This window comes from Myxine glutinosa, chromosome 1 (assembly GCF_964187855.1).
Source record: "Myxine glutinosa chromosome 1, kmMyxGlut1.1, whole genome shotgun sequence".
NCBI lineage: Eukaryota > Metazoa > Chordata > Myxini > Myxiniformes > Myxinidae > Myxine > Myxine glutinosa.
In genome coordinates, this window is record NC_136261.1 from 342,205,247 (window position 1) to 342,349,425 (window position 144,179).

General features: G+C 46.1%; 2 protein-coding genes and 1 long non-coding RNA gene across 7 annotated transcripts in view; 2 read left to right on the top strand and 1 right to left on the bottom strand.

Annotated features, from left to right (window-relative positions):
- NOP16 (NOP16 nucleolar protein) overlaps window positions 1-12,237 on the top strand; it is a 45,599-nt gene extending 33,362 nt beyond the window's left edge. Inside the window, exons 3-5 of the mRNA XM_078769839.1 lie at window positions 441-528; window positions 6,149-6,255; window positions 11,725-12,237. Of these exons, the coding sequence (XP_078625965.1) occupies window positions 441-528; window positions 6,149-6,255; window positions 11,725-11,862 (333 nt within the window). The 3' untranslated portion in view covers window positions 11,863-12,237. The remainder of the gene's footprint in view (window positions 1-440; window positions 529-6,148; window positions 6,256-11,724) is intronic.
- A 7,295-nt stretch (window positions 12,238-19,532) lies between these two features.
- On the top strand, window positions 19,533-85,697 carry LOC137412871 (DDB1- and CUL4-associated factor 10). Of its 5 annotated transcripts, none has more exons than XM_078769842.1 (8): window positions 19,533-19,948; window positions 30,541-30,654; window positions 38,607-38,804; window positions 39,071-39,228; window positions 76,857-76,952; window positions 84,623-84,768; window positions 85,070-85,306; window positions 85,352-85,697. In XM_078769842.1, the coding sequence occupies exons 1-8, from the start codon at window positions 19,833-19,835 to the stop codon at window positions 85,502-85,504; spliced, it is 1,218 nt and encodes a 405-aa protein (XP_078625968.1). In that variant the 5' UTR covers window positions 19,533-19,832; the 3' UTR covers window positions 85,505-85,697. The 5 variants fall into 5 exon arrangements, with proteins under 5 accessions (XP_078625968.1, XP_067954314.2, XP_067954301.2 ...); XM_078769840.1 differs by having other exon boundaries at window positions 19,631-19,968; XM_068098213.2 differs by having other exon boundaries at window positions 85,070-85,697.
- LOC144889491 (uncharacterized) lies at window positions 65,734-76,164 on the bottom strand. The gene is made up of 2 exons (XR_013621801.1): window positions 75,453-76,164; window positions 65,734-68,341 (listed from the first exon to the last, which is right to left on the bottom strand). It is a non-coding gene; the product is annotated as an uncharacterized LOC144889491 (long non-coding RNA).
- Window positions 85,698-144,179: the final 58,482 nt, after the last annotated feature.

Here is a 144,179-nt window from a genome sequence, read left to right on the forward strand (position 1 = left end):
TTTTAGCTTTACCTCAGCATTTGTTTTTGTCCGAGTCGTATTTTTATGAAATCATAATTGTGTTGCATTTTATTGTCGTGTTTGCATGTTTTGTGGTTTCAGGATAAACCTGTGTGTTTCGTTTAATTAAACGCCTTGCATCACTTCCATCCTGCACGCACAAAAATTAACGACATCATCGATCGGCAGGTAGCCTCGGCAGTTGAGGCTGGTTTGGCTACCTGTCCCCGGGTGGTCTTAATCGCCAGGGACACGACAATATATATATTTGTTGTTGTTGTTGCTGTTTTCCTCAAGTTTAGTTTGAGTGCAAAGTGTATGCTGGTGGCCTTTGCATTTTGGGTTGCTTTAAGTAGTCTTGTCATATTTGTGATCGGTATGAAAGCACCCTTGGGAAAACCAAACTAATTTTTATGATGCTTTGTTTATGTCATTCTCAGGGCTCTGCTTCTCTGGGTGATGAGACTCTTCCAATGGAAACCGATGCAAGTACAATTAAACCACCAAAGAAAGCTCACATTGTGAAAGGTATATGGACCGTAACGTTTTCTAACTACTCTGAATGGAAGTGCTCGATTGGAGTTCTTGAATCAACATAATAAAAACTAAAAATGCTAATTTGACGTGATGCAAACTCAATTTTGATCTGTTGTTAACCACGACCTGCAACATGGGAACAGCTGCAAGAATACACGAATACATGAATCACCTTATTTTTGACTTGCTTTGTAAGTGACAGTTCTACCCCATAACGTTCGTCTACGACTTGAGTCATAAACGCCGTCTCTTAGCATTGCCAAGCAGCCCATTAGAATGTAAACAATAGTTTTATTTTATAACTTTTCACCTTTTTACATTAAACATTACTATACCATTAAACATTTAAAATAAGCCGCTCATTTTGATCACTCTTCTTGATTTATCTAGCTGCTTGCAGAATGCAAGGACACTCCACTTCATCAAATAAATAAAGCTCTTTCACTATTGGCCTACACTTCATCAAATATATAATGTTTGTATTTATTATGTCTGCACGTAGGATAGTCAAATATCTGCTTGCAGTCTACCCTGGTGTTGGAACCCTGGTGTTGGGCTAGTGGCTAGGGTGCCAGCTTAGGATCCTAGGATCCTGGGTTTGAATCCCGGTCGATCGCTGAATTAACGCCAGGGGGGTTGACCGAGCCTGTCATCCTTCCGAGGGCGGCTAATTGAGTACCAGTTCACTGGTAATTCCCTGTTTGTCGTTAAAGGCGGCAAAAAGGGTTGGCGTCAGGAAGGGCATCCGGCCGTAAAACATTGCTTCAAAAAGGGGACCAAAAAACAACAACAACCACGGTTCCCGAAAAAGGCCAACCCCCGCTTTGCGGGGAAAAATGGCCTCTAAGGTGGTTATATTTATAGTCTACAAGCATGCCCCACCAGGCCTGTTGATTCATTCTACCATCTATTTTTTTTAATCCAAGTAAAATATTGCTCTTTGGGGTAAACTTTGTGCTATTGGACAAGTACCATCTTGCATTACAACCCGCATATCTTGTATATAGCAGAGTACCCGCCCTATGGGCAATCTTGTTCCAAGCGAGCAACACATTTTTCTGCCATCGGATATTTTCTACTGACACTGCTTTGATCTGGATTTCTTGCTGATTTCCTTTGGTAATATTGCTCTTGCTGATTTCTGTTCAACTTAGGTTTTGCGTTGTTTTTTGAGGCATCTCAATTTTCCAGAAAAAAACATCAACCGTCACCCCAGCTAACAATACCCATGACCAACCCACACCCTCCTCTCCACCCCCCCCCCCCCCCTTCAACATTCCCTCACAATCCTGCTTCAACAGTCACCCTAGCTAACAATACCCACGACCACCCCACTCCTCCTCCACCATATCGGAATCCGAGCTCTCAATGCACCGTTTCTCTATGTATCGTCATCGGCATGATCACGGTGAGTTCGCAATGTGACGTCACTGGCAAACTCGAAAATCTATAGTTTCGGCTAGGGGTTTTTTCGGCACTTTGTGATTGGCAAATAAAAACTAGAACGCCACTCGGTAGAGCGCATACTCCCACCGTGGGTGGCCGCTGCTGAGCCCTATCTTCCAATGGTAAAAAATCATTCAAAAAATTCCTGGATCCGGAATAATAGCCTGAGCTTCACCAAAAACTAATCAATTCTTCCATATCCCAAGGGCAATCATCCCACCAACTTTCATCCAAATCCGTTCAGAACTTTTCCAGATATCTTGTTCATGAACATACGAACACACACACACACACACACACACACACACACACACACACACACACACACACACGGACACGATCGAATGCATTACTCCCTGGCAGGAGTAAAAAAAATCCCTTTAAATTAGACCGTGATAAATGATTGCCAATGGTTTTTCAGGAAAAAAAATTGTTTGGGTTCCCCTTTAAGGGTCTTTTGGGTCTTCAGGGTCTTTTCAGTCTTTGGGGTAATTTTGGTCTTCAGGGTATTTTGGGGTCCATTGGGTGTTTGGGGTATTTTGGGTCTTTAGGGTCATTTTGTTCTTTGGGGTCTTTTTGGTATTTTGGGTCTTTGGTGTAATTTGGATCTTTGGTATTCTTTGGGGGTCTTTTGGGTCTTCATGGTATTTTGGGTCTTCAGGGTATTTTGGGTCTTCAGGGTATTTTGGGTCCATTGGGTCTTTTCAGTCTTTTAGGTCTTCGGGGTCTTGGGGGTCTTTTGCATATTTTGGATCTTTGGGATCCATTTGGGTCTTCGGGGTCTTTTCAATATTTTTGGTCTTTGGGGTCTTTTGGTTCCTTTGGGTCCTCAGGGTCTTTTGGGTCTTCGGGGTCTTCTCAGTCTTTTGGGTCCTCGGGGGGGGGGGGGCGGGAGGGGATGGAGGGGAGGGGTCTTTTGGGTCCTCTGGGTACTTTAGGTTAAGTATTTCAGGTTGCAATTGTGGGTGGTGTTGATTCAGCTGTCGAACCAATGGGTGAAGAGCGGACATACATACATACACACATCCATACATCCATCCATCCATACATACATACATACATACATACATACAAACACTTGCTCCATTATATATAGATGTTGGTTTGATGTCTTCCTTCATTTTGGATCGGCAGATCCAGAAACTGCCTCTAGTTTTACAAACAGGTTACACTTTATTGCATTCATTATCTCTAATTGCTGTTGTGTAAATTCATTTCTGACACACAAAAAGGTACTTGCAACTTTGGCCTGCAAAAACCCATGGTGGCCATCGAAGAGTATTTACAGTCGTGGCCAAAAATATTGGCACCCTTGCACTTTTTTCAAATAACTCGCAATTTTCTCTAAAAATACGTTGAAATTTACCAAAGTGCAGTCATACCCCGTTTTACGCCATTTCGACCTACGTCAAATCCGACTTTACGTCACTCTTCTAGAGTAAATTTCAGTTCAGCGAACGTCATTATGTGCGACTTTACGTCACTCCTACGGACGTGAAAAAAATTTAACAATTTAAACAATTGAATGTTTTTACGTTTTAACGATTGTTGATCGTTGTTTTAACGTTGATGTTTTAACGATCGAAACAATTTAAAATACAATAAAAAAGCACATTAAAAATATAAAAAAATGTATGTACAGTATACGTACGCGTAGGTGCTGGTTCTCATTTAAAACAAAGGCGACGCCATATGCTTTTTGTCCTGTGCTGCGGTCGCGCGCTTGCTTTGCCTTTCGCTTGTATTTTTGTGATTATTCCTTTACTGTGTAAAGTTTTTGTTTACTGTGTAAAACAACCAACGTAACGTGGCAACGGCGAAACATGACGATGCTTTCTCGGACGACCGTCCGTGGCAGACGTCACGTCACGTTACCGTGCAGAGTGTGCAATGTCCGCGACGAGGTCAGGCCCCATGGCCCATGGCCCATGTGAAACGAACGACAGTGTCATGCCTCGAGCCGGGGTGCCTCGTCGGGCACCTATCCGGCGTCGACGAACTGATCGACGTGTGCATGTGCACATGTGCATGGATTTGCAAATTTGCAATTTGCTGCGAATCCGCAGCCTCCTCCAGTTATTTACTCTAGTTTTACGGTGTTTGTCTTCATTTAAGGCATGTTTATGACATTACGCCCAGTTTACGTCAAAAACCGAGTTCTGTCACGGCTTATGGAACCAATTAATGATGTAGGCCGGGGTATTACTGTATTTGGTTTTCATAATTCTTTATTTCACTGTTAATATTACAGAACCTTTGTTTTTAATTTATTCAGAACTTAATATATCCTTTTAAATCGGAAAATAAAAAGAAATTGCATTGACAAAATTATTGACACCCTAGATTTAATATTTGGTAGCACGGCCTTTGGCCAAAATAACTGCAGTCAAGCGCTTCCTATAGCCATGAATAAGCTTCCTCCACCTCTTGACTGTCAGTTTGGCCCACTCTTCTTCTGTAAACTGCCCCAGTTTTCCAAGATTTGAAGGGTGCCTTCTCCCAACTGCTGTTTTCAGATCTCCCCACAGGTAATCAATGGGATTTAGATCTGGACTCATTGATGGCCACTTCAGAACAGTCCAGCATTTTGTCTTGAACCATTCCTTGGTACTTTTTGAAGTGTGTTTGGGGTCATTGGAGCTGCAAGACCCATTACCTTCGACGGAGACCCAGCTTTCTGACACTGGGTTGAACATTGCGTTCCAAAATGCCTTGGTAATCTCCTGATTTCTTGATGCCATGCACACATTCAAGACACCCAGTGCCATAGGCAGCATAGTAACCCCAACACATCACTAAACCTCCTCCATGTTTGACTGTCGGGAAGGTGTTCTTTTCTTTGAAGGCTTCATTTTGTTTTCTGTAAACATAGAGATGATGTGCTTTCCCACAAAGCTCTAATTTGGTCTCATCTGTCCACAGGACATTCACCCAGAAGGAGTTTGGTTTGTTCAGTTGTGTTTTGGCAAACCCCAGTCAGGCTTTCTGATGTCTCTCTCTCTCAGCAGTGAGGTCCTACTGGGTCTCCTACCATAGAACCTTTTTCATTGAGTTGGCGACGGATGATGCGTGTTGAAACTGTCGTACCTTGTGTTTTAAGGTCAGCCTGAATCTGTTTGGCATTTGATCGAGATACTTTCTCCACCATTCAAACAATCCTTATCTGCAATCTTCGATCAAGTTTTCTCTTGCGGCCATGTCCAGGGAGGTTGACTACAGTACAGTGTCATGGGCCTTAAACTTCCTGATAACATTGCGTGCAGTGGACACAGGAACATCAAGGTCTCTGGAGATGGACTTGTAGCCTTGAGATTGTCCATGCTTGGCTACAATCTTGTCTGACCTCCTCAGACAATTCTCTGGTTTTCTTTCTTTTCTCCATGCTCATTGTGGTACACATAGTGACACAAAACAGCAGAATGACTCCTTTTCTCTATTCAAACTGGATGAATGAGTGATTTTTATATTGCAGGCACCTGCAACTCACCACAGGTGAGTTCAATTCCAAGGTAAAGGAGAATCACCTGCTTGAAATCTAATTATTTCTGACGACTTCTAAAACAACAACAACAACAACAGGCATTTTAAGGCCATTTTCCCTGCAAGAGCGGGGGTTAGCCTAAAGGTGACAGTGACAAGAGCGGTGACTTCTAAAAGGTGACAATAATATTTTCAGGGCCATTTTAGAACTTCTGTGTGGATTTAGTACATTTTTCAGCATTTTTTGTTTTGTTCCACTGCAAACCCAATAAATACATATGTGGATCCCAAAATTATTTAATTTCAACGATTTTCTGGAAAAATGGTGCATTATTTGAAAAAAAAGTGCAAGGGTGCCAATATTTACAAGTGCTTGTAACTTTTGTTTTATTTATGAGCGGTGTTACGAATAATTAGTCCCCTACTGGTTTCAGGTTTCACCAGAGGGGACCATTGGTTTGCTTTCTATCTGTCTGTCTGTCCATCAGTCTGTCCCACCTGTAGTTTTCCAGACTTTTCCCCCTACCCTTTAACATATTAAACTGAAACTTGGTATTTTTTCAATTTCCCATGAAGAACATTCATTGGGACTGGTAGTAAATTATTGGGACATGTATTGTAAAGCAGTTATCACTGTGTGCTTGTTAATTAATGACATAATAAATCATTTTCTATTTTATGACAGCATTGACTGAGGAAGCTTCACGTCGAGCTGATCCTTCACTCACCCTCTCCCGTGAGATCATCATGTTTGTTCAACACATGGTGGCAACACATGGAGAAAACTACAAGGTACCTGAAAAATGACTGACTATACCAACTTGTACGTTGCGTTTGCAATGAAAAAGCTAGCATATCCTTTATTTGTATGAAGCTTTTTGAAGGTACATGCCTTTTTTTTTTTCATTGTCGTAAATGTTTCAAACGTTGGGTTGCCCATTTAATCAATGTGCATATTTTCAAGTGTTTGTGTGTTTGTGCATTTGTGCGTTCTTCTTTCACGTTCCTCTTTCATGGCCGAACCATAGTACCTAGAGCCCCAAATTTTGGGTGTGTACGTACTTCAGAATCTGGGGAAGGTTTAAACTACCATACGTTGATCTTGACATCTGTTTTGAGGCCACCAAAAGCCACTATAAAGTGTATATTGGGATGTGGTGTTCGGCAGTGCTTCTGCCAGCTCACAGGGAAAAGGCAACCACCATGAGGCCAATAACTCCCTAACTTTTCAATGTCCAACACATCCCAAAACCACCGCTGGGAAAAGCTCATCTTGCTGGGTAGTGCTGGGTAACCCCTGCTAGTTCCCCTGCACTCGCGAAGCGAAAAGCAGGGTTGTGCATTCGGATGCGTGTGTGGAGTATGTGTCTGCATTTTAAAAATTCATTTTCTTGGCAACCGTTGGTCCAGTTGACACGAAATTTTACCATAGGAGTGCCTCTGACTGTAGAATTTTTTATTCATAATAATGACGTCATAGGTCACGTGGTACGGATGCAATCATGGAAAAACGTTCCACCTCATATCTCCCAAACTACAGCTGGCTATGTCAATCTATGAATGTTTTTATAGCACAGCCTTTGAACTTGATCCTAAAGGATTTTGTATTTTGAATTTTGTCCTGTATTGGTGGCCATCTTTGATTTTGGCCCAAACATAAAACGATGTTCTCCAGAACTACTAAAACGATCGCCATGAAATTTGCGGACAATGTAAGCACCTCCAACCTCCATGGCAGCAATGAAGTGTGAGATTGAGGCTTCTGTTCTAAAACCTCTGCAAGCTCGCTATTGGTGGAATACAACAACAACAACAACATGCATTTTAAGGCCATGTTCCCTGCTAGAGCGGGGGTTAGCCTTGCGGTCCCCATGACGATCTTCTCCATTTTGCCCTATTTTCTGCATCTCTCCTTGTTAACCCCCTTGCCCGCATTTCTTCTTCCACCATCTTTAGCCAAGGCTTTCTCGGTCTTCCCCGTCCTCTACTTCCTTCTACATTAACTTCCATCACTCTTCTCAACCAGTCACTTTCATCCTTCCTCAATACATGACCAAACCATCTCAACCTGTTCCTCTTCACAGCATCAATCACAGGCAATATTCCCATCATCTTTCGCAATTCATCATTTGTCTTCCTCTCTCTCAACGATACTCCGCACATCCATCGAACCATTCGCATTTCCACCCTTTCCAGCCTTCGTTGCTGCTCTACGTTCATTACCCATGTCTCGCTCCCATAAATCATAACACTTCTCACACATGCAGCATACACCTTTCCCTTCAGCTTCAGCGACACTCTCTTCCTCATCAGCACGCCACTCAGTTCCCGAAACTTCTTCCATGCACATCTCACTCGAGCAACCGTTGCCGAGTCTGATCCACCTTCTCCATTCAGCATGTCTCCGAGGTAGCAAAATGTTTTCACACCTTCCAGCTTCACGCCGTCTCCAAGATCCAACTCAACATTTCCTCCATCTGCAGCTCCCTCTGTGCACACCTTACATTTGAATGTAGCTGCCACACTGGTTAATGACCCTCTCAGACCACTACATTTTTGATGAACCCACTCAGCACACATTGTACATTGAATGGAGTTCACCCCGACACCCTTCCTACACACAGCACACGGCCACTTCCCAGTTCTTTCCACCTCACCACATGCTTTACCACTTGCCATCACCTTTGTCTTTCCGATATTCACCTTCAGACCTTTTGTCTTCAGACCTTTGGTGGAATACATTACGCAATCACAAAACTCTGAAATTTGACAAAATAAGTTGCTTACTATATGTAGTGTGGCCTGAAGATGCTGAATGGGCCACAAGGAGCAACATACTGTCGTGTGACTACCCTTGGTGAACACCGCAGGGTAACACGGATGACCAAACGAGCTTAATACTCCGAGGCGTTTAGTTCAATGGCGGGGTTAATACACGCCGGGGAGGAGGGGGGGGGGGGGTACCCTCCATGCAGACCTGCACACAGACAAAGGGAAATATAAAAGATTGAAAATAAATGTGTGTAATTTTAGTGGGGGACTTAGCTCAGAGCGTCTTCAAAATCTCGTCAGCGATCGTCCGAGGCGGGGAAACGCAAGTTCGTGGGTGGGAAGCCAGGCCTCGCTGTGAGTCTTTTCACTCCGGGCCTCGTCATGCTGCAGCGAGCAAGCAGCGCTCATCTGCCCATCGTTCTTGCTTGGAAAGCCACGGCTCTTCCTCCTCACGACCACCAGCAAGATCTCCTAACACGGCCGCTCACGATGGTGTCCAAATCAGAAGGGGCAAGACGATGTCGGCACCCAATCGTCCGCTGTGGCATCCAGTCCGAGAAAGCGCAAGAGCAAGAAGGAACGTCGACACACAACTGTCCACTATCACATCCAGAATCGAGAGAGATAAATGCCGACTGCACGCGATCAAAACCCGAAGCAGAGAGAGAAAATGTCTGCCAGCGCGTTCCTTTATCGTTCAGGCTCTGACGTCATCTGTCCTGCTTCGCCAATCAACGAGTTCCTTCTTACCAGTCCTTCCCGTCAATCAAAACCACGATCAATCACTGCTCTTCGGGGCGTGGCTCTCGGCCTGCCCGTCCTGTGTTATCTTACCAAGTCAGGGTTATCAGCAGTAGCGCATGATGCATGGTTTCCGGTTAGTTTTTATTGAGGAGGTTGTTTAAATGCAGGATTCTGGCTATGTGTCTAGTGCGGTGTAAAAAGGAACAAAGGATAAATTAGAGTCATTACATACAGGGGATTAATTTACCCATAATCCCTCACTAATTAACAAGCCCCACCCCTCGTGATGGGGACGAAGATACAAGCTTACACGACAGTCCAGTCTACACAAATTCCCTACTTATGACACATTGAGATGGTTCTTCTTCACGGCACTTGGAGCACACTAATCTATACACTCTACCTGGCTCGAAGATAATCATTGTCTACCCCCTTCAAACGTAACAATACTTTACGTATTTTTATTTCCTGGTGACGATGGATTTGGTTCCATTTTCCCAGAAAACGTATGAATGGGGTTCCATGTGGATGGCATATTCGGACGGCTTGGAAGCTGACAGCACTGCTCGTATATCTAGTTACCTCCACCAGTAAAAGTGGGTGGAGGTTATGTTTTGACCCTGTCTGTCTTTGTTAGTCTGTCTGTGAACAGGATATCTCAAAAGTTGTGTACAGATTCGGATTAAACTTGGTGGACAGTTTGGGTGTATGACAAAGACAAATCGATTCGATTTTCGGGAAATATCTGAGTCCGGATCCAGATACGATAATTTTTTAAGATTGTGAAGTGATTTCGCGAAGGGGACAAAAACAATATATATCATGATATTTCGAAAAGTTGTGGACGTCTTGTGACAAAGGTTGGTGGAGTTGGTTCGGTGACAAGAACAAGATGATTAAATGTTTGGTTCAGGTCCGGATCCAGATATGGCCTATCAGTCGGATACAAAACAAACTGTTCAGCCTGGCGGAGGTACATACTCTATGACTACCATTCTAGTTATTATTGTCGTCATCATGATCATTCTCATCATAACCCTCCAAGAGTGTTTTGCTCTTTATAGTCGGTCTTTCAAAAGGAAGTGACAAAACGATTCTGGTCATGCTTTATGGGAACATGGCACCCCATTTATTTCTTCTTGGCAGTTTTGTCTTTCTGTTCTTGTGGGAGATTACTCTGTTCGAATTGTTGATGCAGTGAATAGGATTGTCCTGAGTGGAAGGGCAAAACGTATGGAAGATGGCTTTTTGTTCAATGCAAATTGTAATGTGTGAATAATTGTAATGTTTTTGCAGCACCATGCATGTGAGATTTTGGTATCTTCACAATACGTGTGGCAGAAATCGTAATAAACAGCGGTTTGTTGTCGGTGCATGAATACAAATGTATTTCACATGAAAGAGTGCTTGAAGAATGCCTGGGATGGCGCCAAGGCCCTATTAAAGTTCCCAAGTGCGTATCAAGAATGGACAGGAGGATTTTTTTTTTTTTTTTTTTTTTTGTATACAAGATCGAGGCTCGTGAAAGAGCGAACATTAATCACACAGAAAGACAAACAGACACACAAAACAAATAACATCGGGAGCGGTAGACAAGATGGGGAGAGAGGGGGAAGGACACAAACACAACATTTGAGAGCAGGGACCGAGAGACATGGAGACATCGAGAGAACTGTGGGAGGGAGAGGGCTTTGGGGGGAAGGCATGGGAAGGGGGGGGGGGTGGGAGAGGTATAAAACGTATGGACACTGCCAAGACTTCCAGGAAAGAAGTTGGAATTTCAAACAAGGTGGATCTGGGGTGAATTAGTGGGGGTAGAAAAGATCAAGGTTTTGGATGGGGGAAGATAAGAGATGGTGGTGAACAGCTGTTTTGAAGACCTGGAGGGAGGAGTGTGATTGAAGTGAGTATGGGAGTTTGTTCCAGAGGCGGGAGAAAAGAGGAATGAAAGAGTGAAGGTGAGCAGAGAGCCGAGATTTCGGCAGTTTAACCATCAGAGGGTGGCTGGCAGATCTTGTGCGACCTGTAGGAATATTTGGGGGACAGAGCACAGAGAGAGCTGGGGGAGCAAGGCCGGAGAGGAGTCGGTAGAAGACAGAAAGACCACCTACCTGCCTGCGGTGAGTGAGTGAAAGGCCCTCAGAGATAGCTTCATCGCGGGAGATTCCAATGATTCTGAAAGCTTTGGATTCAACAGCGTGAAGCCGAGCCAGGTGTGAGGCAGGAGCACCAGCCCATAGGGGAGAACAGTATTCCATTGAGCTGCGGATGAAAGCCTTGTATGTGGTGAGGAGCTCAGGTGTGCCTAGGAAGGACTTTGCACGACGGAGGATGCCCAGTCGGCGACTGGCTTTGGAGGCCAGCTTGGAAATGTGGTTTTCCCAAGAAAGATCATGGCAGATGGTGAGACCCAAAAGCTTGAGCGACAGAACTTCTTGGAGAGGATTGTTGAGAAAGTAGATGGGAGGGTTGTCCAGTCGATCTTTTCAGAGAGACATAGTAAGAGTGTGAGATTTGTCAGGATTGAAAGACAAAGACATAAGATTTGTCAGGATTGAAAGATTGCATTTCCATCGTAATATGTCAGCAACATATCAGCAGATATTTCTCCAGGATGGATGCTGCTTGTTTGTCTTGTTTTCCCAACCTTCATATTGTTTGTTGTTTGCTGCTGATTCCATATGAATGTGTATGAAGTTGAGTGTGTGATCTGTCTCGTATACTTTTCCTTTCCTCAACCCGCAGGCCATGTCTCGGGATGACAAGAACTACTATCAGGAGACGCCACGGCAGATTCGCCGCAAGATCCTGCTTTATCGGAAACATTATGCAAATGAATGGGAGACGTTTCAACAGCAGCAAAAACAACAGGCAAAACTATAGTCGGAGCCGTCCTTGCTTGTTCATGTACTTTTATTGGAGATGTCAAGTTGCAGAATTGATTCGTGAGAAAGTGCAGAAAGAGTTTGGTGAAAATGAAAATTTTATTTTGTATCATTAGTTATTACTTTTTCAATGTTATCCCATTTGGTCAGAAATTTCTGTGTTAAAGTAACGCTTCAGCTAAATGTGTTTTCATGAGCTTTCTCTCGTATTCGGACATGTTTCAAATGTGTTCCCTTCCCTTCCAAAATTCAACCTTGCCCAATACAAGAAACGTTTTCAATTAAAATTAAGGGCATTATTCTCCGTGAACTTGTGTAAAACCCCCAGATAACAATATTGAACAGAGAAACATTAAATGATGGTATTTTATAATTATTTCCCGTGATCATTATTTTATAACTATTTTGCTCCATGCAAAAATTCCCAACACCAGCCACTCTGCTCCTGCATCAGCTTCGACTCGATTCTGACTCTCTTTGCTGATGACCCTGACCGGTGACAACTGCCTCCAAACGATGACTGTGGCTTTCAACACCTCCAGCAACAACTATGACGACCTTGACAACCACCTCTGCCCCACCCTTTTCCCCTTATGACCATTACCATCACTCTGTCAACACATGTGCTTATGCTTCCAAAACCAAAATGGCATCTGTCTTTTCTCGAATGCCGAGCCATGATGATACTAATAGGGCGGACCAAAGACTACAAGGTCCTGCCCTTAGAAGGTTCTTGAGAGTTTCTGAAGTTCCTGAGAGCTCCATAGAGGTGGGAACAAAGTCAAAAGTACACGGGGAGGGTGGAAACACAAAACCACCCCTGATTGGGTGGATACACCTCAACATTGCAGCTCATCCTGTCTTCCCGTAGCTCAGACCTTTTCTGCTGACAGACACACAGCCGCTTAAGTCATAAAAACCACGGCTTCCACATGATGTATTGTATTAAGCATACATGTTTGTCATTGCTGTATAATTGCTGCATACATACAAGTCCTATCAAATCCAACCGTTATACGCAACAGTGTGTGCATCTGAATCCGATGGACCACACAATAGCCTAGACCCTAGAAAGTACCGCTGAAACTGAGAGGAAGAATTTAGAAGACAGTTGTGAGTTCACCTTTGTTATACTCGTATACAGCAATACCCCGGCCTACGTCATTAATTGGTTCCATAAGCCGTGATGTAACTCGGTTTTTGACGTAAACCGGGCGTAATGTCTTTAAAATGCCTTAAAATGAAGACAAACACCGTAAAACTAGAGTAAATAACTGGAGGAGGCTGCGGCTTCGCCCTGAATCTTTGCCGCTCCCCGTCGGGAGTCCCTCCGTTGTTTTCTATCGGTCGGGTCTTCTCCTCGAACGGGGTGACCGGCACGGACGTGTCACCCGTAAGCGGGCTTGTGTGCCGAGTGGCTTCGCGGCCCACTTCACCACGGCGTGCTTTACCCAACGTGTCCGAGCAGTTTCACCGGTGGTCGTGTCGTCTGTGACGAACGAACGAGCTCAGGGTTCCGTGAACCCGGCCGCCCCAGGGATCGACGCTCGCCTCCGAGTCGTAGGCGTGCCCCATCTTTCCTCGAGCGGTCGAAGTTGTGTGCTTCTTTTTTTTGGACGATGCGATATACGCAGGAACGGCGACGTACAGGCAGGCATTTGCAAATCCATGCACATGTGCACATGCACACGTCGATCGGTTCATCGACGCCGGATGCCGGCGAGGTGCCCGACGAGGCACCCCGGCTCGAGGCATGACACGGTCGTTCGTTTCACATGGGCCATGGGGCCTGACCTCGTCGTGGACATTGCACACTCTGCACGGTGACGTAACGTGACGTGACGTCTGCCACGGACGGTCGTCCGAGCCGGCATCGTCATCATGTTTCGCCGTTGCCACGTTATGTTGGTTGTTTTACACAGTAAAGGAACCTTTACACAGTAAAGGAATAATCACAAAAATACCAGCGAAAGGCAAAGCAAGCACGCGACCGCAGCACAAGACAAAATGCAGATGGCGTCGCCTTTGTTTTGAATGAGAACCAGCAGCTACGGGTATGTACAGTATACTGTACGTACATTTTTTCTATTTTTAATGTGCTTTTTATTGTATTTTAAATTGTTTTTTAGCTTCTTTTATTGTTAATTTATGTACTATTTTATTTATTTTAAATATATTTTTAAGGAAAAATTAATTTTTTTCATGTCCTCCTATTATGATGTAGGAGTGACGTAAAGTCGCACATAATGACGTTCGCTGAACTGAAATCCACTCTAGAAGAGTGGCGTAAAGTCGGATTTGACGTAGGTCGAAATGGCGTAAAACGGGGTATTGCTGTATTGTGGAAACTTGGGCAACATCAAAGAAAGAGGAACAGAAACTGCATGTAAACTAAAGGGCAGTCAGTAGAGCTTGTAGTCTAGCCTCGCAAGCTCATTCTGGAGAAAACAAGACCAAAAGTCTAACAGAGGCGTAGCCTGGCTTGTAAAATATTATAAACCACAAACACATATTATTAGCTTTTCAAACAGTCGCTAATGCTGCTTATAACATTAAACAATTTTTTTGGAGGAATCCTGACATCTGTGAGGTACGTTTTACTTACAGAACTGAGCGAAGATCTACTTTAATCTATGTACCCCACAAGGGTTGGGGGTGTGCTCATTTACCAAGCAGCTTGATAGTGCTTGCCAAGCCAGCCGTTCCTTAACGGTTTTGAATGGAGTGCTTGCTCGAATGCTTAAACCAAATGGCGATCTCTCCACAAGAAACTTGGTAAATGAACACACACCCAATGTTGTTGAGACCCGACCATATATCGACTGTAATCTATATACCCAAAAGAGGAATGACCCTTCTGCCACTCCGGTAGTGAGTGGGTGTACTAGTAAATTAAAATGTCTGTCGTTGGAGTCAGTCGTCGTAATGACATTACGGACACAAAACTGCCGCTACTTTACTATGTGGAAGATGATATATTTTAACTTCCAGTATGTTTGCAGTCACTACGAAGGGATTAGTGTTACAATTAGATTTACTATAATATTAACGTTACGTTATCATTATTTCAGAAATTATTTTACCATTAAAAAACCGAGGCTAATTCCTTACTTCTGCGGTTATTAATATTAGTACCGAACATCGCTCGTCATCGATTCATGAACCATACACCGCTTCAATCCATTAACTTTGTATTCACGACATTGGGATTAAAGTGTTATGGTTATATTTACTGTATTATTATTATTATTATTATTATTATTATTATTATTATTACTAGGGCGTGCCCGTACGTGGGTGCTTGCCCGTACGTGCTTGCCCGTACGTGCGTGCAAAAAAAAATGCGTGCAAACAACAACAACAAAAAAAAACTTAAACCACGTGGCAGTAACGACCACAGAACCCCCCCCCCCCTCTATTTACATGAAATGGTTTGGTCCATTCGCAAAGCCAAAGCGAACGGCTTGCGAGTACGGTAGAACCCCCCCCCCCCCCCCTCTATTTACATGAAATGGTTTGGTCCATTCGCAAAGCCAAAGCGAACGGCTTGCGTTACTTTTACTAATAGCTCGGTAACTACTTCTCCGATTAATATGAAACCTTGAAAAGGCACATCCTCAGGTCCCCAGCAATATACCTGGCAAGTTTCAAGTATATCGGACCCGTGGTTGTCGAGAAACAGCGGTCACAGACAAACAAACACACAGACACACACACAGACACACACACAGACACACACAGAGACACACACACAGAGATTACTGGAATTATAGATAGATTATTACGAAAACGATACTACTGAAACGATACACTACTGTATTAATAAACCTGGGCTTAATTTGTCTGCAGCGGTCCGAAGGTGAGGCATAACGCGTAAGGTTAGCTAAGGCGTAAGGTTAGCTACTTATACGTACCGTATTTTTACAAGATCCGTAACGTCTATGCTTTCGATATTTGATGGTCATTTTAACAATCGTTTTGTTTGTGTTTTTACACTGAATTAAAACCGTAAAGGTAGAGCATAGCGATTGTGATATATGACAGGTTCGACGACATGTTTTGCCTGAACGACATTGGAATTAAAATGGCAGTGTGTGGAGTCAGCCGTCGCACTGCCGTAATATCAGATGTAATCACATCACCCTGTCATGTGACCGTATCCTCAGCTCTGATTGGTATACGTTTGGGGGGGACAAACATACAGACATACGGATGGACAAACTGTTCCAGACGGCTTTGCCCTATGGGCTACGCCATAAAAATACCATCGTTAACTGAAGACGCTGCTGTTATGGCCCATTTTCCCATATCATCCATGCACCTTATGTCATGTCACATACATTGCCATTATCCATAGCTTTTATTGATTAATAGGATATTTAACGACCACTTTAGTGCACATTGGGGTCAAATTGCATCAATTAAGGTGGCTATGAAAAAAAAAATCAAACCACATTCCCCTTGGATAGTCAATCATTTGTATGAAGTTTCGCATCAATCTGTTTCGCGGTTCTGGAGAAGAATTTTTGTTATGGCAGAAAAGATCTGTCCCCACCACATAGCTCAATGTCATTTTAATTTATATCCAGACCACATGACCAATGACATAAATGTAATTCTTCATTTTTATGAGGTCGTAGATCAGATATTTGAAGTTTCAGGTTTTTAGGATGAGGGATGTTGTGCTCTCCCCCCTGGGCTGGTGCTCCTCCCTCACACCTAGCTCGGCTTCACACTGCAGAAACCAAGGCTTTTAACATCATTGGTATCTCCCGTGATGAAGCTGATTGATTGGTGGCCTTTCTGTCTTCTACCGACTCCTCTCTGGCCTAGCACCCCCTACTCTGCCTGTGCTCTGTCCCCCAAATATTCCTGCAGGACACACAAGATCTGCCAGCAACCCTCTCCTGGTGAAACTGCGAAAATCAACTCTCTGCTCACCTTCTCTCTTTCATTCCTCTTTTTTCCACTTCTGGAACAAATTCCCACACTCTTCAATCCCACTCCTTCCTCTAGGTCTTCAAACCACCTTTGTTATACAACTATATCATATCTTTGTTATACAACCATATCATATCTTTGTTATACAACCATATCATATCTTTCCCATCCAAAACCTTGATCTTTTCTATCTCTGGTAATACACTCCAAACCACGTCCTTCAAATGCCGTTTTCTTTCCTGAAAGCCCCCTGTGGTGTCCATCTTGTTTATTCCTTGTACCCCGCCCTGACCCTCTCTTCTACAGATCTCCTGCTGTCCTTGTTCCCTACTGTTGGGCTTCCCTCTCTCTTGTCTCCTGCTCCCTTTGTTATATCTTATACGAGCTTCGACTTAGTATTCAAAAAAAAAAAGAAAAAGGATTTTGATTCAACCAGTTATGACTGGACGACCACTTCACCGATGACATCGTCGTTATCACCCTATATACCCCATAGTGAGTTGACATCTGCCAAGTTTCAATTTTTTTTTTCATTGAGTGATTTTAGTGACGTCCATTTTTTCCTTTAGTCCAATATGGCTGCCATACCGTGTAACCTATGATGTCAGAGTTATCAACAAAATATTCTTCAGGGCGAGTCCCCCCTCTGTTTAAAGTTTTGCATCGATCGGACAAGCGGTTGCAGTGAAAAATAAATTAAAGGAAAAGAGGAAGGCCTAATAGCAGATGGAAGGATGCAGTGGTGATAGATTTATACGTTGTTGAGATTGGAAGAAGAATGGAAGATGGAAAAGGGTGATCGACCGGCAAGAAGTAAAAATGTGAGAAGCCAAAAGAAGAAAAAGATCATTTGTTAAGATGGGGGTGGTGACGACATGATGTGGTGGAACATGACCTACTTGAAGCCTTGGAGGGAAGAGTGGGAAAATTGCTTCTGGAAGGTGGTTACATAGACAGAAGAAGCAAGGAACAGAGGAGCTAAGGCATGCAGTTAGCCTGGATTTTGGAAGTGGTATATTCAGGAGAGGGATACTGGAAGAATGTGTGTGTGCATCTTGGTGTTTCTGGGGAGGATCAGAGGACTGAGAGAGCAGAGGGAGCCATATTGGAAAAGAGGTGATAGAAAACAGAGACCACTGGCCTGCTTGCAATGCGAAAGCAACAAACCTTGTCCTTTGGCCTTGTCGAGGGAGATTCAAATAATGTTGAAAGCTTTATATTCCACAGAATCCAAGAGAGACAGATGTGCAGGTGCTGGAGCACCAGCCTTTGGGGGAGAGCAGTACTCCATTGAGCTCTGGATAAAGGCCGAGTAGATTGTGAGTACGGTAGCTCTGATATTCCAAGGAAACACTTTGATTGACGGACAATGCCCAGTCTATCGGTGCCTTTGGAGCTTTGTAGGCCTGCTTTGCTGAATGTGGTTGGGCCAGCAGGGGTCATGGCTGATGGTGAGGCCCATAAGTTCAAGAGACTATCGTGCAGCACTCCTCCATCACGCAGCCAGAGTTATTTTCCAGTGGGCTTATATGGGGTTAAGCCTGGTGTTGGCTTAATGGTTAAGATGGTTGGCTTAAGATCTCAGGGTCCTGAGCTGAAGCTCCCGTCATTCCATTGTTTTAATACCAACTGGGTTGACTCAACCTGTCATCCAGAGGTCAGCCAAATGAGTATCAGATTACTTGGATGAATGGGCCATTCAAGTATCCTGCGTCGGTGTGGCAACTCGTCCAGGATTGTACCCAATAGCCAAGAAACTGCTTCGGCAGCCACATGCATCTGAAGAGACAAAAGTAGGCTTCGTCTTCAGATGGGGTTAGCATGTATAATGGACAGTGAAGAATGGATCGCAGTTGTTGACATAAATAATTATCACCACCGTTTCAGATGTGAAATGGTATGCTGCAAAATTGAAGAGGGAACAGTAGGAAAAGACAACTTATATCTAGAATGTTGTTTGCTATCAGGTATAACAAGATCATACCAGGATGGCAGGGTGAGATTGTATTAGATTACAATAATTCAAGAGTGGAAATTTAACACATTAAATCACACGAGCTATGTCTCATTTCAATTTACAACGTGCATGAGCGCCAAGTTTGTGAGGGAGAGGGAACATATGTCATAATATATTGGTTTCAGATTTGAGGTGTGTATAATTAAGATATCAGCTCGGTTGGTGCTTCTTTCTTTTTCCGCCGAACGTCACTGTTTTGGCACAGTATGAAAAGTCAAACATAATAAATGCGTAGCGCGCATTGTATTAGATTACAATATTTCAAGAGTGGAAATTTAAATAACACGAGCTACTATTATTACTGTCTCATTTCGACGTACAACATGCATAAGCGACATGTTCATGAGGAAGAGGGAACAGCTGTCATATATGGGTTTCCGATTTGAGGTGTGTATAATTAATATATCAGCTTGGTTGGTACTTCCTCCTTTTTCCGCCGAGTCACCTTTTTTGGCACAGTATGAAAGGCCAAACAAAATAAATGTTTAGCGTGCATTGCATTAGATTATAATATTTCAAGAGTGGATATTTAACGGACATTAAATCATACGAGCTACTATTATCACTGTCTCATTTCGATGTACAACATGCGTAAGCGGCGAGTTGATGAGGAAGAGCGAACCGCCGTCATATATGGGGTTCCGGTTTGAGGTGTGTATAATTAATACATCAGCTCGGTTGGTACTTCATCCTTTTTTCCGCCGAATGTCACTTTTTTTGGCACAGTATATGAAGTCAAATTAAATAAATGCGTGGCTTGTACGTCGAATAAAACGGCATTCGAATTTCGACGGTAACGTGATGAGCATTCGCTACCTCATTGCTGTCAGATTTGACTATTAAGCTCTGTCCGGTTGGGTCTTACGTTCGTTGGGAAAGCAAGCAGTTACGCATGTCCCAGCGAGGGATAAGGACCGAGACTGGAGCGCAGGTCAGCTTCGTCCCGGCTCGCCACCCCCGTACCCCGCCCGGCTCCCGTGCTGGGTTGGCTGGGCACGCGCCGTGCGGGCATGGGGGCTCGTGCGCCGCTGCACGCCCTGTGCCGCGCGCTGGAGCCCCTCGGACGTGTACCCATGCCGACTCGCGTACATGGCGCTGTATTCAACGTGGAGTTTGCGCCAGACGGGTCAGAAAGGGGACGTCAGGGTAGAATTCACCACGTCGCACCATACGGAACACAACATTTCCTTTAAACAAGTGACGTGTTTATGTGCAATAACATTGATTGATGGTGCTCGATCGTTTACCAGTGATTATAACTAGTTACCACGAGATGACCTTAACCCTTTGAGATCACCAGTGGACCAAATTTCCATTGGTCTTCGCGGCCTCGTAGCATACCTACCTGTCGTACCGCTTGAGCATAAGCTTACCATAATCAGTTCAGTTTAAAGTTGTTTGCGGATGATACGAACTTGTATAGAGTAGTGGATAGGGGATGCAGATGCACCAACACTCCAGAATGTTATTTATGTGGCCATGAACTGTTCAAGATGCTGGCAAATTCCCTTTAAATTTAATGAGGCAAAATGTAAAGTTGTAAAAACAATTGGAAAAACATTATGAAGGGGGGTGGGGGGAGGAAGTAAAAACATTTTAATCTAGAGGAATGCGATAGTGTCGCCAACATGCCTCCGCAAAGTCCCACAACGGGTAGATGTTAATATTTCAATACAAATGGGTCGTAGATCATGTGCATGCAATTTCAGATTTTTAGGATAAGGAATTCGATTAAAACATTTTTGGTTATACCACTTCACCTATGATGTCATCATTACCATGCTTTTGTTCCCCATTGGGAGTACTTGACAATGTGCCAAGTTTCAAATTTTTCCATTCAGCGGTTTCTGATAAATATATATATTTTTTATTTGCATTTAATCCAAGGTGGCTGCCATACCACGTGTCCTATGACGTCACAATTGTCATCAAAACATTCTGCACGGGTGTCACTCCTACCCTGAAAGTTTCGTCTCGGACATATGGTTGCTGAGAAAAACGGGGTTTAGCCCGTACGGACGTACGTACAGACGGACAACCCAGAGGCATAAAAAACGTAAAAAATGTAAAAACATCATGGCAGAAGGAATCAGAAATTTGCATACACCATGGGCAAGGGGAGCTAAAGCAGAAAAATCAAGTCCGTAAGGGCGGAGAAGGACTTAGGGGTGCTCTTTGATTCAAGCTTATCTTTTAGTTGCCATATTGCAAATGCTGCTGAGAAAGTTAACTGTTGGCTCAGAATCATTAGGAGATCTTTTTCCGCATTAGATAAAAACGGGCCTGTACTATTATACAAAGCCATTGTACGAGCAACACTGGAGTACTGCAACTGCTCACCTTTTCACAAGAAAGACGAAGATTGTCTCGAGAAGGTGCAACAAAGAGCGACGAGCTTGTTACCAGAACTTCGCAGACTAGAGTATCTAGATAGATTGGGGCCACTTGGTCTAACCACTCTTGCATATCGACCAAGTAGAGCAGAGGTGATTGAAATTTTTAACATTTTCAGAGGATTGGATAATGTGGACTATAAGAAGTTTTTCACACTCGAGGAATCGACCAGGACAAGAGGGCATTCACTCAAGATGAAGAAGTTTCATTTTGAGACTAAAATCTGAGAGTGCTCCTTTTCCGTCCGTTGTATAAATAATTTGAATTTTCTTCTTAGTCACGTGGTTGAGTCTGGCACGTTAAATCAGTTCAAGTCTAATCTAGCATCTCTTGAAGTTTAACCCCTATACTAGAGTTTTAGGCACTGTGACGAGGGGCACGTAAGCTACGCTTTACGTCTCAAAATCCAGTAAATACCTTTCACCAAACCCAGGTGTGCATGGGCCGGGGGAGAGGGGGTAGGTTATAGGTTTGTTGTTATTATTGCCAAATGATGCTAGTATTATTATTATTGTTAATATTTTTTAGGATTAATTAATATATTCCTTGTTACAATGTTATCATCGTTTTTGTTATCTATTAAGTCATCTCGATTCTCCAAGAGATGAACTTATAAAATGGGTCATGATATCCGGATGTCTGTCTGTTAACTTTTTGTTCTTTTTGCCGCACATCCCTTATCACCTTGCTGATTGTCATGAAACTTGGCAAATGAATGCAAGACAGTATCCCGCACAATCGCTCGGGCTTCAATTTTGGATCATGGGGGCTCCCACGGGGGGTTCCCCCAAATCAACCAGAACTACAACCTCAAGAGATGACCGTCAGGCCACTCAGGGATATTTTGTTTCTAATTATAACGCCATGCCCGGGAAGGACCCATTAAGCTGCTCTATACACCTTAACATGTCGTGCGTTTAAAGCATGAGAATTCTTCCGGATTATTTATACTTAATTAACCTAATTAACTCAGGAGATCATAAACGATAATTTCGGTGTATGACATTCCACATCAGAAACCTCAAGTAGAACTCCATAAAAAAGATGCCTCACACACACACACAGCCATTTTACCTCACGTCTCGCGGAGTCTGTTATTTAATTTAAAAATTGATTTGTCCTAATTTTGTGCCGATTTCACTCTAGATTTCGACATAATTATTAAGATCATGAGTTCTGATCGTGAAATGTGGAATCAGATTTTGAATATGCGATATATTATGAAATCTTGCCAGGAGCCAATCACGTTGCGCCTAGCCTCACATAATCAGTCGGTGTAACCGCGAACGGACGGAGTGGTGGAGTGGTGGAGGTCTTGTGGTAGTGGGACTGTGTCCGAGGCGCAAGCGTGAGTCAATGTTGGGCAAATAAAGCGCGATGATGGTCGTTGGTCTTGCGGTGGAGGAAGACGGATGTGTTGTGGCGTGGAGGTGGTTTGTAGTTCTGTGGTGGTTAAACTTCAGTTGAGGTGCACCTAATGAGGTCCCTAATGAGGGAGCGCACCTAATGTGGCGCGAGAGAGATAGCGTTTGGCTCCAAAATGAAGATAAAAGGAAGAGAAAAAGTTGGGGGAAAACCCTAACTAAACTCCTCACAATGCGTATCCCGTTTTAAATGCACGAGACAAAAGGGAGAACTGTCTGGAACATTTAATAATGAAATAACTAACTCGGGATACTAGTGTATGTTGTGTCATTGCCGGGGCTGTGGGTTCACAGAACCGTAACTATATATGAGGGAACGAAGGGAAGTGCTTTGACTTGGGATGTCTGAGGTATTTCAAGTTAACCCAAGTTTGAGGCAGAGAAGTGCACTCAGCTCATCTATCTATAATTCCAGCAATCTCTGTGTGTCTGTGTGTCTGTGTGTCTGTGTGTCTGTGTGTCTGTGTGTCTGTGTGTCTGTGTGTCTGTGTGTTTGTCTGTGACCGCTGTTTCTCGACAACCACGGGTCCGATATACTTGAAACTTGCCAGGTATATTGCTGGGGACCCGAGGATGTGCCTTTTCAAGGTTTGAAATTAATCGGACAAGTACCTACCGAGCTATGTCCAAAAAACGCTTCAACCAATCAGAGAGCAGCGAGCTATCACGTGTGCCGAACCGTTAATGCAATGCAAGCGTTAATGCGTTAATGCAAGGCTTTTCTTTTTTTCCCTCTTCTCTTTCTACTTTTCCTTGCGATTAAATTGCAAACAGCCAAAATACGTTGGCGCTAATTGAATAATTGGCCATTAACACTAAAATAATCGTAACTGCGATATGCCAACTTCCGGACAGTGCAGCCTTCCATGTTGTTGTTGTTTGCAGCAGCTGTTTGCAGCAAGGCAAGGCTTTTCTTTTTTTCCCTCTTCTCTTTCTACTTTTCCTTGCGATTAAATTGCAAACAGCCAAAATACGTTGGCGCTAATTGAATAATTGGGCATTATGTTTTACAACTAATAAAAACGAATTTGCGATTCATTCGCTTTCCTGCGCGTTTGTGTACGCGATGGCGATTTCTTTACCAAACTCCGGAAGCCGTTCGCTTTGGACCGAACCATTGCATGTAAATAGAGGGGGGGGATTGTCACCACTCGCAAGCCGTTCGCTTTGGACCAAACTATTTCATGTAAATAGGGGGGGGGATATAATTTTAGATATATATATAGTACGGGCATGCCCTAGTCTTACTATAATTCACCAAATGTCCGTCCGTCCGTTCGAAGGTACCGCAAAAACGGCTGAACTGATCGCAACGATATTTTGGGTGGGTATTCCTGGGACCCCTGGGAGTAAAATAGGCTATATTGTTTTTCCAATTTTTCCAAGTTTTCCAATTTTCCAGTTTTTCCAAACACTATGGAATAATATTTACCGATATGTCCAGTGATGTGTTTTGTTGAAATTATACAAATACTGTTTCGATTTTGATGACAATTATGAACCTGCCGCGAATGCCGTGACGTATTCTATTTCCTAAACGTGAATTCGCGGATCGCCATATGCAGATTCGCCATTGACTGGGTATGGAACAAACGTACCCGTTTGTTTGCCAACGGGTACGTTTTTCATGGAAGTCCTTCACGAACTTGCTGTCCATGTCTGACGTGCGACTGAAGGTGCTACAGGAATGTGGAATTTATTGGTTTCATGCTTTAGCATTTGCCGTTTCTGCATTGTCTGTTTGCTTCTGGCCTCCCACCCATGCGTAGCACGTGTACCTCACTAGTTAATGTTAATTGAGGTTTTGGAGCTGATAAATAAGAAGATGAGCACCAGACGTCCTCCAGAAGATATTGTATGTGGACAATTTTGTGATAGTAGTGGAGAGCAAGCAGGAAGTGCTGGAAAAGTGGACTGAGGATGAGCCAAAGGAAGACTGAGGTGATGTGATTGTTCACGCATGAAGGCATGAAGGCAGGAAGGTGGGAAGACATTCCTTGTAGTCAGGGCCCTTAGGGATATTTTGGGGCCGTTTGGTTCAAATTCTTCCAAAAGCACCAAATTTGGCCCAGATGTTGCCCATGCCATACTCTTTCGACTTTTGACGGGCGCCCCCCCCCCCCCCCGGGGGGCCCATATTGGCGAAATACTAAATGGCCGCCACCCGGATTAGAGGAAAATCAGTTAAATAACCAAAAAGGTTGGAATCATGTATGATACCACTTTTCAGGGGTTTTCGAGGTCGAGGAATCCAATTATGATATTTTGATGATTCGAGGTCAAGGTCAACCCTCAAGGTCATCTTAAAGGTCATTTTTGAGTCAAACATGTTGGTTTTTGAGTTTTTTGTCAAGATTTACGCGAGGTTCACCACTTTATGTTTCTGGGTTGGGTAATCGAACTCTGACCTTATTTTTGACAATTAGAGGAAATATTTACATGTCTATTTCCTAATTTTCAGGCATATGCAGTTCATCAGTCTAATTACAAAGGTACGGATTTTGATGTTTTATGAACTGTATGCCATATCCTTGTGTTTAATTTTTGTGCGATCATGATCCGGGTTCATGTATACATGATTGTATACATGTCATAAATATGACGTCATAGGTCATGTGACCTGGCGGCCATATTGGATTTTATGAAAACCTTAAAATGGATCTCTACCTTCATTTTTCGATCGATTCATTTTGAACTTTGACCACTTATAGTACGCCATGTGATTGGATGCATATCCTAATTATGACGTCATAGGTCAGGTGACATGGCGGGATGGACCGGTATGGTCCCCGGATCATACCGCCCTTGGCGCCCGTCAAAAATCGAAAGAGTATGGCATGGGCAACATCTGCGCCAAATTTGATACTTTTGGAAGAATTTGAACCAAAATATCCCTAAGGGCCCTGACTAGGAGTAATTAAAATGGTTTTAGTTTTAAAAAAATATATGGGGAAGGGAAGACAAGATGCTAATAATAAATAGACAGACAGACCTGGTGGTCAACGGACAAATGAGTAAGGGAAGTAGACATACTTGACACAGGAAAAACGATACCTCTAAAATTGCGGGAAAATACCAGATTAGAACCACACAGCAAATGAGATTACAGGCAAGGAATCGAGCAAACACGAGCTGGTAGTGGCTACGGGGCTATGATGTCATTCGCCATGGCACAGGGCCTCGTGCGGCTCGGGTGGGAGACGTGAGGTTGTCGATGAGCGATGCATTCGTGGCTGTCCAAGCTGTCACTTCTCATGAGGAGTGACGAAGCAGAGAGAGGCTGCACATGCGTGCCAGCAGTTTTTATTCCCCCCTCGGACCACCTGCGGCTTGTCTCTATTGGTGCCTTCAAGACCGTTGTGCTCCTCAAGGTTGAGCCTTCCTAAGCCTCCCCACACTCTCTCCCAGGGCCCGACAGCTCACTTTGACGCTGTGCCCTGCTGTCTTCTGGCCAAACAGCTCATGATGTTGCGCATTATAAGCACGTAACACTTTCCGGGCTTTTGTGCCCACAAGTCCTCCACCTGGCCTCGTATGTACAAGAGGGTTTACATGATACAACGTCAACCTATTCTGTTATAACTATTCCAATCACCACCTCCTCGGTGCACATTTTACCATATAATTTGTTTAGTAATTGCCCCACATGAGATGAAGGTTGATTAAAAAGTTTTGTTCTTCATTACAGGCGCGAGGCTTATGGAAGAGCAAGGTGTAACTGACAGTGTAACAAACATCAAGGCAATGAATGAAGAGGAGAAGAGGAAACTGAAACTCGCAAGTAAAGTGGTTGAGTTAGGAAAGGTTAATGGGGATGGCAAGAGATGATGGTGCACTGCTTGCTTGAAATCCTGAAATAGTCAGGTTCACTCTGTTAACAATATAATTTCGTTAAAATTTTTTGGAGATTAGCAAACCTGTACATTTTTGGAATCATCAGAGCATGGAGAATCCGAAAATCAATGTTGGCATTTGCACAGACACCTGCATGGCCGCCATTTTGGATTTTCAAAATGGCCGCCATAAAATACATATTTTGTGCTATCTCGGCTTCGAGACAACCTATAAACTTAATTAAATATGCTAATCCTTTGTTTTCTGGGTCAAGGAATCCAATAAAGGCCTCAAAATAGTGCTCAGGATTATAGAAAAGCAACAAACAAAGGTAATTGAAAAGCATTGTCTTTATATTTGTGATATAACTGTATTACATAATACATGATATTGCAAGTCCTTTGAAGTTATCGGTATGGGTATATAAAGCAAGAAAGCAGCCTTGTTAGTATCAGATTGAACTATAAGTCCTATACACAGGATCTACTAGGTCTATACCGTTCAGGAATATGCTTTTACAGATCTTCATCACTGTCCTGAGTTTCATTTTCGCAAAGGTGTCTACGCAAATGTAAACATTAATTTTTGGATTCCTCACGCTCTGAATATTCCAAAAATGCATCGTTTTGCTAATCTCCAAAAATTTTGAACGAAAAAACGTAGTGAACCTGACTAAAAGGAAGAGCAAGACAGAACAGCCTCTGGAAGGTGGTTCCATAGATGGGAGAAGCGAGGAATAAAAGCGTTAAGGTGTGCAGTCAGCCTGGATTTAGGAAATTTAACCATAAAGGGGTTAGTAGAAGAACGAGTGCATCCTGCAGTTACTGGGGAGGGTCGGAGGACTGATAGAGTAGAGGAAGCAATGTTGGGAAATAGACGGTAGAAAACAAACAGAGAGACCACCGACCTGCTGCCTGCTACGTGAGGGCAACATACCTTGTGCTTAGGCCTCATCACCGGAGATTGCGATAAGTTTCAGAGCTTTAGATTCCAGAGAATCCAGGAGAGTCAGATGTGATGCTGGAACGCCAGCCCATAGTGGAGAGCAGGACTCCTTTGAGCTCCAGCCAAAGGCCTTACAGACTGTGAGTAGCTCTGAAAAGGTAAATGGTTACAGTGGGTGTTTTCTTGGACGTTGTTTATACACATTGGGTCGTATGAATTGTAAAGAAAATGGAACAACGCCTTTTCTGCAAAGTAACAGGCTCCAACTCTCCAGACCCCTTCCACATCAATAAAGTAATGAAAACGTCTAGGTTCACCATATTATTGACCCCAGGAACCAGCGTTGTGGAAGAACGGTTCTGCTTGTTCAATTTACCTTGTTGTAAATCCCGGTCCTGGCAACACACATGTTCCCGTGCTGTGGGCATGCCATCATAATGTTCGCACCAGTCTAAGCCTTCCCTGCCGACGTTCTCATCTGCACGATCACTGTCACTTTGTTCTTCAGAATCTTTAGCTCTGATTCACTTCATTGTGGTTTGAAAGAATATGGCTCTATTCCAGGAGAAAAAATGCATGTGTTACGGATGAGGCACGTTCCAATGTGGCGGCTCGGTTACAGTCTACTGACGCTGTGATGTCACTTCTACAGGCACTTCTTCCGGTGTGCGGCATTACGCAGTGCAGTATCTCTCTGAATTGGAACTTGGTTTGTCCAAATTTCTGCTCTACTCGGTGCATTGCCAAAAATCTTTATGGGCGTGTTTGGATAAAATATATTTAAATATCGGATTAAGTCAGTATTTATTGCTGCATTTAATTGCGCTTTAACTGTTTTGGACATGTGGCTCGTTTTCCGGACACTGATCCTGCTCACCAGGTACTCTCAGCAAGGGAGCCTCGTGAGTGGCGGAGGCCAACAGGCCGACCGCGTGCCTCGTGGTTGCAGCAGGTTGATTGGCATCTCAAGGAGATAGGGATGGGCCAGTCATCAGCCTGGCGGAGGGCCAGACGGAGGCCCCTGGAGTACCGCACTGCCTCGGCGCATGCTCCCATACCTGACCTGACCTTAACTGTTTGGTTTCCTAAACTCAACTTGGCAGCACCCTGGTTTCTAATCACTTCCTGTGACATACCTCGTACCATCGTACGCAATCCCGGCTTTGCTATTGGGCTGCGTACACCTGCCAGTGCTCACCTCTCGGTCTTGACAATTTAATTGTACGAGTAATGTATTGTATGATAGTATGTACAGGGTGAGCCATAAGCCTAAGGGGTAATAACACATTACAGTAATACAACAAGAAAGAGCAATCAGAGATTGCAGACTCTCGCCAGGACGTATGTTCAGTGGTTTCTAAGGCTTTTGTGTTAAAACAAATATGGCGGCCGAACCACGTGAGCAATGACGTCATTGTTATTTTTTATTCTCCACCAATTTATTCCTAGATGATGCTCAATAAATTTCATCTTGATCGGATGAAGTTTTGTACTTGTCGAATTATGACGTCATAATGGAGGCACCTATGACATCATCATTGACATTTTATTCCCCATGGAGAGTTCTTTACAATGAGCCATGTCTCAATTTTTTCTATGCAGTGCTTTCGGAGATGAAGAGGTGCAAACGTTTCGATTTTTCCAAGATGGTGGCCACATCACGTGATGTATGACGTCATATTTATAATTAAAAAATTCTACAGGTGGAGTTACACCTATGGTGAAAATTTCCTGTTAATTGGACCAACGGTTGCAGAGAAAATCATATTTATTCTGTGTGGACAAACAAACAAACCAGAAGACCTCATGTGGAGCACGATACTTGCAAAATCCAACCAAAAGTTTTCCATTGATACAGCAAATTTTCCATTTCATGAAGATTAAAATTTACGTTCTTGATCAAAGCTTGGGTCAACAGGATGAAAAGTGACGATTTTGCAGATGAAAAATGATGATTTTAGAAATTTGACCTTGAGTTGACCTTTGACCTTTTGACCTCAAAATAGTTGGTTTCCCAATTCAGTGAGGCAATACGCAAATGCTGTTCTATTTTCAAGTCAATCGGATGAACATTGACGTGTTTTCAGATGAAAATTGATGATTTTGGAAGTTTGACCTAGAGTTGACCTTTGACCTTTTGACCACAAAAATAGTTGGTTTTCCTATTTAGTGAGTCGATATGCAAATGCTGTTTAATTTTCAAGTCAATCGGTTGAAAATTGACAGCTTTTCAGATGAAAATTGCTGATTTTGAAAATTTGACCTTGAGTTGACCTTTGACCTTTTGACCTCAAAAAATAGTTCATTTCCAAATTTAGTGACTCAATATACAAATGCTATTCAATTTTCAAGCCAATCGGATTTAAAATGGCTATTTTAGAAATTTGACCTCCAGATGACCTTTGACCTCAAAATCAACGGGCTTCTCAATTGGGACGACCTATACAGCTTGGTGAAGTTTCGTGACGATCGGTTTGGAATTGTGACCTGTAGGCCGGTGACAAACAGACAGACAGACAGACAGAACCACAAACGCAACCGACCAATATACTTGAAAAATCTTAGATTTTGCAAGTAACAAACGGACTCAAAAGCAATACCCTCTCCTCCTCTGGCGAGGGTAACAATTACAATACCTCGAGGTATTACAATACGGTAACAATTAGACCTCGAGTGCATCCATACAATGTCTGCATTGTGTGTGTCAGGGAGGAATTATCACCTGTATTGTCGTAACTGACAGTTTTGCTAACTATGCTAGTTGATCTAGCTTCGTCTTGTACTTCATATCGACTTATTTATAAATGAAGTTAAGAAAAATGTGAAAATTAGCGAATTCTACTTGGACTCCACATAGACTGATGGGCCGAAAAAGACGGTATTATGGTGACATGACGGTCCAGGCTTTGTTTATCCACTGAGTGGCTCATATTCGCCAAGGCATTTATCTGTTATACACATTGCACCTGCTATGGGACATGGTGTGGTGTCTTCGGAAAACCTTTTTGTTGGAGAACTGTTGTGCATTAATGTAGTTAAATGACTGGTGGTGCTCCTCGTTGCATTCTCCGCATGTTGCATGCAATGTTACTTTTTTGTGTCCTTGTCGTGTGCTGTGCAGTAGTGTTCTGGCTGCAGCCTGTGAACAGTCCCAAGTGCTACTGATCGACCCACGCTGCTGCCGCCTTGTTCACACTGTGCCGTATGCTCACGAAGACTGTGTCAACAACATTCGGTAACTACCTGTGATTGTTGTTAAATTCTGCTTTTCCAGAGACACGTCGTGGTTGAATGAAACTTGTTTGCATTGGGGATGTTTGCACTAATTAAATCCACTTTTGTTGTACGATATTTTGTAGTTCGGTAAGATTTATTGTCCCCCGTCGCACCGCGGAGCGAAAGGGGGACTATCGTTTTCCCCTCCGTCCGTCCGTCCGTGCGTGCGTGCGTGCGTAAGCGAAGGACCGCATTCAAATTTGGTGTGTGGGTGCAACCCACGTCAAAATCCAAGATGGCCGCGGCCATGTATGTCTGATGCCATGTATGTCTGAACCTTGTGAGCGGACTATCTTGAAAAATAAGCAAAGTACCAACTTCTAATCTGGTGTGTGGGTGTATCTAGGCATAAGGAAGAACCCTATTGAAAATTGGGTCGCCACGTCAAAATCCAAGATGGCCGCCGCCATGTATGTCTGAACCTTGTGAGCTGAATATCTTGAAAAATAAACGAAGTACCAACTTCTAATCTGGTGTGTGGGTGTATCTAGGCATAAGGAAGAACGCTATTGAAAATTGGGTCGCCACGTCAAAATCCAAGATTGCCGCCTCCATGTATGTCTGAACCTTGTGAGGGAAATATCATATCGTAGCATGTTTTCTGCGTCTTCCACTTTGTCAACTCACATCACTTCCCCGACGGGGGACCTAGGCGTAACGCTTGTTACCTTTTGTACGAGTTTGAAAATTCCGAAAATAAAATGAATGCTTCCCCATTGAGCATATATTCACATTCCTGTAAAAGAATGTGCATTAAAACTAGAGCTTCCAGGGAAGCAGAACTCAACTGAACTGACTGGACAACTTTAAAGTAGGTCAGTTGTCTGTACTAGATTTGACTTAAATGAAAAGCCAACAACCTAGTGTAATAATTTTAAGGTCCTTGTATCCTTGTGTGGTAAGAGTCTCACACACCAAGTTTGATCAAAATCCATAAATATTTGTGGACGTTAAAGTCTTAACGTCGTTTCGGAGCTGAAAACAATATGGCGGCCATTTTGTGACGGATCGGGTTGGAATGCAATAGCAACCTACCTTGTGTGGTAAGGGTTAACCATTCTAAGTTTGATCAAAATCTGTTAATATTTGTGGACGCTAGAGTGTTAACATCGTTTTCATGAGCAAAAAAAAATGGTCGCCTAAGTCCGCCATTTTTCAACGGATCGGGCTGAAATGTAATACCAACCTGGTCCTTGGGGTAAGGATGCTGCATGTCAAGTTTGATCAGAATCGGTTGATATTTGTGGACGCTGGAGTGTTAACGTCGAAAAGTTAACGGACGACAGGCGCCGGACGCTGGAGGGTTCAGTATGTGATGAACTGTCCAGTTGAGTTAAAAATCGAACCAAGAAAGCATCTGAAAATGCAAAGCCTGTCCACATCTGTTTGTATCGTCATCTTCTTCTGTGTGCTCAAAATAATGAAAACAGTTTAAAATAAAAATACATAATGAAAATTGATGATGACATAACAATAGCCTTGACCTTTTGATCTAAAAAACAAACAAACAATCGGCTCGTAGCTTTTGATTGATTTGTGAACCAATGCAGTGACCCAATATGCAAATTCTTAAAATTTCAGGTCAATCGGATGAAAACTGACAATTTTAAGTGATGATGACCTTTGACCTTTTGACCAAATTATTAATTTGCCTTCTTCATATTCTCATAATAAAGCTTTGTTGAAAATTTGATGACAAAACTCAAATGGTGAAACGTTGTGGCCCAGACACAGACGGACACACACACACACACACACACACACACACACACACACACACACACACACACACACACACACACACACACACACACACGTGATTACAAAAGTCCGTCTCCTGCTGTGCACGGGACGGACTAACACTTGCAACAAGGTATAGTAAGATAGCCTTAACTGAAGGTCACGCTCCACTATGGCAGGGGTTCAACTACCACCACGTTTTTGGGGCGGACACGTCTTTGGAATGTGACGTTTGATTTGGTTGATTACAAATGAACACGGTGGATTGAATCCGGATCTTTGCTGAGCCCCCAGATAAGTCATAATTATGTGTAAAGCATACCAGGAGTTGTGAACCAAACTTCATTATGAGCAACTTTCAGAAGAATGAAGCGAAATAGTACAACTTCAGGAAACAAACGACGAACAAGAAACATTTTGCAACTGAAATGGAAGTGGGAAACCAGGGCGTGGTTATCAGTGACTAAGTGGCGAGTGCTACAGCGATGACGTGAATGGGCCTCCACTAGCCAGACTTGCTGCCCTATTTGCAGAGTATGCTCTGCTTGCGGAAACGGAACTTGTACCTGTAATGGCGGATGTAAAAAAGATGTTTGTACATCTGTCCCAACAACTGAATTGTAATCTTCTTCTTTTCCTCCTCTGCCCTTTATAAGGGGTGAGGTCCGATGGCACCAAGCTCCTGCCCTGCCTTGACCATGACACTCCTCCACTTCCCTCTGTCCTCAGCCAACTCTCTCCACTCTTCAACCACCCCCGTCCCCCACCTTATTGATATCCATCCTCACGCAATCCTGTCTACTTCCGCTGTCTCCCTCTTTTCCTCTTACATTGCTCCATCAACCTATTCGCTCTCTTTTCCATTCTCTCTTCCCCTATCCGTACTAAGTGTCCAGCCTATCCAACCTGACATTTCACCAATCTCCCCATCAAGCTCATCTGCACACCAATCTCCTCCCTCAGTTCATTCATTCTCCTTCTTTCCACCCTCTTCACTCCCACAATCATCCTGAACAGTTGTTCACACAAACCTGCAGCCTCTGTTGATGGCTCTTGTCATTACCAGTTTCCAGGCCGCAAAGCTGGGCCGACATTACACACGATATCAGAACCTTCCCTTTCAAATTCCTTGATATCTTTGTGTCTGCCATTACTCCCTCCACCCTCCTCCATGCATTTACACCCACCTGAATCCTCCTCCGTATCTCTGCCTCCAACTTACCATCCCCGGTCACTGTTCCCTCCAGATACTCAAACCTATTTCCCTGTCTGATCTCCTTCCCCTCTAACCTGATATTCATTTCTTTTCTCTGCTGCCCAACCCACATCACCTCGGTCTTCTCCATACTCCTCTTCAGCTCATGCTTACTAAATGCCTCCTTCCACTCTTCCAGTACGTCCTGCATCTCCCGCCCACTCTCCACCACAACAGCAAGATCGTCCACATACAACGTCCTCCCAATAATACCCCTCATATTCACCTTCCTGCTTACCAGCTCCATCACCATGATAAACATGAGCTGAGAGCGCTTCCTGGCCTCAAACCAATTTTCACACTCAACTCATCAGACATCCTACGACCAACCAAAACTCTTCCCTTTGTTCCCTTGGACATCCCTACCACCAACCTAACTTCTGCTTCCGGCACTCCCATCCATCTCGGTGTTGCCATCACCATCTCTCTCGGGACAGTGTCATAGGCCATCTCCAGATCCACAAATCTCAATGCCATTTTACCTTGCACCTCCAAACTATTCTCCACCAGCTGTCTCAGTGTGAACATCCCTTTTCTCGTTCCCCTACACTTTCTGAACCCCTGCTGCTCTTCACCGATCTCCTCCTCAAAACGATTCCTTATCCTCTCATCCAGAACCCTCTCCAACATCTTCATGACATGACTCAGGAGCGTAATGCCCCTGTACTTCCCCAGATCTTGAACATCCCCTTCCCCTTCCATATCGGCATAATTAACCCTGTCCTCCAATCCTCCGGAATTGAACCCTCTCTCATGAATACATACATTCAACAGCCTCTTCATCCACCTGACTCAGACTTCTCCCACTGCAATTTTCATCTCTGTTCAGCTGTTTGAGTTTGAAATATCCTTTCCACACCTTCAATACTGCACCCCTCTCGGTCACTAGCCTCCCGCCTCCATCCTTACAATCACTGGCACTCCCTTCATGTCCTTGCTATCTTAGTCCCTGTCCCGAGCCAATTTAAAGATCATTTTCTCCCCGCCATCCTCCTCCAACTGGTTATGCACCTCCTGTTCCATATCTTTCCTCATCTTATCCGCAGTTCTCCTTGCTGCTTTCTTCTTTTGCCCATTCAGGTGCAGCATCCACGCATTCGGTTGCCTCCCTTTATCCTTGATCTTCTCCATGCTCTTCCAAACCTTCTTTTCACCAACTGCCTTCGCTACTTCCTCCATCCACCGTACCTGGTTTCTATCCCTAAACGATGCACCCTTTTCTGACGTCCTTCCACACAACACTTCTGCAATTCCCCTAAATTCCTCTCCATACTTCTTCCATTCCTCCTCCAAACCTTCTGCGTCTTCGCTAAGTTGCTCATACCTGGCCCTCAGCCTCTCATTGTACTCGATGGTGACGTTTCCCCTACACTCCCTCCATCTAATATGTGGAGTCACCACCTGTCGCTATCTCCATGAGGGTAGATCAATCTATATATAATGGAGCAAGTGTTTGTTTGTACGTATATCCGCTCTTCACCCATTGGTTTGTCGACCCAAAAGCATCACAATAATATGTTCAATTTCATTGATATTTCTGTTCAATATTTTACAGCATGATAAATAAAATGTTTGTCTCTAAATATATGCTTAATGGTGGTAGTCCAATGTTAGTATGTTAGATCCTGGGAAATGCCGGTTGCCTCTGTGGGAGGAGGAAGGGGAATTGGTGGAGGTGGTAGGAGGCAGGAGAAGGGTGGAGGTGGGAGGAGGCAGAGCAAGGGGTGGAAGGAGGCATGGGATGGGGTGGAAGGAGGCAGGGGAGGGGATGGGGTGGAAGGAGGCAGGGGATGGGATGGGGTGGAAGGAGGCATGGGATGGGATGGGGTGGAAGGAGGCAGGGGATGGGATGGGGTGGAAGGAGGCAGGGGAGGGGATGGGATGAGGTGGGAGGAGGCAGAACATGGGGTGGAAGGAGGCAGAGCATGGGGTGGAAGGAGGCAGAGCATGGGGTGGAAGGAGGCAGAGCATGGGGTGGAAGGAGGCAGAGCATGGGGTGGAAGGAGGCAGAGCATGGGGTGGAAGGAGGCAGAGCATGGGGTGGAAGGAGGCAGAGCATGGGGTGGAAGGAGGCAGGGGATGGGATGGGGTGGAAGGAGGCAGGGGATGGGATGGGGTGGAAGGAGGCAGGGGATGGGATGGGGTGGAGGGAGGCAGGGGATGGGATGGGGTGGAAGGAGGCAGGGGATGGGATGGGGTGGAAGGAGGCAGGGGAGGGGATGGGATGAGGTGGGAGGAGGCAGAACATAGGGTGGGAGGAGGCAGGGGATGGGATGGGAGGAGGCAGGGGATGGGGTGGGAGGAGGCAGGGGATGGGGTGGGAGGAGGCAGGGGATGGGGTGGGAGGAGGCAGGGGATGGGGTGGGAGGAGGCAGGGGATGGGGTGGGGGGAGGCAGGGGATGGGGTGGGAGGAGGCAGGGGATGGGGTGGAAGGAGGCAGAGCATGGGGTGGAAGGAAGCAGGGGTTGGGGTGGGAGGAGGCAGGGGATGGGGTGGAAGGAGGCAGGGGATGGGGTGGGAGGAGGCAGAGCAAGGGGTGGGAGGAGGCAGGGGATGGGGTGGGAGGAGGCAGAGCAAGGGGTGGAAGGAGGAAGGGGAAGGGTGGAAGGAAAAAGGTGATGGGGTGGGAGGAGGCAGAGCAAGCGGTGGAAGGAGGAATGGGAAGGGTGGAAGGAAGAAGGGGAAGGGTGGGAGGAGGCAGGGGATGGGGTGGGAGGAGGCAGAGCAAGGGGTGGGAGGAGGCAGAGCAAGGGGTGGGAGGAGGCAGAGCATGGGGTGGAAGGAGGCAGAGCATGGGGTGGAAGGAGGCAGAGCATGGGGTGGAAGGAGGCAGAGCATGGGGTGGAAGGAGGCAGAGCATGGGGTGGAAGGAGGCAGAGCATGGGGTGGAAGGAGGCAGAGCATGGGGTGGAAGGAGGCAGAGCATGGGGTGGAAGGAGGCAGGGGATGGGATGGGGTGGAAGGAGGCAGGGGATGGGATGGGGTGGAAGGAGGCAGGGGATGGGATGGGGTGGAGGGAGGCAGGGGATGGGATGGGGTGGAAGGAGGCAGGGGATGGGATGGGGTGGAAGGAGGCAGGGGAGGGGATGGGATGAGGTGGGAGGAGGCAGAACATGGGGTGGGAGGAGGCAGGGGATGGGGTGGGAGGAGGCAGGGGATGGGGTGGGAGGAGGCAGGGGATGGGGTGGGAGGAGGCAGGGGATGGGGTGGGAGGAGGCAGGGGATGGGGTGGGAGGAGGCAGGGGATGGGGTGGGGGGAGGCAGGGGATGGGGTGGGAGGAGGCAGGGGATGGGGTGGAAGGAGGCAGAGCATGGGGTGGAAGGAAGCAGGGGTTGGGGTGGGAGGAGGCAGGGGATGGGGTGGAAGGAGGCAGGGGATGGGGTGGGAGGAGGCAGAGCAAGGGGTGGGAGGAGGCAGGGGATGGGGTGGGAGGAGGCAGGGGATGGGGTGGGAGGAGGCAGAGCAAGGGGTGGAAGGAGGAATGGGAAGGGTGGAAGGAAAAGGGAAGGGGTGGGAGGAGGCAGGTGATGGGGTGGGAGGAGGCAGGTGATGGGGCGGGAGGAGACAGAGCAATGGGTGGAAGGAGGAAGGGGAAGGGTGGAAGGAAAAAGGTGATGGGGTGGGAGGAGGCAGAGGAAGGGGTGGAAGGAGGAATGGGAAGGGTGGAAGGAAGAAGGGGAAGGGGTGGGAGGAGGCAGAGCAAGGGGTGGAAGGAGGAATGGGAAGGGTGGAAGGAAGAAGGGGAAGGGGTGGGAGGAGGCAGAGCAAGGGGTGGAAGGAGGAATGGGAAGGGTGGAAGGAAGAAGGGGAAGGGGTGGGAGGAGGCAGAGCAAGGGGTGGAAGGAGGAATGGGAAGGGTGGAAGGAAGAAGGGGAAGGGGTGGGAGGAGGCAGGGGATGGGGTGGGAGGAGGCAGAGCAAGGGGTGGAAGGAGGAAGGGGAAGGGTGGAAGGAAAAAGGTGATGGGGTGGGAGGAGGCAGAGCAAGGGGTGGAAGGAGGAATGGGAAGGGTGGAAGGAAGAAGGGGAAGGGGTGGGAGGAGGCAGGGGATGGGGTGGGAGGAGGCAGAGCAAGGGGTGGGAGGAGGCAGGGGATGGGGTGGGAGGAGGCAGGGGATGGGGTGGGAGGAGGCAGAGCAAGGGGTGGGAGGAGGCAGGGAATGGGGTGGGAGGAGGCAGGGGATGGGGTAGGAGGAGGCAGAGCAAGGGGTGGAAGGAGGAATGCGAAGGGTGGAAGGAAAAAGGGGAAGGGGTGGGAGGAGGCAGGTGATGGGGTGGGAGGAGGCAGGTGATGGGGTGGGAGGAGACAGAGCAATGGGTGGAAGGAGGAAGGGGAAGGGTGGAAGGAAAAAGGTGATGGGGTGGGAGGAGGCGGAGGAAGGGAAAGGGGTGGAAGGAGGAAGGGGAAGGGGTGGGAGGAGGGACCCGGCATTGCCCAGCAATGATGGACACAATGAGGTGGTGTTGAACCACCATATTTTGTCCTATAAACAAGTGTAAACGGGGAGGGGTTGTCCGATAAACAAATCAGTTTGTATTTGTCCAAATAGTTGACTGATGTCTTCGTATTTTGTATAAATGTACACAGATGTATCCTTACGTCATTGTCCTGCATGCAATTTGTATACACAACTCTCCTCAATGAGCCTCACATCACTGTCGAAAATAAAGAAAATACACTCATCGGACAACAGTTATTGCAGCCAACATACAACCAGTAACTGTTGAAAGGGGTTTATTTTGATTCGAAAGAAAGTTGTGTGTTTGGGCAATGGAGGCTCTGCAAGGCTGGGTGGGAGACTTTGAAACTTTGAAACACGTTTTCACACGTCACTCCATCTTCAGGCGCTGCAGGGAATTGTTGTAGAATCGTCCTGTTTTCCCATCGTTGTCATTAACACAACTATTTGTGGCAGGTTTCTGGACGGACGGCTTTTTGCTAGCTGTTCTGATGATACCACAGTGGCATTGTGGGACCAGCGCCGTCTGACGTGCCCGGTGAGCCGCCTGCGAGGTCACACGAGCTGGGTGAAGAACATCGAGTTTGAGCCTCTGGGTGGCCTTCTCGTCACTTCTGGCTTTGATGGCAATGTGCTTGTCTGGGAGACAAACAGGTCAGGATCGAAGGATGAGTTGGGGAGACAGGAAAACGATGTCTATCTTCATTCGTTTCGTGTTGCTCCTCAGCCCTCTAATTGTACATTTTCCGCGTGCTGACGATTTAAATTACCCGTTGCACTTTCTATAACGTTCACGTCGATGTGTTTTCATATGCCTCGTTCGACATGACTGTGCTCGTCTTGGCACAATTTATTTGCCGATGCTCCCGAAACTTGTGCATTTACAAATCCGCTCCGGAATGATCGTTGTCTCTCACCAGCTGCACAGAGGAAGGCTGTCCCCATCGAACATTCTTCCACACGAATTCTCTGATGCGTATGCGTTTAACTCCAGATTGCTCGAGTATGCTCATTTCTACCTCACCTGGGTACCTTCTCGTTCTGTATAACTTAGACCTTTCGCAGGCTGACATTCATGGTAAGTACCAGACATATGTGCGATGTTATGTAGATTTATTCATTTATTCCTGTTTGATGAAAATAATTTCTGAAATTATTTCATTCCGTAGTCGGCCATGAGACAATCCAGGGTTTGCTTTAGGTTTTTCTTGTGTAGCCAAAATATAAAATGTCTATTTTCTTTTTCTCTGGACCAATGTATTATTTGTGCTTAATTTATCAATTATGGGTGAGTATTTCATCGAAGCAAAATGAAAAATGAATTCAACTGTTTCTCATTTAATCATTACCTCTGGCACAGAAGGTGGACAGAGGTTGTGTTTTCACCCCTGGTTGTCTGCCTGTCTGTTTGTCTGTGAGCAGGAAATCTCAAATATTTATGAAAAGGGCCAAAAACGATATCTATCTATAATTCCAGTAATCTCTGTGTGTATGTTTGTATGTTTGTATGTTTGTATGTCTGTGACCGCTGTTTCTCGACAACCACGGGTCCGATATACTTTAAACTTGCCAGGTATATTGCTGGGGACCCGAGGATGTGCCTTTTCAAGGTTTGAAATTAATCGGACAAGTAGTTACCGAGCTATGGCGATTTAGCCGTTCGCCGTTCGCTTTGGCGTTGCGAATGGACCAAACCATTTCATGTAAATAGAGGGGGGGGTTCTGTGGTCGTTGCGAATGGACCAAACCATTTCATGTAAATAGAGGGGGGGGGGATTGTCACTGTACTCGCAAGCCGTTCGCCGTTCGCTTTGGCGTTGCGAATGGACCAAAACATTTCATGGACCAAACCATTTCATGTAAATAGAGGGGGGGGGGGATTGTCACCGTACTCGCGCCCACGTACCCACGTACCCACGTACGGGCATTGCACCCACGTACGGGCATGCCCTAGTACTGTAAAACATATGTCAAAAACTTATGGATGGATTCGGACGAAACTTCGTTGACAGGTTTTGTATGTGACCAGGATGAATTGATTAGATTTTGGTGAATATCCGGATCCGTGTCTGGATACGATGATTACCCTGCACCTGCGATGCGGAAAGCAGGGTTAGGCATTCGGTTGCGTGCGTACGTGTGGCGTGCGTACGTGTGGCGTGCGTACGTGTGGCGTGCGTATGTGTGCCGCGCGTACGTGTGCCGCGCGTACGTGTGCCGCGCGTACGTGTGCCGCGCGTACGTGTGGCGCGCGTACGTGTGGCGCGCGTACGTGTGGCGCGCGTACGTGTGGTGACTGTGGCGTACGTGCATGTCTGCATTTTAAAATTCATTTTCTCGGTAACCGTGGGCCCGATTGACATGAAATTTTACGATATTATGACGTCATAATTCGACAGGGACAAAGCTTAGTCTGATAAGTTTAAAATTTCTTGAGCGTGATCTACACAATTATATTAGAGAATATAAATTAATGATGTCATCGCTCACGTGGTCTGGCAGCCATATTGGATCAAAGAAAAAAAACGTTCAAAAACAGAAGAGTTGTCTCTCACCAAGTTGACTGTGCAAGGTAAGTATTCTATGAATACCAGCTACTGGTAGTTTTTTTTAGCTCACCTGGAACGAAGTTCAGGGGAGCTTATGCGATGGCGCGTCATCCGTCAGTCCATCCGTAAAAACTTGAAACTTACTCTGAAACCGCTGATGGGATTGCGACAAAATTTAGCACAAATTATATTTGTTGTGTTGTGACTAAAGTTTGTTCATGGAATTTAAAAAAAATCGGGTTCTAAGGGGGTCTACCAGGGTCAAAGCGGATCCAGGCTTGACCCCCCTCCCCACCCCACACCCCCCCCCCCCCCCCCCCAAAATAGGAATTTGCTTTTGCCTCTGAAACTACACACACTATTTCGATTAAACTTTACCACAACCTTCACCACCCATGATATACCAAAGTTTGTTCATGGCATTAAAAGAAATCTGCCCCTTTGGGGGTCTATGGGGGGGGGGGGCTTGCCCCCAAAATAGGTATTTCCTTTTTTCTCAGAACTGACACACACAATTTTGATGAAACCACCACAACCTTCATCATCCGTGATATACCAATGTTTGTTCAAAGCATTGGAAAAATTGGGGTCTGAGGAGGTACATAGGGGTGGGAGGGGGTTGTCCCCCAAAATAGGTATTTTTTTGTTCGTTTGTGTAAAGGCTTATGATTATGTTCGTATGATTCTACATGCTGCCCTGTCTTCTAGCAACCATTGAAATTGGTTTGAAATACCGTTAGTCAGTGCAGTATACTGTTTATTCTATCAGGTGAGCACCAGGGTTATTGCCCCGATGTATTTAGTGATTCTTCACCATTGAGAGATAATGTAGGGCCAAAAACGATATGTAGCACGATATCTCAAAAAGATATGGTGGATTCGGACGAAACTTGGTGGATTTGTTTGATAGGTTACAAGAATTAGCTGATTAGATTGTGATAAGGTATGGATGCAGATCCGGCCGCCATAAATCAGTGGGCTACAAAATGTAAGCTGTTCAGCCTGGCGAAGGTATGCCCCGAACGAGTGCCGTTCGAGTTAATTTTTTTTTTAATACAAAATGGAATGAAATACAACGAACTTTAATGCAGGAGACCATTTGGTCCATCATGCACGTGCTGCATCAACATCAAAATCTTTCCACTTTGTTTTTAATTTAGGAAATCGGCTTTAATGAAGATCTAGTCTGTTGCTGTGTAGCAATACCTACCCACAAACAACCTTAGAGATCATTAAAAGGAGAACTGAAAAATACTATTTCAAGATTCACAAGAAATGAAGAATAATAGTTCAATATTCAAGTCCAACTTTTATTGGTGACATATTTCCAGAAAATTTACTACAAACTGATTAGTAACTCAGAAAGGGCTATGGCATGCCCATACATAACAGCACAGACAGAAACGTGTACCATCAAGGCTTCCAAACATGTACCAGGTACCAACGTTGAGTAGTTAACATATAAATGCAAAACAAAGACCCACCCACATCTCTCACATGTGAATGGAGGGAATAACCCAGCAGGTCTCACCTACATTACCCTGTCTGGAAGCTGAAGGGTGTGTCACATTGGGATTCTGATGTGTGTACTACATGTAAATGTCGTTACAGCTATGGAGGGACTATGGAAGAGTTTGAAACAGCAAATGGCTTACCTTGTGTTGCTTTTCATGGTTGCTTTATGCAGCCATCTTCGGCTAGAACAGCATGGGAGGTTTCGATTTATTTATTCCTCGCCATCTGAAGTAATTGACCGCCCAGAGACGCCCGGAAGTGTCTGGAAACTTTAACAACCTCACTCCTCTCGAGTTGAACCAATTTTCCTCAGTTACATTCCCAGAGATGTATTATATTCGATGGTGCTGCCTTTCCTACCCCTCCCCTCATGCTGACCTCCTCGCAACCCCCTCCCCTCTATTCCCATATACAACTCTCTGGATGTTTCTGGAGGCCAATGAGAGGAAGGGGTATCAGAGAATGTGCAAAATGGACAAATAAACACTTTTTTCAGCAGTCGTAACTGCTGCTAAGCTCAATTCCGCAGTTTAAATTTTGAAATTTGTCTCGGATTAAGAGATACTAGGGCTCATCACAGTTTAGTTGCACAATTTGTGTGGATATTAAATAAAGGAAAAAACACTGGCACTGATGTTTGGACGATTGCAGGAAAACACCCTTCTTTCCCTGACCCACACAACTTTCCAGGCGTCTCCAAACTTCTCCGTGTTTATTATGACCCCATGGAGGACGCAGCCGCCTTCGCGGCAATCCCGCTGGTTAATTATTTTCATTGCACTCAATGAAGTTACACTTTCGGCGCATTCCTTAATCGTTTCTTCACTCGATATAATTCTCCGAACAGAGAACGAATGCCGTGGAATGAACGTATGGAAAAAGCCGCCATGGAACGAATGTATGGAAAAATGATGAGGAAGAAGAAATGTTGTGGCCGGAGGGAGTGTACGTGTGAAAATGCGTGTATAGGAATGAAAAAGGCACAAGGCGTGAAAGAAAAGCAAAAATATGGGGAACTCTATTCTGCAGATTTGAACTGCGAGCTGCGAAATATTGTGGGAAACGGCTCTCTGACTTCATGTTTTGAGACTGCTTTGGGGGTGGTGGGGGGGGGGGGGGGGGGGACAGAGAGACAGAGAGGCACAGCGAATTTGCCACACTCTGGTCTTTATCCTTCCACAGTCCATGGGACAGGGGTTCCATTGAACTTGCGAGACGTCTTGAGCACTTTCTGTTTCCGCCTTGATCACCCTGTGATTGTGGTTGAGTAACCATGCTCGTTGTTGTGTTGAAGCGAATGAAAGTAAAAGTAAATGGTGTGAAAGAGATCGGAAAAGGAAGAGATGGAGATATAGAAGGTGGGGAGGGGAAAGTGCTGCTTACATGTGCAATGCATATCTATCACATGAATGCAATTTTCTGAATTTCTAAACAGCATACTATGACATAACTGTGCCACTTTTATTATGTGTGTATGCGTTTGCTCTCTCCGGGGTGTATGAAGTTCACCGAGTCAAAACCGTCACTACACACACTCACACACACACACACACACACACACACACACACACACACACACACACACACACACACACGCATGCACGCACACACACACACACACACACACACACACACACACACACACACACGCACGCCACACGTACACACACACACACACACACACACACATTCAGTCACATGAAAAAGTAAGTACACCCCATGTAAAGTTTTGACTTTTTCAACATATTTCAACATACAGCTATTTGATCTTCATTTCAACAATATTGATAGATAAAGGTGATATAATATAACAACAATCGTGTTCACAATCGCTATGTCGTATGTACTCCCGATATGTGTACCAAATTCCCGATACGTGTAACTGTACCAAATCGACGGTTAAAAGGATTTTGAGCCGATGGCTGTTACGGCCTTGGCAAGATCGATGGAGACATCGATCTGTTAGCGTATTCACCGCCCAAATAGCTATGTGGAATTCTCTCATGTAGAGATTAAACGTTACGGCTGTTACGGCCTTGGCAAGATCGATGGAGATGGCGTTTATTATACTTTTAATGAAGGACACTGTCTCAAGCCCCAGTCCCCATCACGGATGTGGCTCAGCAGTTTACCCGAGCCTGACGGCGAAGGGCAAGGTACACGCTGGCCCGTCCAGTGTAGCGCGCGTGCGGCCCTGGACATCGAAGGGCATTAAACATTAAACGTTCATTAAAGGATGACGAAACGAAAAACATGACGAAATTACGTTCACACGTTCACGTCAAACACTACCGTGAACACATACATCGTCACAATGAGAACATCGTCATAATGGACGTTATGCGAACGTGAATGTTATGCGGGAGTCCAAACCTGAAAATGCTGGAGACCAAAGCTGAAATTGGAAAAATTAAATAGCCTATTTTACTCCTGGAGATCCAAGGATTATCCACCCAAAATATCTTTGCGATCGGTTGAGTCGTTTTTGCGGTACCTTCGAACAGACGGACAGACATTTGGTGAATTCTAGTAAAATTTAAATTATACAATGGTCTACAAAATGTAAATGTTTCATGATATTTGTTTTATTGTATCACCTTTATCGATCAATATTGTTGAAATGAAGATTAAATAGCTGTATGTTGAAATATGTTGAAAAAGTCAAAACTTTACATGGGGTGTACTTACTTTTTCACGTGACTGTACATATGCAGACTTGGCATTTAATATGGAATATTTTTTTTGTCGGGGTGAACTTACTTTTCAAGATGTCTTAGAAACAAAAGTTCATTGGAATTATGTTGAAATTATTCTAGATTTTGTTAATGTGACCTTTAAAAGAAACAAAAACCACATTTGACATTTCGAAACAAATAAATTGATCCTTGAAAGTGATGTAAACTGATATCAAACTCAATTCATGGACAGTACTGTGTTAAACTTCTGTACGTTTTGCAGAAGTATCTCTTTATTTTGCACATTAGCCAAAATTTTTTTTAACAAAAACAAAAGTTAAATTACGACTGGGATTACGGACAGTAAAATTACAGTTCAGTAATTCGTGTAACCCCCACGCGCATTCGGGAGAGCGCGTACACGTTGAGGCATGCTGTTCACGAGATTTGCCAAGGTTTGGACAGGAATCTCTTGCCATGCAGTGACAATAGCCTGCTGCAATTCACGCACAGAGGTCGGCTGCTGGTCCAAGTGGTCGATTTGACGTGTTAATTCTGCCCACAAGTTCTCTATCGGATTCATATCCGGGGACATGGCAGGCCACTCCATGTGTTCTACACCACGGTCAGCAAGAAAGTGTTGGATCATGCGAGCACGATGAGGCCGTGCATTGTCATCTTGGAAGACAAAGTTTCCTCGAAAGGCTGCACGAGCAAATGGAAGCAATGTTTCTTACAGAATGGCCCTGTACTTGAACTGGTTCAGGTTTCCATTCGGAACAACCAGGTCAGTTTTGCCCCCTGCATGAAAAGCAGCCCAAACGGTCACCCCACCACCTCCAGCTTGGACTCTTGGCACTATACAATCTTTGTTGTAGGCTTCATGCACTTGTCTGCGCACTTGGACGCGGCCATCTTGACGACAGACCAGAAATCTAGACTCGTCACTGAAGATCACCTGATTCCAGTGTCCTGGCTGCCATTGACGGTGCTCTCTGGCCCACTGCAATCGGCGCTGGCGGTGTTGTCTGGTCAGGCGTGGCTTTCTCAGGGGACGCCTGGCACGATAGCCTGCTTGAACCAGTCGTTGGTTGACTAGCCTTCTGGATACAGGCACATTTGTCAGTTGCTGCCACTCAGCCCTAAGCCGATTAGCTGACTTGGTACGGCCATTGCAGACTAACCGGTGCAGCTGGCGATCATCTCTCTTTGTGGTTCTGCGTGGACGTCCTGGCCTCGGTATTGGAGTAGGGACACCCCTCTGAGCATTTCGTTTCAGGATCTTTGACACCTGACCTTGAGTGATGCCATACTGCCGAGCAATAGCACGCTGTTTCATGCCAGAATTTCGTAAAGCCACCACTCCATGACAAACAGCATTGTCAAGTTGACGGACCATCTCCAGAGGAAGCGGCATTAACTTTTGTAGACGTGCAGCAGTTGTTTTCCACTAATACAGAACGCAACAACCCATATATACCCAATTGTGAAGCCAATCGTCAAATGTACCTGTCCTTACATTTTGTCACGCCACCTGTGATATAATCCTGTTATTGACTTCTTGCTGCGAAAGACAATCAGTGACATGGTTCTTTCAACAAAGACATCACCGAAGGGTAAAATAAACTCACCAGATTGATATACTGGGTTCAGAAAGTAAACCCAAGTCAAGAAAGAAAAAAAAATCCATATAAAATGCCAAGTCTGTGTGTATATATATATATATATATATATATATTGACCTATATATATATTGACCTATATATATATTGACCTATATATATGAGGGTGGCACTAAAATGGGGGTACAATTTCAAACACATAAAAATTCTGGTCTTACCATTCAAAGTGGTAAGGCGTTGCATCGAAGGCCATCTCAATGTCGGTCTACTTCAGCATGAATCGCTGGTGATGAGCCTCCACAACTTGCAGCAGGAATTGAAACTGCACCTCGTGTTTTGTGAGGCTTTGGTTATAGTTGTGAATTAGCACCACCCCTTGTTCAGCTAAATCATTTGCAACTCGTAAAGCGCTATAACGCGTAAATTCAAAACACCTCACTACCACATAATTCAAAACACACCGCCACGTAATTCAAAACACCTCACCACCACGTAATTCAAAACACCTCACCACCACGTAATTCAAAACACCTCACCACCACGTAATTCAAAACACCTCACCACCACGTAATTCAAACAAAATACCCTTAGGACATACCCACGGGAGAGATAGGTGCATACCAGAAGTTTGGTACGATTTCATAAAAGTTTGAGGGAGTAGTTCAGTGACAAGACAACACAGACACTGCACAGATATATTTATACTAGCTTGGCTCGGCTCGCTGCGCTCGCCTCACCAAGCGTCGTTGCTGAGGAATGGGCTTATTTTAGCTGAGGATAATGACTGTACCTGAGTTTCTGTGTTGTCATAATTTACACCAATCATAATACAAACAATTATTTTGCACAAATGTATTTGTCGTGTTTGTGATATTACATTTTTATAAGCAATTTAGGTTCAAGATTTAGGTTGAAAATATATATATATATATTCAAAAAAGAACCCCTCAGCACACACATACGGGAGGGGTAGGTGCAGACTGGAAGTTTGGGACGATTACACCTCACCACCACGTAATTTAAAACACCTCACCACCACGTAATTTAAAACACCTCACCACCACCTAATTTAAAACACCTCCAAATTCTTCATCTGCGGTTTGTGGCAAAATTGGCCCTCTCACCCGGGTTTCACGGACGACGAAGGTAGGGGCGGAATATATATATATATATATATATATATATATATATATATATATATATATATATATATATATATATATATATATATATTTTGTATACAGAGTCGAGGCTCGTGAAAGAGCTAACATTTATCAAACAAACAAATCAAACAAACAAGTAAACAATGTATATAATAATGGGAGCGGTCGACAAGATGGGGAGAGAAGGGGAGGAAGCACACAAACACAACATTTGAGGGCAGGGACATCGGGAGATGTGTGGGAGGCAGGGCCTGGGGGGAGGCAGGATAGGTATAAAACGAAAGGACACCAAGGACTTCCAGGAAAGAAGACAAAAGTCACCTCAAAAAAGTGGATTTGGGGTGAAATTAGCGGGGGTATAAAAGATCAAGGTTTTGGATTGGGGAAGATAAGAGATGGTGGTGAACAGCCGTTTTAAAGACCAGGAGGGCGGAGTGGGATTGAAGAGAGTGAGGGAGTTTGTTCCAGAGGCGGGAGAAAAGAGGAATGAAGGAGTGAAGGTGAGCAGAGAGTCTTGATTTTGGCAGTTTAACCATAAGAGGGTTGCAGGCAGATCTTGTGCGACCTGCAGGAATATTTGGGGGACAGAGCCCAGAGAGAGCTGGGGGAGCAAGGCCGGAGAGGAGTCGGTAGAAGACGGAAAGGCCACCAACCTGCCTGCGGTGAGTAAGTGAAAGGCCCTCGGAGATAGCGTCATCGCGGGAGATTCCAATGATTCTGAATGCTTTGGTTTCAACAGCGTGAAGACGAGCTAGGTGTGAGGCAGGAGCACCAGCCCAGAGGGGAGAGCAGTATTCCATTGAGCTGCGGATGAAAGCCTTGTATGTGGTGAGGAGCTCAGGTGTGCCAAGGAAGGACTTCGCATCACGGAGGATGCCCAGTCGGCGACTGGCTTTGGAGGCCAGCTTGGAAATGTGGTTTTCCCAGGAAAGATCATGGCAGATCGTGAGACTCAAAAGCTTGAGTGACAGAACTTCTTGGAGAGGATTATTCAGAAAGTATATGGGAGGGTTGTCCAGTCGGTCTTTTCGGAGAGACATCGTAAGAGTGTGAGATTTGTCAGGAATGAAAGACATGTTCCACTTGTTTGCCCAGTCTGTGATTTTGTCCAGGTCTGCAGAGAGTGAGGAGGCTGCAGACTGCCGATCTGAGGGATGAGGAATGGAGCGGCAGAGAGTGGAGTCATCAGCAAAGAGATACAGAGGATTTTCAAGAAAGTCAGAGAGATCATTGATGAAAACCAGAAAAAGCACAGGACCCAGAACACTGCCTTGGGGAACTCCAGCCTGAACAGGAAGAGGAGATGAGAGAAACCCATTCAGGGCCACACGTTGACTACGACGAGAGAGGAAGTCCGCCAGCCATGCGTGGAGATTTCCATGGATACCAAAGGAGGAGAGTTTGGTGAGCAGAGCGGGGTGCCAGACCGTATCGAAGGCACGTGATATGTCGAGAGAGCTCTAATTCAGAGGGAGCTGTCACTGTCATTCAGAGGGAGCTGTCATTCAGAGGGAGCATGTCGAGGGAGCTGTCACATCAGACAGCTCTAATTTCCTGTTTGGCATTGAGGACCTCCATCCATTGTTGAGACAGCAGAAGCAGCATGTCCAGAGGAGAGTGACCTGGTCTGAAACCAAATTGATGATCAGAGATCAAGCCATTGGAGAAGAGGAAAGATTTCATATCCGAAGCAATGATGGATTCCATGACTTTGCTGATAATTGGGAGAAGGCTGATTGGTCTTTAGTTGCTAGGATCTGTTTTTGCACCTTTTTTGTGCAAAGCGGTGATGTTGGCTGATTTCCAAGCAGATGGCAGTTGACCTTGAGCAAAAGAGAGGGTGAAGAGAACAGAGAGAGGGAGTGAAAGAGCGGAAGAACAGGATTTTAGGACCCGTGGGCTGATGCCGTCAGGTCCAGTTGCAGAATCAGAGTCAAGGGTTGACAGAAACTTTTCCACCTTGTCAGGAGGAAAGGACACGGAGTCCAGGAGCAGCTGGGTACGACTGGGTACGGTGGGTACAGAGAGGGATGGGTTTGGGACACAAGATTTAGAGGCAAACACAGAGTTGAGGCATTCAGCTTTTTCACGTGCGGAGTCAGCTGTGTAGCCGTTTGAGGTAAGGGAGGGGATGGAGGGGGAACAAACACCAGAAACAGATTTTGACCAGACACCACCAGGATTTGGAAGAGGGAGACAGATAAGAGAGTTCGGTCTTGAGAACGGAGAGATATTGTTTCCTGGCTCTCCTGAGGGTGGACACACACTTGTTTTGGGCTTTGTGAAAGGAAATGAGATTTCCTTCTGTTGGATTTGCTTTCCAGGAGACGAAGGCAAGTTGTTTCTGGGCAACAGCCTCACCACAAGATTCCGTGTACCATGGACGGGAGGAAGGGTATGACAACTGAAGACGAGATGGGATAAATCTGTGCATGAGAGAGAGCAATTTACTTTGGAAGAATTCCCAGGATGAGTTTATGTCAGAGGTGGTAGAGATGGGAGACCAGTCCAGATGATTGATGGCTGCTTGAAGACCGTGCCAGTTGGCCTGAGTGAAATGCCAGACTCGTCGACGCCGAAGAGGCTCCCTGAGAATGGTCAGAGAGATGTCCACTTTAACAAGCACATGATCAGATGAGCCGATTGGAGCAGAAGAAGAGCAGCAGACATTTTCAGGGAAGTTAGTCATGACCAAGTCCAGAAGAGAAGATGCTCCGTTGACTGAGATCCGGGTCGGGAAATTGACAGATTGTGTCAGTCCCAGTGAGTCGCAGAAGTCCTTTGCTGAGGAGCCATGGCTGGTGAGAGAGGTACCCACACCCAGCCAACTGGCATGGTGACAATTGAAATCACCACATAAGAGGAAGAGAGAGTTAGGATGAGTAGACAGAAGTTGGTCCATATTATCAGACAGCGAGATGTAGATGGAGTCATCACTGTTTGGTGGACGGTACAACACACATATGAACAAGAGGTGGGAGCGAAGGGGAAGCCGTAGCCAGAGGTATTCCTGGGGGTGAGGTGGAGAGAGTGCAGTGCAGGGCGAGTGAGGAAGAGAGTTTTTGATAAAGATAGCAACCCCACCTCCAGGACGAGGCTCAGGTCTATCATACCGGAGGAGGGAGTAACCCGGGAGAGATACTAAGGAATCAGAGACATCATGAAGGAGGAAAGTTTCTGTTAAGCAGATCACATCTGGTTTGACAGAAGCAACCTGTATGGAGAGATCAGTTAAGTTTGAACTAAGGCCCCGGATGTTTGAGGTCCATACCGTTAATGAAGAGGAAGGGGGAGCATCGGATACAGAACAGGGGGGAGGATGGGTAGGGTAAGAGGTGGAAGAGGTAGGGAGAGCTGTTGAAGGTGTGTCAGAGATTTCAGAATAGCTCGGAGGAAGGGAAGGATGGGGCGGACAAAAGGTTTGATGGTGATTGGGTGAGGCACAATGAGGTGTTATTTGAGGCGGGGGAAGAGCGAGGCAGAAGGTTGGGGGAGATGGAGGTGAGTGTTGGAAGAGGGAAGAAGTGGGGAGGACGCTTTGAGGAGGGGGGGGGGGTTCGAGGGGGGAAATTGAGAAGAAATGAGGGTGGGGAGATTTGAAGGGGAGCGGTGAGGGGGGAGTTTAGGAGGGAAGGGACAAGGGGAGGGATTTGAAAGGGATGGGATATGGGGGAGATTTGGAGGGGAGGGGGGAGGGGGAGTCTTGGAGGGGAGGGGTGATGGGGAAGATTTGGATGGGAGGGGTTATGGGGAAGATTTGGAGGGGAGGGGTGAGATTGGATTTTAGGGTGGGGGCAGTTTAGGAGAGAAGGGGAAAGGGGGGAGATTTGAAAGGGATGGGTGATGGGGAGGATTAGGAGGGGAGTGGCAAGGGGGAATATTTGGAGGGGAGGGGTGATGGGGAAGATTTGGATGGGAGGGGTTATGGGGAGGATTTGGAGGGGAGGGGTGAGATTGGATTTTAGAAAGTGTACGATTAATGGGAAACGAACATTTATTGCAAAATGAGTTTCTTGTGACCTTCGAGTCAAAGATACGTTTTAGGACGCTGGAGGGAGGATGGAGTGCAGGAGAGTTTAGGGAATGTAGAAAAAAGGCACTATAGGAGATGGAATTTTATTTTGGGATGGATAGAATTGGTGAGCAAGTCGAAAGCAGCCTTTTAAAGAAGAAGAAGAAAAAGGTGTTATAATATATGACGGCATACAGAACTTGAGGGGAAAGTGTAAACATTATAAGGTTAATAACAGTGAACGTTAACAGTGAACAGTAATAACTGTTATTACAGTAATAAAAGTGAACGTCGTTCGAAGAACGAACGAACGAATAAGAACGAATAAACGAATGAAAACAAAGAATAAGAACAGAGAAGGAAATGTATTTTTTGTTTTTGTTTTGAGTTGATTTTATACAAGGAAGTAGGCTATGGGGTGAAAAGACTGGGAAAAGCAGAGAACGAAAGTTATTGGAGCACAAAAAGACGGACCGCTGAGAGGAAAACGAAGCCTCAAGGTTGTACACTGTACAAGGCCTCAAAAAGACACGGCACGATTTAACACGATTTTCTATACAGGTACAAAAGATTTGCACCGAAAATCTTCCTCGGGACACACGATACGTACAACACCATCAAATAAATACAGTTATAACGAAAATACAAATGGGAACAATTACTTAGCTTCGATTTCGATGGAGAGTGTGGACAGCTGCGAATAAACGAAAACCTCGCCGGCAAGACCGGAAGCGGAAGTCGAATCGCCCAATTGCTCCCTCTCCTCGTGCCTCGCACAAAATTTACAGTTTTCCCCCAGACAAGGACGCCGAGAGAGTGCGTCAGCATTACCATGGGCCTTCCCGGCCCTATGGGTCACATTAAAATCGTACTACTGTAACTTTTCCAACCACCTTGCAATTTGGCCCTACGGTTCCTTGAACCGAAGGAGCCATTGCAAGGAGGAATTCAGTTCAAATTCATCAGGTCAGTTCAAACCCAAAATTTCCGCCCGTACAGGTACGGGTGGAAATGGTTCATGGCAGCCAGCATAGCCAATAATTCCTTGCGGTGACGCAATAATTTTGTTCGGGCCTACTCAAGGCCCGACTACAATAAGCAATCACTCTCTCCACGCCCTCCTGTGTCTGCGACAAAACTGCGCCGAATCCTTCCTGGCTTGCATCCGTGTCCAGGGTAAAGGTCCCGTCACTGGTGGGGTAAGCTAGAATGGGTGCGGATGTCAAACACCCCTTCAATTTTAGGAAGGCCTCTTGGCACTCCCTGGTCCAATTAAATCGCGTCCCCTTCTCAGTAAGCCGGTGAAGGAGCCGGGCCAACTCTGCAAATTTCGCCACAAAGCACCGGTAGTAGGAGCAGAGTCCCAAAAATCCCCGCACCTCCTTGATGGTATGTGGTGCGGGCCACTCCTCTACCGCTGTAATTTTGCCTGGGTCTGTTTTTACCCCCTCGTGACCGATAACGTGACCTAGATAGGCCACCTCTCTTGCAAACAAAGTGCACTTACTCGGACTCAATTTCAGCCCTGCCTGGCTGAGGCACCCAAACACCTGGTCCAAATTAGCTATAGCCTGGGGGAATGTTTTGGCATGCACTAGGACGTCATCCAGGTATACCAGGCATGATTGCCATGGCATGCCGCCTAGTACATGTTCCATTAATCTCTCAAAGGTGGCGGGGCGTTACACAAACCAAACGGCATCACAGTGAACTGATACAGCCCCTTACCTGTGGAAAATGCCGTTTTCTCCTTCCCTGCCCTATCCATCTCCACCTGCCAATACCCACTCTTGAGGTCCAAAGTTGAGAACCAATTTGAGCCCGCAACGGCATCGAGGGTGTCATCAATTCTTGGCAGGGGATATGAGTCCTTGAGTGTCACGTTGTTTAGCTGGCGATAGTCCACGCAGAAACGCGTGGTCCCATCTTTCTTTTTGACCAGCACAACGGGTGACATCCAGGGACTTCCCGAGGGCTCGATGACGCCTGCATCGAACATTTTTTCTACCTGCTCGTCAGCTTCCTCCCTCTTGCTGCAAGGGAGCCGTCGGGCGGGCTGACGAATAGGCCAGGCCTCACCGGTGTGGATCTGATGCTTCACCAGGCCCGTACGTCCAATATCCTCGGGGGACAAGGAGAAGATATCCAAATGGGATCCAATTAGTTTGTGCAAGGCCTCCCTCTGGGTACCTCCCAACTCTACGCTACTTTGATTTACCATCTCGCAAATGGGATCGGGCCAATTCCTACTATTTATTGAAGGCTCCCCCTGGGGCCGGCTCGGCTGGACATTCTCGCCCCTCACTAGCGCGACTTCTTTAACTGGGGTGCAGCCAGCTACCTTCGTGCCCCTCACTATAGTGCGTGGTTCTGTGCTAATATTAATTACTCGGACGGCCACCACCGGCCCGTCCGTTTTTACAAGGGTGCGGCCCACGATTAAGCCAGGTATGGATTGCGTTGCCACCAGTTCGACCAGGCCACAGGTCTCCTGCCATGTTGGGCGAGCTAACCATCGGCCGGCACTATGGCCTCGGCCCTCGGAGGGATGGTTATGGCCTCAGGAGCCTCCAGCTCCGCCCTCAAGGGCCGTGCTCACCCCCTCCAATGGTAGCTCCTCCACTCCCACTTGCAGGATCCCCCGGCACAAGTCGATTTTACAACCGCTGGCAGTCAATAAATCCAACCCTATCAAGCATGGGTCGCACACCTCCGCCACCCAAACCTCTATCTCGCTCTTTACCGACCCCAACTTGAGGGTCACAAAACCACGCCCTATGATCGGGGCCGTTACCCCGGTAGCCAGCTGCAAACTATGATTTTCCAGACGCTGGATTTTATCCCAGCCGTCTGCACTCTAATTAAGGATCACAGGGCTGATGATCGTGGCGCTAGCTCCTGTGTCCACTACGGCGTCTATCCCCACGCCGGCAATTTTGCATCGAACTGTGAGGCTACCTGTTCCAATTTGGCCACAATGAATGACCTGTCGCATCAATGAGGGCTCTGCTCCATCCCCTACTGCCGAACACCGCCCTGCATGCCCGGCACGTTCTAGTTTCCCTGGCCCTGGCGGGGGGGTGTCTGAGGGCGGCTAGGCCGATCTATACGGGGCGGAGTTGAGGGCATCGGCTGTCGGGGTGCGTCCCGGCGCGGAGATCGACACTCCCACGCACGGTGACCCAGCCGAGCACAATTATAGCACCTCACCTGGTAAGGTGCTTGCCTCCGGTATTCCAAATTCCCCCCCCCCTGAATGTCCGAATTGGCGTACTTTGCCGTGGCCCACCGGGTGCCACCGCCGGGGCCGCCTGCCATGGTCCAGGTCCCGCCAGGCGCCGGTCCACCAGCCTCCGGACCATGCTCTCCAGGTCAGGGCCCCCTTCGGGGGCGGGCCCCCTAGGGGGGCCGCCACCCGTTACGGGCCCTACCTGACGCACCGCCACTGCGTGGCACTCGCCTCCCCGGGCCAGGGGCCTCGCTGCTTCCCAACCGGGCTGCAGCGTCGGCCGCCTGGCTCATGGTCTGCGGGCGCCACATGGCGAGCTGTTGTCGGAGCTCCGGATCCGGAAGAGCCTGGATAAAGTGATCCAGCGCCAGGCTTTCCTGGGAACTCGCTGCCATATCCGCGTGTGCGATTCCTACTGCGCGGCGAATGTCATGGGCAAGTTCCCCGATGGTCTCCTGGGGCTTGGGTTTGCGCTGAGCAAGCTGAGCTTTAACAAGCTCGCTTTGCTGTTCAATGCTGAAACGATTAATTAAGGCTGCGCAGAGGGCTGGCAGGGTGAGAGCACCCGGTGGTAAAGCTGTCAGCGCCGCCGCGCCACGCAGTGCCCCCACAAGGTGTACTCCACCTTCGTCCGGATTCCAACCGTTGTCTCTACATACATATTTGAACTGCGCCAGGTACGCCCTCAGATCACTCTTGCCGTCATACGGCGCGAGTGGGACCTTGTGGGTGCCTGAAGGCCGGACCCCGTGCGTCGCTCCTTGCGGGGTTAGCGCGGGGCCGAACCGTTCGGGCCCCCACAGTACACTATTCCCGGGGGGCTCTCGTGCATCACCCGCCCCTCTGAACACTACCCCGTCGGTGTCGATGCCTGGGTCGCCCCTCCGCAACCCGCTACCCACTCCATACCCGCACATCCTTGCTCACCAATACCCCTCGCACTCCCCATAGTCGGACATCCTTGCACACATCCTCTTTCCACGCACTCTGCCCCAGTCGCACACCTCACCAGCGGCCTCTCACGAGCGCCAGGGTCTAGACCAACCCCCAAGCTCACTGAATCTCCCCTCACACCATATACATTCCCGAGCATATCGCCACTCACCTCGGCACCTCTTCTCCTTCGCTCCTCCTCCGCCACCTGCAAACTCTTTATTTGGTCAGTAAGCACATCATCACGCTGAGCACAGACCTTGCACCAATTCCATCACCTCCTCCTTTATCTCCGTCTTAGTCTCCCTCTGTCTCTTCTTAATTTCACTTACCCCCTCTTCCATTTCCTCTAATTTTTGTTTCACCTCCTTTATTTCCCGGTGCGCCCCTTCAATTTCTCCCTCTAAGGCCACTTTGGTCATTTCTATGTGCGTCCTGACTTCCCGTTCTTTTGTCTCCATTGCCTCTACCACCTCTTCTAACCTCTTCGTCAGTCCCTCGTGTACCGTCTGACATTCCTTCTTCGTCACTATTAATTCCTTCTTTATTTCTTTCTGCGTCGCCTTCAACCCCCCTATTACCGCCGTGTTCTTTTCCACCTGCTCCCCTAACTCCTTTTGTCCCACTGTCAGCTGCTCTACTCCCCGCGGCAGGTCTTCTATTCCCCCCTGTAACCTAGCCATGCTGTTCCTCACCTCTTTCTCCATGCACTCCTCACCCTGCTTTACCTCCTCGCTTACCCCCGCGACCTCTTCGCTCACCCCGCGCCTTATATCCTCCCCCATCTCTCCCATCTCTTTGGTGGATGCTACCCTCATCTGTTCCAAATCGTTCTTCTGAGCGTCCAATTGGCTGTCCAGCCTGTTTTTGACCTCCTCTATCTGATCCCCCATCCGTTTTTCACGGGCGGATTGCTCCCCCATCTCCCTCAATTTGCCTCCCATCTTGTCTTCTAGCCCCGTTAACCCATTCTTCACCCCTTCCATCTGGTTCTCCTGGGCGGCCATTCTATTTTCCAACCCCTTTAACCCTTCCTTCATTTCCCCGATTTGGTTACCCACGTCCTCCAGTTGGCCCCCCAATTTACCTTCTCGCCTTTCCAACCTGTTGTCTAACCCCTCAAATTTATTATCTAACCCCTCAAATTTATTGTCTAACTGCTCCAATTTGCTGTCTAACTTCCCAATTTGGTTACCCAACTGTTCACGCTGAGCCCTCCTCTCTTCCTTTTGGGTGTCTAATTTACTTTCCAATCGCTCACCCATCTTGACCATAAGGGCCTCCATTTGTACCATGAAGAGGTTCAAATCCACCGGTGCCACGGGCTCGGCTGCCGCGGCCACGTGTGAGGCGCCATCTTGTGCACCTCCAACCTCGTGCGCGGCGCCGCCATCTTGGGCGCCTGCAGCCCCCTCTACCACATCCTCATTGTTTTCCTCCTCTCTCTCTCCCAATTCCTCCCTGGGGTCCTGGATTGCCTCTAACCCCTCTTCAACCTCCCCTACCGGCATCCGATTGCCTTGATCATCCATGGCACGACTTCAATTTAGGATGTTCAACAAAATTTCGGCCGCTCGTAATTTCGACCAAATTTTTAGACGTTTTAAAAATTTGGTTCGGGCCTCAAATCCCACTCCCCGACACCAATTGTTACGGAACCGGATTACGGCACTCCCCTTAGCAAGGGGGGGTTAATCCCCTTGTCTTGTTAAGCTGGCCGTCTCCGTTCCTGGAACTATCCCGCTCCTTTGTGGGGTGGGATTGGCCAAGGTGATCGGTCAAGGGATTCCCGGACACCTCTGCCAATCCCTCCACAAAGCAGGTGGATGGCCCCGCTCGAATCCCGGACAAGATGGTAATTGCCGAGCGGTTTAGCAATCCGAGGTTCGAGCCATTAGCATTAGACTAACCCGATTCATAAGCGGTTCTGCCGAAATCATGCCACAGATATTCAATAGGGAAAACACGAAGACGATCGGACGAGGGAAACCAAAGTAAGGAGGAACAAATATGATTTAGTATACACAATTAATTAAAGAGGAAAGGAAAGGAAGAGAATATACAGGTAGAGGAAATAAAAGTAACACAGGGCAAGCTTATACAGGCTTAACTTATCAAACGCCCCAGACAATACAGACAGACTTACATGGGTGGGAGAATGGCAATGGTAGGAATCTGGAAGAGGGACACGGTCCAAGGAGCTGGCGGGCAGGAAGGTCCAAAGCCGGTGGCACGACGTCGAGGTCCCGCTCGAACGTCCACGCACCGGTTCAGCGGCAAAAAGCGGCCGGCACCTCCGTGTCTCGTTCACGCATGGATAATGTGAATATCTGCCCGGTATTGTCGCCGTCAACGGACCCAACTCTCCTGCCTCACAACTCTGCCGTGCTCATCTGTGCTCCTCTCACGTGCTCATCGGTGCTCCTCTCTCCCTTATCTCTCATGAACCTCCTCACGCGTCTGCCGAAGCAGTCCCTTGCAGTTGCTTTTATGGCTCGTGGCCGTATCAAGCCGCGGGCTGCGAGGGCACGCCTACCGGGTCGCTCACCGCGGTGCTGGTTGGCTGGTTAGGGCTGGCTGACTCCACCTCCGATGACGAGTTGATGCCACGCCTGTGATCCGGCGGCTCCTCCCCCTTTTCCTGTTCTTGGCCTCGTGCGCAATGGAGTTTTGGCTGCTGCCAACGACGTACCACAATTTGGAGAGGGAGAGCAAATGGATCGAATGGGGCCTATCTTATTTGATTAATGCAACGTAGAGTCAAACTATTGGAAACACAGCCTTACCTGAAACACATAATAATGAAATAACTATGAAGAGGGCCTATGGTTCGCTACGTGTTGCGATGTGGACTAACTAGGGGACGACCTTTGACCTTCACAACGAATGGAGGTATTTACACAAAGAATTATTTACAAAGGGGTATATTTACAACACTTTACACAGTGCAGGGTTATCAAAACCCCAACAATATATATATATATATACGTATATTGTTGCGGATATGGGATTTACATCCATCCATATCCGCTTGTAAATATTCCCCTATTTCCTCAATACTTCCCAACTATCCCCAATCCCCCATTCCCTAGTCCCATTTTCTGTAAACAACACTCTGTAGACCGGACCTCCCCCTATTTCCCCCATTAAATGTCGTGCCCAGGTTCACCGCATCTCATGTAAGACAACTATAGGACATCTTGCTAGTTATTCTTAGTCTATGTCAGTTAAGGACTCGTTTCCATTAATTCTGACCCTTCGTTGCACCAGAATGTGATTGTATGGCACCGTTAGGAAGTTTAGGACCTCCCAATACCTCCCCGCAGCTCTTCCTCACGGTTCAGCAACAACAACAACAACAACAGCAACGGCGGCGGCGTGCACAGGGAGTGCGCGTCCTCACTCCGGCTTGGTTGGTAGGGGGTGTTGGGAGGGCATGAGGCCTTCCCAACGAGCCGCCATCGAACATGTGCTCGACGGGGTTACCAAATAGGGGCTCCCTGTCAGCTCCTCGTCAAGGGCGGAGCCCGGTAACCCCCGCACCCAATGGAAGCGGCGGACCGGCCCCAGGGGGGCGGAGCCAACCAGCCGAGGGCGTGTCACTCCCCGCTGAGCATGCGCAGGAAGAGGGAGGTGACGTCAGATGCGCGCTGAGCTTGGAGCAAGCAAGACGTACCCTCCGAGCGCTGTGAGGCCTCCCCGCATCTCTGGACTGGACCGTGCTTTATCCTGTCCCCGAGCCAAGGTGCACCTTGTGCTATCGACTACCTGTCCCTTCCTGCCATCAATCCCTGTGTAAGTCAGCCTTGTTCCGTTTGTCTGTGGTCTGTCTGGGATAAGATAAGATTGTATTTAAGTGCCCATCTCTTCTGTGTCTTTTACCTCACTACCGTGTAATCTACCCCCTTTTCTCCACCACTGTAATTATACCCTCCTCCGGAGGTCTTGAGAACTGTACCCCTTGCGTCGTTTCATCTATCCCAGTCGTTGTGTCCTTTCCATCATTGATTTAGCATAGCGCGATTTGGTCAACGTCTGGGTGGAATCGGGGTCTAGTCGGGGAATAACTGTTCGGTCGCGGTCATACCAACCGCTCGGTCAAAATAACATCTAAACCGCGTCCGTAACAATTGTTGTCAGGAGTTGGGATTCGAACCTGGGACTAAATTTATTTAGCCCAAATTTTGGACACCAATTGTGTTATTCCCGTAACAATTGGTGTCGAGGAGTGAGATTCGAGGCCCGAACCAAATTTTTAAAAAACATCAAGGAAAAAATTTGGTCAAAATTATAAAGTACCGAAATTTGATTTTGTTTTACAAAAAACCCGAATTTTGAAAGTCGCGCTATGGCAGATCAAGACGGCTGGGTTCCGGTAGAGGAGAGTGGGGTAGAATCGACCCAGGACCCCAGGCAAGAAGTGGGGAAAATGGTGGAGGAGAGTAAAGAAGGTGTGGTTGAGGGGGTATCAGGTGCACAAAATGGCGTTCTCGCGCACGTGGTTACAGCGGCACCAAATTTTGCCGCGCCCGTGACCGTAGCAGCGGGCTTTGATGTGGGGGACTTCATGGCGCAATTCACCGAGATGCTGAGAATAGAGGGGGAGAAATTGAGTAATAAAATGGAAGCAATAACGAACGGATTGGGAAACCAAATTGAAGCAATAACCAACAGAATGGGTGACCGCATGCAAAAATATGGGGAGACCATGGATCGCATGGTGGGCAAAAGGGTCCCAGGGGTGCACGAGGAGGTAACGCGGGTCGAGAAGCGCTGGTTGAGCGAAGTGGAGGAAAGCACGGGTAACCGGACCGGGGTAGAAATCGCGACACGGGGTTTGGAAAAGCCGGCGACCGATGAGGTAGAGGGAATTTTATTAAAGCCAACGGTCGTCGAGGTGAGTAAAGAAAAAGTGGAAGTGGGCATTGAAATTGAAGAGACCGGGGACTTAGAAAACCACTCGCAGCGGGAGGAAAAGATGGAATATGTGCAAAGTCCCTGCTCACATCACGATGCTGTGCTTAACCCGAATGGAAGTTTGCAGGTTTTGGTGCAGGGAGGAAGAAGAACCCCGAAGGTGAGACGTGCTGTGTATGGTGCTGGGAGATTTTGTAAAAGGATGTTTAGCGACAAAAGAATTGTCGCGCGATTGGGATCGATATGGCACCCGGGCGTTTGTGAAGGGTCCCGTGTGAGTAAAAATGGCACGCGTGTGAGGAAAAAGTGTGCGTTGGCGAGTGGGTGTGTTATAACGTGTGGGAGTGAAACCGAGTGCGAGCGAGAATGCACGTCGGGGTGTACGGAGTGTACGTGCGAGGGTGAGGGTGACCCGGAGAGTGAGTTGGTGGTGGAGCGGGTGCGAGAATGCACGCTTGGAATGGTTGAGGGTGTGCGAGGAAGCACACCTGAGTTGGTCATGGCGCAAGTGTGGGAGAGCCCATCTGAGCGCGTTAGTGGGTGGATGCCAGAGTGCGCGCCCATGGTGAGTGTTACGGAGGACGTAACGGAGGAGAGGTGTGGACCGAGGTGTGCGCGAGAGGTGTGGTGTGTAACAGGGAGAGCGTTGGTGGAATGTACGGACGGCGTTGGAACGCCGGGTTTTGTGAGGGTAAAAGGGGTAGCGTATGCGTGTGAGCATGCAGGTGAAGCATCGACGGTAACCGGGTTAGCGGTTAGGGCGACGGATAGCCGATGCGAGCACTTGGGGCGCGGTGTGCTTTGTTGGATGCGAGGCCCGGCGCGGATCGAAGCTGCGTTGTTTCTCTTTGAAGCATCGTTGCCGAATCGGGCTTGGCCCCGCCCCGCACGGTCGAGTCCGGGCCTTGGCGGGCGAGGCGACCGGTCCGGTTCAAGGGCGAGTGGGAGGAAGCGGAACGGTGCCCCCTCTTGGGGACGGGGTTCCGACCGGGGGAGATTGAGCCATCGGGCCCGGGACCGCAAGGTGCCGCGCCGAGATGGTGCGTGGAACCTCGGCCCAACCAAACCACCTCCCTTGAACCGAAAGCCGGATGGATTCAACCTGCAGGCGACCAAACCACCCGAATTCATTGCTCGGCTTTACGAACCGAGTTGAATGATGTCATGACGCACTGAGGCTAGGATATAGCGGACTGTGATGATGATGGTAGTGATTTGATACGAAATTTATAATAGTGGGTAGAATTGGCAGTAAATGGAAAATTTTTGATTGGCTGAAATTTGGTGTGCCAAATTGATAGTAGGACCTCCCCGATGTGGTGGGATGGCAACTCTGTCATCCCTCACAAACGGGGGGCAAAGGAGCACTAGCTTATGGGGTTGATGGCAGTGAAAACTAGCCCGTGTGGGTTAGGATATTGTGTGTAGGGATCTAGCGAAGATGACATTAGGCAACGTTAAGGTTAGTTAGTGACGAGGATACCTGTAGAGGGGACGCAGGTAGATTAGAGTGGATGATAATGACGAGGGAGCGCAATAGTTTAAAGGGACGACTGGGAAGCGCAAGTTTCAGAGGGGAGTAGTTAGATGAGATGATGCTGTGTGAGAACTGGACAGGTGTGTGGAGCAGTGTATGAGTAGTGAGTGTTGTGGATCAGCGCGAATGCGCTTGGGGGAGAGAAGGGTGCAGGTGGCACCAGGTGTGAGTGCACAGGTGTGCACCAACAGGTGAATGGAATAAATGGTTGTGTGGAAGACATGGAGTGTGGAATAAGTGGAGTATTGGAATGGATGGTCGTGGAGTGAGTATGGTGGAAACGATGGAGTGGAGTGGGTGGTGCGAAGGTGTGAATGGGGCAAGAGTGGACCCCCATCACGAATACCCGGGGCGGGTAGTGTAAGTGTTAGGTAGAGGGTATAGGTAAATTGTGGTTGGATATTGGCATCTGTGGTGCGGGTGACAGAATGGTATTTGGATGGGTGCATTAGTGTTGTGGAAATTGCTGGGCGTGTAGCCTGTTAGTGTGTGTAGTTGGTTTGGGCACTCCACCACTGTGAGGATGTCAGCCAGGTGAGGCCGCAGGTGGGCTCTGGGAGCCGGTAGTTGTGGATGGGGCCCGAGGATCCGGAGGACGGACCCGGGTAGCCCAGTGCCAGAGGGCACCGAGTGGGGTGACAGAGCCAGGAGGGGCCTTCCCCAGTAGATAGGTTAGGTTAAGGAGCAGGTAAGCTCGGGTGGCAACTGCAGTGGTGGAGGTGTGCAGGTGGGTAGACCTGCTGGGAGAGCTACACGTCACAGCCCAGAAATTATGCAAGGGCACCGGGAGATGAATCGGGGGAGTGAGACCCCAAATTGATGAGCACCACAGTTTGGTCAATGGGAATTGGTTTTTAGAACCCATAGTGTAAGCTGGCCAATGGATTGGCAGGGAAAGACCCCGGGTAGTGTAAAGTGTGTTAAAGTCATTTAGAGGATAGTTAGGATTGAAGTCTCCTCGCACCATCTGCATCCACTCACCTGAGATGACGTACCTCCACACCATGCCATGTTTTGTTATTTTATTGTGCAGATGTTTGGAATGTGAGACGCCTCATGACGTGGGTGTGACATTGTGCTTGATGTTCCATCTCTTCCTCCTTATGAGGATTGATGATGAATTGGGTGATGGCAAATTTTGAAGTAGAGGGATTGTGGTGACGAATTTGGTATAGAGGAAATATGGGGAGACGTGACAGTAGCGACGGATTGGTAATGTGTAGATTTTGTACATATGGGGTAAGGGCAAGGGTAGTGTAGGTGACAGGAGGGGTGACGTACGGTAGGGACGAGCTTTCTCATTTCGCTCTCCGTACGCATTTCGCCTTGCATTGCCTTGTTGATGTGTACCCTTGTGACCTTACCCCTCGCTCATTTGTCTTGTCCCCCTTTTGTCTCCCACATGACCTGTGCGCCATTGGGCGCCGAGGGGAGCGTGCGTGAGTCGGCCATTGTGCGCCCGGAACTCCCAGAACCAGCTGTCTGCATCGATGCACCACATTATGGACCACATGTCTGTGGCCGAGCCCCACTGATGGACCCCATGGGTTGGGGCATGGCCCCTCTGCTGGAACCGGCCATGAGGGCCCAAAATCTTGCTGGCGGACCTTGGCCACAGGGCACCGATGCCCCACAGGTGAACCACACTAGTCGGCCCTGTGGGCCATAAATAAATAAAAATGGACACTTTGGGTGCATTTCATTTTATGCTCAAATAGGCCGCCAGTAAGAAAATGAAAGGAAATGACAACATCTGGAAGAAAGTAAATAGCCAGCAGAGGGAGCCGAAGAGCAAGAGACCACCTGCAGGGTTAGGGGTTGTTTGGTTATTTTTATTATTGAACATTGATGAACATTGATGACTGCACCGATTGGTGCTTGGGGGTGTATTGGTACGTTTTTGGGTGCTTTCATGGTGCGTCGATGCAGAGCAGACTGTCTCCCCCCCCAGAAAGAACAATCGCAGGTCCTGGGTTAGTTTTGTAAATAAAGTAAATAATGCTCCCCACCGTCAATGTATAGTTTGAAGACCATTCCGCGATTCGGTTATCCTGTGGGTGTGTTTCTGTTAGGATAAGGGTGCAACGTCGCAGGGGGACATATTTACTCATTTGTGAATATCTGTAAAACTGTCGCACTCAGGGTTGAGTTAATAGTAGAGGGAACTACATCTGAGTGCAACACTAAAGTAGGTAAAAATTTATCGGGTCGGGCCGCCCCGAGGTAGAGAAGGGTGCAGTGTTGCGGATATGGGATTTACATCCATCCATATCCGCTTGTAAATATTCCCCTATTTCCTCAATACTTCCCAACTATCCCCAATCCCCCATTCCCTAGTCCCATTTTCTGTAAACAACACTCTGTAGACCGGACCTCCCCCTATTTCCCCCATTAAATGTCGTGCCCAGGTTCACCGCATCTCATGTAAGACAACTATAGGACATCTTGCTAGTTATTCTTAGTCTATGTCAGTTAAGGACTCGTTTCCATTAATTCTGACCCTTCGTTGCACCAGAATGTGATTGTATGGCACCGTTAGGAAGTTTAGGACCTCCCAATACCTCCCCGCAGCTCTTCCTCACGGTTCAGCAACAACAACAACAGCAACGGCGGCGGCGTGTACAGGGAGTGCGCGTCCTCACTCCGGCTTGGTTGGTAGGGGGTGTTGGGAGGGCATGAGGCCTTCCCAACGAGCCGCCATCGAACATGTGCTCGACGGGGTTACCAAATAGGGGCTCCCTGTCAGCTCCTCGTCAAGGGCGGAGCTCGGTAACCCCCGCACCCAATGGAAGCGGCGGACCGGCCCCAGGGGGGCGGAGCCAACCAGCCGAGGGCGTGTCACTCCCCGCTGAGCATGCGCAGGAAGAGGGAGGTGACGTCAGATGCGCGCTGAGCTTGGAGCAAGCAAGACGTACCCTCCGAGTGCTGTGAGGCCTCCCCGCATCTCTGGACTGGACCGTGCTTTATCCTGTCCGCGAGCCAAGGTGCACCTTGTGCTATCGACTACCTGTCCCTTCCTGCCATCAATCCCTGTGTAAGTCAGCCTTGTTCCGTTTGTCTGTGGTCTGTCTGGGATAAGATAAGATTGTATTTAAGTGCCCATCTCTTCTGTGTCTTTTACCTCACTACCGTGTAATCTACCCCCTTTTCTCCACCACTGTAATTATACCCTCCTCCGGAGGTCTTGAGAACTGTACCCCTTGCGTCGTTTCATCTATCCCAGTCGTTGTGTCCTTTCCATCATTGATTTAGCATAGCGTGATTTGGTCAACGTCTGGGTGGAATCGGGGTCTAGTCGGGGAATAACTGTTCGGTCGCGGTCATACCAACCGCTCGGTCAAAATAACATCTAAACCGCGTCCGTAACAATATATATATATATATATGTGAAGAGTCAGCTCTTCGTTTGGAAAAGAAGTCCACAAATAGCCTGAAATGACGCAGCTTTTTATTAAAACCAACTTATACAGATCCGGAGGAGACAAGACATCTACAGCAAGAACCAGCTTCATGCCACGCCAAGCCTTCCTGGAAACGCATTGATTCTCATTCACTTATATATGAATACGATTATCAGAAAATCTCCGAGAGAACAAAGCGACTGGCGAGAGTCCCTCCCACCGTTATCCCTAGCCCCCACCGTTATCCGCTCTGTCATTCGGGGGAGTCAGCCCTTCCTTATCATTCGGACCAGATATAGTTTCAAAGCTCCGAGGTGACGAAAGATGTAACTCACAGAGAGAAGAGTGCATGCTTGGCCAGATAAGACCATGCTTGGCCAGCCAGATAAGACCATCTAGGTGAAAAGGGCACACGTATACGAAAAACCATTTGCCCAACACGACCGAAGCGAGCCTTTCCTCATCCAAAACTAAAACGAAGCAAAAACCCTTTATTAACTTTATGAAAATAGCATTTTTAAACAACATTTAAATCATAACACATTAGCAACCAACGTCTATAACTGAACTTTAGGCAATAACAAATCTACAACTTGACATTCCTTCCTCTTGTCTCGTCGAGACAAAGTATCTTAAGAGACAACGTGCCACATCGGGCTTTATTGAAAAATAATTGTGTAATGCGGGTATCTCCCAAGGGCATATCGTGCGCCCAAAGCGCCTCGCCCGTGCATTTGGCGAACGTGTCGTGTGGTGCGTGCTCGGAGCCTGAGGGCTCAGAACATGAAAGTTCATTAACGTTTCGGATCCACAACGAAGGTGTCTGGTCCAGATGAGGTTCTGCTCCGCCAGAGGGCCACCACCTCCCCTGCGGAACTTGCTCCCCCCACCCTTTGCAGACTCAGTCCTTGCAGATCTTCGAAGTTAATCAACGATCATGCCCATGAGGTCCCTCACGTGCTGCTGTTCTGGGGAATACATAATATTGTCAGTATCTTGTGTCTCAATTTCCTGGTCAGGGTACAGAGCGTAAAAATCCAATTCACTTGAAGCATTTGAACTTAATACATATGAAGCAAAGAGAGGAACTTCCTTTATGTCAAAGTCTCCCTTGGGCGCCTGGTCGGCTTGCGGGTCTAGGATATCCTCGTCGGGTCCCTCGACCGCCAGACCCAGCGTCGCAATCAGATCCATAGTTGGGTTGAAAGGGGGCGTGCAGCTGTCAGCTTGTAATACATAAGCAGCGTTAGCCAGTACACGCAAGGGGTTTATAGCACAAGTATCACAGTCATCACATACACCGTTACAGGCAGCAGCCAGTTCCCACATGGGATCCGCACAAGTATCACAGTCGTCACAAAATTCAATACAATTTTCTGGAGCGTTGGTCGCAACTGCCTTGTTGAAGGACCCGTTCAGGTCGACGGCCTCTGTGGTCAGAGCCATAGTCGTTGTCGGCGGCTTCTTCACTTTCCATCCTGTAAAATACTTTCTCATACAGAGGAGGACTAGAGATTTCATTAGTGCCCCCCAAATTACTACCCCGATTATCACAGCCAGTGCGGTCAATAACCACTTCACTATGGTGCCCGTCCATCCCTGGAACCAGTCAGTGAGCCAGCTAAATGTATAAGAATTTTCGCGCGCGATCCGATCGATCGTCAGGGCGTGGCTAGTTTCCCTTAGTCTCACTATTGCGGCTGACACTCCTTCAGATGGATCGGGTATGTAAGTGCAACATTTTCCCTCTATAATTCCGCATACCCCTCCTTTCTCTGCCAGGAGCATGTCCAAAGCCACCCGATTCTGCATCACCATTGTACGCATGTGAATTACCGTGTCCAATAGTATGTCATGAGCCGTAGCGGTGTCGTTTGCCACCTTTTCTAGGGCCAAAGCCAATTTATCTATCCGGAAACTATCCATGACTGTGCCCGCTCCTGGGAAGAAGAAACCAAACACCTTTTCCCATAGGCTCCCGTGTAGTTTAGTGGTTCCATCTTCGTTCATGACTGACCTCTTATAACGCCTGTCCAAGGACTTTGGGTCTAGCTCATCCAGTATCTCAACGTCAGGAAGGACTGAACCCAGATAACATGTGCCCCCCCAATTATTTGGTAAATAGGGGTAAGCCTTGTCGCCGCATATAAACATTGTCCCATGGGGTGGGACCAGGTGGGTGGATAAGCACTGGAGTCCCTTTACCACCCCATTAATCCTACTAACCCCCCTAGAGAATGTTATAGCCGTTATGTTGTGGTTGTGTTTATCTTGCAGTACTATTCGTAATGTAATCCCCGAGCTCCCTTGTCCCAGCTTCCCGGGGAGAGTGTAGGCGCATTCTGATTCTCCCATACGCAAGTGGCCGGAACCCTGGAGGCAGACCCTCCCTTTCTGTGGTTGCTGTGGTGTAGTGTCTGGTGCTTGTATGGCCAACTTACAGTGCGTGGCGTGGATCCACGAGGTCTTGCCCTCGCAAAAGACTGCCGTTGGTGTAGTCAGCAACACCTGGACTGGTCCCTTCCACCTTGGTTCCAAGGCGTTCTTGCAGGTGAAGTGCTCCACGAACACCTGGTCTTTTTCCTCTGGTGGAACACCTGGTCCACAAGTCTCCTGGGAACGCCTGGTCTACAGGTCTCTAATTCATAGATTCAATTCATTCAATTCATAGTTTCATAGAACACCTTTTCTCCAATTTCCTAATCCACTTTTTTCAAGTGGATCCAATTTTATCCAATATTCAATTTTTAAATTCAATCCCATTTAATCCAGTCCAATTCAAATTAAATTCAATCCTTCTCTCAGCATCCCATTACCTGTTTCCAACATCAATAAAAATAAAATTATAAAATTAATAAAAATCAATCATCTCAAGTCTCAAATCAAATCAAAAAATCAATAAAATAATAAAAATAAACGAAAATTACTTCAGCTAGAGTTTCAACTAGAATTAACACAAACAAACCACCATTAACCTCCATTAACACAAACAAACCACCATTAACCTCCATTAACACAAACAAACCACCATTAACCTCCATTAACACAAACAAACCTCCATTAACCTCCCCCTATTATTTATTTATTTTCACGAATAAACAAATAATAGAAATAACCTGGTCTACTTCCAATTTCAATTCTGGTCAGTTCTGGTGTCTGGTCACACACAATGTTTTCCTCACCCACTGTGATTCGCTCAAAATAGATTCTCACTGTTATGTCTGAAATTCGTCTCATGAAAACCCATTCAAGAGTCCGGTGTAACAGACAGCCAAACACATAGACACGCCGAAGACCCCAGGGTACCCATCAAACTAGCTTGTCCCCAGATCCACAACACAGCGAAACATGTAACTTTACTAAAACTAGAACGGGCACTCGGTAGAGCGCATACCTTCGCCGCAGCTACTTTTGTTGCCAAAATAAAAGACTACAAGATCTGTGTAGCAAAGCCACACCTACGTTGTCATGCGGGAAGATTTGTTTCAAATTAAACCATTCTATCCCGCCAAAAGTTTGATATTGTAATCACATCCATGACCTTTTCATGACCTTGACCTTGACCTTTGACCCGATCGATTCCAAAATCTAATCAAATGGTTCCCGGATAATAACCTATCATCCCACCAAATTTCATGCGAATCGGTTGAACACCCCTTGAGTTATGCGAATAACATACACATACACACACACACACACATACAAATAAATACACAGCGATCAAAACATAACCTTCCGCTTTTGCGAAGGTAATAATCACTTACTCATAACTAATACTCATAATAACTCATAATTACTTATGTAATTACTCATGCCAATACTTACTCAAAATAATGTAATATCCCAATCTTCACCCCCTATGCAAATCGAAGCACCCCGGACAATCCACAACCAATATCAACCACTGTAGCTGTCTTCCCGACTCCAGGCAGCCACACGCAGCCACATACATCTCCATCCACGTCACACAAGACAACAGCCAACGAGTGTGTCCACCACACAGAAACCTTTGGCAATGCAACAACCGAACTCCCAGACAACCAACAACAAAACCCAATCCATCTCCATGGCTCATCAAGCAGTTCCAACTTAATCCAGCTTCACATACCGATTTCCCCAAAAACTCGTGAAACTTCACCCCCATTCTGGAAAAACCCTGGACTAAACCCTGACACCCTAAATAACTTCAGACCCATCTCCAACCTACCCTTTCTGTCAAAAGTTTTGGAACGTGCTGTGGCCACTCAACTCAAACATCACCACTCTGCCAATAACCTGTATGAAACATCCCAATCCGGATTCTGCTCCAGCCACAGTACTGAAACTGCTCTCCTCAAAATCACCAGCGACCTTTTCTCTCCTCTGATGCCGGCAACCTCAACATTTTCATCCTCCTCACCTCAACGCCTCCTTTGACATCATCAATCACACCATCCTCCTCACCTCAACGCCTCCTTTGACATCATCAATCACACCATCCTCCTCACCCTGTTTAGACCAGCTTGTGCCTATTAAACCCAAATCAGTTCACTCCCAAGCCTACAAGGACCACCTACAGCACTGCAAAGATGTCCTCTACTCCACCTACTACCCTCAAATTATCCACTCTGGCTCCGGAATCCCAAAAGCACTCTTCTCTACAATAAACAAACTAAATAAACAAATAAATAAACAAACTTTACAACGTGAACAAACTCCTCAGCGCCCTGGATACCACCACCTGTCATTCAGAGTAGACAACAGCATCTCCTTTCTGGCTTTCAGCATCTCCTTTCTCCTTTCTGGCATCCAAATAAAATTCTGGCTTCAAATCAACTTCCTCGAACTTAACTATGATAAATTTAAATTAATCTTCGTTTGCCTAAAACCACTCACCAAATCCACCCATAACTTTGCCCCCAACATCGATGGTCATTTGAACACAAATTGAACAAATTTAATCGAACAAAACACTTCCATTAACTCGACATTCTTTTCACAGCACAAAGTTCACTTGAACATCCTTTTCCTGGATACTCCCTCTTTATTTTTATACCATACCATGCTTCTCCACTTGCAACCCAAATATTTTCCATGAAATAAATAAAATGAATTTTATGAATCTTCTCATTATTCGAAAGTTTACAAAATGTCCCAAATCTGTATATTATTTTCTACTGTGGTTATATTAAGCCATTATTTTACAAAATCCAACTTTCAATAAACTGAAAAATGCTTCGCCATGGAATAGTCCACCACTCATATAAATAATCATAAGAGTTCTGCGAAACATCTCCATCTTTAAAACTTAGCCAACCAATTTTAAACCACATGTTTTCCCCCCAAAAAACAAGTCACATTCTTGGTATATTGCCAACATTGTTCATCGTTTAAGTATCATCCAGAACTAAATTTTTATAAACCATCAACTTGTAGATGCATTTATTTATATCCCATTAACCCAAGAACTCTCAATTGCTTGGTTATATTTTAGTAATGTCATATATCCATATTTCTTTTCCAAAATGTTCCTGATATACACATTAATCCCATCTGTCTTTGTTTCCAGATGAACTCAAATCAGGAAATCAACACAAATCCTTATTACCTCCAATCAATTCAAAATTAAATCAAACAATTCAAAACCAGATCGGATCAGCGATCAAAAATCACTTTTCCAATCAACAATTCATTCAAAGACCAAGCTTAAAAACACAACTCTCATCTTACTGTGACAAATAAGCAACCAACCTACTTCACACTAAAACAAATAACTTTTCATCACCCCTTTCTTCTCCACCGCCTCTTACACTTAAACAGATCATAATTACTCACTCATACACTGTTGCCCATCACCCAGTTGCCCCAGACCCAAACACAGGTTTGAAATCCCAGTAGGTTGTTCTTCAATCCCAACCATCATGTGATCCCAACATCTCTCCATTTATTTCGTTCCTCATGGGGTTGGTGTTTTATGGCCTTTACCTCTTACCCAATCACACTGCACATCATTCCCCGTCCTTGATGGATAATTTTACATCCAGATGGGCACAGCATCCCATTTTTGGCGACCCAGCCCTGAAACAAGCCCCTGGACTCCTTGCAGGCTGGACCAAAACCCCTGGACGAGGTTGCATCCCAGTACTGACTCTGCTGCCTTCTTGCAAACCACTTCAACTCCATGAATTTTACATGTTTCGTGAACAGAACAAAGCCCTCTGTAATCGTCAGATTGAACCTGCCCCAAACCCGTCCATATAAACTCCATTGTTGTCCTGTCCATCTCTCTGTTACATTTACATTTTGTGACTCACAGCTCCACATCGCAAAATGCTAGCTTCTACGAATCCAACAACCGTCACAATCCGCCCAGGAACTTCCAGGCGTGCTCTACAATGCAGCACCTCTCTACCTGGTGCACACCTTTCGCACATCCCTCCTCGTTCGCACAACGCTTCATCAACACACCTCCTCGCGCCCACACCTTGGCACAAGCCACACCACATACCGACAGTTGAAACCTCGATATTCCTCTTTCCTCGGATAAGCGTTCTGTTGAAAACGTGACATTTCTGCTCAAATTATTGAATTTCCAAATACTCTCCCTGCAGCGCCCGTGAGGCAGCTTGTCCCACATTATCTGCCCCCAGACCCATATGCGTTTTAATAACAACCTTACCAGCATCGCTCGCCAGCAAACCCTTTGTCCGGCGCATCGACCAACACAAATGCATCGATGCATCTTCCAGCCGCCCCTCCGCACTGTACCTCACTTACTGTATGAACAAGACTTCCTGTTGGAACTTGTCACCGGAAATTAATTACTCTGTCTTGAAATCGTTTATTTTAGCGTTTAGAAAATCATTCTAGAAATCGAATTTAGTTTAGAAATCGTTTCTTCCCCTTATATAAATCCATTTTAAATAACGTATTCCTTTTGTGACATTGCATGGCATGTATGTCGCAGGTGCCCACTATTCTGACATGGCTCATGACTCATGTCTAATTCTGACATGAAGATGAAGGACAAGAAGATGAAGGATGAAGGACATGACATGAAGAAGAAGATTCTGACAAGATACTGACATGAACGTCCGACATCCAGCAAAGTCGAAATGACCCACAATGCATTTGGGCACACATCCTCCTCTGAGAGTGGGCGAGTTATCGCCGGCACTCTGAGCAAATCTCATACAGCACACCCGTGACTCGCGGCTCGCTCGGCTCCTGCCCGAACGCACAATATCCCTCTACCCAAACTTCCACGGAGCCGCACGGCGGAAACACAGGTTTGTACCACACTTTAATTTAACGAACATCGCCAGGATTCTCGGATAGACGTTAATTTCACAACACACATGACAAAAATCCGATTTAAATTCAGAGATCGCCGATCGACCTGGCACAACCATCTCAACGCGACGACGCCACGCCGCCCCCCGTCCTGGCGCGCACCCTCGTGCCTCCACACGAATCCCAACACTCCCGCCTCGCGGTTTCCTGCGAGGCTCGTAGCCGTGGCAACCAAAACTGCGCGCCGCTCTCGAATGAGGGCCGTCATAACAGTGAGCTGTCAGAACTCATCCCTAGCTCGTAAACATCGCAAAAAAAACAGGATCTCCGACGCTTGACCTCTCTGACCCAAAATGCACTATATGACACCAATTCCAAAGGTGAGCTGCCTCAGCGATACATCCCACACATACAATCCACAATATCTGCCATTGAATGAACTCTTCAATTCAAGTAAAACACACATATTGATTCGAATTCTGAATTTAGTTCAACAAATTCCAAATCTCCGTCCGACTGCCGCTCGAAAGAAAAAAAACAGCCCATCCTGCAACCATCTCCAAGAAACCGCTTCATATCAACAGTAGGTCGACAAGGGCACTCCGAGTGCTTTCCTGACCCGATTTATATCAATTCGCTTCCCAAACAACTCCCAAACAGATGACAGACAAATACATTGGCCAGATACACACGTCAATTAACATCCCAATATACATTCATTCCTCATTCATATACTCATATAAGTCTCCCAGACTTTGCGCGAAACTCAGATCGACTCAAATCATGCCTTTCTCCAGCCACTCTCATGTACAATCTTTGCTCATTCATGTTACGTCTCTCATTCAAGGAAAAGGATTTTTTGGGACGGGTTGGACGGGGGTGGGTTGAGGTGAAAAAGGGAAGGCAGGGCGGGGGGTGTTGGGGTGTTGCCTAGAGCCCCGGGACTGAGCTCAGGTCTTGGGGGGGGTGGGGGGTCCTTTTGCACGGCCCAATTCTGCGGCTGTGGAGGGGGCCCTTGTATGTTCCAGTTTTGGGGAGGGGGCCCTTGTGGGTTCCAAATTTTGGGGAGGGGGCCCTTATGGATTCCTGGGCAAGCATTTGCAACATGTCGTCCTTTACATCGGCCTTCTTATCGTCGCCCATGTCCCACTGCTCGGCCGCTTCATCTAATTGGTCGGTTAGCCTTAGTGCGATGTGTACCCCGGCCAACAACAGGTCGACCAGGGCCCCCCAATCGTCGAGGGTCTGGGCCGGGGTTGGTGCTACATTCGGCCAGCGTGCGTGTACTTTGGCCTGGTCCCACACCCGCGCTGGCAATACAGCCTCTCCCATGTGGCAGACGTCCCGCCAATCTGCGCCTGTATTTTGTATCCACAAACGCATAAGTTCCGGTACGTGACCGGGCTGTTCAGCCAGCAAGGTTCTCACCCGCTCCTGCATAGCCGCCAAATCTGGTTCTTTCAAATGGTTTTTTAAAGGGACACATCTCGATTGTAGGCTGTGAGTTCTCCGATTCCGTGAGCCCTTCCACTGAGGGGTACAATACAATACTCCTAGCCCTTCTGGGGCCGCGAACCCGCTGTCCGCCCCATTAATTTCTTGTCCTCTAAAAGGATTGCCCGGGCTAAGGTGAACCTGAGGAGCGGCTGGTCTAGTTTTCTGGGGGTCTAACCCCTGGGGGAACAGGGGCGGGGGTGGGAGAGGTGGCGCCTGTAGCCCGGGGACAGGGCTCAGGGCTTGGGGGGGTGGGGGGTCTTGGTCTGGCATCTGGTCCAGCGGCATCACTCGCTGATTTACTTGTTTAACTGCTTACTTACTTGTCCTCTGGCCAGGGATTATTTAAATCTTTAGTTAACACAGCCCAGTCCTTTAATGGTTTTACCGCGGCAAAATGATGCCTCTTAAACATGAAAGATGCCGGGGTTCCCTTAAGGGGTTCCCTTTCTTTCATTAGCTTGCTTCCCATCTTATTGCTCCGGGCTGATCCTTCCTGGAAAGTTCTCGGCCTGGCTCAACCTTTACGGCTGTCCGACCTCACTTTTCCCCCTTCCCTTGTACCGAACGTTATCTTCACCGATATCCTGCGCAAATCCTTTTACTGGCCATGTTTTTATGGCCCTTCTAAGTTAGCCACAGCCCTTCGTTCCCTGGCATGCAATGGCATACCCCATCTTGTCTCTGGGCTGTTCCTTCCTGGAAAAATCTTGGCCACCTGGCTTCAGCCTATATGGCTGTCCGACCTCATTTTCCCCTCCTGGTGCTAACTGTAACTTTAAGCTTACTGTTAAGTCCTTACTGGTATCCTTACTTGTTTATCCTGGCTTTAACAAAGCCACGTCATTCTGAGGCCTAAAATGAGCCTTTACTTACAATTTCTGTTCGAGTGCAGGCCGCGCGGAGATAGGGAGACTGAACCCGCTCGAGGGAGGAAGGTACGAATTTGGAATAATAGCCCTCTGATATAAAACAACTCCCACCTTTAATCAAATCCGCGTGCCGGCGCCGGCCTCAGGCAGCCTTCCTCCTGTCCCTCGGGCTCCGTTTCCCGTCGTCCGGTGCTGACCCCACTCCTGGTACCATCTGTGAAGAGTCAGCTCTTCGTTTGGAAAAGAAGTCCACAAATAGCCTGAAATGACGCAGCTTTTTATTAAAACCAACTTATACAGATCCGGAGGAGACAAGACATCTACAGCAAGAACCAGCTTCATGCCACGCCAAGCCTTCCTGGAAACGCATTGATTCTCATTCACTTATATATGAATACGATTATCAGAAAATCTCCGAGAGAACAAAGCGACTGGCGAGAGTCCCTCCCACCGTTATCCCTAGCCCCCACCGTTATCCGCTCTGTCATTCGGGGGAGTCAGCCCTTCCTTATCATTCGGACCAGATATAGTTTCAAAGCTCCGAGGTGACGAAAGATGTAACTCACAGAGAGAAGAGTGCATGCTTGGCCAGATAAGACCATGCTTGGCCAGCCAGATAAGACCATCTAGGTGAAAAGGGCACACGTATACGAAAAACCATTTGCCCAACACGACCGAAGCGAGCCTTTCCTCATCCAAAACTAAAACGAAGCAAAAACCCTTTATTAACTTTATGAAAATAGCATTTTTAAACAACATTTAAATCATAACACATTAGCAACCAACGTCTATAACTGAACTTTAGGCAATAACAAATCTACAACTTGACATATATATATATATATATATATATATATATATATATATATATATATATATATATATATATATGTATATATATATATATATATATATATATATATATATATATATATATATATATATATATATATATATATATATATATACACATACATACATACATACATACATACATATATATATATATATATATATATATATATATATATATATATATATATATATATATATATATATATATTAATGACTTGCGGTTGGGATTAAAATCAAATGAATCCATTTTTAGTTCTCCAACCTTTAATGAGCAACAAACAACTGCTCGACGTTTCAAAACACCTCACCTTCACGATGACAGTCTATAGTTGGGCTGAGATGTGAATCAAGGCTCAACAGCTCAGCGATGCGTGTGCAATGTGCATATCTCTGGGCCATACTGCCAGCGTTATTTGGCCAGCTGGGAATAGGTCACTAACACTAACACTTCAGTCTATAATCTGATATGTGAAGGTAAATCCACAGAATTTTGTGAGTCATTTTGAGTGAAGTTTTGCATTCTCAAAATAAACCTACAGAGAGGAAAGATGAGCACAATTATTGAATTTGTATCTGAATCTGGAGATTTTTTTCAATCAATTATAATAACTTTTGCCTTATAATTTCTTTATCTTCACTTCCTCCCTTGCTCCCCAAAAGGTGATCCAAATTCTGGCTCGGTTCCAAAACGCCGTGGATCTAAGGGCAGCCATGGTCGTAGTCACACAGTTTCTGCACAAAGAAGAAACAAAGAAGGTAACCGATATCATCTTTCATTTACTGAGCAACACACACACACGCAAGCATGCACGCTCGCTCTCTCGCTCTCTCGCTCTCTCTCTAAACCACCCTGCTCTTCTAGCCAAAGAAAGCTACATAAAGCAGCCAAGAAAAGCAACATAATTACTTTATTGGCTGATTTACAAGGTAAACCCTTTGCTGGTTGAAATTCTAACTGGATTCCTCTACAGCTGCAGACATTCACAAGTAGCACATACATAAGAATCCCAACATTACCCTCCTCCCTCTCCTCCAATCAGTCACCAGACTGGTTTGATCGCCTATTGGTGAGTCATCAGCGACGGCATAGACAGAAACTCGCACCACTGAGCTTCCCAAACATGTACCATGTGCAATGCTAATAGCAGTCAAGTGCTATGTCTGGCAGAAACTGAGCACAACTCATCACCCATCTAACACCATCCTGACTGTGAAGCATGGCTGTGGCAGCATCATGCTATGGGGATGCTTTTCAGCATCAGGGACTGGGAGACTTGTAAGGATAGAGAGAACAATGAATGGATCCACATGCAGGCGAATCCTTGGGGAGAACCTGCTTCAGAGTGCCAAAGACCTTAAAATGAGGTGAACTTTTACATTCCAACAGGACAATGATCTCAAGCGTACAGCCAAAGCAACACTGGAATGGCTACAGAATAAGAATGTGAAAGTCCTTGAGTGGCTCAGCCAAAGTTTTGACTTGAATCCCATTGATAATTATCTGTGGAAAGAGTGATGATTGCTCGTCACCGACCCTCCCCATCCAACTTCACAGAGCTTGAGCAAATCTGCAAGGATGAATGGGGGGAAACTCCCCAAATCCAGAAGCTGATACAGACATACCGAAAAAGACGAAGTTGTAATCGCTGCTAAAGCCACTTCTCCGAAGTATTGACTCAGGGGGTTGAATACCTATGTAAATTAGTTTTTTTTTTTTTTTTTTTGAATACTGAATCGAGGCTCGTGAAAGAGCTAACATTTATTTCACAAACAAATCAACCAGACAAACAAAATATACAAAAAGAGGGAGCGGAAGACAAGATGGGGAGAGAAGGGGAAGCACACAACCACAACATTTGAGAGCAGGGAGAAGTGTGGGAGGGAGAGGGCTTGGGGGCAGGAGGCGTGGGAAGGGGGGGGGGGGGGTGGGAGAAGTATAAAACACAAGGGGACCGAAATTAGCGGGGGTAGAAAAGATCAAGGTTTTGGATGGGGGAGGATAAGAGATGGTGGTGAACAGCTGTTTTAAAGACCTGGAGGGTGGAGTGGGATTGAAGAGAGTGAGGGAGTTTGTTCCAGAGGTGGGAGAAAAGAGGAATGAAGGAGTGAAGGTGAGCAGAAAGTCTTGATTTTGGCAGTTTAACCATAAGAGGGTTGCAGGCAGATCTTGTGCGACCTGTAGGAATATTTGGGGGACAGAGCCCAGAGAGGGCTGGGGGGGCAAGGCCAGAGAGGAGTCGGTAGAAGACGGAAAGACCACCAACCTGCCTGCGGTGAGTGAGTGAAAGGCCCTTGGAGTTAGCTTCATCGCGGGAGATTCCAATGATTCTGAACGCTTTGGTTTCAACAGCGTGAAGACGGGCTAGGTGTGAGGCAGGAGCACCAGACCAGAGGGGAGAGCAGTATTCCATAGAGCTGCGGATGAAAGCCTTGTATGTGGTGAGGAGCTCAGGTGTGCCAAGGAAGGACTTCGCACGACGGAGGATGCCCAGTCGGCGACTGGCTTTGGAGGCCAGATTTGAAATGTGGTTTTCCCAGGAAAGATCATGGCAAATAGTGAGACCCAAAAGCTTGAGTGGCAGAACTTCTTGGAGAGGATTATTCAGAAAGTGGATGGGAGGGTTTTCCAGTCGGTCTTTTCGGAGAGACATCGTAAGAGTGTGAGATTTATCAGGATTGAAAGACATGTTCCATTTGTTTGCCCAGTCTGTGATTTTGTCCAGGTCTGCAGAGAGTGAGGAGGCTGCAGACTGCCGATCTGAGGGATGAGGAATGGAGCGACAGAGAGTAGAGTCGTCAGCAAAGAGATAGAGAGGATTTTCAAGAGAGTCAGAGAGATCATTGATGAAGACCAGAAAAAGCACAGGGCCCAGAACACTACCTTGGGGAACTCCAGCCTGAACAGGAAGAGGAGATGAGAGAAACCCATTCAGGGCCACACGTTGACTACGACCAGAGAGGAAGTCCGCCAGCCATGCGTGGAGATTTCCATGGATACCAAAGGAGGAGAGTTTGGTGAGCAGAGCAGGGTGCCAGGCCGTATCGAAGGCACGTGAAATGTCAAGGGAGACGGCTCTAATTTCCTGTTTGGTGTTGAGGACCTCCATCCATTGTTGAGAAAGCAGAAGCAGCATGTCCAGAGTAGAGTGACCAGGTCTGAAACCAAATTGATGATCAGAGATCAAGCCATTGGAGAAGAGGAAAGATTTCATATCTGAAGCAATGATGGATTCCATGACTTTGCTGATAATTGGGAGAAGGCTGATTGGTCTGTAGTTGCTGGGGTCTGTTTTTGCACCTTTTTTGTGGAAAGCGGTGATGTTGGCTGATTTCCAAGCAGATGGCAGATGACCTTGAGCAAAGGAGAGGGTGAAGAGAACAGAAAGAGGGAGTGAAAGAGCGGAAGCACATGATTTTAGGACCCGTGGGCTGATGCCGCCAGGACCAGTTGCAGAATCAGAGTCGAGGGTTGACAGAAACTTTTCCACCTTGTCAGGAGGAAAGGACACAGAGTCCAGGAGCAGCTGGGTACGACTGGGTACGGTGGGTACAGAGAGGGATGGGTTTGGGACACAAGATTTAGAGGCAAACACAGAGTTGAGGCATTCAGCTTTTTCACGTGCGGAGTCAGCCGTTAAGCCAGCCGTTAATATTTCTGTATTTCAATTTTGATGAATTTGTAAAAATTTCTAAAAAAATCAATAAATTCCACTTTGACATTATTGGGTATTACGTGTAGATCAATGACAAAAAAAAAACTCTATTTAATCCATTTTCAATTCAGGCTGTAACACAACAAATTGTGAAAAAATTCAAGGGGTGTGAATACTTTCTGAAGGCACTGTATATATACTGTATGCATATATAAAACCTCTTGCATATACTTCTCTGTCATGGAGGAAGTGACCTCACGTTCATGGAAGTGACGTCACATTCGTCACTGAAAGGGAGCACACGCAATACCAGTCTAGCGCCATTCACCATTGTTTCTCTTGAAGAAAGGTGAATTTATGCCATCCAAAACTCCTACTCCACACATCTGAATTTGGGTTTCTTGCATGACCATCCCGGTTGTTTTCACAACTACAATGCTAGAGGTGAGACATTAACAATTATTAGCAGTAGAAATATATACGGTTGAGTAATTTAACTCAGTCATTTGAAAAATCTGTTATCACTTTGATAATAAACATATTTATAAAATAATCATTTTCTTTTTGAAACAAAAGTAAATCCACAAGCCTGAGAGTTATTATTCTTTACAACTGTGTTGTGATGGTGGATGGCTTCATCATCATCATTTTTGATGGGCTAAACGCTCATATTTCATATTCTTGGCCATATCCTCCTGCTATTCCCTTTTGGTTTGCTGAGTTAGTTTCTTAACTCGCATTTGTTTATGCTTCATAAATGCCTTCTTCTTATCCTTAACAGTGCTTCTTACCTTCGTGTTCAACCACCCTGCTCTCTTTCTGCCTCTGGTTGTACACCTCATTGGGATATAATTATCCTGTGCACTGCTCATTCATTCCTTGAAGGTTACCCATTTCTCTGATGCTGATTGCCTTCCTGTTTGCCCCAATCTAGAGCACCGAACTCCCTCCTCGTACCCTAAAAGTTTCCTGTGCTGATATCTAATAGCTTAACTCTACTATCCTGAATTCTTACTTTTTACAGAATAATTGGACACTCTATATTATGATCACTTGTCCCTAAATGCTCTCCTACTTGCGCTTCCTCCAGATACTCAGGTCAGGTAGGACTCAGGTCTAGATACTATATTGGTATAATTACTGAAAACAAGCTAGAACACTTCATTCCCCTCTCGTGGGCTTTTTTGTATACTTGTTCGAGGCTCCTATAAGATCTACATAGAACATATAATAAAGGGAGCGGGAGACGAGAGAGAGGGAAGCGCAACAGTAGGGAACAAGGACAACTGTGGAAGAGAGAGGGCTGGGGCGGGGTACACGGAATAAACAAAATGCACACCATAGGGGATTTCAGGAAAGAAAACAGGGAATTTGAAGGAAGTGGGTTTGGGGTGGATTAATGGGGGTCAAAAAGATCAACGTTTTGGATAGTGGAAGATAAGAGATGGTGGTGAACAGCTGTTTTAAAGACCTGGAGGGAGGAGTGGGATTGAAGAGAGTGTGGGAGTTTGTTCCAGAGGCGGGGAAAAAGAGGAATGAATGAAAGAATGAAAGTGAGCTGTGTCTTGATCTTGGCAGTTTCACCAGAAGAGGGTTGTTGGCATTTCATGTGTGTCCTGCAGGAATATTTGGAGGTGCGGGTAGAGGGGGGAGGGGGGGACAACACAAACAGAGCAGGGGGTGCAAGGCCGGAGAGAAGTCGGTAGAAGATAGAAAGACTGCCAAACCTGCCTGTGGTGGAGAGAGTGAAAGAAGCCCAGAATCAGCTTCATCGCAGGAGATACCAATGATTCTAAAAGCCTTGGTTTCTACAGCGTGAGGCAGGAGCACCAGCCCAGAGGGGAGAGCAGTATTCCATCAAATTATGGATGAAAGTCTTTGAGGTGGTGAGTAGCCCAATAGTGCCAAGGAAGGACTTTGCACGATGGAGGATGCCCAGTCGGCGACTAGCTTTGGAGGCCAGCTTGGAAATGTGGCAAACATTTCTTTCCAGGAAAGATCATGGCAGATAGTGAGGCGCAAAAGCTTGAGTGACAGAACTTATTCGAGAGGATGGTTGAAAAAGTAGATGGGAGGGTTTTCCAGTCGGTCTTTTCGGAGGGACATAGTGAGAATGTGAGATTTGTCGTGATTCAAAGACATGTTCCACTTGTTTGACCAGTTTGTGATTTTGTCCAGGTCTGCAGAGAGTGAAGTCTAGGTTGGTATAATTATTGTATTCCACCATTTTGCCTGCTGATCTGAGGGTTGAGATATGGAGCAGCAGAGAGTGGAGTCATCAGCAAAGAGATAGCGAGGATTTTACAGAGTCGGAGAGATTATTGATAAAGATTAGAAAAAGCACAGGGCCCAGAACACTGCATTGAGGAACTCCAGCCTGGACAGGAAGGTGAGATGAGAGAATTCCATTTAGAGCCACACGTTGACTATGACAGGAGAGGATGTCCGCAAGCCATGTGTGGAGATTTCCATGGATATCATAAGAGGAGAGTTTGGTGAGCAGAGCGGGGTGCCAGACCATATATGTCAGATAGGCATGAGATATGTCAAGGGAGATGGCTCTGATTTCCTATTTGGCGTTGAGGACCTCAATCCATTGTTGAGACAGCAGAAGCATCATGTCCAGAGTAGAATGACCTGGTCTGAATCCAAATTGATGATCTGAGATCAAGCCATTGGAGAAGAGGAAGAATTTAATGTCAGAAGCGATAATGGATTTCATGACCTTTCATACTGATGATTGGTCTCTACAAACTAATTCTACAAACTGTTTAATTTTTTTGCAATCCTGGATTCATTTCTGAAAATCCTACTTGGTTCCGTGCTTTTCTTGTACATGGATCCAATCTATCCCTGCCAAATTAAAATCTCCCATAATCAATACTCTTCCTTTACCCTACTGAATTATCCATGACCTCTTCTGTCCTGCTCTTCCCTCATACGTAGTGACCCATAAAGCATCTTACAATTCATACAATCTATGATCTCTATCCACACACAATCCTCGACATTAATTCCCTCCTTCTAATCCTTTTCCCTTGATATGATAATGTATTTTACCCAGATTGTTGCACCCGCTCCTATTTACTCTTTCCTATTGCACCTATATGCATTGTACCCTTTTAGACCTGTCTTCCAACTATTCTCCTCATTAAACTAAGCCTGAGTTACTGCATCAACACTGTATTCCTCACTATGCTTTAGCTTCAAGCTCTTCCATCTTGTTTTCTTAAACTCCTGGCATTGATATGGGATATTATTTTAAACTTTTCTCTCCCTGTAATTATTTTTTGCTGCCTGGCCTTACCATTCATATATTTTTGTATACATGGTCTAGCCTCGTGGAAGTGCTAGAATTATTACACTGAACAGATCAGGACACAGTTGGACAAAATGAACAGTTGAGAGAGGGGGGAAGTCAACAGCAGAGCTGGAGGCAAAGATAGAGGCAGACTTGAACAAACAATTGGCGTGAGGAGGAATGGGGGGGGGGGGGAGGCGGTGCGGGTGGGAGGGGGATGCATAGAGTGCACAAGTTGGACACAGAAGGAAACTCAGGAGGGAAAGCTGGAAATTTGTAAGGAGGAGGGACTAGGGTGGGGACAGGGGTAGGGGGTTAACGAGGGTAGAAAATATCATGGTCTTGGATTGGGGATGGTCTGAGATGGTGGTGAACAGCTGTCTTGAAGGCCTGGAGGGAAGAATGAGATTGAAGAGAATGTGCAAGTTGGTTTCAAATGTGGGAAAAAGAGGAACAAATGAGTGGAGGTGAGCAGTGATCCTGGATTTAGGTAGTTCAAACAGAAGAGGGTTGGTGGTGGACCGTGTGAGCCCTGGAGAGACTAGGAAACAAAGCACAGAAAGAGCAGAGGGTGCAAAGACCCGAAAGGAGGTGGTAAAAGATGGAGAGGCAACCGACCAGTCTGTGATAGCGAATTGATGGAGCTATAGACTCAGCTTCATCACGGGATATTCCAAATAATCTTAAAGGCCTTGGTTTCCACATCGTCAAGCTGAGCAAGGTGTGAGGCAGGCGAGCTAGCCCAAAGGGGAGAGCAGTATTCCATCAAGCTGCAGATGAAGGCCTTGTAGGTGGATAGGGGTTCATGTGTCCGAACGAAGGACTTTGCACGATGGAGGATGCCCAGTCGGCGGCTGGCTTTGGGAGGTCAACTCTGAAATGTGGTTTCTCCAAGAAAGATAATGGCTGATCGCGAGACTCAGGACTTTGAATGACTGAACGTCCTCAGAGAATTGTTAAGGAAGTAGATGGGGGAGGAGCTCTTTGAAAATGTTATCAGTAACAGTTCCTTCATTTATAGCCTCTACCCTAATCTAGTGTAAAAAAAAAAAGTCATAGTTCCATCCTCAATTCCCACTCTAACCTTGCTGCTTCTTTTCTGTTTAGCCTATGGTGATTATTCTGGCTAAAAAGGTTCCCATTGCTTCTTAAACCCAAAACGTTTGCTGCTTGCACCATTTTACTAACTGTAAGTTGACATATATTTTGTTATGAATTGTATTCCATTTCCTATTCGCCGTAGTTGTGAATAATGTATTGCGTGCTTTTGTGCTCGCCTTTCTTCGAGGCCGATGCATGCCTAGCATGTGCAGGAATAATGCACGTAGTGCGTCGTAGTAATTTTCAGTTATACTCAGTGGTCCATTTTCATCACTGTGCTGTATTCAGAAGGCTGCTGTGCATTTTGTACCATTCATGAATGTTGCTTCCATGTTTTTGTTTTTAAAATTTCCCTTGTGTTGCTTACACAGCAGTATGGAAGCGTAATGCATTGGAAGTCTACACTCTGACGGTGCCGGACGGTGAAGAGCAAAGCTTTTGTATCACATCTCTGCAGATGCATCCACTTGGCAGACACACCCTAACTCGCTGCAACAGCATTAGTGGCGACGAAGAGGCATGACACACCCCAACTACACCCTGTTCTGCCACCTAATTTATTGTTTGTAATATCCCTTGTGTGTTCCTTCTCTTTATTATGATGCGCTTGCATATTTTCTTTCACCTATCTCATTCCTCAACAAAAAGATTGTTCATGCTGTTAATTTATTTATGGAGAACAATATCAGTTTTGTTTACATCAGGCATTGCCTGTTATATCTGGCCTTTGAATTATTGATTACTTCTTTTGCACATCTTTGCCGACGCAAGATGCAATTCTTTTCTTTTCTTTAATCAAACTACTTGTATTCTTGCAGTGGACTTGTATATACGAGTTGCCTGAAATAGGTCAGGCACCTATCCACTCCCATCATGGGTCGTTGCAACCCACACATGCCTCGGCAGAGGCTAATGTTGGCAGAGGATTCATCAAGGAGATAAGCTTCAGTCCTGATGGCCGGCTTGTGTGCTCGCCTTCTGGGTTTGGCCTACGCATTATGACATTTGAACCCAGTGACTCCAGGGAAGTTTTGAAGCACAAGAACTCTGTCAGCGTCCTGGGGAAGGGGACGCTCACTGGCAAGGAAAATGCCAGTGAGCATCCTCTTCCCCACTGGAGACCATTGGGTGAAGTGCGCTCTGTATATGGACACAATGATGTGGTCCTCACAGCCAAGTTCTCACCAACACACTGTCAGCTTGCATCTGGTTGTCTCAGCGGCTCGATTGCGATCTACCAACCTCGCTTTTAGAACAATATAGGAAGAAAGGACATTGCCTTGCAATTATTGGCTCAAGAGGAACATTTTTAACAGGGTTCCTCATCCAGGTCAACTACAATTTGGGCTTCTTACTATACCTGTTGCAACTGCTGACAATTTTGAGTTGAATACTGTTCTTGTTTGGAGCAACAATTAAAACGATGAATAAAAAAAATGCAATGAAGGTTTTATTGTTATCTTGTTATTTGTTGTGTGCGTTTGTGCAGCAGCAGAAAATGGTTTGGGGGGTTTCTTTGTGTATTGAGGAATATCATAATATTCTCTCAGTATTAAAAAAAAAAAAAAAACTGTCGAGTGCATACCTCCTTTTCAATGAACAGAATAATCAATCCTCATGTCGTGCTAATATCTCCCTACTTCACTTGAGTTGTGCATCGAGCATTGACCAAGCTTGTTTTGAGTCATGTCCTGTTGGTTGGTGTGTTGCTATTTTTAATTTACTATTACTACTAGAACATCTGTTGCACACACACACAAACACACATGGGTGGGTTGGGGAGTCGAAGTCGGAGGTAAACCACAAGGTATACAAACAATCACAAGGCAAGAAGTAAAGGAACCACCCAAGAGGGAAACTGTTCACACCATGAGAATGCTGAAATAACTAATTACTTTCGGCCTGCTGGCTGTCTCTCATGGCCGAAGGAGGCCTTTTTATTAGAAAGAGGTAAAAGAAAACATAAAATTTCTTCCAGAAATAATCTCAATATAAAGCAAATTAAATAATCAAAATAACAAGACTAGAGCAATGCGACTGTGTCGCCAATATGCCTCCGCATAGTCCCACAATGGGTAAATGCCCCCGTTCTGTCCTAAAAATAAACAAGCTGGATTTAAATCCCTTCAGTTGTTTTCAAGTATCACATTTTCACCAGCCATCACAGGTTTAACATCGATCGGTGAAGCAGTTGCAGAGAAGGGATTTTTTTTAAAATATCGGCTTTCAAGCTAATATGGCTGCCACACCACATGACATATGACCTTAAAAATGTACATTCTGCATATGTATGGGTAAGGGGTCACGTTTGTGAAGTTTCGTGTTGATCTGATAAGGTTAGTTTTTCTATCCAATATGGCTGCCAAACCACGTGACCTATGACATCATCATTTTCAAACTATATGCAGCAATGGTGTTAGATGATATTTGTAAAATAGGGTGAGCAGTTTCGCATCGATAGGGTAAGCAGTTTCAGAGATATAATTGTTTAATATTTTCCTTCACTCCAATAAGCCTGCCACACCATGTGGCCAATGATGTTTTCTTCATAATCTTTTAATCACCATGCCCAGTTAGTCAATGACGCATGTCAAGTTTCGAGTCAATTAATTTGGAGGTTTGGGGGAAGATGCTTTTTTAAGGTTTTAGGATAAATCCAATGTGGCTGCCAAACCATGTGACCTATGATGTCATAAATTTAATATTTCAATACAAATGGGACATACAGTAGATCATGTTTTTTTTTTTTTTTTTTTTTTTTTTTTTTTTTTTTTTTTTTTTTTTTTTTTTTTTTTTTTTGTATACAAGATCGAGGCTCGTGAAAGAGCAAACATTAATCACACAAAAAGACAAACCGACACACAAAACACAAAAAACAAGGGGAGCGGCAGACAAGATGGGGAGAGAGGGGGGAGGACACAAAAGAGAGGGGGAAGAAGGGAGGAAAGGAAAGGACACAGAGTCCAGGAGCAGCTGGGTACGACTGGGTACGGTGGGTACAGAGAGGGATGGGTTTGGGACACAAGATTTAGAGGCAAACACAGAGTTGAGGCATTCAGCTTTTTCACGTGCGGAGTCAGCCGTTAAGCCGTTTGAGGTGAGGGAGGGGATGGAGGGGGAACAAACACCAGAAACAGATTTGACCAGACGCCACCAGGATTTGGAAGAGGGAGACAGATAAGAAAGTTCGGTCTTGAGAATGGTGAGATATTGTTTCCTGGCTCTCCTGAGGGTGGACACACACTTGTTTCGGGCTTTGTGAAAGGAAATGAGATTTCCTTCCGTTGGATTTCCGTTGGATTTCCTTCCGTTGGATGTGCATGCAATTTCAGATTTTTAGGATAAGGAATTCAATTAAAACGTTTTTGACTGGTATAACACTTCACATATGATATCATCATTATCATGCTTTTGTTCTCTATTGGAAGTACTTGACAATGTGCCAAGTTTCAAATTTTTCCATTCAGCGGTTTACGAGAAATAATTTTTTAATTATTTGTGTTTAATCCAAGATGGCTACCATACCACGTGACCTATGACATCACACTTATCATATAAACATTCTGCATGAGTGTCACTCCTACCCTGAAAGTTTAGTCTCAATTGGATATGTGGTTGCTGAGAAAAACGAGGTTTACCCCGTACAGACGGACAACCCCAAAACATAATGCTTCCGGCCACCTTCGGGGGAGGAGGCATAAAAAGACATAAAATGTCATAGCCTCGCCGTGGTTTTTGTAATTTTGCTGTACCGAGTTAAAGGCCGATAGTCAGCCATCTTTGGTTGGAATGACAAAACAAAATCTTCTGCATCTCTCTTTGTGCCAAGTTTGAAGAAAATCGGTCCATGCATGTCCGAGAAATGAATGGGGACCCGTTTAAGTAAGAAAAGGCCGCCAGTTGGCCACCTTGGATTTGATGTCGGAAAAAATTAATGACGTGCATATGTAACCGATCATTCATTATCTGTGTGCGAAATTTTAACAAGATCAGTAAATGCATGTCCGAGAAATGGTTGAGGGACATGGTCAATATTGGTTTTTTTTATTACAACTAAAATGGCCGCCAGTCTACCAGTCGGCCATCTTTTATCAATCGCAAAATAAAATGAGGTCCATGTGTATGCCATCATGTGCTGTGCTTATGCCAAGTTTGAACAAAATCGAATGCATGCATGTTCAATAAATGGTTGGGGGCACGTTTAAGTAACAAATTGGCCACCAGTCGGCCATCTTGGATCTGTTCTCGAAAAGAAATGACTTTCATATGTAAGCCATCATTCGTTATCTGTGTGCAAAGTTTGAACAGGATCAGTGAATGCATGTCCAAGAAAAGGTTGAAGACGTGTTCAATATCGGGTTTTTTTACAACTAAAATGGCCGCCAGTCTACCAGTATGCCATCTTTGATCGCATCACGAAACAAAATGATGTGCATTTGTATACCGTCATGCATTGCCTTTGTGCTAAGTATGAACAAAATCGGTCCAAACATCTCCGAGATAGGGTTGCGGATGCACGGACGGACAGACCAAATCCATAAGCCCCCGTTTCGGACTAAGTCCAATGGGGGCTAACAATGACAAGACAAACAAATCTCAAAACCCAAGTTGATGACATTTTCACGTTTCAACAAGCAAACCAAACTAGACACTTCATAGAACACCTTACCCTGCACAGTCTTGAGAAAATGGACATGGGAAGAGTCTTTTAAACTCTTGCTTTGCGTTTCCGAACACAATCTTATATTTCCTACTATCTGTGATTACCTCTGGGGTGGAGTTGTGTTTTCACCCCTAGTGGGGCAACTTAGCATAACAATTGTGCATTTTGTGAGGAAAGCACCAAATTTGGCACACTAGTAGACTATCATATTATGAAAAGATCTGGATATTGGGCCATCTCAGATTCAGAGATTTGATTTTTGCAAGATTTCGATTCGATTGGGATCGAAGAGAACACCTTCTTCGTCTTCTGTACAGTGAAGTTGCCAGTCCTGAATTCTCTGGCTACATCTGGGTGCTTCATTGGGAGTGCAACCATGTCCCTCAGGTGAACAGGGACCCACCTGGCATAGTGTGTGTGGTCTAAGGCATGGAACCATGGGACCAGTTCCGTCAGGGCATCAAGGTACATCGTGAATGAAGCCTGCCGCAGAGAACGCACGTAGACCAGTACCAACATGTCTAGTTCCAGCACAGTTGCCCAGTACTGAAAGTTGGGAATGTCTTCTCTCTGGTGACACCAGTCTTCGAACTCAGGCAGGTCTTCTGCATCATCAGCATATGTCATACAGTGGCGTTCATACGCACGGTGTTGCAGGATGTGCAGTGCCGCTGCAGTGATTTGATGAGCTCTTATTGTGCGGGTGACGTGGGCAGCACGCAGGAAGGAGTCGGCCGTCCCTGGCGTTGCAATCTCAGCTTGCAAATCTGCAAAATCTGCAAATCTTGCAAAAATCAAATCTCTGAATCTGCGATGGCCCAATATCCAGATCTTTTCATAATATGATAGTCTACTAGTGTGCCAAATTTGGTGCTTTCCTCACAAAATGCACAATTGTTATGCTATATTTAGCTTAGCTGTCGGACTACCCTGTTTGAATGCTGCAACAAAATTATTTATCTCGGAGTTTGAAAAAAAAAAGAATGTACGAACACGTGGTTACCTGTTACAACCTGGTTGAGATGTATGAACAATTTTTACTGCCCCATTCGTAACAATCATCTATCATTAATATTTTCTCATCGACAAGAATAATAAGTCCAATAGCCGGCGAAGCCGGTGTTGTCAATAAACGAGTACGTATTATGTTGAAAACCTGATTATGCCTTGGCTCGAGAATTCCGAACGCAGTGGACGCAGCCATCTTGCGGATGCGGAAGTATGCATAACAAATTTAAAACGTTCATTAGGAGTTTCTTTCACCCGTCATTGTTTGATTCACAATCTAATACACCTCCAATGTATTATTAAAATACTTTAAGACCAACATCGGCCCGCACGGGCCTGGTTATCTTCAACGAAACGCGTCACCAAACACCGGAACCAATGAGATTCGAGCATTTGAAAAAATATTTCTAAAATGAAATCGCTCAATGGTGGCCGCCATCGACCGGATGCGGAAGTTTGCATAAAACAATTGCGAAAAAGTTCAATAGGAGTTTGTTTCACCCGTCGTTCTTTGATTCACAATCGAATGAACCTCTAATTAGTAATTAAAATACGTTAAGACCAACCTCGTTATCTTCAACGAAAATCGTCATCAAACACCAGAACCAATGAGATTCGAGTATTTGAAAAAATATTTTTTTTAAAGCTTATTACGCGTTTCGGAGGGTGAAAACGGCGTCAAATATTCTAACATTGACGAAGAATTATTTTTTAGAAATCTCGCGGCCGTCTGGGATAGTTTTTCACTGCCAGAAATACGGTATAAGCGGTTTACATATTTAGTTTAGAAATACGGATAGTTTTTCATGGCCGGAAATATCCGAAGTTGAGATGGAATTCACCGAATTAATCACTGCAAGCTAACTTCTTCTGGTGGAGGAAGCCGCAGTGCCCGGAGAGTCAGAGAACCAGCCCTGGCACTTGACAGCGACTGAAGTTAGAAGACGACACACATACTGTGAAAACGTATGTTAAGCCCATTTAAAATTTCTTAAAATAGGCCCTAAGCTAGCACATCGTATAGTTACTTCCTTAAGCTTCTTGTGACATTTATTGTATGCAGGTATTGCCATTGGGGAGGACTGTCTGCTCTTCTCTTTTACCAAGTCTTACCAGGTGCGGTACCTACTACACCTACCTACTACCAACTACCTAACCTACTGATGCCATAGTGATGGGTAAAATAGTGGCAAGAGGCTTTGGCTTCGCCGGCTCATTGCGGCTTTGCAGTCGGTACTAATAGCCGGCGAAGCCGGTGTTGTGAATGAACGCGTACGTATTATTTTGAAAAACCAGATTTTGCTGGATCCTTTGAGAATTTCGAAGCTTTGACGCACCAAATCGCTCAATGGAGACCGCCATCTTGCGGATGCGGAAGTATGCATAAAACATTGCGAAAAATTTCAAGACGAGTTTGTTTCACCCGTCTTTTTTTGATTCACAATCTTATGTTGAAAAGCCAGTTGTTGCTGGATCCTTTGAGAATTTCGAAGCTTTGACGCACCAAATCGCTCAATGGAGGCCGCCATCTTGTGGATGCGGAGGCCGGAAGTATGCATAAACAGTTGCGATCTCTCCGACTCTCTGGAAAATCCTATCTATCTCTTTGCTGATGACTCCACTCTCTGCCGCTCCATTCCTCATCCCTCAGATCGGCAAGACTGCAGCCTCCTCACTCTCTGCAGACCTGGACAAAATCACAGACTGGTCAAACAAGTGGAACATGTCTTTCAATCCTGACATATCTCACACTCAAACTATGTCTCTCCGAAAAGACCGACTGGAAAACCCTCCCATCTACTTTCTCAACAATCCTCTCCAAGAAAAGCTGGCCTCCAAAGCCATTCGCCGACTGGGCATCCTCTGTCGTGCGAAGTCCTTCCTTGGCACACCTGAGCTCCTCACCACATACAAGGCTTTCATCCGCAGCTCAATGGAATACTGTTCCCCCCTCTGGGCCGGTGCTCCTGCCTCACACCTAGCTCAGCTTCACGCTGTTGAAACCAAAGCTTTCAGAATCATTGGAATCTCCTGCGATGAAGCTAACTCCGAGGGCCTTTCACTCACGCACCGCAGGGAGGTTTTTTTTTTTTGTTTTTTTTGTATACAATATCGAGGCTCGTGAAAGAGCGAACATTAATCACATGAACACACAGAAAGACAAACCGACACATAAAACATATAACATAGGGAGCGGTAGACAAGATGGGGAGAGAGGGGGAAGGACACAAACACAACATTTGAGAGCAGGGACCGAGAGACATGGAGACATCGAGAGATCTGAGAGAGGGCGAGGGCTTTGGGGGGGGGGCGTGGGAAGGGGGCAGTGGGAGAGGTATAAAACATATGGACACTGCCAGGACTTCCAGGAAAGAAGTTGGAATTTCAAACAAGGTGGATCTGGGGTGAATTAGCGGGGGTAGAAAAGATCAAGGTTTTGGATGGGGGAAGATAAGAGATGGTGGTGAACAGCTGTTTTAAAAACCTGGAGGGAGGAGTGGGATTGAAGGGAGTGAGGGAGTTTGTTCCAGAGGCGGGAGAAAAGAGGAATGAAAGAGTGAAGGTGAGCGGAGAGCCGAGATTTCGGCAGTTTAACCATCAGAGGGTTGCTGGCAGATCTTGTGCGACCTGTAGGAATATTTGGGGGACAGAGCACAGAGAGAGCTGGGGGTGCAAGGCCGGAGAGGAGTCGGTAGAAGACAGAAAGACCACCTACCTGCCTGCGGTGAGTGAGTGAAAGGCCCTCAGAGATAGCTTCATCGCGGGAGATTCCAATAATTCTGAAAGCTTTGGTTTCAACAGCGTGAAGCCGAGCTAGGTGTGAGGCAGGAGCACCGGCCCATAGGGGAGAACAGTATTCCATTGAGCTGCGGATGAAAGCCTTGTATGTGGTGAGGAGCTCAGGTGTGCCGAGGAAGGACTTCGCACGACGGAGGATGCCCAGTCGGCGACTGGCTTTGGAGGCCAGCTTGGAAATGTGGTTTTCCCAAGAAAGATCATGGCAGATAGTGAGACCCAAAATCTTGAGCGACAGAACTTCTTGGAGAGGATTGTTGAGAAAGTAGATGGGAGGGTTGTCCAGTCGATCTTTTCGGAGAGACATAGTAAGAGTGTGAGATTTGTCAGGATTGAAAGACATGTTCCACTTGTTTGACCAGTCTGTGATTTTGTGCAGGTCTTCAGAGAGTGAGGAGGCAGCAGACTGCCGATCTGAGGGAAGAGGAATGGAGCGGCAGAGAGTGGAGTCATCAGCAAAGAGATAGAGAGGATTTTCGAGAGAGTCAGAGAGATCATTGATGAAGACCAGAAAAAGCACGGGGCCCAGAACACTGCCTTGGGGAACTCCAGCCTGAACAGGAAGAGGAGATGAGAGAAACCCATTCAGGGCCACACGTTGACGACGACTAGAGAGGAAGTCCGCCAGCCATGCGTGGAGATTTCCATGGATACCAAAGGAGGAGAGTTTGGTGAGCAGAGCGGGGTGCCAGACCGTGTCGAAGGCACGTGATATGTCGAGGGAGACAGCTCTAATTTCCTGTTTGGCATTGAGGACCTCCATCCATTGTTGAGACAGCAGAAGCAGCATGTCCAGAGTAGAGTGACCTGGTCTGAAACCAAATTGATGATCAGAGATCAAGCCATTGGAGAAGAGGAAAGATTTCATATCAGAAGCAATGATGGATTCCATGACTTTGCTGATAATTGGGAGAAGGCTGATTGGTCTGTAGTTGCTAGGATCTGTTTTTGCACCTTTTTTGTGCAAAGCGGTGATGTTGGCTGATTTCCAAGCAGATGGCAGTTGACCTTGAGCAAAAGAGAGGGTGAAGAGAACAGAGAGAGGGTGAGATAGAGCAGCAGAGCAGGATTTTAGGACCCGTGGGCTGATGCCGTCGGGTCCAGTTGCAGAATCAGAGTCGAGGGTTGACAGAAACTTTTCCACCTTGTCAGGAGGAAAGGACACGGAGTCCAGGAGCAGCAGGGTACGACTGGGTATGGTGGGTACAGAGAGGGATGGGTTTGGGACACAAGATTTAGAGGCAAACACAGAGTTGAGGCATTCAGCTTTTTCACGTGCGGAGTCAGCTGTGTAGCCGTTTGAGGTAAGGGAGGGGATGGAGGGGGAACAAACACCAGAAACGGATTTGACCAGACGCCACCAGGATTTGGAAGAGGGAGACAGATAAGAGAGTTCGGTCTTGAGAACGGAGAGATATTGTTTCCTGGCTCTCCTGAGGGTGGACACACACTTGTTTCGGGCTTTGTGAAAGGAAATGAGATTTCCTTCCGTTGGATTTGCTTTCCAGGAGACGAAGGCAAGTTGTTTCTGGGCAACAGCCTCACCACAAGATTCCGTGTACCATGGACGGGAGGAAGGGTATGACAACTGAAGACGAGATGGGATAAATCTGTGCATGAGAGAGAGCAATTTACTTTGGAAGAATTCCCAGGATGAGTTGATGTCAGAGGTGGTAGAGATGGGAGACCAGTCCAGATGATTGATGGCTGCTTGAAGACCGTGCCAGTTGGCCTGAGTGAAATGCCAGACTCGTCGACGCTGAGCAGGCTCCCTGAGGATGGTCAGAGAGATGTCCACTTTAACAAGGACATGATCAGATGATCCGATCGGAGCAGAAGAAGAGCAGCAGACATTTTCAGGGAAGTTAGTCATAACCAAGTCCAGAAGAGAAGATGTTCCGTTGACTGAGATCCGGGTCGGGAAATTGACAGATTGTGTCAGTCCCAGTGAGTCGCAGAAGTCCTTTGCTGAGGAGCCATGGCTGGTGAGAGAGGTACCCACACCCAGCCAACTGGCATGATGACAGTTGAAATCACCACATATGAGGAAGAGAGAGTTGGGATGAGTAGATAGAAGTTGGTCCATATCATCAGACAGCGAGATGTAGATGGAGTCATCACTGTTTGGTGGACGGTACAACACACATATGAACAAGAGGTGGGAGCGAAGGGGAAGCCGTAGCCAGAGGTATTCCTGGGGGTGAGGTGGAGAGAGTGCAGTGCAGGGCGAGTGAGGAAGAGAGTTTTTGATAAAGATAGCAACCCCGCCTCCAGGACGAGGCTCAGGTCTATCATACCGGAGGAGGGAGTAGCCCGGGAGAGATACTATGGAATCAGAGACATCATAAAGGAGGAAAGTTTCTGTTAAGCAGATCACGTCTGGTTTGACAGAAGCAACCTGTATGGAGAGATCAGTTAAGTTTGAACGAAGGCCCCGGATGTTTGAGGTCCATACCGTTAATGAAGAGGAAGGGGGAGCATCAGATACAGAACAGGGGGGAGGAGGGGTAGGGTAAGATGTGGAAGAGGTGGAAGAGGTGGAAGAGGTAGGGAGAGCTGTTGAAGGTGTGTCAGAGATTTCAGAATAGCTCGGAGAAAGGGAAGGATGGGGCGGACAAAAGGTTCGATGGTGATTGGGTGAGCCACAATGAGGTGTTATTTGAGGAGGGGGAAGAGCGAGGCAGAAGGTTGGGGGAGATGGAGGTGAGAGTTTGAAGGGGGAAGAAGCGGGGAGGACGCTTTGAGGAGGGGGAGTGAGCGGGGGGAAATTGAGAAGCAATGAGGGTGGGGAGATTTGAAGGGGAGGGGTGAGGGGGGAGTTTGGGAGGGAAGGGACAAGGGGAGGGATTTGAAAGGGATGGGATATGGGGAAGATTTGGAGGGGAGGGGTGAGGCAGGAGTCTAGGAGGGGAGGGGCGAGGGGGCGTCTTGGCGGGGAGGGGTGAGGGAGTAGTTTAGGAGGGAGGGGGCAAGGGGGGAGATTTGAAAGGGATGGGTGATGGGGAAGATTTGGAGGGGAGGGGTGATGGGGAAGATTTGGAGGGGAGGGGTTATGGGGAAGATTTGGAGGGGAGGGGTGAGATTGGATTTTTGAAAGTGTACGATTTATGGGAAACGAACATTTATTGCAAAATGAGTTTCTTGTGACCTTCGAGTTAAAAATACGTTTAAGGACGCTGGATGGAGGATGGAGTGCAGGAGAGTTTAGGGAATGTAGAACAAAGGCACTATAGGAGATGGATATTTTTTTTGGGATGAATTGATTTGGTGAGCAAGTCGAAAGCAGCCTTTTAAAGAAGAAGAAGAAAAAGGTGTTAAAATATGACGGAATACATAACTTGAGGGGAAAGTGTAAACATTGAAGGTTAATGAGTGAAAACTATCTGGGGAAATGGGGGAGAAACACGTGGTCGAAGAACGAACGAACGAATAAGAATGAATAAACGAATGAGAACAGAGAAGGAAATGTTTTTTTTTTTTTTTTTTTTTTTTTTTTTTTTTTGAGTTGAGATTTACACAAGGAAGTAGGCTATGGGTGAAAAGACTGGGAATACAGAGAACGAAAGTTATTGGATCACAAACGACGGACCACTGAGAGAAAAACAAAGCCTCAAGGTTGTACAGTGCACACTGTACAAGCACGGAGGTATATAATATGGAGAGCCAATTGGCCACCTCGCAGCATTAGCCGCCGTGAAGCCACCGGAAATAGTCTGGCGGCCATATTGGGAAGCCGATCGTAAGCCTGTCAAAGCAAAGGCGTGGCGCACTGATGATGCAGCTGGAGCGAATTTTAGGACCGCCGACTATTTAATTAATATAGAATACTAATATTTGAACTGATATTCGGGCTCAGAATCCCGTTCTTTAAGGAAATGGTGTTCATTAAGTTTGAAGTTGGTTCTAGACGCATTTTTCCTGGGGAATCCAATGGTTTAGAGCTTGTTTGAAAAAAAAGTGCCCAAAATTACCGCTCGGTGTTCTTTATCGTTCTTCTCATGACCCAATCACCCACTAGTAGGAATAAGAATCCTGACATGTTACACCCCTGTTTAACTCCTGTCTTCACCTTGAACCATTCTGTTGTTTCACCTTGGTCGACGACCGCACATTGAAAGTCTTGGTAAAGGGCTTTTACAAGGTTCACTAATTTTCCAGGTATGCTGTATTTCTTCATTATGACCCAGACTTTCTCTGGGCAAGGAGTCGAAAGCTTTCTAGAAATCTATAAAATTGAGGTACATCGTCGTTTGCCATTCTTTGGCTTGTTCTATAATATTCCTCAATATAAAGATCTGATTTGTTGTCATGTTATATGATGTTACTTAATTCAGTCATTATATTGTAACTAAGATGTGTATGTTTCTATTACCGAGATGTTAGAAACCACGCAGATATAATGATAACCAGAGTTTATTCTACACTGACATGGGTCAGCAACACATCAACAGTGAGTCAGTCACATAAATGACATGAAACGCTGTCATGTAGTTAACCCACACAATTCACAGTTAACCCACAAAACACACCCACACCATGTAGAGATGAGGTCGCTCTTATATTTCAGCTTGCTCTGGTGTTGCCTCACTGGTGAGCAAACAGGACCAGTTTGCAATATTTTTTCCTGATGCGCTCTTCCTTCATGTCATCATCGAGTGTTCTCACAACATGATGGAAACGTATCTTGCTGTATGATTGTGATACAGAATGTATTAAAGCAAACACATGGTTGCTGTCTGCCTCACAGTCAAACATGTGCCGATCCAAGGAAGCAAATGTAGACCGACCGACCTCAGAAAGGACAGAAGTGGAAATTGCCACTCTTATCCCACTTTCACGAGGCATTTTGCCATTGGTTACAGCCAGGAGCCTCTTGACACAGCGTTCAGTCGCCTCACAGACACGAACAACACTGTGCGAGGGAACTATGAGGCCACCCCTGTTCTTGGTAACAATCAGGCTGTACATTGGTGTGGTTTGCCATTCTTCGTTGTTACTGGTCAATGCAGAAAGACATTGGCTACACTTCAGAGTCTTCCTCACCATCCTCACCACATAGCCGGCAATATAGCCAACACATGACTCTGTAAAGATGGAAAGTTGCTCAAAATTTGGAATATCCGCATAGTCGTGGTCCTCTTTTGCCGGCGATCTCAACTCCAGGTCGTATCGTCTGGCCACCAACATGTCGTGACTCTCGTCAGGCACAGCGCACAGCCTGCTTTGCAACGCACTTGAAGGAAGCCGCATTCAGGATTCTGGTTGAGTCCTGTGCAGAACAGTTCCCACTTGCAGACTTGATGTCATGTCGCATCAAGAGGCGCTTATATGCGGCAACAAACTGCCGGGCCGTTGGGTTATTCCCACTTCCACATGCAATGCGGACCGCTCCAAAGAAAAGTTCAATGTGGTCTTGGCTCATTTTGTACGTGAGCAGGTATCGCAGGGGAGATGAGGCAGGTTTGACATATGTGAAATACAAAATTTTGACACTCTCTATGCAGATCATGAAACCAATGAAGGGGGTTTTCAAACGCGTATTGGTCATAACTTGACCATTCATGTTTTTGATGTTGGACAAGTAACTGTAGGCAGTATCCAGGAATGGCAGGAAAAGTCCTTCTCGTGATGTCATGAGTGGTGCCTTGTAGTTTCGTGCCAATGGATTGCGAGAATTTAGAATGTCAAACAGTTTGTCCAATGTTTCAATGTATTGGCAGGTAGCCTCACTGCCCTGAAATTCTGATAGTTGCAAAGTGTCCCTGCAAAACCGAATTGCATCTGCCACACTAGTGCTCAATGTCTGAGCGGCTGTGTCCACCTTCATGACATTGCTCTTCCACTCGATGTGTTTCCGGGAGAGCTTATTTCCCAGACGCAAGCCTTCCCTCTTCTGCAGATCAAAGAGTGCCTGGATGTATTTCCACGCGATGACTTTTTTGTTGCCATCCTCCATCATTTTCATGGATCCAAGACAGTTTCTTGCAAGTTTAAGCATGTGACATGCATCGAGTACAACACAAATTTTCTTTTCGGGATTTGCTGGGTGGGGAAATGTTGGTTTCACATTCTGCGGCGTGATGTCGGCACCTAGCTCACGTAACATTGTCAAATGAGCGGACGGTCCATCGCAAGTTAAGGAAACCACCTCTGCACCGATATCATGCAATTTTAGTAGACATTGTGTCACCAAATTCGCCTGTTCCTTCCCCGACAATCCATTTATCATAAAGTATGCTACAGGCACTTTCCAACTGTCATTCAGCTTCCATTCCCCGATTCCGATTCCCCGATCGACGTGGGAGCCCCAGCTCCTTCACTAGCAGACAAGACAGCCGGCTTAACGTTCGCCAGGATGATCAGTCGCCCTGCCCGTGAAATACCAGGATCGGGATTCGTACCAGGACCCTGAACAACTTCCTGCCCTACCTACTGCTACTGCGAAGTGGGAAGGCAATGGCAAACCACCTAGTGCTGTAATTTATACAACCCTCATTTGCAGTTATTGGCATCAGATAGCTAAGGAAAAATAACAACTATTGAACAATAAACTTCCAATTTAGTTGCATGTTCGAGTCCGGTGTATTGTATTACTTGCCCTGATGGATGTGGACGAATGTCACAATCGGCTTCCCAATATGGCCGCCAAGCAACTTCCGCTAGCTTCAGCCGACAGCCGTCATTGGCTCTCCAGTTTATTATATACCTCCGTGTGTACAAGGCCTTGCTCGCGACACGGCAAACAGACGATCAATTTATGAAAGATAAACACCGAGAAACAACCAAAGTTGCACACAATAACTTCACACACCGAAAGATAAATACAGTTTCGACAAAATACAATTGTGAACAGACTTAACTTCGAAAAACGTGGAGACCGTGTGGAGCTTCGAAAATCCCTGCCGCCGTCTCCAAGATCTCGCGAGATCGATGGTTGGTGGTCTTTCTGCCTTCTACCGACTCCTCTCCGGCCTTGTTCCCCCAGCTCTCTCTGTGGTCTGTCCCCCTAATATTCCTACAGGTCGCACAAGATCTGCCAGCAACCCTCTTATGGTTAAACTGCCAAAATCTAGGCTCTCTGCTCACCTTCACTCTTTCATTCCCCTTTTCTCCCACCTCTGGATCAAACTCCCCCACTCCCTTCAATCCCACTCCTCCCTCAGGGTCTTTAAAACAGCTGTTCACCATCATCTCTTATCTTCCCCCATCCAAAACCTTGATCTTTTTTACCCCCGCTAATTCACCCCAGATGCACTTTTTTGAAATTCAAACTTCTTTCCTGGAAGTCCTTGCAGTGTTCATATGTTTTATACCTCTCCCACCTCCCCCCAAGCCCTCCCGCCACCCCAAATTTCTCTCGATGTCCCTGCTCTCAAATGTTGTGTTTGTGTCCTTCCTCCTCTCTCCCCATCTTGTCTACCGCTCCCATTATTTTGTGTTTTATGTGTCGTTTGACTTTTTGTGTGATTGATGTTACCTCTTTCACGAGCCTCGATCGTGTATACAAAAAAAAAAAAAAAAAAAAATTAAAATATATACATATATATATGGAAGCGGGCCGGGGATAGATTTATTCAAGAATAGGATTGAAACCGCCCCCATCCCGAACAATAGCCCACCCCTCCCCCCACTCCTGTCCTATGAAGGAGCGGGCAACAATGGGAACTGCCGCGATACCCGACCCGGTCTTGTTGCAAAAATTGAATGAAAGATATGGATTGGAAAATAATATGAGGGACGAAATGAGGGGAATGAGTAAACGAATGAAAAAGAAAATGGATGCTCAGAGGGAGCGACTGAAAAACAAAATGAATGCTCAGAATGAGCATAGCGAACGAATGGAAAAGAAAATTGATGGCTTGAAGGGAGAGATAAAAGAGGAAATGAATAACAATACTGAACGATTGGAGAACAAAATTAATGGATTGGAGGGAAAGATAGCGGGAATGGATCCACACTTGGGCCATTTTATTTTGTGAACAAGGCCACTGACACGTGGTCCAAAAGTGTGGCATCAATGCCACCCAACAGGTGGTCCACCCAGCAGATGATGGGGGCAGCCAGGAGCTGCAACAGCAGGAATGCGTGGCCACAGAGCTTGTGGTCCATAATATGATGATGGATGGCAGCAAGACGCTGCGACAGCAGGGTGAGTCCTCATGATGGTCCTGGGGTGGAAAGGAAGACAAAGCGCAACGAGCACAAGGAAAGGGCAACGGTGGTACATGCAGAACAAAGGCAAACCAGGTAATGCCATACCTGGTGCAGTGAGAGGAACGCCGGCAGAGTGAGCTCGAGCTCGGCCCTAATCGTTCGCACCCCCGCCGTCAACTACACTACCCTAGCCCTCCTTGTATTTACAATTCGTCTCTACGTCTAGTCTCCCACGTCCCCCTCTAATGCCAAATTCATCCCCAATACCCCCCAGGTTCTCCCAGGAAGGAAAGGCGGAATAAACCCAATGTTTTGCATCCACGTCGTGATGCATCTCATCCATCAAACATCAAGCCCCATGGCGCAAAATTCATACCCTTGTGGATGGTGCAAAGTGATCCTCATAAATCCTAACTACATTAACATCATTACTCATTTAATGACTCAACAGGGCCGTACCCTGCCAATCAACCTTCTTTGAACTATGCGGTTCTGAGAACCCGAATTCCCGTTGCCCACACAGTTGTGCTCCCCTGAATTTGGGTCTCACCCCACGATTTTTCTATTTGTGCCCTTGCACAATTTCGGGGCTGGGTTGTGTGGCTTCACCGGCAGGTCTGCCCGCCTGCGCCCAGGACATGTCCTTTCCCAGACAGTCCCACGCCCTGTCCACTGGAGCTGCCTCCCGAGCTTGCCTACTCCTCACCATAACCTATTTGGGGAAGGCCCTCCTTGGAACTTAACAGCCGATGCCCACTTTGGCATTTGACGCCCCGAGTCCTTTCCCTGGATTCTTGGGCCCACTCACACGCTAAACTAACTGGCTCCATTGAGCCTAAATATGGCCTTACCTGGCTGACGAGCTCCCAGTGACTGGGGTGCCCCGGTCAGCCATCTCCACCAACCAAGCCTTAAATGTTAGTTAAAATGTTAACTTGTACACAGAATCTTGTGGTGAGGCAGTTGCCCTGAAACAACTAGCCTTAGCCTCCTGGAAGGAAAATCCAATGGAAGTAAATCTCATTTCCTTTCACAAAGCCCGGAACAAGTGTGTGTCCACCCTCAGGAGAGCCAGGAAACAATATCTCTCTACTCTCAAGACTGAACTCTCAAACCTGTCTCCCTCTTCTAAATCCTGGTGGTGTCTGGTCAAATCTGTTTCTGGTGTTTGTTCCCCTTCCATCTCCTCCCTTACCTCAAATGGCCACACAGCTGACTCTGCACATGAAAAAGCTGAATGCCTCAACTCTGTGTTTGCCTCAAAATCTTGTGTGCCAAACACGTCCCTCTCTGTACCCACCGTACCCAGTCATACCCAGCTGCTCCTGGACTCTGTGTCTTTCTCTTCTGACAAGGTGGATAAGTTTCTGTCAATCCTCGACTCTGATTCTGCAACTGGACCAGACGGCATCAGCCCACAGGTCCTAAAATCCTGCTCTGCTGCTCAATCTCACCCCCTCTCTGTTCTTTTCACCCTCTCTTTTGCTCAAGGTCATCTGCCATCAGCTTGGAAATCAGCCAACATTACTGCTTTACACAAAAAGGTGCAAAAACAGATCCTTGCAACTACAGACCAATCAGCCTTTTTTTTTTTGTATACTGAATCGAGGCTCGTGAAAGAGCTAACATTTACTTCACAAACAAATCAACCAGACAAACAAAATATATAAAAAGAGGGAGCGGAAGACAAGATGGGGAGAGAAGGGAAGCACACAAACACAACATTTGAGAGCAGGGAGATGTGTGGAAGGGAGAGGGCTTGGGAGGAGGAGGCGTGGGAAGGGGGGGGGGGGGAGGGAGAAGTATAAAACACAAGGACACCAAGGACTTCCAGGACAGAAGTTGGTATTTCAAAAAAGTGGAATTGGGGTGAAATTAGCGGGGGTAGAAAAGATCAAGGTTTTGGATGGGGGAAGATAAGAGATGGTGGTCAACAGCTGTTTTAAAGACCTGTAGGGTGGAGTGGGATTAAAGAGAGTGAGGGAGTTTGTTCCAGAGGCGGGAGAAAAGAGGAATGAAGGAGTGAAGGTGAGCAGAGAGTCTTGATTTTGGCAGTTTAACCATAAGGGGGTTGCAGGCAGATCTAATGCGGCCTGTAGGAATATTTGCGGGACAGAGCCCAGAGAGAGCTGGGGGGGCAAGGCCAGAGAGGAGTCGGTAGAAGATGGAAAGACCACCAACCTGCCTGCGGAGAGTGAGTGAGAGGCCCTTGGAGTTCGCTTCATCGCGGGAGATTCCAATGATTCTGAATGCTTTGGTTTCAACAGCATGAAGGCGAGCTAGGTGTGAGGCAGGAGCACCAGCCCAGAGGGGAGAGCAATATTCCATTGAGCTGTGGATGAAAGCCTCGTATGTGGTGAGGAGCTCAGGTGTGCCAAGGAAGGACTTCGCACGACGGAGGATGCCCAGTCGGCGACTGGCTTTGGAGGCAGATTTGAAATGTGGTTTTCCCAGGAAAGATCATGGCAGATAGTGAGACCCAAAAGCTTGAGTGACAGAACTTCTTGGAGAGCATTATTCAGAAAGTGGATGGGAGGGTTGTCCAGTCGGTCTTTTCGGAGAGACATCGTAAGAGTGTGAGATTTATCAGGATAGAAAGACATGTTCCACTTGTTTGCCCAGTCTGTGATTTTGTCCAGGTCTGCAGAGAATGAGGAGGCTGCAGACTGCCGATCTGAGGGATGAAGAATGGAGCGACAGAGAGTAGAGTCATTAGCAAAGAGATAGAGATGATTTTCAAGAGAGTCAGAGAGATCATTGATGAAGACCAGAAAAAGCACAGGGCCCAGAACACTGCCTTGGGGAACTCCAGCCTGAACAGGAAGAGGAGATGAGAGAAACCCATTCAGGGCCACACGTTGACTACGACTAGAGAGGAAATCCGCCAGCCATGCGTTGAGATTTCTATGGATACCAAAAGAGGAGAGTTTGGTGAGCAGAGCGGGGTGCCAGACCGTATCGAAGGCACGTGATATGTCAAGGGAGACTGCTCTAATTTCCTGTTTGGCATTGAGGACCTCCATCCATTGTTGAGAAAGCAGAAGCAGCATGTCTCCCATGTCAAGAAAGCAGAAGCCTTCTCCAAATTATCAGCAAAGTCATGGAATCCATCATTGCTTCGGATATGAAATCTTTCCTCTTCTCCAATGGCTTGATCTCTGATCATCAATTTGGTTTCAGACCAGGTCACTCTACTCTGGACATGCTGCTTCTGCTGTCTCAACAATGGATGGAGGCCCTCAATGCCAAACAAGAAATCAGAGCTGTCTCTTGACATATCACGTGCCTTCGATACGATCTGGCACCCTGCTATGCTCACCAAAATCTCCTCCAATGGTATCCATGGAAATCTCCACGCATGGCTTACGGACACCCTCTTTGGTCTTAGTCAACATGTGGCCCTGAATGGGTTTCTCTCATCTCCCCTTCCTGTTCAGGCTGGAGTTCTCCAAGGCAGTGTTCTGGGCCCTGTGCTTTTTTCTGGTCTTCTTCAATGATCTCTCCAACTCTCTTGAAAATCCTCTCTATCTCTTTGCTGATGATTCCACTCTCTGCCGCTCCATATCTCAACCCTCAGATCGGCAGTCAGCAGCGTCTTCACTCTCTGCAGACCTGGATAACATCACAAACTGGTCAAGCAAGTGGAACATGTCCTTCAATCCTGACAAATCTCACACTTTCACGATGTATCTCAGCAAAAACCGACTTGACAACCCTCCCATCTACTTTCTGACCTATCCTCTCCACGAAGTTCTGTCACTCAAGCTTTTGGGTCTCACTATCTGCCATGATCTTTCCTGGGTGTGATGAAAAGTCGACATAAAGCCAGTTGTTGGCTTGATACACATTACTGTCTGGTTGGGGTGGTCCATGTGGAGATGTAATGGGAATTATTGCATATGTAACCTGCTGTGAGAGAGTGAGACGGTTATACTTGCTTCTATGATTCTATGAGATCTAGGTAAGGATTTTCTGCTTAGTAGTAGTTTACTTCATTTAAAATGTATTGCAATGTTTTCCTTGTATCATGTAGTATTGTAGACTAATGTTTGGCTTATTGTGTTATGTTTTAGATGCACCAGGTCAATTGAATTAAAGCCTCACTTCTTGCGAGAGGTCTCTGGCTCTGATTTTTACAACACTGGGAAAACCACATTTCCAAGCTGGCCTACAAAACCTGTCACCGACTGGGCATCCTCCGTCGTGTGAAGTCCTTCCTTGGCACACCTGAGCCCCTCATCACATACAAGGCTTTCATCCGCAGCTCAATGGAATACTGCTCTCCCCTCTGCGCTGTTGCTCCTGCCTCACACCTGGCTCGTCTTCACGCTGTTGAAACCAAAGCTTTCAGAATCATTGGAATCTCCCGCGATGAAGCTAACTCTGAGGGCCTTACACTCACTCATCGCAGGCAGGTTGGTGGTCTTTCTGTCTTCTACCGACTCCTATCCGGCCTTGCTCCCCTAGTTCTCTCTGGGCTCTGTCCCCCAAAAATTCATACAGGTCGCACAAGATCTGCCAGCAACCCTCTTCTGGTGAAATTGCGAAAATCAAGACTCTCTGCTCACCTTCACTCCTTCATTCCTCTTTACTCCCACCTCTGGAACAAACTCCCTCACTCTCTTCAATCCCACTCCTCCCTCCAGGTCTTTAAAACAGCTGTTCTCCACCATCTCTTATCTCCCCCCATCCAAAACCTTGATCTCTCCTACCCCCGTTAATTCACCCCAGATCCCCTTTTTTTGGAAATACCGACTTCTTTCCTGAAAGTTCTAGTAGTGTCCATGTGTTTTATACCTCTCCCCCCCCCCCCCCCCATCACCTTCCCATGCCTCCTCCCCCCAAGCTCTCTCCCTCCTACAGATCTTCCGATGTCCCTGTTCTCTGCTGTTGTACTTGTGTGCTTCCCTCTCTCTCCCCATCTTGTCTCCCACTCCCTTTTTTGTATGTTTTGTGTGTCCGTCTTTTTTCGTGATTGATGTTAGCTCTTACACGAGCCTTGATCTTGTATTTTAAAAAGTTTAAAAAAAAGAAAAGCCACACGCCCAGCCATTCTACTGCCTCATGCACCTCAAAAAACACTACCGTTCCACAATCAGCACCACAGGTGTCAATATCCTTTATCATTTACCTCCACCCTCTATCTAACTTTAAACTAACCCCATGCGTCCTTGAATGGGGTCCACCATTCAACCCTTCACACCATGCATTCCACTCGTACTACTCCAAACAATTCTCTTCACAACAACACAATTCAACTTGCACACACACACACACACACACACACACACACACACACACACACACAGCATCATCTATTTAACTGATTTCCCCTTTAGCTCGTGCTTCCCCCATTGTCCCTTTACACTATGCACACACCCTTTGTTTACGACTAAACTCTCTACGCCCCCTCTACAGTTCATGGTCACTACTTAAATCTCAGTCCCCATGGTCTCTCTAGATCCCTAACCATTATCCTAGCCCTCCCTCAGATAGAATTTCGGTGCGCCCATGGAAGCAACCATTGCTGCCCCCTCCATGGGCCCAACAATGCCATCCCCCTAAACTAATTCTCATAGGCCCTCCCTCCAGTGGGGTTGGTTACACCATCGCACCACCACATGGGGTACAATACTCCCTCAGTCCTCTAAGCTATTAGCCCCTGTCTGTGGAGTAGTTTCCCAGGCCCTGGCGGGGGTTCGGGTTTGGCTAATCTGATCCGTTTGGGGTGGAGTTGGTGGTCCCAGGTGCCGGGTTCCGTCCCTGTGTGGGGCTCTGCAGTCCCGCACCAGATGACCCAACCGGCCACAGTTGTAGCACCTCACCTGGTAAGGTCCGCGCCTCCAAAATTCCAAATTACCCCCCCCCCACCCCCTGTAAATCCGAGTTGGGGTGTTTGGTTGTGGCCTACCACGTGCCATCGCCGGAGCCGCCTGCCATGGTCCTGACCCCACTAATCGCTGGTTCACTAGACTCGGAACCATGTCCTCCAGGTCCGTGCCCCTTTCAGGGGCGGACCCCCCCAGGGACCCGTCACTGGGAATGAGCCCTACCTGCCTCACTGCTACCATGTGGCGCTTGCCCCCCCCCCCCTGGGCCAGGGGTCTAGCCGCTTCCCAACGGGCCGCACCGTCGGCCGCCTGGCTCAGGGTCTGCGGGTGCCACATGGTTAGCTGTTGCTGAAGCTCAGGGTCCGGAAAAGGCCTGTATAAAGTGGTCCAGTGCCAAGCTTTCTTGGGAGGACGCTGCCATGTCCGCATGCCCTATCCCCACCACGCGGCGAACGTCGTATACCAATTGCCCAATGGTCTCTTGGGGTTTTCATTTTCGAACTGCGCCCTGAGCTTTAACAAGCTCGCTCTGCTGTTCCACACCAAACCGATTTATTTGGGCAGAACGGAGGTCTGACAGGGTATTAGCACCCGGGGGTAGGGCAGTCAAGACCTCAGCCACCGCGCCACGTAGCGCTGCTACAAGGTGCATCCCACCTTCGTCTGGTCCCCAACCGTTACCTCTACACACATGGTCGAACTGGGCCAGATACGCCCGCAAATGGCTCTTGCCAGTGTACGACACGAGTGACACCGTGCGGGTACCGGGGGTCCGAATCTCGCATGCTGGTCGCTACGGGACCAAACCCTTCAGGTCCCCACGGTGCACCACTCATGGGGGGCTCACATCCCCTATCCTTCCCACTGACCACAACCTCGGTCGGTGTCAATGCCTGAGTCGTCTGACTAAACCTCGCTCCCCATTCCGTACTCGCACATACCAGTGCGCACATTCCTTTCACACACTCCGTTCCATTCGTACCCCTCACACTGGGCCCTTGAAGAACTCCCGGGTCTATCCTTACCCCCAAGCTCGTTGAACACCCAATCGCACCATACACATTTCCGAAATCACTGCCACTTACCTTGGGACTTACCTTCTCCCGGATTTCTTCAGGAACCTGTAACCTTTTTATTTGATTAGCGAGTACCTCATCACGCTGTGAGCCCTTGCATACATTCACGCCCTTGCATACATTCCATCAACTCCTCTTGCATTTCATTCCCTGTTTCCCCTTGTCTCTTCTTAATTTCACCTGTTTCACTTTCCATCTCCTCCATTTTTTTAAACTTCCGTCATTCCCCGATGCGCTCCCGAGATCTCCCCCTCTTACCTTGGTCATCTTCTTTTTTTTTTTTCTTTTTTTTTTTTTGTATACTGCATCGAGGCTCGTGAAAGAGCTAACATTTACTTCACAAACAAATCAACCAGACAAACAAAATATATAAAAAGAGGGAGCGGAAGACAAGATGGGGAGAGAAGGGGAAGCACACAAACACAACATTTGAGAGCAGGGAGATTTGTGGAAGGGAGAGGGCTTGGGGGGAGGAGGCGTGGGAAGGGGGTGGGGGGGGGGGGAAGGAGAAGTATAAAACACAAGGACACCAAGGACTTCCAGGACAGAAGTTGGTATTTCAAAAAAGTGGAGTTGGGGTGAAATTAGCGGGGGTAGAAAAGATCAAGGTTTTGGATGGGGGAAGACAAGAGATGGTGGTGAACAGCTGTTTTAAAGACCTGGAGGGTGGAGTGGGATTGAAGAGAGTGAGGGAGTTTGTTCCAGAGGTGGGAGCAAAGAGGAATGAAGGAGTGAAGGTGAGCAGAGAGTCCTGATTTTGGCAGTTTAACCATAAGAGGGTTGCAGGCAGATCTTGTGCGACCTGTAGGAATATTTGCGGGACAGAGCCCAGAGAGAGCTGGGGGGGGGGGGGGCAAGGCCAGAGAGGAGTCGGTAGAAGACGGAAAGACCACCAACCTGCCTGCAGTGAGTGAGTGAGAGGCCCTTGGAGTTAGCTTCATCGTGGGAGATTCCAATGATTCTGAATGCTTTGGTTTCAACAGCGTGAAGACGAGCTAGGTGTGAGGCAGGAGCACCAGCCCAGAGGGGAGAGCAGTATTCCATTGAGTTGCGGATGAAAGCCTTGTATGTGGTGAGGAGCTCAGGTGTGCCAAGGAAGGACTTCGCATGACGGTGGATGCCCAGTCGGCGACTGGCTTTGGAGGCCAGATTTGAAATGTGGTTTTCCCAGGAAAGATCATGGCAGATAGTGAGACCCAAAAGCTTGAGTGACAGAACTTCTTGGAGAGGATTATTCAGAAAGTGGATGGGAGGGTTGTCCAGTCGGTCTTTTCGGAGAGACATCGTAAGAGTGTGAGATTTGTCAGGATTGAAAGACATGTTCTACTTGTTTGCCCAGTCTGTGATTTTGTCCAGGTCTGCAGAGAGTGAGGAGGCTGCAGACTGCCGATCTGAGGGATGAAGAATGGAGCGACAGAGAGTAGAGTCATCAGCAAAGAGACAGAGAGGGTTTTCAAGAGAGTCAGAGAGATCATTGATGAAGACCAGAAAAAGCACAGGGCCCAGAACACTGCCTTGGGGAACTCCAGCCTGAACAGGAAGAGGAGATGAGAGAAACCGATTCAGGGCCACACGTTGACTACGACTAGAGAGGAAGTCCGCCAGCCATGCGTGGAGATTTCCATGGATACCAAAAGAGGAGAGTTTGGTGAGCAGAGCGGGGTGCCAGTCCGTATCGAAGGCATGTGATATGTCAAGGGAGACTGCTCTAATTTCCTGTTTGGCATTGAGGACCTCCATCCATTGTTGAGAAAGCAGAAGCAGCATGTCCAGAGTAGAGTGACCAGGTCTGAAACCAAATTGATGATCAGAGATCAAGCCATTGGAGAAGAGGAAAGATTTCATATCTGAAGCAATGATGGATTCCATGACTTTGCTGATAATTGGGAGAAGGCTGATTGGTCTGTAGTTGCTGGGATCTGGTTTTGCACCTTTTTTGTGCAAAGCGGTGATGTGGCAGATTTCCAAGCAGATGGAAGATGACCTTGAGCAAAAGAGAGGGTGAAGAGAACAGAGAGAGGGAGTGAAAGAGCGGAAGAACAGGATTTTAGGACCCGTGGGCTGATGCCGTCAGGTCCAGTTGCAGAATCAGAGTCGAGGGTTGACAGAAACTTTTCCACCTTGTCAGGAGGAAAGGACACAGAGTCCAGGAGCAGCTGGGTACGACTGGGTATGGTGGGTACAGAGAGAGATGGGTTTGGGACACAAGATTTAGAGGCAAACACAGAGTTGAGGCATTCAGCTTTTTCACGTGCGGAGTCAGCCGTGTGGCCATTTGAGGTGAGGGAGGGGATGGAGGGGAACAAACACCAGAAACAGATTTGACCAGACGCCACCAGTATTTGGAAGAGGGAGACAGATAAGAGAGTTCGGTCCTGAGAACGGAGTGATGTTGTTTCCTGGCTCTCCTGAGGGTGGACACACACTTGTTTCGGGCTTTGTGAAAGGAAATGAGATTTCCTTCTGTTAGATTTGCTTTCCAGGAGACGAAAGCAAGTTGTTTCTGGGCAATAGCCTCACCACAAGATTCCGTGTACCATGGCTGGGAGGAAGGGTATGACAACTGAAGATGAGATGGGATAAATCTGTGCATGAGAGAGAGCAATTTACTTTGGAAGAATTCCCAGGATGAGTTTATGTCAGAGGCGGTAGAGATGGGAGACCAGTCCAGATGATTGATGGCTGCTTGAAGACCGTGCCAGTTGGCCTGAGTGAAATGCCAGACTCGTCGACGCTGAGGAGGCTCTCTGAGAATGGTCAGAGAGATGTCCACTTTAACAAGCACATGATCAGAAGAGCCGATTGGAGCAGAATAAGAGCAGCAGACATTTTCAGGGAAGTTAGTCATAACCAAGTCCAGAAGAGAAGATGCTCCGTTGACTGAGATCCGGGTTGGGAAATTGACAGATTGTGTCAGTCTGCGTGAGTCACAGAAGTCCTTTGCTGAAGAGCTATGGCTGGTGAGAGAGGTACCCACACCCAGCCAACTGGCATGGTGACAGTTGAAATCACCACATATGAGGAAGAGAGAGTTGGGATGGGTAGACAGAAGTTGGTCCATATTATCAGACAGCGAGATGTAGATGGAGTCATCACTGTTTGGTGGACGGTACAACACACATATGAACAAAAGGTGGGAGCGAAGGGGAAGCCGAAGCCAAAGGTATTCCTGGGGGTGAGGTGGAGAGGGCAGTGCAGGGCGAGTGAGGAAGAGAGGTTTTTTAAATAAAGATAGCAACCCCACCTCCAGGACGAGGCTCAGGTCTATTATACCGGAGGAGGGAGTAACCTGGGAGAGATACCAAGGAATCAGAGACATCATGAAGGAGGAAAGTTTCTGTTAAGCAGATCACGTCTGGTTTGTCAGAAGCAACCTGTATGGAGAGATCAGTCAAGTTTGAGCGAAGGCCCCGGATGTTTGAGGTCCATACTGTTAAGGAAGAGGAAGGGGGATCATCGGATACAGAACAGGGGGTGTGGGGGAGCGGTAGGGTAAGATGTGGAAGAGGAGGAAGAGGTAGGGAGAGCTGTTGAAGGTGTGTCATAGATTTCAGAATAGCTTGGAGAAAGGGAAGAATGGGGCGGACAAAAGGTTTGATGGTGATTGGGTGAGGCGCAGTGAGGTGTTATTTGAGGAGGGGGAAGAGTGAGGCAGAAGGTTGAGGGAGATGAAGGTGAAAGTTGGAAGGGGAAAGAAGCGGGGAGGACGCTTTGAGGAGGAGGGGTGAGAGGGGAGTTGTGGAGGGGAGGAGCGAGGGAGAGTCTCGGAGGGGAGGGGTGTGGGGGGAGTTTAGGAGAGAAGGGGCAAGGGGGGAGATTTGAAAGGAATGGGTGATGGGGAAGATTTGGAGGGGAGGGGCAAGGGGGAATATTTGAAAGAGATGTGTGATGGGGATGATTTGGAGGGAAGGGGCAGGGGGTAGATTTAGAGGGGAGGGGTGATGGGGAAGTTTTGGAGGGGAGGGGTGATGGGGAAGATTTGGAGGGTAGGGGCAAGGGGGAAGATTTGAAAGGGATGGGTGATGGGGAAGATTTGGAGGGGAGGGGCAAGGGGGAAGTTTTGAAGGGGAGGGGTGATGGGGAAGATTTGGAGGGAAGGGGTGATGGGGAAGTTTTGGAGGGAAGGGGTGATGGGTAAGATTTGGAGGGGAGGGGTGAGATTGGATTTTGAAAAGTGTACGATTTATGGGAAACGAACATTTATTGCAAAATGAGTTTCTTGAGACATTCGAGTCAAAAATACGTTTAAGGACGCTGAAGGATGGGTGGAGTGCTGGAGAGTTTAGGGAATGTAGAAAAATGGAACTGTAAGAGATGGAATTTTTTTTTGGAATGAATCGATTTGGTGAGCAAGTCGAAAGCATCCTTTTATAGAAGAAGAAGAAAAAGTTGTTATAAAATACGACAGAATACAGTTCTTCAGGGGACAGATTAAACATTTTTTAACAACGTCATCATGTGATCACGAACAACGTGGTCAAAGAACGAACGAACAAATAAGAACGAACAAACGGATAAGAACAGAGAAGGAAATATTTTTTGGGGTTTTTTTGGGGGGGAGATTTTAAAACAAGGAAGTATGGGGTGAAAAGACCGTGAAAAACAGAGACCGAAAGTAATTGCAGCTCGATCGAAGAACCGCTGAGACAAAAACAAAGCCTCAAGCCAAAGGTCAGACACGGTAGCCTACTACACTAGGCCTCAGAATACGCGACACGAATAACCGACGATTCTGGACACAGGTATGAAAAACCAACACCGAGAATCCTATTAAAGACACCCCAAATAGGTACATACACCGAGAGAAAGATACAGTTTCGACAAAAACACAATTGCGAAAAATTACTTAACTTCGAAAGCGTGCGCGCATGGAAGCTTTGAAGAGACGTGACCTCCAATCTTGCACATGCGCAGATCATGTCTATTTGCGATTTAATTCCCCATTCATTTGTTTCCATCGTCTTTATTATGTCATCTACCCTCTTCTTCAGCTCTTCATGTACCGTTTTACATTTGTTTTTTGTTGCCACCACTTCCTTTTTTAATTCCTTTTGGGCCGCCTTTATCCCGCCTATGATATCAGTATTTCTACTTACTTGTTCCCTTAATTCTTGTTGTCCCATCGTCACTTTCTCTACCTCTCGCGTCAGTTCTTCTACCCGCACCCCCCCCCCCCCGCCCAGTCTGGCCGCACTCTCCTTCAACTCTAGCTGGACACGTATCTCACACCGCTTCACTTTGTTACGCACCACCACGACGTCCTCACTCATCTTACACCTGATCTCTTCTCCCATCCTTTTCATTTCACAGCTTGATTCTTTACTCATTTTATCCATCCGATCACCCATTTTGTTCATTTGCACCTCCATGTTCTATGACTCAAGAGATAATCGAAGGTCTGAGTGGCAAGGAAGAGATATAAGAGAAAGAGTGGAAAAGATGGAGAGAACAGAGAATGACAATGACCAGTGTTTCAAGTGTGGGGAACTGGGGCACTGGAAAAGACGATGCCCGCATTTTGACAGGAGACAGTTTAGCAGGGAAAAACCAAGATCAATGGTACCAGCGATCCCCTGCACATCAGACCAAGAACCAGGCCCCGTTGTCAAAGACCCAAAGTAGGGGCTGGCCTCAACAAACGAACTGGTCATCTAAGCCCTTATGACTAGACAAAGATGAACAAGCATCTGCGCTTCCTTTGATTGCGAGATCATCTAAGCCTAAGTTCAATTTAAAAGTAAGCGGACAAGAGGCTCCTTTCCTAGTCGACACAGGCGCCACATGTTCGACATTAGGACGAGCTGATTTTCCAAATGTTCCACTGTCAAGATCACGGATAAATGTTGTGGGTGTATCTGGAGTTCCCATGGTAACACCCATAACAAAGGAATTGCGTGTTCAGGTGCACCCACTGACTGGACATCATGCTTTTCTTTTGTCGTCCGACTCTCCACTAAATTTGATGGGGAAAGATATATTGTGTAAATTAAACTGTACTGTAACATGTACTGAAGATGGAGTGTACCTAGAGATGCCACAGCACTCACATGACTTTGTTTTTAATATGCTGCAAATGGCGACTGATCCCACAGTGTATCAGTGGAAAATCAATGATGTGGCCATGTAAGAAATTTTGTGTAAGTTTTATGAGTCTAATGGAAGGAGTGCCTGAAGTGCAGGAGTGGGTAAGTGACCATCTCATGGACTTTCTAGAATGGGGGTCTGATCTCCACTGCACTGCATGCTTTGACCACACAGGTGAAGTTGTGTCCTACTCTGAGAAAGCTTCTCCACACCTGGGAACAAGGTACGATATACACCTGACATCACGATGGGTAGGAAAACAGGGAGGAGGCATGTCGGTGTGTTTTGATGCAAGATCAAAAACTCTTGTGGAACCAACCTGAAACGACGGCCCCACATATCACCCTTGCAGTATCAGAAGGATATGAAGCAAAGGATGTTGGGAAAATGATAGCAACTTTGAAAAAAATGTAAGGAGGTGCAATACATGAGTGAGATTCTACAGGTTCCACTCTATGACTTGAATGGTGATGGGTTTCGCTGGCAGCTAAATGAGCAGGTGATCTCCACTTTCGTCATGATTGACGAACCACCTGATACTAGAAATGTTGGGGTATACCTACTTAGCTCTGAGGCCAAAGATGAGCAGGACCTACTCGATCAAATACCAACTTGTTTGTGCACAACGCATCTGAACGATGTGGGACGAATCAAGAGCATTGCACCTGTACGGATCACGGTAGATTAATCTAAGCGACTGCCTCGGAAACGTCAATATCCACTATGACCAGAGGCCAGAGCTGGTATTGCACCAGTAATTCGATCCTTGGTGGATCAAGGAGTCATAGTATGCACTATAAGTATGTGCAACACCACATTCTGCCTGTGAAGAAGCCTGGCAAGGAGACATGTTTTTTTTTGTTTGTTTTTTGTATACAAGATCGAGGCTCGTGTAAGAGTTAACATTAATGACAAAAAAAAAACCGACACACACGACAAAATAATGGGAGCGGGAGACAAGATGGGGAGAGAGGAGGAGGAAGAACACAAGTACAACATTTGAGAGCAGGGACATCAGGAGATCTGTGAAAGGGAGAGGGCTTGGGGGGGAGGAGGGGTCGGAAGGGGGTGGGGGGTGTTTCGGGCTAACAAAACACATGGACACAGCTAGGACTTCCAGGAAAAAGGTCGGTATTTCAGAAAATTGGATCTGGGGTGAATTAACAGGGGTAGAAAAGATCAAGGTTTTGGATGGAGGAAGATAAGAGATGGTGGTGAGCAGCTGTTTTAAAGACCTGGAGGGATGAGTGGGATTGAAGAGAGTGGGGAAGTTTGTCCGAGAGGTGGGAGAAAAGAGGAATGAAAAAGTGAAGGTGAGCAGAGAGTCTTGATTTTGGCAGTTTCACCAGAAGAGGGTTGCAGGCAGATCTTGTGTGACCTGTATGAGTATTTGGGGGTAAGAGCACAGACAGGGCTGGGGGAGGGGGGGGGGCTAGGCCAGCGTGGAGTCAGTAGAAGACAGAAAGACCACCAACCTGCCTTTGGTGAGTGAGTGAAAGGCCCTCAGAGTTAGCTTCATCGTGTGAGATTCCAATGATTCTGAAAGCTCTGGTTTCAACAGCGTGAAGCCGAGCTAGGTGTGAGGAAGGAGCACCAGCCCAGAGGGGAGAGCAGTATTCCATTGAGCTGTGGATGAAAGCCTTGTATGTGGTGAGGCGTTCAGGTGTGCCAAGGAAGGACTTCGCATGATGGAGAATCCCGGCGACTGACTTTGGAGGCCAGCATGGAAATGTGTTTTTCGCAGGAAAGATCATGGCAGATTGTGAGACCCAAGAGCTTGAGTGACAGAACTTCTTGGAGAGGATTGTTGAGAAAGTATATGGAAGGGTTGTCCAGACTTTCAGATGGGACCCAGATGATCCAGATGGGAGGGTTGTCTTTTCGAAGAGACATAGTGACATGGAGATTTTTGCAAGATCTTCGAGCAATAAATATTCCATCTGTGATTCCAGCTTATCCGGTGGTCCCTAACCCGATCACCATACTCTCAAGCATCCCATGTGATACAAAGTTCTACTCGGTAGTGGACTTGTGCTCAGCGTTTTTTAGTGTACCCATTCATGAAGACTCATGCTATCTCTTTGCATTCATGTACAATGGTCTACAATACACGTGGACTGTCTTACCACAAGGGTACACAGAGAGCCCAACCTTATTTTCACATGCCTTACATGAAGACCTAAGTGACGTTGAATTTCCTGGAGGTTCAGTGATGGTACAGTACGTTGATGATCTACTGATGTGTTCGATTTCTAAGGAAGTGTGTGAGCAGGACACGGTTGTGCTACTGACAGCATTAGCAGAGAAAGGGCACAAAGCCTCAAGAGATAAACTGCAGTTTTGCAAAGAAGAGGTGAGATACTTTGGACATATCTTGAGAGAAGACATGAGACGTCTTTGCCCTGAACGAGTGATGGCTATATGAGCTCTCCAAAAACCAACGACCATTAAGCAGATGAAATCTTTCCTGGGAACAACAGGTTTCTGCCATCAATGGATTGTTGATTACACATTATTAACTCGCCCTCTGTTAGACATTAGTTTGCCAAGTAGTCATAATCCTTTTAAAGGGACACAAGAGGCCGACAAAGCGTTCACGACATTGAAAGACGCTCTGGCATCAGCACCTGCCCTAGGACTACCAGATTATGAGAAAAAATTATTTCTCAACTCGCATGAGATGGGAAGATTCGCCCAGTCGGTGTTGGCACAAAAACATGGAGGACGAATGCACCCGGTGGCATATCACAGCACTAGGCTGGATCCAGTAGCGCAAGGATTTCCATAGTGCTTGCGAGCAGTGGCAGCAGCGTTGTGCGCAGTAGAAGCCACAGCTATGATAGTTCTGGGTTGCCCATTAATCCTTCATGTTGAGCATGCAGTGGCAACGGTTCTACTGAGAACAGGAACGCAGCATCTTTCTGCATCGCGAGCAACAATGTATGAGTTAGTGCTACTGACGCTGTTGAATCTTATCATCCAACATTGTCGGACTCTCAATCTAGCATCTTTGTTGCGAACAGCTGAAGATGGCGAACCCCATGATTGTGATGAGATATTGGCGCGTGCACTGGTACCGCGCATTGACCTGAAGGACGTTCTACTGCCAAACACAGACTTGGTACTGTACGTCGACGGATCGTCGTCCAGAGCATTGGATGTTTCACTATTGACAGGATATGCAGTGTGTATGGATTGTGAGACGTGGGAGAGCAGAAATTACCAAACACTTATTCAGCTCAGCAGGCAGAGAGCTATGCATTGACCAGAGCTTGTTGCCAGAGGCAGAAAGTCAGAGATTAACCATCTGCACAGACTCCAGTTACGCGCGTGGGGTTGTCCATGATTATGGTGCCCTCTTGAAGCAAAGAGGATTTTTGACATCTTCAGGGAGCCGAATAAAAAAATGGAACTTTGATGGGTAGCCTCTTGGATGCAATTCTTCTACCATCTGCAATTGCGGTGAGCAAGTGTGAGGCTCACACAAGAGGAAAAGATGAGGTTTCGCAAGGAAACACAAGGGCAGATGAGGCAGCAAAACAGGCGGCAAACTCTGAACAAAACCCAGTGGTCGTGCAAGCACCTATGACAATCCCTGAGAATATCCCAACACTGCAAGCCGTTGGTACCATGCAATAGGTTGTGAGTGATCAAAAGAAAGACACTGGGGTATATGCAGATGCACATTTGACGTTGAGTCTAAATTGTGGATTTCCTGTAATAGGCATGTGGTTGCTCCTTGTCACTTATTACCATGGATTGCTCGTCTGACTCATGGTGTGAGTCACAAGCAAAGGGGGAATGTGCGCATCGGTGTCAAAAACAGTGGTATGCACCTGGATTTACACCGGTGGCAGAGCAGTATTGTGCTACATATCAGGTGTGTCAGGAGTATAACCCAGGAAAAGGAGAAAAGACTGCACAAGCAGCTCACCCACCACTGTCAGGCCTGTTCGTACATGTACAAATGGACTTTATCCAAATGAAGAAGTATGCCTGGTTTGAGTTTGTTCTGGTGATTGTTGATATGTTCACAAAGTGGGTCGAAGCTTACTCCTGTCGGCATGCAGATACAAAATCAGTGGTACACATTTTGCTGAAGGATTTCATCTGTTGGTTTGGGGTCCCCTGCAGAATTTGGTCCGATCGAGGAATGCACTTCACGGCAGACATTGTCAAGGAATTGGGCAAGGCAATGCAAATAAACCTCCATTATCATTGTCCTTATCATCCTCAATCAGCGGGAGCAGTAGAGTGCCAGAATGGAGTACTGAAGAATAAACTGGCCAAGATCTGCAAAGAGACCAATCTCAAATGGCCAGACGCCATCCCACTAGCACTCATTGCAATGAGGGCCACTTCAAATAGGAAGATGGGATTATCCCCGCACTAAATCTTAATGGGAAGACCAATGCGGGAACCCCACTCACCTACCATGATAATTAAGGAGATGGATATACACCAGATGGATGATTTTATGAACACATTCCGTATTGAGTTGGCAAAGACAGTGGAGATGTTTCATTCCCACGTGAAGGATGCCTTACTGGAACCTGCAGAGAATGAGTGTCATTCTTTCAAACCTGGAGATCATGTGTTCATTAAAGTTTTTAAGCAGAAGAATGCTTTGGCACCAAGGTGGTCGGGTCCACAGCAGGTGCTGCTCACAACACATACTGCCGTGAAATGTCAAGGAAAAGTGCGTTGGATTCACACCTTTCACTGCAAGCGTTCTCCACGTTTTCCACGTACACGTTCTCCACGTTTTCAAAGTTAAGTCATTGTTCATAATTGTATCTTGTCAAAACTGTATTTATCTTTCGGCGTGTGAACCTATAGTGTGACCTTCGGAAGTTTCTCGGTGTTAATCTTTCATAAATTAATCGTTTCTGTTTGCTGCGGGTGTGCGGCCTTGCCTCAGGCTTCCCTGGTCCCCCGTCGAAGTTTGTTCCTTCCTTCGCTGTTTTTGCTAGGTTCTTAGATTTTTCCCTTCTCCCCCAAACATCCCCGAACATCTACTCTTTGTCTAACGTTTTAACCCCCCCCCCCCTCCCACCCAAAAACAAACAAAAAAACAACAACAACTATTATTTCCCATTCTCCACGTGTGAAGTTGTCCCATCGTGTGCTTCTGTCCACGTGCGCTGTCTCACCCCACCCCCATTATCTCCTTGCCTTCCACTTTTTCCCCTGTTCACGTGACTCCTGGCTGTCCCTCTCGGCTCCCTCTCCCCGTTGGTATTTTTGTGAATAGAAGACTGTTCTTCACGGTTCTGTTTACATATGTTTAAACTTTCCCCTGCAGTGTTTTATTCAGTGGTATATTACAACACGCTGTTTTCCTTCCTATTTAAAAGGCTCTTTTCAATTTCCTCTCCAACTCATTCCACTTCAAAAAAATATTCAATCTCTTATAATTCTAAATCACTACATGCTCTAAATTCACATTCATTCCACCCCTCCTCCATCGTTCTTAAACGGATTGCTAACTTGAAAATCACAATAAACCCAAATTGTTATAAATGTTCGCCTTTCATTAATCATCCATTTTCTAAACTCCCCCTTGCCCCTCCCCTCCAAATCTCCCCCTTGCCCCTCCCCTCCAAATCTCCCCCTTGCTCCTCCCCTCCAAATCTCCCCCTTGCCCCTCCCCTCCAAATCTCCCCCCTTGCCCCTCCCCTCCTAAACTCCCCCCTTGCCCCTCCCCTCCTTAACTCTCCCCTTGCCCCTCCCATTCAAAACTCCTCCCCAACCCCTCCCCTTCAAATCTCCCGCCCAACCATCCCTCCCCAATTCTCCCCCCTCCCACCTCCTCCTCCTCCTCAAAGCTGCCTCCTCCCTACTTCGTCTCCCTTCTATCTCATACCTCCTCCTTCCCCAACCTTCTACTTTCCTCTGCCCCCCCTCAAATAACCCCTCACTGTGCCTCATCCCATCACCATCAAACCTTTCATCCTCCTCATCCTTCCCTTTCTTGTAACTTTTCTGTAATCTCTGACACACTATCAACTGCTCTCCCTACTTCCCCCTCTCATCCTCCATCTGACCTAACCCCTCCCCTCCCCTGTCCTGCACCCGATGCTCCCCCCCTCTCATTAACGGTATGGACCTCAAACATCCGGGGCCTTCGCTCAAACCTGATTGATCTCTCCATTCAGGTTGCTTCTGACAAATCCAGACTTGATCTGCTTAACATAACCTTTCCTCCTTCAAGATGTCTTTGATTCCTTAATATCTCTTCCTGGTTACTCCCTCCTCCAGTATGATAGACCTGAGCCTCGTCCTTGTGGTGGGGTTGCTATCTTTATCAAAAACTCTCTTCCTCACTCTCCTTGCACTGCCCTCTCTCCGCCCCACCCCCAGGAGTACCTCTGGCTACGGCTTCCTCTCCGCTCCCACCTGTTGTTCATATGTGTTCTGGACCGTCCTCCAAACAGTAATGACTCCATTTACATTTCGCTGTCGGACAACATGGACCAACTTCGATCAACTCATGCAAACTCTCTCTTCCTCATATGTGGCGACTTCAACTGTTATCATGCCAGCTGGCTGGGTGTGGGTTCCTCTCTCACTAGCCATGGCACCTCAGCAAAGGACTTCTGCGACTCTTTGGGACTGACACAATCTGTCAATTTCCCGACCCGGATCTCAGTCAATGGAGTATCTTCTCTTCTACACTTGGTTGACAAACTTCACTGCAAAGGTCTGCTGCTCTTCTTCTGCTCCAATCGGTTCTTCTGATCATGTGCTTGTTAAAGTGGACATCTCTCTGGCCATTCTCAGAGAGCCTCCACAGCGCCGACGAGTCTGGCATTTCACTCAGGCTGACTGGCATGGTCTGCAAGCAGCCATCAATCATCTGGACTGGTCTCCCATCTCTACTGCCTCTGACATCAATTCATCCTGGGAATTCTTCCAAAGCAAACTGCTCTCTCTCTCATGCAGAGATTTATCCCATCTTGTCTACAGTTGTCTTACCCTTCCTCCCGTCCATGGTACACTGAATCTTGTGGTGAGGCAGTTGCCCTGAAACAACTTGCCTTTGCGTCTTGGAAGGCAAATCCAACTGAAGGCAATCTCAATTCCTTCCACCCAAGCTCGGAACAAGTGTGTCGGTAGTGCCAGGAAGCACTATCTCTCCACACTCAAGATTGAACTCTCGAACCTGTCTCCTTCCTCCAAATCCTGGTGGTGTCTGGTCAAATCCGTTTCTGGTGTTTGTTCCCCCTCCATCCCATCCCTTACCTCAAATGGCTACACAGTTAACACTGCACGTGACAAAGCCGAATGGCACAACTCTGTGTTTGCCTCAAAACCTTGTGTCCCAAACCCATCTCTCTCTGTTCCCACCTTTCCTAGTCGACCCAACTGCTCCTGGACTCTGTGTCCTTCTCTCCTGACAAGGAGGAGAAGTTTTTGTAAAACCTCGACTCTGATTCTGCAACTGGACCAGACGGCATCAGCCCACAGGTCCTAAAATCCTGCTCTGCCGCTCTATCTCACCCTCTCTCTGTTCTTTTCACCCTCTCTTTTGCTCAAGGTCATCTGCCAGCATCTTGGAAATCAGCAAACATTACCGCTTTACACGAAAAGGTGCAAAAACAGATCCTTGCAACTACAGACCAATCAGACTGCTCCCAATTATCAGCAAAGTCATGGAATCCATCATTGCTTCAGATATCAAATCCTTCAGTGTCATGGGTCCGAGGGTCTCCAATGGCTTGATCTCTGATCATCAATTTGGATTCAGACCAGGTCATTCTACACTGGACATGTTGCTTCTGCTGTCTCAACAATGGATGGAGGTCCTCAATGCCAAACAGGAAATCAGAGCTGTCTCCTTGACATATGATGTGCCTTCGATACAGTCTGGCACCCAGCTCTGCTCACTAACCTCTCCTCCAATGGTATCCATGGAAATCTCCACTCATGGCTTGCGGACTTCTTCTCTGGTCATAGGCAACGTGTGGCCCTGAATGGATTTCTCTCATCTTCCCTTCCTGTTCTGGCTGGAGTTCCCCAAGGTAGTGTTCTGGGCCCTGTGCTATTTCTGGTCTTCATCAATGATCTCGCCAACTCTCTGGAAAATCCTCTCTATCTCTTTGCTGATGACTCCACTATCTGCCGCTCCATTCGTCATCCCTCAGATAGGCAGTCTGCAGCCTCCTCACTCTCTGCAGACCTGGACAAAATCATAGACTGGTCAAACAAGTGGAACATGTCTTTCAATCCTGACAAATCTCACACTCTTACAATGTCTCTCCGAAAAGACTGACTGGAAAACCCTCCCATCTACTTTCTCAACCATCCTCTCCAAGAAGTTTTGTCACTCAAGCTTTTGGGTCTCACTATCTGCCATGATCTTTCTTGAGAAAACCACATTTCCAAGCTGGCCTCCAAAGCCAGTCTCCGACTGGGTATCCTCCGCCGTGCGAAGTCCTTCCTTGGCACACCTGAACTCCTCACCACATACAAGGCTTTCATCTGCAGCTCAATGGAATACTGTTCCCCCCTCTGGGCCAGTGCTCCTGCCTCACACCTAGCTCGGCTTCACGCTGTTGAAACCAAATCTTTCAGAATCATTGGAATCTCCTGCGATGAAGCTAACTCCGAGGGCCTTTCACTCACTCACCACAGGCAGGTTGGTCGTCTTTCTGTCATCTACCGACTCCATGCGCCCCCAGCTCTCTCTGTGCTCTGTCCCCCTTATATTCCTACAGGTCGCACAAGATCTGCCAGCAACCTTCTTATGGTTAAGCTGCCAAATCTAGGCTCTCTGCTCACCTTCACTCTTTCATTCCCCTTTTCTCCCGCCTCTGTAATAAACTCCCCCACTCCCTTCAATCCCACTCCTCCCTCCAGGTCTTCAAAACAGCTGTTCACCACCATCTCTTATCTTCCCCCATCCAAAACCTTGATCTTTTCTACCCCTGATAATTCACCCCAGATACACTTTTTTGAAATTCCAACTTCTTTCCTGGAAGTCCTTGCAGTGTTCATATGTTTTATACCTCTCCCATCTCCTCCCAAGCCCTCTCCCTCCCACATTTCTCTCGATGTCCCTGCTTTCAAATGTTGTGTTTGTGTCCTTCCCCCTCTCTCCCCATCTTGTCTACCGCTCCCCTTATTTTGTGTTTTGTGTCGGTTTGACTTTTTGTGTGATTAATGTTCGCTATTTCACGATCTTGTATGCAAAAAATAATAAAATAATAAAAAGCGAGCACATGGGCCGGAAATAACGGTCCCATAGAAAATGAGGCTAAAAATATCAGCTCTGCAGAACACTAAATTGTGTTTACATGATATCATGGCCTCCATTGGTTATGCAATACATTTTACAACATCCTGTGTTGATAAACATCGCATTTTTTCAACATGCAGAGTGATTCCATGCGATGCCGTGCAACAGTGACATTCATTTGTCCATATGATACACAATCATACACTGACATATGTACATCAGGTGCATCAACACTCGCATTTGCACGAATATTAAGCAACACCTCATGATCATACTTACGACTGGGCGAATCACCTACAATCTGGGCAGATAATGGTGAGGGAAAAAGTGAGAAGTAGCACATATTTTGATTATTAAGGGTAACAATATGCCTTTGAGAATATTCGCCAAAGTTGTAAGGGACCTTGCATGAACTTGGCAGAGTGCTCTCTGCTAATGGGTTTTTTTCTGATTTATAAAGTTGGATTTCATTACAATGTAATTATGTTATTGGTACGGACGTGTATGAGGGGTAGTTGGCATGTTTTACAGATGGATACAGGTATGACAGTGGGAAAGACCTTACCAAGACAGGCCAAACAATCAGAAGAAAAAGGAGGCTTCTTCTTCAGATACACCCTGAGAATGGTGATATTTATGCGAGGATCCAGTCTTCTGGTAATGGGGACTGTGTTTTGTATGGAGTTCGCTGAGTCAACAAAACAACAAAATGTAACACCAATCGTGAACATGCAGGTGTATGATCAGGTGACAGGACATAAGGAAAAGAGTAGTTTGACAGAAAATGGAGAAAACCCTTTGAAACCTGATGGATTACATGGATTCAAAACTTTTCTGCACATGGCCCACACTAGAGGCCACATAGCAAATGAAAGTAATTGTTGGATATGTACACAGATGTCGCATTCTAGCGAGAATGGAATACTATTGGAGGTAGTTCCTTTTGGCTGGGAGGAAATATGTAGTCGCTTCCCAAGGATGCGAGCAGCAGTAGCACCTGATGCGGCATTAATGCCAGGGATATACAGTCACGTGAAAAAGTAAGGACACCCCATGTAAAGTTTTGAATTTTTCAACATATTTCAACATACAGCTATTTGATCTTCATTTCAACAATATTGATAGATAAAGGTGATATAATATAACAAATATCATGAAACATTTACATTTTGTAGTCCATTGTATAGTTTAAATCAACATAAATGCAAATTTCGCATGTGGAAAAAGTAAGTACACCCTTGGCTCTAATAGGTGGTATTGCCCCCTTTGGCAGAAACAACCTCAAGTAGGCGTTTCTTATAACTGGCTACCAGTCTCTGACATCGACTGGGAGAAAGTTTTGCCCACTCCTCCATGCAGAATTCTTTCAGCTGTGCGATGTTTGAGGGGTTTCTTGCATGCACAGCTCGTTTCAAATCCCCCCACAACATCTCGATGGGATTTAGATCCGGGCTTTGACTTGGCCATTCCAGAAGCCTCCATTTCTTTCTTTTCAGCCATTCCTTGGTGGATTTACTGGTATGTTTAGGGTCATTGTCATGTTGCAAGGTCCACCTTCGGTTGAGCTTCAACTTTCCGACAGATGGCCTCACATTATCCTCAAGCACCCTCTGGTACAATGAAGAATTCATAGTGGATTCTATGATGGTGTGCTGCCCAGGCCCTGATGCAGCAAAGCTGCCCCAAACCATAATATTTCCACCACCATGCTTTACAGTTGGTATCAGGTTCTTGTGGTCAAATGCAGTCTTTGGTTTTCGCCAAACATGGCTTCTGGTACTGTGGCCAAATAGCTCTACCTTTGACTCATCTGGCCAGAGCACATTGTTCCAGAAGTGCTGGTCTTTGCCGAAGTGTTCAATGGCAAACTTTAGTCTTGCCCTGATGTTCTTTCTGGACAGCAAAGGTTTCCTCCTGGCACACCTCCCATGCAGATCAAATTTGTGCAGCCTCTTTCTAATGGTAGACTCGTGCACTTTGACATCAACAGTGGCAAGAGCTACCTGTAGGTCCCGTGATGACATTCTCGGGTTCTTAGAGACTTATTTCAGCATCGTGCGGTCTGCTCTCGGGTTGAACTTGCTGGGGCGGCCTGGCCTGAACAAGTTGGCAGTTGTTTGGAATCTTCTCCACTTGCAGATGATCTTCCGGATAGTCGAATGATTGATTTCGAATTGTTTCGAGATCTATTTTAAATCCCTTCCCAGACTGGTAGGCATCTATAGCCTTCTTTCTGAAGGCATCAGAGAGCTCTTTTGATCTAGGCATGGTGACGCCGCCCACTTCAACAACAAAGAGCAAACCAAACTAGATGTCTGAGGTTTAAATAAGACAGGTTCCTCCAAGATCCTTTCAAACGATGTTCTAATCATTTGCACCTGAGCTGGTGCACCTGATTCTAATTTTAGGTATTTGAAGTAGTGATAAATGTAGGGGTGTACTTACTTTTTCCACATGCTAAATTTGCATTTATGTTTATTTAAATTATACAATGGACTACAAATTGTAAATGTTTCATGATATTTGTTATATTATATCACCTTTATCTCTCAATATTGTTGAAATGAAGATCAAATAGCTGTATGTTGAAATATGTTGAAAAATTCAAAACTTTACATGGGGTGTCCTTACTTTTTCACATGACTGTATCTGATAAGATAAGAAAAGAAGGAGCACAATTTCACGATTATACAAAAGGGGGTGCATTCGCATGGTTGGGAAATATATTTGGGGGAATAGCAGCTAATATAGTCCAATATCTATTTGTTGGGATGGTGATTGTTATGGCAATAATCATGGTGGTGGCTTGCATGAAAGCTTTGGTGACAGTGTGTCTGAATAGAATAACTAACCTTGAAATGGTGCTCAGAGAGGAACGACATATAGATCGAAATGAAGAAATATCTGAGGAAGATCGTTATGGTGACTGGGATAAAGAGATAATACAACTGAATCAAATAATGATACACATGGACGGTGTAGATTCAGAATAATAAGATAAAAGAATGTTATGTATTGTGCCTGTCTTATAAAGCCAATGAACCAATATCACAATGTTTGAAAACAGGAAAACTGATGTGACTTCAAACATCATTTTTAAAATCAAATACTATTTGTAGAAACTGTTGACTAACTCCTGAAGAAAAAAAAAGAAAGAAAAAATGTGGGGAATCTATGATAATAAATAGATCATGCGTAGTGGATCTGGGGCTAGGTATCCCTGTTTGTGATTTTAACCATATTATTGATGAATTTTCTGATCATTCATATTATAATGCATGAGTTAATCATTTGTGAGATGTATGAAATACTCATTTTATACTTGTTTGGTAATACTAATAGGAAAATTGCTGATATAGAAGTTAATATAGCAATTAATTTCCTCGTTGACTTGTATTACGAGGACCACATAATTACCCTCGCAGGAGGAGAGGGTATTGCATTTGGGTCTGTTTGTCTGTTTGCTTGTTTGTTTGTCTGTTTATCCGCACAGAATAAATATGATTTTCTCAGCAACCGTTGGTCCGATTGACAGGAAATTTCCACCATAGGTGCAACTCCACATGTAGAATTTTAAAAATGATAATTATGACTTCATAGGTCACGTGGTATGGGCGCCATCTTGGAAAAACCGAAAAACTTTGTACCTCTATATCTCCGAAAGCGCACCATAGAATAAATTGAGACATGGCTCATTGTAAAGAACACTCCATGGGGAATAAAATATGTTAATGATGTCAAATGTGCCTCCATTATGATGTCATAATTCAACAAGTACAAAACTTCATCCGATCAAGATAAAATTTATTTAGCGTCATATAGGGATAAATTGGTGGAGAATTTTTTTTTATGACGTCATCGGTTAGGTGGTTCGGCCGCCATCTTGGAAAAACCGAAAAACTTTGCACCTCTACATTTCTGAAAGTGCTGCATAGAAAAAATTGAGACATGGCTCATTGTAAAGAACTCTCCATGGGGAATAAAATATGTTAATGATGATGTAATAGGTCCCTCCATTATGACGTCATAATTCAGCAAGTACAAAACTTCAGCTGATCAAGATGAAATTTGTTGAGCGTCATCTAGGGATAAATTGGTGGAGAAAAACAATAATGATGACGTCATCGCTCACGTGGTTCAGCCGCCATATTTGTTTTTAACACAAAAGCCTGAAAAACCACTGAAAACACATCCTGGCAAGGGTCTGCAATCTCTGATTGCTCCTTCTTGTTTTAATTGTCAAACAATGAATCAGAAGCTTAGAGATATCTGAGTTGTTAAACATTTAGTGCTTTGTCGTTATGAACAAGCGTTACGCCTAGGTCCCCCGTCGGTGAAGTGATGTGAATTGGCAAAGTGGAAGACGCAGAAAACATGCTATGATATGATATTTCGCTCACAAGGTTCAGACATACATGGAGGCGGCCATCTTGGATTTTGACGTGGCGACCAAATTTTCAATAGCGTTCTTCCTTATGCCTAGATACACCCACACACCAGATTAGAAGTTGGTACTTCGCTTATTTTTCAAGATATTCCGCTCACAAGGTTCAGACATGCATGGCGGCGGCCATCTTGGATTTTGACGTGGCGACCAAATTTTAAATAGCGTTCTTCCTTGTGCCTAGATACACCCAAACACCAGATTAGAAGTTGGGACTTTGCTTATTTTCCAAGATATTTCACTCACAAGGTTCAGACATAGATGGCGGCGGCCATCTTGGAATTTGACGTGGCGACCCAATTTTAAACAGCCTTCTTGCTTGTGCCTAGATACACCCACACACCAGATTAGAAGTTGGTACTTCGCTTATTTTTCAAGATATTTCGCTCACAAAGTTCAGACATATATATGGTGACGGCCATCTTAGATTTTGACGTGGTGACCCAATTTCCAATAGCGTTCTTCCTTATGCCGAGATACACCCACACACCAGATTAGACGTTGGTACTTCGCTTATTTTTCAAGATATTTCGCTCACAAGGTTCAGACATATATATGGTGGCGGCCATCTTGGAGTTTGACATGGCGACCGAATTTACAATAGCGGTCTTCCTTATGCCGAGATACACCGACACACCAAATTAGAAGTTGGTACTTCGCTTATTTTTCAAGATATTCATCTCACAAGGTTCAGACATAGATGGCGGCGGCCATCTTGGATTTTGACGTAGCGACCCAATTTTAAACAGCCTTCTTGCTTGTGCCTAGATACACCGACACACCAGATTAGAAGTTGATACTTCGCTTATTTTTCAAGATATTTCGCTCACAAGGTTCAGACATATATATGGTGGCGGCCATCTTAGATTTTGACGTGGTGACCCAATTTCCAATAGCCTTCTTCCTTATGCTGAGATACACCCACACACCAAATTAGAAGTTGGTACTTCGCTTATTTTTCAAGATATTTATCTCACAAGGTCCAGACATACATGGCGGCGGCCATCTTGGATTTTGACGTGGCGACCCAATTTTAAAAAGCCTTCTTGCTTGTGCCGAGATACACCCACACACCAAATTAGAAGTTGGTACTTCGCTTATTTTTCAAGATATTTAGCTCACAAGTTTCAGACATTCATGGCGGCGGCCATCTTGGCTTTTGACGTGGCGACCCGATTTTAAACAGCGTTCTTCCTTGTGCCTAGATACACCCACACACCAGATTAGAAGTTGGTACTTTATTTTTCGAGATATTTCGCTCACAAATTTCAGACATGTATATGGTGGCGGCCATCTTGGATTTTGACGTGGCGACCCAATTTTCAATAGCGCTCTTCCTTATGCCTAGATACACACACACACACACACACCAAATTAGAAGTTGGTACTTCGCTTATTTTTCAAGATATTCATCTCACAAGGTTCAGACATACATGGCATCAGACATACATGGCGGCGGCCATCTTGGATTTTGACGTGGGTTGCACCCACACACTAAATTCGAATGCGGTCCTTCGCTTACGCACGCACACACGCCCACACGCACGCACGCACGCACGAACGCCCGCATGCAAACACGCACGTCCGCACGCACACACGCATGCACGGACGGACGGACGGACGGACGGACGGACACACGGATGGAGGGGAAAACCATAGTCCCCCTTTCGCTCCGCTGTGTGATGGGGGACAACAAACCCACAAATGTAAAAGACTGACTTTATTTTCTTCTCAAAATGTCAGCCTGAGCGCATGTTGAATGCTACTATATACATCTGATTTTGGATCTTATGTCTTTGTGATATATATGAAAATATAATCTTTGAATGTTTTAAAGGAGGACAGCAAACTGTTGAAGGTGAAGCTGTAATAAGATAAACATGATCAAGTAATTAATCATATGACCAGTTAGAGCAGGGGTTCTTAACCTTTTTCCCTGTCAAGACCCCCAACAGTTTGCCCACGATGTCCCCATACCCCCTCCGCCAGACTGTTGACTGACCAAGGTGCACTAAAGGTGCGCATAGCTAGGGGGGACAGGTGGCATGTCCCCCTAGAATTTTTTGGATTTCCAGGTGCTCTGTGGTGCATTCTGAGGGGTGTTTTTACTTTAATTACCTATAAATATAAATACAGTGCATTCATAAAGTATTCAGACCCCTTCACTTTTTTCACATTTTGTTATGTTTCAGCCTTATGCTGAAATCGTTTAAATTCATTTTTTTCCTCATCAATCTACACTCAATACCCCATAATGACGAAGAGAAAACAGGATTTTAGAAAGTTTTGCAAATTTATTAAAAATAAAAAACAGAAATATCACATTGACATAAGTATTCAGACCCTTTGCTATGACACTTGAATTTAGCTCAGGTGCTTCCCATTTCTCTAGATCATCTTTGAGATGTTTCTACACCTTGATTGGAGTCCACCTGTGGTAAATTCAATTGATTGGACATGATTTGGAAAGGCACACACCTGTCTATATAAGGTCTCACAGCTGACAATGCATATCAGAGCAAAAACCAAGCCATTCGGTCGAAGGAACTGCCTGCAGAGCTCAGAGACAGGATTGTGTCGAGGAACAGATTTGGGGAAGTGTACAAAATTTTTTTCTGCTGCATTGAAGGTTCCCAAGAGCACAGTGGCCTCCATAATTCTTAAATGGAAGAAGTTTGGAACAACCAGGACTCTTCCTAGAGCTGGCTGCCCGGCCAAACTGAGCAATCGGGGGAGAAGGGCCTTGGTAAGAGAGGTGACCAAGAACCCGATGGTCACTCTGGCTGTGCTCCAGAGATCCTGTGTGGAGATGGGAGAAACTTCCAGAAGGACAACCATCACTGAAAGACACATGAAAGCCTGCTTGGAGTTTGCAAAAAAAGCACCTAAAGGACTGTCAGACTGTGAGAAACAAGATTCTGTGTGCTTTCATGTGTCTTTCATTGAGGAGAGCCTTCCGTCTGGCCACTCTGCCATAAAGCCCAGATCGGTGGAGTGTTGCAGTGATGGTTGTCCTTCTGGAAGTTTCTCCCATCTCCACACAGGATCTCTGGAGCTCAGCCAGAGTGACCATCGAGTTCTTGGTCACCTCTCTTACCAAGGCCCTTCTCCCCCGATTGCTCAGTTTAGCCGAGCGGCCAGCTCTAGGAAGAGTCCTGGTTGTTCCAAACTTCTTTCATTTAAGAATTATGGAGGCCACTGTGCTCTTGGGAACCTTCAATGCAGCAGAATTTTTTATTTGTAGGCTTCCCCAAATCTGTTTCTCGACACAATCCTGTCTCTGAGCTCTGCATGCAGTTCCTTCGACCTCATGGCTTGGTTTTTGCTCTGATATGCATTGTCAGCTGTGAGACCTTATATAGACAGGTTTGTGCCTTTCAAATCATGTCCAATCAATTGAATTTACCACAGGTTGACTCCAATGAAGGTGTAGAAACATCTCAAAGATTATCAAGAGAAATGGGAGGCACCTGAGCTAAATTTCAAGTGTCATAGCAAAGGGTATTGTTAGGGATATTTTTCCTACAGTAGTATGTAATAGATGAACCAAGAAATTCAATGTCCATCAACTTGTCAGAAGAGAGTCACAAATTTTAATTCCCGAGGAGGACAACACTTTCTGTCTGCCAGAAAATACACAGCAAGAACAATAACCTTTATCAAACCATATTACAATTCACAAATTACATTTCAAGATTCACAGAAGGTCCCAAGTAAAATCCTGGTACAGTAGGGATGCACAAAGAAATGCCACACCAAACACCAGCATGCATAGAGTACAGTTAACATACAGTGTAAACATACAGAATCGACCAGCCAAGTAAAACATCCTAAGTACAGCAAACCAACATCTTACAGACCCAGTGCTAATCCTACTAACTGGACATCAGTTTCTGATTCTTATGCAATTTCAAGTGGGAGTAGCAAGTGGAGGGGGGGAGGAGTGAAGAGAGGGGAGGAGAGCAGTAGGATTGGTTGGGCAAAGTTTGGGTGGGAGGGGACAAGGATCGGAGGAATCTTGAGATGAGGGTGCTTCCCGCTGAGAGCAGGTTTGCATCCCAAAGTATTTAATGCGGTTTTCTGCTTTCCATTGTCTCCTGCAGAACACCTCGGAGCCCCGTCTCCCTTCAAGAACATCTGAAGGTCATTCTCAGTGAAGAGGATATATCTTTTTACTCATTTTTGACACGACAAGAACAAAGACCACTTATTCTATTTCAAAGCACATTTTAAAACAATATTATCCTTAGCCACAACCAAATAATTACAGCGCCTCCATTATTATACCATATTACGAATTAACACACCAGCAACATGGGTTTTTTGATAAGTCATGTTAAAACTTCAAAATCAATAGCTATGGCAATCCCCATCCTTTCTCAATCTGCAAATCCTACTGCAATCCCACAAAAGGTTACCCCTTATTAAATACTAATAAGCTATTTTGATTCAGTGTTTAATTATCATTCTTGTTGAGAGATTCTCCTGAGAACGCTGGCAATTTCATTAAAACTATTTATTAAATAAACTCCTAAGTAAGAAAGAAAAAAGCGTCCGCTGACTGTCTTTACAACGGTCAGCGCAGAGCAGATTATCCCAGCGCAGAGCGGATTATCCGTTCATTGTTCGGCTTTGAAATAATTACCAAGTACTTTACATTTTCTAGTTCAGACTTCATGCTGAGTCGATTACTCACAATGAAAGCTTGCTCACCGAGCACATTGGTAAACAACCTTAATGATCCAGCGATTGCCTAGTTAGACATTATGGCATCAGTTGTATTATTTAATTATTTACAAAGAAAACAATATCTTTTATCCAATAAGACAAACTCGGTCCAACGTTACATTATTTGGAAAAACCCTATTTGTAATATTATTTCCCTCAGTCATTTATGACAATATGTGCTCCGCCATTTTTTCCACTAAGAATTCTGGGCAGTGCCGGAGATAATTTGCCAACTGCAGGGGGATCGCAAAGTTTGCATGGAAACCATAAAAAAAACACCCGCAGACTAGGAATGGAGGGTTGAGGCTCATATAAGTTCCTTGCTTCATAAATTTACACTTCCTCTATCTCTCCTCTGGTCCTGAATCCAGGACCACAACATAGAAGTGTTCCATTTAGTCATCTGTCACAGGTTGACCCTGTTTTGAGGAACAATCATTCAGAATTTTAACCTTGCTCTACCTACGGCATGCATACACCATCCTGATGGAAAAGTTTGTTTGTTATTAGGCATCGTCTTGCTTGTTGAATCCCTCCGTCATTGAGAGTTCAGTCTGTTGCAGAGCTCTTTCCTTAAAGTGATCCGCTGCAGCAGGATGAACGCTGGAACTCTGTGCTCCTGTCATCAAGGAGTGATCCTTACAGGTCACAATCTTCTCTGTATCTTGCAATGCACAATCTGCCATGTTTCAGCAGCTCACAAGCCATTGCACGTTGAATCACCAATATGGTTGTGGATGGGCAAGATCACAAAACGACCCTGCACAGCAGGCAGCATCACTGCCATTCTTGCAACAAGCATTAGCAGATCTTCACCAAGGCTGTCGTCCAGTTTCGTCTGACCTGCCCTCTCAAGAAGAGAGTGTGAGGAGCTGCACAAATCCAGCTCAATCAGCAGAATTGTGTGAGGTGAGGACTAAAGCTGGAGGTGCATCGATGAAGGCTCCAGGATCATGATGTCCAATTGATCCATGATGCACACCATAAACAGCCAGCAGAGCCATGAAGGCCCAGTGTCCGGGCACGGTCCAGCAGTCCCATCCAGGACTCACCCTCCTTTGGCAATCAGCAGCGTGATGTGATGTTGGAACATCAGGAGTGATGCACACCAGAAACAGCCAATGGAAGAAGAAACTTTGGCAGTTGATGTGAGCTCCAAAACAGGTGTGTACTGAAACAGGTGGTTGCTTTCAACCCACATATAACAATGTGGTTCAGGCAAATGGTCATCTTGAAACTCCAGCAAGGGTAGGTGAACCACAATTTTCCATTTTCCAAGGAAAATTGTCTTTCCATGTTTCGGAGGTGCATGCCATAATAATTTCATCTTGAGCCAGCCAAATTCACTAATCAAAATCTCCAGTAACTCTTCCAAAGCTTATTTTTGATTATTACAGGTGGGTTACTCTCCTCTTTCATTTAACCACACCAGAGCCTGTTTTCCAACACACTGGATCAAGCAAATCATTTTAAGAACATAGAATTAACACATTATAACTGACAATGCCATCAATATCCCGATTATGTCCAACCTTATAACAATTTACATTGGTTCACAAGTTCCCCGAGAACATTTGAAAGATTATATTTCATGTGTAACACCCGAACAAAACATATTAAATCAGGGGTGTACATGTTTCCAGCATAACCAAAGTGCATATGAATGTATTCAATAAATCTTCCAAATTATATTTCCCTTTTTCCTCACAAAAATACCCAAAATTCAATCACCCAGAAATCTCAAATATTATCATGTATTTCATCACATTTGCACAATCATGTGGTCCTCTCACCAGAAGGTGAGAAGGAAATCAATCTTACTGTAATTTTAAAATAATTCGTCTTCTTTCATCAACCTTACTTTCATATTTTACTTCCAAAATGTCTCGTGTAATTCACAGGTGCTCAACCAAGCATTAGCAAAATCTTTTTTCCCAAATCGAATCAAAGCAAGAATCCAAAATTAACCATTTATGTATTCTTATCATAATTATCACAGATCTCCTTCGTATCAATCTTCCAACAAAATAAAAAATGTCTGAAATACATAATTATATGATTCACATTACTTTCAGCACATAATTCCTTGAAATCATCATTACCTCTCCTTTTTTTCCCTTTATTTTATAACAAATAAACAAAAAATAATAATAATAATACAATGGGCCTCAATTGTCCCATCCTTAACAATTTTCTTTCACATTATTTTCATTATCTCACATTCATTATTTTACAAATCTGTTGCCAAGATCTGTATTTTCCTCCTCTTCTTTTTATTAATATCAACCATTTTCTCTCGCCATGGAATAGTCCGTTATTCATATAAATAATCATAAGAGTTCTGTAAAACATCTTCATTTTTTAAAACTTAGCCAATTATTTTAAACGACATGTTTTCCCCCCCAAAAATAACAAGTCACATTCTTTGTATATTTTCAACATTGTTCATCGTTTTAGTATCATCCAGAACTAAAAATATTTTTATAAACCATCAACTTGTAGATGCATTTATTTATATCCCATTAACCCAAGAACTCTCAATTGCTTGGTTTCTTTTAGCAATGCCATATATCCATATTTCTTAACAAAATGTTCCTAACATACACATTAATCCCATTAGACCTCAAATAACCTACAATCCGAAAAATAAATTTGTGACATTTCAACAATGATTACAATATCATTGTACTTCTCATCCGTAACAGTTCATTCAAAGGACAGATAGTAGCTATGGAACAGGTGCATGTATATGTAACAGTAGGGCGGGCCATACTTTTTTTTTTTTGTAAATCAATCGAGAGGGGTGTTCATATTACGTATTTTGGTGTGGAGAACACAAATCTGAGGTTTAAAAAAAAAAATTCTGATAACCCTAACCTACATCAATTTGCAGTTGATTATTTTTAAATTTTTCGCTTCCGGTCCGCTTCCGGTCCCTCGAGCGACGGGGCTTGCTTCGATTTCTCCGCGGCATCAAAGTTTGAGTGTTTTCCCATTCGTTTCTTTGTCAAATTTCCGCTGCGTATTTTGTTGTGTATGTGTTATTGTGTGTTTCTATTTGGTTTTGGTTTTGTAGTTGTTGCAAATTTGTGTGTAATTAGTCGTTTCTTTGTTCGCGCCTCGTGCGGCCTGCTGTCTCGTGCGGCCTCCTTGTCTCGACTTGTGCCCGCCCCCTGTATCTCGTTTGTTCTTTCACCTCTGCTCCTGCTTTCTCAAATCCACGTTCTCACTTAGAGACTTTTCCCAGATTGTTTTTCATGGTTTTGTTTAAATATTTATTTAAATATGTTTAAACCGCAGCCGTGATGCTGACGCCGCCCCCCCCACCCCCCAGAATTTCCATGTTTTAAACGTTTCCCAGTGTGTACCCTGGATAAGAATAGGTACGCCGTATCCCTGCGTGTCTTAAGAGGCGACTAAGAGGGTTGGCGTCAGGAAGGGCATCCGGCCATAAAAAAAAACATTGCCTCAAGAAGAGAACCATGACAATTACAACTACATGTGGGCAGGGTACAGCCCGAAGTGGAGATCGGTTTCTGAGGTTTGGGACATGGAATGTATGGACAATGACAGGGAGATCAGGAGAAGTGGTGGAAGTATTGGTCAGAAGAAGAGTGGACATATGTTGTGTGCAAGAGATGAGACGGAAGGGAAGTGGTGTGAGAATGGTGAAGGGTAGGCAGGGACAGAAATACAAGTTTGTGTGGCAAGGGTGCCCGGAGGGCGTGAATGGTGTTGGTGTCCTGTTTTCTGAGGAGTTTGTAGACAGTGTGGTGAGTGTGACTAGAGTGAGTGATAGGTTGATGATGGTGAAAATGATGATTGGAAAGCTCTTGGTGAACGTCATCTCGGGATATGCTCTGCAGGTTGGTCGAAGCGATGAAGAGAAGGACAAGTTCTGGTGTGCGATAGAGAAGCTGATGGAAAACGTGAAAGATGAGGAAGTTGTTGTGGTAGGAGGAGACCTAAATGGACATGTGGGAAGGAGTATGGATGGTTTTGACGGAGTTCATGGGGGTTACGGATATGGTGTGAGAAATGGAGAAGGTGAAAGGATTTTGGAGTTTGCTGATGGAGCTGATTTGTTGATTTGTAATACTCAGGTCCAGAAAGAGGAGAATAAGCTTGTTACATACACGTCAGGTGGGTCGACGACAACCGTTGACTACCTGATGGTGCGTAGGCGAGATAGGGGGCACCTCCGGGACACAAAGGTGATCCCGGGGGAGGAGGCTGTTTCACAGCACCACTTGGTTGTCTGCAACGTAAGGGTGAAAGATGCGAGGAGAGCTCGGCGGGTGAAGTACCAACCGAGAATGAAGGTGTGGAGTTTGAAAGAGGTGACAGTAAGGGAGGCATTAAAAGAGAGGCTGAGTAGGGTCGAGGATGATGTGGTTGAGCTTGAAAGTGGTTGGATGTCAATGAAAGCTAGTCTGTTGGGAGCCGTTGGTGAGGTAGGTGGATGGACAAAAGGACCATCGAGGCACTCGGAAACATGGTGGTGGGATGATGAAGTTGGAAAGAGGATTGACGAGAAGAGGAAGAAGTTCAAGGAGTGGCAGAAGGCGAAGGGTACGGGAGCAGAAACAGCAGAGCATGAAAGTTATAAGGCAGCCAGGAAGGCTGCAAAGAAAGAGGTAGCAAAGGCGCAGGAGGCATGTGGGAAAATGTTCGGAGAACGCTTGGATTCGGAAGAGGGTCAGAAAGCAGTATTCAGGATTGCAAAGCAGATAGCGAAAGAGAGGTGTAATGTGATGGGGGTGAGTTGCTTGAAGGATGAAGTGGGACAAATCGTTGTCGACCCAGATGGAATTAAAGGAAGATGGAAAAGATATATGGAAATGCTGTTGAATACAGAGAATGAATGGGATGGCAACATAGAGAGTAACCCAGTTTTAGGACCGGCAGAGAAGATAACTGAGAAGGAAGTTGAGGAAGCGATAAAAGCAATGAAGGGTAGAAAAGCGGGAGGGCCGACGGGAGTTGTGGGAGATATGTTGAAGGCAGCAGGAAGTTGGGGTGTGAAGAGAATGACAGAGATCTGTAATCTGGTGGTGAAAGAAGGCCACATTCCAGTGGGTTGGGAACTGAGTACCCTCGTCCCTCTATAGAAGGGGAAAGGTGACCCCCTGGAGTGTGGCTCGTGTCGAGCGATAAAGTTATTGGAGCATGGAATGAAGGTATTGGAAAGGGTGTTGGAGAGGAGGATAAGGAAGAAAGTGAAGATCGACGAAATGCAGTTTGGATTCATGCCAGGAAGAGGAACGACAGACGTGCTTTTCATTGTGAGGCAGTTGCAGGAGAAGTACATGGAGAAGAGGAAGAAGTTGTTTCTTGGGTTTGTTGATCTGGAGAAAGCATTCGATAGGGTTCCACGCGAAGTATTAACATGGGCATTGAGGAAGTTAGGAGTGGAGGAATGGTTGATCAGAGTAGTGATGGCAATGTACAAAAGAGCGCGCACAGCTGTAAGGACGAAGGACGGGAACAGTGGTGAGTTTGAGGTGAAGGTGGGAGTGCATCAGGGGTCGGTACTAAGTCCACTACTATTTGTAGCTGTGATGGAGGTGCTGGCTCAGAACGTAAAGGAGGGTTTACCGTGGGAGTTGTTGTATGCAGATGATCTGGTGTTAATTGCGGAAAGTATGGATGGACTGAAGGAAAAGATGAACACGTGGAAGGAATGTATGGAGACAAAAGGTCTGAAGGTGAATATCGGAAAGACGAAGGTGATGGCAAGTGGTAAAGCATGTGGTGAGGTGGAAAGAACTGGGAAGTGGCCATGTGCTGTGTGCAGGAAGGGTGTCGGAGTGAACTCCATTCAATGTACAATGTGCGCTGAGTGGGTTCATCAAAAATGTAGTGGTCTGAGAGGGTCATTAACCAGTGTGGCAGCTACATTCAAATGTTAGGTGTGCACAGAGGGAGCTGCAGATGGAGGAAATGTTGAGTTGGATCTTGGAGACGGCGTGAAGCTGGAAGGTGTGAAAACATTTTGCTACCTCGGAGACATGCTGAATGGAGAAGGTGGATCAGACTCGGCAACGGTTGCTCGAGTGAGATGTGCATGGAAGAAGTTTCGGGAATTGAGTGGCGTGCTGATGATGAGGGGAGTGTCGTTGAAGCTGAAGGGAAAGGTGTATGCTGCATGTGTGAGAAGTGTTATGATTTATGGGAGCGAGACATGGGTAATGAACGTAGAGCAGCAACGAAGGTTGGAAAGGGTGGAAATGCGAATGGTTCGACGGATGTGCGGAGTATCATTGAGAGAGAGGAAGACAAATGATGAATTGCGAAAGATGATGGGAATAGAGCCTGTGATTGATGCTGTGAAGAGGAACAGGTTGAGATGGTTTGGTCATGTGTTGAGGAAGGATGAAAGTGACTGGTTGAGAAGAGTGATGGAAATGAATGTAGAAGGAAGTAGAAGACGGGGAAGACCGAGAAAGACTTGGCTAAAGATGGTGGAAGAAGAAATGCGGGCAAGGGGGTTAACAAGGAGAGATGCAGAAAATAGGGCAAAATGGAGAAGATTGTCATGGGGACCGCAAGGCTAACCCCCGCTCTAGCAGGGAAAATGGCCTTTAAAATGCATGTTGTGTTGTGTTTGTGTATTATTAAATTTTTGATTATTTTGCTATTCTTCTGGAAAAAAAGAGACGTTTTTTATTTTGAAGTTAGGGCTTTTATTTTGGTAACTTCCTGTTGGGACAGCAGTTGTAGCCATCTTGTTGCTGAAAGCTCGATGTTGAGGAGGTTGGCAATCCTTATCCATCCGTCTTCTCTTCTCTTCTTATGGCATTGCCAGTAAGTACGTTTTTGATTAGGAACCTGAGGAACAAATAGATAATAATTTTAGATGTAAATTACCTTGTTTTATATTATATTTGTTAATTGATTTGTGTACTTACCTATTGCTAGCCTGATTTACATGTGAAGGAAAATAGTGACCTGTGAAGTGAATATTTTGACGGTTTTCTGTAATACCTGTGTAATACCTTAATATCTGTCTGTAGTGGATACTTACCTGTGTATTATTGTTTTTATTTCAGTGTGATCTACTAAAAATGGCTCAAGTCAGAACAAGGATGAAATCAAGTTCTCATTTAAGTAATCTTGTTGGCACTGGGCAGGAGCTGTTGGTGTCTGAACTGCCAACTGTGAGGGATATCCTGAGGTATGGCATCTACTTGAGGGAGCAAAGTGAAGATGACAGGAGGAACTACCCAGTGGACCAGCTCGTGTCTGACATCTACCCTGGTCTGATTTGTCAGTGGAGCAAATCTAATGCTCTTTTCAAGCCTCCTGTTATCAATGAAAAGGTGACCATCATGTCCAAGCTCAAGGAGGTCTGGAATCAGGCAGTGAAGTTTTCTCTTGGGAAGGGCAAACTTGATGCCAAAGAGAGGTTCATTGTCAAGTTAGATAAGTTATTTGATATTTTGACTTGCAAGTGTCAGATTACCAGTTGTGAGGGGGGAGGCTGTGAGGCCGGTGAGGGCTGTGTGATCCAAGCCCACATTAACTGTTCCTGCAGAAGAGAGAAAATGATTCCTGTGAAAGATCTTGCCTACATCAAGGGACAGAAAGAGAAGGTTGGAAGTAAAGGACCCCACCAAATGGGGAGCCCTGATCTGCCAGAGCACAAGAGACAGGTGAGGATATTGGAAAGGCAGGAAAAGAAAAAGAATGCAGAGAAAAGGAGAAGGAGCAAGGAGGAAAATGCTGCAGCAGCAGAGAAGGCAGCCAGGAAGGATGTTGAGAGATTTTTGTCAGATGGTGATGAGGATCTGGAATTGGAGAGAAGTGGTGCTGAAGATGAGTTTGTCACTGAAGTTGAGCTCTTCCCTGAAACTGACACTGAGCCTGCAGCTTCAGCAAAGGTCCAGAAAAACTATGATGAGATTCCAAACATTGCCCTTGCTAGTGTAAGGTATGGCACAGGGCTGAGGCCAACTGCAGCGATAGCAACTGGAGCTCTGATTGATGCAGGAATCATCACAGAAGACAATACAAGTAAAGTGATTGATAAGAACAAGGTCAATAGAGCACAGGAGAAGTTGATGACAGAGCTGGGGGAAGAGTTTGATGAGAAGTGCAGGGAGGAGGGGGGGGGGGGGATCTCCTGCATCCTCTTTGATTGGCGGATTGACCTGACCAATGTGATGATGGAAGCTGAGGGCAGTGACCAATCTTTTCCTGCAAAGATCAAGGAAGACCACTATAGTGTTGTTAGTGAGCCTGGTAGCTACTATCTGTTCCACTTTACCCCAGAGAAAGCAACTAAAGAGGAGTCACATGCAGAGCAGATTGCTAAGGTCCTGCTTGGCTGGCTGAAAGAGAGGGGTTTTGATAAGACCTTGTGGGCCATTGGAGGAGACTCAACAAATGTCAACACTGGTGTGAAAGCTGGAGTAATGCAGAAGCTGGAGCTGCACCTGGGGAGAAAGCTGGTCTGGTTGGTGTGCAACCTGCACACTGGTGAACTTCCCCTGCGCCATCTCATTGTTCAGTTTGTTTCACCCACCTTGAACCAAAATAAATTTTCCCACCATAATTGGGTGTTTTTTTTCGGAGACACCATCTCCGTGGTGGATGGCCGATGGCTCCCAAAGGGAGCTCATCCGCCCTTTGCCAGGTGTTCTTTTTACCCCTGGCAGGGTGTCACACTGTCACAGTCACCCTGCCCCCCGAGTAAAGCTAGTTTGGGGTGACGGTTTAGTCGCCAACAACCCAACCATGTGGCAGGTGGCAGTGGGTTACATGTTACCACTTGCAGTCCCTTCTGACCTGGTAAAGGGTGGATGTGACCTGACTAATGAATGAAAAACAAGAAAGAAAATAAAGCATCCACAAAAATGCCCACCAAAGGGAAAAGTTGACGGGCCCCAACCCTGCCCATCAAAGTGATGGACATTCATTGTGATTTCCATCTCCACTTCACCGATGAAGGAAATTGTTGAGGATGTTTCACCCACCTTGAACCAAAATAAATTTTCCCACCATAATTGGGTGTTTTTTTTCGGAGACACCATCTCCGTGGTGGATGGCCGATGGCTCCCAAAGGGAGCTCATCCGCCCTTTGCCAGGTGTTCTTTTTACCCCTGGCAGGGTGCCACACTGTCACAGTCACCCTGCCCCCCGAGTAAAGCTAGTTTGGGGTGACGGTTTAGTCGCCAACAACCCAACCATGTGGCAGGAAGCAGTGCGTTACATGTTACCACTGGCAGTCCCTTCAGACCTGGTAAAGGGGGGGATGTGACCTGACTTATGAATGAAAAGCAAGAAGGAAAATAAAGCACCCACAACAATGCCCACCAAAGGGAAAAGTTGATGGCCCCAACCCCGCCCATCAAAGTGATGGACATCCATTGTGATTTCCATCTCCACTTTACCGATGAAGGAAATTGTTGAGGATTTTTCATCAACCTTGAACCAAAATAAATTTTCCATAAAGTGATGGACATCCATTGTGATTTCCATCTCCACTTTACCGATGAAGGAAATTGTTGAGGATTTTTCATCAACCTTGAACCAAAATAAATTTTCCCACCACAATTGGGTGTTTTGTTTTTTTTCGGAGACACCATCTCCGTAGTAGATGGCCGATGGCTCCCAAAAGGAGCTCATCTGCACTTTGCCAGGTGTTCTTTTTACTACTCCTGGCAGGGTGTCACAGTCACCCTGCCCCCCCCCCCCCGAGTAAAACTAGTTTGGGGTGACGGTTTTGTCGCCAACAACCCAACCATGTGGCAGGTAGCAGTGGGTCACATGCTACCACTGGCAGTCCCTCAAGACCTGGCAAAGGCCGGATGTAACCTGACTAATGAATGAAAACCAAAGAAGGAAAATAAAGCATGCACAAAAATGCCCACCAAAGGGAAAAGTTGACGGGCCCCAACCCCGCCCGTCAAAGTGATGGACATCCATTGTGATTTCCATCTTCACTTCACCGATGTAGGAAATTTTTGAGGATGTTTCACCCACCTTGAACCGAAATAAATTTTCCCACCGCAATTGGGTGTTATTTTTCAGAGACACCATCTCCATGGTGGATGGCCGATGGCTCCCAAAGGGAGCTCAACCGCCCTTTGCCAGGTGTCCTTTTTACTCCTGGCAGGGTGTCACAGTCACCCTGCCCCCCGAGTAAAGCTAGTTTGGGGTGACGATTTGGTCGCAAACAACCCAACCATGTGGCAGGTAGCAGAGCGTTACATGTTACCACTGGCAGTCCCTTCAGACCTGGTAAAGGGTGGATGTGACCATTGTGACCTGACTTATGAATGAAAAGCAAGAAGGAAAATAAAGCACCACAACAATTCCCACCAAAGGGAAAAGTTGATGGCCCCAACCCCGCCCATCAAAGTGATGGACATCCATTGTGATTTCCATCTCCACTTTACCGATGAAGGAAATTGTTGAGGATTTTTCATCAACCTTGAACCAAAATAAATTTTCCCACCACAATTGGGTGTTTTTTTTCTTTTTCGGAGACACCATCTCCGTAGTAGATGGCCGATGGCTCCCAAAAGGAGCTCATCTGCACTTTGCCAGGTGTTCTTTTTACTACTCCTGGCAGGGTGTCACAGTCACCCTGCCCCCCCCCCCCCCGAGTAAAACTAGTTTGGGGTGACGGTTTTGTCGCCAACAACCCAACCATGTGGCAGGTAGCAGTGGGTCACATGCTACCACTGGCAGTCCCTCAAGACCTGGCAAAGGCCGGATGTAACCTGACTAATGAATGAAAACCAAAGAAGGAAAATAAAGCATGCACAAAAATGCCCACCAAAGGGAAAAGTTGACGGGCCCCAACCCCGCCCGTCAAAGTGATGGACATCCATTGTGATTTCCATCTTCACTTCACCGATGTAGGAAATTTTTGAGGATGTTTCACCCACCTTGAACCGAAATAAATTTTCCCACCGCAATTGGGTGTTATTTTTCAGAGACACCATCTCCATGGTGGATGGCCGATGGCTCCCAAAGGGAGCTCATCCGCACTTTGCCAGGTGTTCTTTTTACTCCTGGCAGGGTGTCACAGTCTCCCTGCCCCCCGAGTAAAGCTACTTTGGGGTGACGGTTTAGTCGCCAACAACCCAACCATGTGGCTGGAAGCAGTGGGTTACATGTTACCACTGGCAGTCCCTTCAGACCTGGTAAAGGGTGGATGGGACCTGACTAATGAATGAAAAAGAAGAAGGAAAATAAAGCATCCACAAAAATGCCCACCAAAGGGAAAAGTTGTCGGGCCCCAACCCCGCACATCAAAGTGATGGACATCCATTGTGATTTCCATCTCCACTTCACCGATGAAGGAAATTGTTGAGGATGTTTCACCCACCTTGAACCAAAATAAATTTTACCACTGCAATTGGGTGTTTTTTTTTGGAGACACCATCTCCGTGGTGGAAGGCCGATGGCTCCCAAAGGAGCTCAACCGCCCTTTGCCAGGTGTCCTTTTTACTCCTGGCAGGGTGTCACAGTCACCCTGCCCCCCGAGTAAAGCTAGTTTGGGGTGACGGTTTGGTCACAAACAACCCAACCATGTGGCAGGTAGCAGTGGGTTACATGTTACCACTGGCAGTCCCTTCCGACGTGGTAAAGGGTGGATGGGACCTGACTAATGAATGAAAAACAAGCAATTCTTGTTTTAAATTCAAGAAGCAAAACAAGAAGCAAACAAGAAGCAAGAAGCAAGCAAAAACAAGAAGCAAGAAGCAACAAGAAGCAAACAAGAAACAAAAAACAAGCAAACAAGAAGCAAGAAACAAATGTGTAATTTTCTCATACACACTCACATTAGATCCATTTCACATATCTGTTCATGAAATTTCATAAATGATCACACAAGTAATGATCCCATTGTAATGACCTCTAAACATTCCTAAATCAATAGACTAGCC

Bases quoted from the DNA above. Each gene is read 5' to 3' on its own strand.
- LOC137412871 (XM_068098200.2), top strand. From the start codon at position 19,715: ATGTCCCAGCGAGGGATAAGGACCGAGACTGGAGCGCAGGTCAGCTTC. The intron at 30,655-38,606 runs GTAACTACCTGT...TATTTGTGGCAG, and splicing joins GACTGTGTCAACAACATTCG to GTTTCTGGACGGACGGCTTT. The intron at 38,805-39,070 runs GTCAGGATCGAA...GTCTCTCACCAG, and splicing joins CTTGTCTGGGAGACAAACAG to CTGCACAGAGGAAGGCTGTC.